The sequence below is a fragment of the Pyrus communis genome, chromosome 16 (genome assembly GCF_041283825.1).
Source record: "Pyrus communis isolate YQ-2024b chromosome 16, ASM4128382v1, whole genome shotgun sequence".
Taxonomy (NCBI): Eukaryota; Viridiplantae; Streptophyta; class Magnoliopsida; order Rosales; family Rosaceae; genus Pyrus; species Pyrus communis.
Window position 1 is genome coordinate 16,756,738 of NC_142580.1, and position 121,896 is coordinate 16,878,633.

At 37.6% G+C, this 121,896-nt stretch overlaps 3 protein-coding genes and 3 pseudogenes across 3 annotated transcripts; 1 reads left to right on the top strand and 5 right to left on the bottom strand.

The window, feature by feature from the left end:
- Window positions 1–31,042: 31,042 nt before the first annotated feature.
- Window positions 31,043–32,011, bottom strand: LOC148690061 (uncharacterized; annotated as a pseudogene).
- A 2,335-nt stretch (window positions 32,012–34,346) lies between these two features.
- Window positions 34,347–37,249, top strand: NCED6 (nine-cis-epoxycarotenoid dioxygenase 6). Its single transcript, XM_068471426.2, has one exon. The coding sequence runs from the start codon at window positions 34,571–34,573 to the stop codon at window positions 36,374–36,376; it is 1,806 nt and encodes a 601-aa protein (XP_068327527.2). The 5' UTR covers window positions 34,347–34,570; the 3' UTR covers window positions 36,377–37,249.
- A 24,984-nt stretch (window positions 37,250–62,233) lies between these two features.
- LOC137732787 (RAF-like serine/threonine-protein kinase 20) lies at window positions 62,234–67,169 on the bottom strand. Its single transcript, XM_068472058.2, has 9 exons — window positions 64,770–67,169; window positions 64,330–64,665; window positions 64,155–64,241; window positions 63,841–63,993; window positions 63,407–63,570; window positions 63,179–63,326; window positions 62,883–63,005; window positions 62,705–62,792; window positions 62,234–62,561 (listed from the first exon to the last, which is right to left on the bottom strand). The coding sequence occupies exons 1-9, from the start codon at window positions 67,047–67,049 to the stop codon at window positions 62,374–62,376; spliced, it is 3,567 nt and encodes a 1,188-aa protein (XP_068328159.2). The 5' UTR covers window positions 67,050–67,169; the 3' UTR covers window positions 62,234–62,373.
- Window positions 67,170–71,752: 4,583 nt separating this feature from the next.
- LOC137730905 (putative voltage-gated potassium channel subunit beta) lies at window positions 71,753–76,577 on the bottom strand. Its single transcript, XM_068469905.2, has 4 exons — window positions 75,778–76,577; window positions 74,167–74,310; window positions 73,618–73,782; window positions 71,753–72,142 (listed from the first exon to the last, which is right to left on the bottom strand). The coding sequence occupies exons 1-4, from the start codon at window positions 76,354–76,356 to the stop codon at window positions 72,029–72,031; spliced, it is 1,002 nt and encodes a 333-aa protein (XP_068326006.2). The 5' UTR covers window positions 76,357–76,577; the 3' UTR covers window positions 71,753–72,028.
- A 17,265-nt stretch (window positions 76,578–93,842) lies between these two features.
- On the bottom strand, window positions 93,843–105,765 carry LOC137732789 (purple acid phosphatase 23-like; annotated as a pseudogene).
- A 3,135-nt stretch (window positions 105,766–108,900) lies between these two features.
- Window positions 108,901–110,063, bottom strand: LOC148690062 (uncharacterized; annotated as a pseudogene).
- Window positions 110,064–121,896: the final 11,833 nt, after the last annotated feature.

A 121,896-nucleotide genomic window follows, 5' to 3' on the forward strand; every position in this document is an offset into this window, starting at 1 on the left:
AACGATTTTGGGCAGTGAGGTTAGATTAGTTTTTTTTAATTAGGGGGTTAGATTTAGGGTGCTTCACTGGGGGTTAGATTAGGGTTATTAAATTAGGGGTTTTTTCTTTGGGAGTTTTAACGAAAAACTCACGGTACTGTTCACTTTAACGAAAAACCACATTTTTACACTAAAAATCAAACCTGGTACTATTCATTTTATCCTTTATTTTGTCCATATCGTTAAAACTTAAAATTTTCAAGCCTTTTCATTAGTTTTCTTTTTTTAATTTCAAGTACAGGGTTCGAATTAGGGTTTTTTAAAAAAAAAAATTAAGTACAGGGTTCTTAAATTAGGGATTTGTTAATGTTTTCCTGTGTTCTATGCATCCACAACATTGCACTTACACTTTTCCATATGCAACAATCCTTTTATTTATTTATTTATCTTTATATCGTATAATTTACCTTTTTAGTTCTCTTTTATTACAATTAGATGAAATATATTTATGTTTGTGGTTTTTATGTTGGAATTTAAGATATTGTAGGATGTGTTCTCTATTGTAGGTTTGAAAGAAAAAAAATTGAATTACACTGTACATTTGTGAAATAAGTTTTTAGAGATTTGCATTGTAGACTGCCATGATTTGTTGATATATAATGGGGTATTAGCCTTTGTTGTTGCCTTATTAATATGATAGACGGTTAAGTTGCTTGCTGAATTTGGCCTCCCAATTTTGAAGTTTCATTTTTAGGAATGTCCTGGGTCTGGCTATACTTAATTCACCAAGAAGGACAAAAAATGGGAAATTTATATGTAAAATATGTTTTCAGCCAGATAGAGCAATGTCATGGTGATTAGGTATAACAAACCAATAGGAAAACATTAAATCAAATGAAATCTGTTTGTGAACTCCATTATAATTATTATTCAAATATATGGGAACCTACATGATATAAGCAAATCTGGACTTTACTAGTAAATAATTATATGTTCTCTCTCACATTTTTAGTTTGTTGTGAGGTCCTTATTTAAATATAAGGTAGTAAGGATATCCAAGGCACCTCACATTTGTTTGGTTTTAGGTAGTAAGCTTGTAAAGATGTTCTTTATGCTAGTTTCTTCTTATAAGTTATAATTGCTGGGTCTATATCCTATTTGAATTGATTAGTTTGTGTATAGTATATCAGTTTTAAGTTTTGTTTTTGCCAAACTTGAATTGGGTTTAGAATTAGGGGTTTTAAATTTAAGTTCAAATTATTAGCATGTGTACGGTAAGTTAAATCTTTATGTACGAAACAAATTAATTTCCAATTTTGTAGATGTCACACCTCATTAGAACCCAGAGGGCATTGACTTCTACACCTAGTCCAATGGCTACACCTAGTTTGTCAACTACACCTACTACTGCCGCCACTGCTCTGGCAGAGATGGACCATAGGCCGATCAATCCGGTTGACCCAGTTGGTCCTCCAGTCCCACAGGCCCAGGCATCGTCGACTTCTTCGGTGAGGTTGCCTGCTAGCGCCCGGCGTACTCACCTGCGTCCCCGCAGTACGGACCAGATGTCGCCATCGGGATCCACAACCGATGCCTCGAGTACACAACTAGGTATACAATCCTAATTCACTCCCTTATTCCCATGTTAACTGAGTTTTGTTATTTTAGGTTCAATTTGTTATGTCATGTCATGTAAGGATTAAAAAGTTTCCAATGTTTTCTCTTTTTTTGTTTGCAATTTCTTCCCTTTTAGAAATGGGTTTTGTCATGAAATCGAAATTGTGTGTATTCCGTAATTCATGTCTGTTAATTTTTATGTTTTTGCAATTTTTTTGTTAATTTATGTGTCATTTCTTAGTTACTCAAATGGGTTTCTCACAGAATTGAAATGGTAGTGCTATGGAAGAGATTTGATGCTGAGGAAATGGCGAAAATGTTTAACTGGGAAATGAAAACCTTGGTAATTATCATGAAGCAAAGTTTTTAGAGTCGTAGAAGTTTCGGTTGTGACTGTCAGAGTCTTACAAATGGCAATGTGGAAGAGGTTATATGGAATTGTTTGCTACGGTAGCTTAGAATTTTTTGCCAAGCCTGTTGCCAGCAATGTTTTCGAGCCTATGTATACAAGCTCGAAAATTGGCCGTCTTGGATGGCAGTTGTCTCCATTTGTAGAAGTTTGTTGTGGTATTTCAAAGCGCTCGAATTGGAAATCATATATACTAAAACTCAGTTTTGGAGCACTGTGGATGACCAGTGGCCTTAAGTTTTTGCCCTTCTGTTTTTGCTTTGTTTGCCCTGCTGTGTTCTGGTTGCTGTAGTGAAAAGTTGATTTTGCCCATTTCGTCCACGTGTCCATCATCCTTAATTTGGTCCCTTCGTTTGTGAAGTTTCTTTTCGGTTTAACCCTCTTTCTCTGATCCCTGCTTTATTCTCGTTGCTCATCTCCGATTGTTTGTTGTTCTTAAATATTGCCTCGGAAAATATTGGGGGGAAACTTCCTGATTTTCTCCTTTTAAGCTATCTTATTTCTGCTATCTGTCTTGAGGAGGGTATGACACCTAGTATTTTCTAATTAAGCGAAAGGAAATAGTGGCCTCAACCAGAGAAGTAGCTGTGATGCTCAATAAGTAACTTTCAGGAGAAATAGAGGAAGAAAATGTATGTGAATGTTAACTGATCAGTTTTATTATTTTAGGTTCAATTTGTTAAGTTATGTCATGTAAGGATTAAAAAGTTGTTATCGTTCCAAACCTTTTATTAAACCGTTGTGATCATTGTGTTGGATACGTACATTGTTTATGTTATTTTTGAGGTTTTGGGAAATGGTTTAATTATAGGGGAGGTTATGCCAAAATTTTAGTAGGATATGTTATTAGTTTTGGGTTAATGATTTTTTTTTTTCATCTCTTTGCAGCAAAGAAAAACACCTGGGGACCTTGTCGGCAATTGAAGACAGCAAAGGTCACCTGGGTGACCAACGGTCGTTTCCCAATCGGATATGATGAGTGACATCGGGCAGCACCAACGGTGGAGCAGCATAGTGCATTGGCCTACGACATTGGGCATGTTATGCGGACCTTTTGCCTTATACGGTGGAAATCTTGGAAGGCGATTCCGGAAGAGACGAAGAACACGGTGCGCAACCAATTGTCCATAAGAAGCTTCGCCTTTTTGATGTTTTTCATGTCAAATTTATATATGTATATTTATTGCTGTCTTTTATTACTAATACTTTCAAAATATTTGTTACATTGCAAACAAACTACAATTTGGAGGACATGGATGAGGACATGTTCGCGTACCTCAATCGGCTCTTCTCCGAACGCTACAAGCAGTGGAAGAGTAACCTGCACCAATGTTTCCAGCAATTTGATGATCCGCAGGTCGCTCTCGAGGAGGGTTTTCCGAAGGAGTTGGAGGACCGACAAGATAGTTGGGTTTGGCTCTATGTGGTGCGTTTTTAATTACAACTTCTTTCATTTTACTTTTTAAAATTTTTAATAATGTTTATTATTATTTTTTTAATTTTCTTTAAGTATTACAACTAATATGTTTATTTTTTGTATAACAGAAGAAGGTGAAGACGAACAAGATAAATTGGGAGAAGAAGACTCTTCTCCACCATTCGGGTTCAAGGCTTTTCTCCTATAAGATGGAGGAGTTACGGAAGGTATATATTACATCTTTCATTTCCAATTTTAAAATGTCGCTAATAATTTTTTTTTTCTTACTAACATTTTCCTTATCTTTTTCGATTTCAAGAGGGTTCAAAATTTCCGGAGATCGACGTCTTTGCTGACGTTTATGTTCGGCCTGGGAATGAGTTGACTGAGTCCCTTCATGTATGTAATTTCTTATGCATTCAACATTTATACTAATTATTTCAAATTGTTTTCTATTAATAATCCATGTTTTTTTTTCACAGGCCATTATGATGGAGAAGAGTCAGTCGGTGCTTCAAGAGTTCGTCTCCCGGCTTCCCTTCGGACACGCCGATTGAGTCTATGGATCTCCCTGAGGATGCATGGTTTCAAACTGTCACATAGATGTTGGACCAAACTTTCAGTCGGAGGCCAGGGACTTATTGTCAGGGGATGGGAAATGTCAGGCGATGGGAGAGTAGAGCCTCGTCATCTTCACAGTCAAAGGGTCAAGTTATGGCTTTGACGCAAGAGGTCGCTGGCCTGAGGAGTAAGCTGGCATCGTACAAGTCTCAAATGTCAATGCTTGTACAAGCCCTCAGTTCCTTCGGAATACATCTCCCCCGTTTTTCTGCACCATCGCCCTCACAGCCCTTCCACACCGAGCACGCACAACAATCAGGCCCGTCGACCTCCGACCCCGTCCCCACCCCGCAACAAGATCCTTCAAACGACATTCCTATAGATTTTTCCGTTTCTTTTTTTCATAGTTTTGGTCTTGCTTTCTTTTATAACTTTATATTTGTACGTACATTTTTATTTATATTATAAATAAAAATTGTTTTTTTATTCATTAATTTGCTTTTTTTTTCTTTCAATAGTATGAAATCTTTTTTTTTATTTTTAATTTTCCTTTTATTCTATTTATTATTTTTTTAATACAAATTACACTTGCGCGACGCTGACTAGTCGTCGTGCAAAATTAAGCACGTCTTATAACTTCGTCGCGCATTACCATGCACCTCTTACATTTTTCATTGCGCAAACTTTTCGAGACGAACTAGTCACAAGGCGCACTTGAACCCTTTTATATCGTACGACGAAAACCTTTGTCCGTGTAACTTTAGCATGACGAATAGTAAAGCGTCACGCTTTTTTTTTTGCGCGACGAGTTTGAAATTGTTCGTCACGCAATGTCTTTTTTCACGACCTTTGCGCAACAAAATACGCCTGACAATTTTTTGGTCGCCATAGTTTTTGTGCGACCTAATAATGATTTGCGCGACAAAATCTCCCTTGTCGCGCAAACTGTTTAATTTAGTAGTGAAATTTTGTAAAATTTTGTAAGAATTGCAAATGATTTCACATAAATCAAAAGCTCTCTGAGGAATTAACCAAGAATTTTTATTAGCTTTCTTTGCAGGATCTTGAAGCTGATATAACCTCTTTTTAGATAAGCTCGAAACTTGTGCGTTGGTAACATCATTAGCTAATGCAAATTCACAAATAGCAAAAGGCTTATATTTTTAACTAGCAACTGATTCATAACTCAAGCAATACATTCAATGACAGTCAAACAGACATTAATGTAAAACCTAAACACAACCTGTCAACAAGTCATAAACCTACAACAAATTAGAAGGTTACGGTCCGGTCCAACGTCATAAACCTAGCTGCCACATAGACATCTACGTATTGTTCTCATATTTTAGCCCAATTGCCACTGTTTAGAAACTGGAGTCTTCCCCTTTTTGAATGCGTGACTACCTTTGCTGAGAGCAACAAATTCGGCTCCACTGCAAACGTTACAATTTGGAATTACTTTGAAGACTTGAACAGTTAGAAATGTTAAACGTCAAGCATCTGCGTCCATCACTCTTTGTCAATCTCGAAGCCATGGTAAGGCGCTGCAGTATGAATGAGGCGTTTGGGTTTTGTTCTTGGATTTGGGTTGAATATACTGATCTCATATGCTTACGGAAAGCTTATTTGACATGGGTTGAATATAACGTACGTAACTGGTATCAATATAATTAAAATCTTTTGACATTCATCCCATTAATACATATATTTGAACGCCCAAAAATAGACTAACGTTATAAAGAGCAATAAAAAAAAAATTGCAAAGAACAAGCTTTAAAAATATATGTTGACTCATCATCACACAAAAAGAAAGTTACTTAGTTGGATCAAAAGTTAATGAACTTCCATATATAAACAAAACCTTCAGGACTAAACGTAATAATTGAGTGCGAAAATGGTCTTAAATCTAATTAAAACAAAATCTCCTAATTGATGCGACTTACCATAAAGGTTGAGAACTTATACATGCATACTTTTGGCTGGCCATGTGAAAGGGATAACAACACAAGTTCTTGATGGATAATAAAACCATGAAATTCTAGTGTAAAAAAATGAGAATTCTAAACATACGTGAACCTTGTTTTTGTACTGCCAAATATATCTCACTATCTATATGCATGTATCATCCTTGTCTGATTCCTATAATAAGATCATGAAACTCCATGGATATTGATTCATTACGCTTCGTTTGCCACAAATGATTGAATTGAAATGGATAAGATATTATCTTTAAGGTATGTTAAAAGAAAGAAATGAAAAAAAAATCTAATCAACTTAATGGACGTAGGGGATGGATTACTAAATAACAAAATTTATCCATTTCAATCCTCTTCAAAATGATGGAGGATTTAAAGGATAAGTATTCTTCATGTCTAATTCTCTCAATCTCTTGTCACTTAGTGCTACAGTTTAGTAGTATTCATCTTCACTTGTAAGTTAGAGGTCTTAGGTTCGATTCTCGACAAAGGTGAATTTGAACCACATTATTGCTAGCACATTGTGACGCTTAACCCACTCCCCCGCTCCTTCATGTAGATAATATCGTTTGTTAAAAAAATAAATAAATAAAATAAAACAAAAGTAAAAATTCTCTCAATCTCTTAAAAATGAAAATTGTCTCCTCAATCTTCAAGACGCGTTGAATGTCCTGAACTATTCATTTCAATTCAATCCTCCATACCAAACAAGACCTAAAATACCATATAGGATATACCAAAATTTATTCTTTACAAGAAAAAGATTGCATCCTTTTGCTATAAAAACGAATAGTTAGAATGAATTGTCTCCTCAATCTTCAAGATGCGTTGAATGTCCTGGACTATTCATTTCAATTTAATCCTCCATACCAAACAAGACCTAAAATACCATATAGGATATACCAAAATTTATACTTGACAAGAAAAAGATTGCATCCTTTCGCTATAAAAACGAATAGCTAGAATGAAGTATACTACATCAAAACACATTGAGAATTAGTGAGATGAAAGGAACAATATTACGCCAGTTCTCCTATTCTCTACTCCTTCTTGTCTTCTCCATTTGCCCTAGTACCTCGGATATCTTCCCTGGGAAGAAGCACTTTGTGCGCGTTGTCAATGATCTCGAAGCTAAACGACTGGACGTCCATTGTTATTCTGCAGACGATGTAATTGATCGCACTCTTTCTACCAAGGGAGAACAGCTTGAATTTGAATTTCGTTCTGTAGTTAACACCTATTGGAATTGTAGCATGAACTCAGTGGTTGGCCATGTCGAAATTGAAGCATATATTTCTGAGGATCCACTTATTGACGAGTGTGGGGGAGTCCATTGCATATGGAATGCTAGAGAGGATGGAATATACTTGTACAGAATCAAGCATAACGATTATGTCAAAAAGTACGACTGGATACCAAAGCCGTTGCGCGTCCGTTCTATAAAGAGAAATGTCAGGCCTTGAGCTCCTATTGTAGTCGAAAGAAATATAATAAAGCCAATTCCTTTTGTTTAATTTCTTCTTACTTTCTGTGTTACATTTTTTTTTTCTTGAACAAACAATATTGTCTACACTAAGGAGTAGGAGGGTGGGTTTAGCCTCACAATGGGCTAGTAGTAATGTGGTTCAAATTTGCCTTTACGAGAATCGAACTTAATACCACTAGACCATAACTGTAGTACTAAGTGGCTTTCGAGTTTCCATTGTACTTAAACAAAAAGCGATTTTCTTCGTTAAAATCATTATTATTTTAGAGTTCAAATATTCCTCTTCACTTGCAAGTGCGAGATCTCAGGTTCGATTCTCGACAAAGGTGAATTTGAACTAAATTATTGCTAACCCATTTTTAGGCTAAGCTCAACCTCCTCCCCCTTAGTGTAGATAATATCGTTTATTTAAAAAAAAATTATATTAGCGAAGAAAATCATTTAAACAATACATATATACTACATACATAGTGAGGCCTTTGTAACTTTTGTTTCTTAAACTTAAACTCATTTATCTTTAAATAATCAAAAAAACCCAAAATTAAAACTTGTTGACATGTGGGAAAATAAGTAACCTATTATTATCAATTGAGGCCAGGGTCGGTCTAGGTCCAATGTAGGCTGGGCAACCATTCGGGACCCAATAAAATTGGGCGCACTAAAGTTACTAGAGTGGTGTATTCATATATGTTTACATAACAGTATAAATGTTGGCTAAATGACAAACAAATTTTTCTAGAACTGGTGTTTTTAATTTCGGGAGGGGACCATCGAATGGAGCTGGGTTTTGCCAACTAATTACCAGACGGCCCCTCATGTAACAGCAGGTTAGCTGTACGATAATCTCTACCCATACTTAACACTGAAATCACGATTCTACTGTAATTCAGATTTTTATTTTGAAAAACGACAAGGTTCCATTCCTTCTAAATTAGCCAACAAATAAGGAGTGCCGTATTCAACTCACTCAGCTCATCAATGTTTTTGTTGTCCAGGGAGTTTAGCCACTCATTGAAATTGAGGGTTTGACTCATCTTTAAGGAGTTAGATAAGGTGGGGTTATTCCATACCTGTCTAGCAAAAACACAATCAACAAAAAAATGAGTTACAAAGGGGACAAGTAGTAGGCAAATTATCAATATATCTTGCTAAATTGTCTATGGTTTGGAATTTCCCAAAATGAGAAGCCAACTAAAATTTTTTACTTGGTGAGGCAAGTTAAGGTTCCACGTCTTTTTTAGAATCTTGCTAGAATTAACGTTGTTATTAATAGAATTATGTAACCAAGTAGTAGACTTGATAGAGAATTTACCATTAGCATTTGGACTCCAACAGCACAAATCACTTTGAAGGGCTAAACGCAAAGGAATACTACAAATCTTGTTAACAACATCAACGTCGACCATAGAAGATAACAAATGTCTATTCCATTGACCATTAGCAATAAACTGGCTCACTTTCATGTCATGATCAACATTAGAAAGTTGTGTGCTAGATAAGAGATTGGTGAGCGGGAAGGGAAAAACCCAGTTATGGGTCTAGAAAAGAATATCTTCTCCATTTCCAACAACCCAACGCAATCTCATCCTAACAACATACATAGCCTTGAGGATACCCTTCCATGCACATGAATAATTTTGTCTAATTTTATTATTCAAAAACTCTTCATTCTTCAAATACTTATTTTTAACAATTTGGACCTACCAATTTTGATCCTAAGTTAGAACTTTCCACCATAATTTAGCCAAACAAGCATTATTAAAGTGAGCACTATTTCTAATGCCTAACCCTCCATTCTCTTTAAAGCAGCAAATTTTGTCCCACACGACGGGGTGAAGATTGGAGTCTTTTCCCCACAAAAATTTCCTACTCTTTCTATCAATAGCCTTAGTAATCTTATCAGGGCATTTAAAGCAGTACATAGTATGATTAGGAACACCAGAGAGATTTTCCTTAATAAGAGTAAGCCTCCACGCCTTAGATAGAGTATTGACCTTTCGACCAGATAATTCTGGTCCTTAATAATAAGCTCTTTAGCATTAATCGGGTCTTTCCAGAAAATTATATTATGAATCCCTAAATATTTGCCAATAGTGGTTTTATGCTGGATTTGAAGAATGTTAACAATATCCTAGATTGATTCTAAGTGTTATTGGAAAAATAAAGCGACGACTTATGGTTTATCTTTTGTCCAGGAGCATGGGAAAATTCATTAAGCACTTTGGCAATATTTCTAGATGCAGTTTTGGTAGCTTTAACAAAAATCAAGCAATCATCCACAAACATTAGATTTGTAACTCTAAAGCCTCTAGGAGCAGTTAGCAGACCAATATTGTTTCTAGGAGACCCACCCAAATTGTCTAAATTTCTTATCAGGGGTTTCATACATAAAATAAGTATGTAGGGAGAGAGGGGGTCACCTTTTCTAATGCCCCACGAAGGATAAAAATAGACATGAGCTTTACCATTAACTAAAATAGAAAAAGAAGTGGACGTAATACATTCCATAACGAAGTTAATCAAATGAATGTTGAAACCAAATCTTATTAAAACAGCTCTAATATAATCTCAGCTAATAAATTCATAAGCTTTCTCAAGATCTAATTTGATAGCGATAGTACCATACTTACCTTTTTTGTCCTTAAATGATGAGAAGATTTCATGAGCAATCAGAATATTATCCTGGATTGATCTTCCCAGAGCAAAGGCACCTTGATTCCTTGAAATGCAATGTGTTAGTAAAGGTTTAATCTGATTAATCATAGTCTTAGTGATGATGTTATAAGTGGCATTACATAAGCTAATTGGTCTAAAGTTGGACACCAACTCAGGGTTATCCACTTTAGGTATAAGGGCAATATGCATATGGTTTATTAGCCTTAGACTTGATCCGTAGCCCTTCTCATTACGAGTGTTTCCATTTTTTTTTTCCATTTGTAATTTAACTACCACATTTTTTTTTCAATTTTTTTAGGCAAAGAATGTGATCCTGAATGTTGGCTTATTCTTTCACATTTTTCATTCGTAATGAACTTTGGAATTTTCTATTTTGTAGGATTAATGCACAAGTGTGAAAAATGTGAAAAAAAAAATACTAAACACTTGTGTTCGCATCCTTTACATTTTTAATGATGATTACATCGTCGTTTGAATTTTTAAAGTCGTGGACAATGTTTTTAGGATAGATAAAAATGTGTAATAATTCATAATAATTAATTGACAAAGAAAAAAAATATATTCTGGCGATTGGTATGTGATCGAGAATGCGATACCTTCAACGTGGTATGTTCGGTAAATTCAGTCATTTAGTACCATTTACTGACTAATTTGGTTTAGTATTTCAGTTAGTGCTATTGTCTAACTTTTCAAACTTTTATAATGAATCATATTTTGTCATAAAATTTCATAATATGTATAAAAATTGTTTCAACTGTTTTACATGTAGGTAACAAACATTTCACAAGCAATAAACATTTAATAAGTACAATTTTCCACCTCTAGTCCTTTATTTTTATTTCACAGGATTATGGTAGTGCCATCATAAACACCCTCAGGTTTCTTGTTACCATGAAAAGAATCTAGATTAAGGTGAATGTATCATCCTAATTATCAGACCACAGTGGAGACTCATCAAGAACATCTGGATTATAAGCTCTCAACTGCACCTGCGCGATGAAACAAAGCAAAAGATATTAATTTGAAAGAAGAGGTTTCTCAAATTGCTTTACTACAAAAAATAAAATAAAATAAACAATATCAAATCACTAAATCTATTGAACTGAAACAGTTTCCAACGAGACTCATTTCCTGAAAACTTAGTAAAACGTGGGTTGAGATACGAATTGATGCTAGGAAATTGAAAGGTCAGAGACATCCAAAGACATCAATAATAAAAAATTTGAGCATTTTCATTCACCAAAAGCAAAACAACTTAGCTAATGCAAATTCACAAATAGCAAAAGATTTATTTTTAGCTAGTAACTGATTCATAACTCAAGCAATACATTCAATGACAGTCAAACAGACAATAATATAAAACCTAAACACAACCTGTCAAAAAGTCTTCATAAACCTACATTACATGAATGATCATACCGTAAAGTTATAACAATACTAACCAAGAAATTTTGTAAGATTTTGTAAGAATTGCAAAAGAATTCACATAAATCAAAAGCTCCCTAAAGAATTAACCAAGAATTTTTGTTAGCTTTCTTTGCAGGACCTTGAAGCTAATATATCCCCTTTTTAGACAAACATGAAACTTGTTGGTTGGTATTGGTAACATCATTAGCTAATGCAAATTCGAAAGAGGCTATTAATTTTAGCTAGCAACTGATCTACAACTCGAGCAATACATTTAATAGCAATCAAGCAAACAATAATATAAAACCTAAACACAATCTGTCAACAAGTCTTCATAAACCTACATCATATGAATGATCATATCGTTATGTTAATATATCACAATACTAACCAAGAAATTTGTAAGATTTTGTAAGAATTGCAGAAGTTCACATAATTCAAAAGCACACTTACAAATTAAACAAGAAATTTTGTTAGCTTTCTTTCCATGGAGAAATTATAGAATGGTACTATAGTACCACGTGGCAATGCCAAATGGTGGTGCTTACAAATTTTATCAAGACATGTGGAATTGTGAGGTAATAAAAACGGCTTGTGTTTTTTTTTATTAATAATTTCATTAACTATCAAGAAATATGAAGCTTTTCCAACATCTCTCTCCTCTCCGTGCACTGAGAAATACCTTTAACTTCATCTCTTTCATCTTCCTCTATCTCCTTCTTCTTCTTCCATCTCCTTCTTGCCTTCTTTCTGTCCCAGAACTCCGTCATCGGTGCACCCCACTGGTGAATGACTACTGATCAAAATTTAAAGAGTAAATTACATTTTACTCCCTCAGTTTTGTGGTCAATTGCAACCTCATACAACATCTTTAAAACATTTCAATTTCATACATTTACTTTCATTTTATTTCAATTTCATACATCCATTAGAAAATACGTTAAGTAAACCATTAAGTGATGATATGGCAAATATGAGATCCACATTTATGCTGATGTGGCTGATAAATTTATACCACGTGGCATAACCAATTAATAAAAAATTAAAATCTTATTTAAATATTAACATATTAAAATAATTAATTTAAAAATAAAAAAATAAAAATTCTTTATCTTCCCCACCCTTTCTCCCACCACCACCACCCCCTTGCCCACCTGAGCCACCCCTTCTCCCCTCACCAACCTCGTCACCCATCACTTCCGCATGAAGCTTCTCCCTCCAGCACCACCATCATTCCCCATCCCACTCTTCCTCTTCTTTCTCCTTTCTCCCGTATTCCCTCTTCCTTTCTCCCTTTAATAGCAGCAAAATGTAGCACCGCCAGTGGCACTGCTCACCATTTCCCAGAAAATCGACGGATAACAAGAAAAGGGAAATCGAAGGGTGCCCCGTGTTTGAATCGGGATGATATCCTGCAACAGAACTCGTTTGAGAATCTTAATAGGAATTTGGGGCTAATCGGGATTTTAGGGTTTCAATTTTCAATTTTCAATTAATTTAATGATTTTAGGGTTTCAATTTTCAATTGATTTGGGGCCAACACTCATCTCCTGGTTGTAAACATGTATAGCACTGACAGGGGAAGACGATGTTGCAGATGAAAAGGTCGTCCATGGTGGTCTCTTCGAACAAGGCTTGCGCGTCTACGAATCAACCCAGTGGAGACAGCGACGCGAAAGCGACGAGCTTTTCGACGATGGGTTAATGAGAGAAGGAAAGGCTTGCCTTCGTGAGGAAAGCTTCGGCAAATTCGATTTGCCCCATGGAAGAGAATGCAGAAGTTGCAGAAGCTTGGAGATGAGCCAGATTGTCGAATCTTAGTTCGTCGATTGAGCAGTCATGAGATAGAGAGAGGTTGCTGGAGAGCATCGGGAACAGAGGGAAGGGGAAGATGAGGCCCTTCTGATTGTAGTTTGAGCATGGGGAGGTTGAAGAGGAGGAGGTCGGCAAGGGCGGATGTGAGGGATGACGAAGAATCGAAGGGGGTGGGGCTCACTCATTTTTGTTTTTATTTAAATAATTAAAACTTTATTTGTTTATTATTTTTTTATTTATGTGAACAAATTTGACTGACATGTCATCAATTAACAGTATACTTAACATAATTTTTAACGGGATGTATGAAATTGAAATAAAATGAAAATAAATGTATGAAATTGAAATGTTTTAAAGATGTTATATAAGGTTGCAATCAACCCCAAACCTGAGGGGGTAAACTGTAATTTACTCAAATTTAAATGTAACATTTGAATCAAGGAGGTCCCTGTGCCTGTGTGTTAGTTAGGGTTTACATCAATCTCTTCTAATCCATTCGTGTTGTAGGCCTTAATATTTATCTAATACATAAAATTAATTAACTGTTTGCTAATTATTTTTGTATAAAAAAGAATGAACTGAGAATACGATAGAGATGACGTCGGTTTCTTTCTCCTTGTTTAGATTTTTGTTAGAAATCAGAATGATTCATTTTGTTTCTACCCTTCGGCTGTAAAACGTTCACCATTGCAGATTTTTAAGGACATAAAATTTTCGAGATTAGCGGTTACTCACAGGCGGACTACCGGTGATGACGATGAGAAAGGGTTAGTGGGAGAGGTTTGGCGATGGATTGGGATGAGAGAGTCAGTGGGAGGCAGTGAAGAGTTAATGATATAGGATCAGGATCCACTCCTGATCTAAGGATGAGGATCCTTATGATCAAGGAGTGTGGACCGTTGGATGAAAATTCAACGGTTATAATTATTATAACTTTAAAAGGAACTTCCTGTTTGTAGCCGTCGGATTTTCATCCAACGGCCCACACTCCTTGATCATGAAAATCCTCATCCATGGATCAAGAGAGGATCCTGATCCAATGATATAATTAGTGAACTATTAAACATCATTTTAATTCATATCTCATAATTCCACGTGCCTAAATTTAATTAGTAAGTACCACCATTTGGCATTGCCACGTGGTATTATAGTACCACTTTATAGTTTCTCCTTTTGCAAGACGTTGAAGCTAATATAACCTCTTTTTAGACAAGCATGAAACTTATTGGTTTGTTTGACATCATTAGCTAATACAAATTCACAAATAGCAGAAGGCATTTTGTCACACTCCGATTTTTCTTACACCTCAAACCATTCCTAAGTTCAAATTTTGCTCCTGACTGGTCCCTACCGAAGTTGGACTCTACCTCACAAAAGATATTCCATTCCATAACCCAATCCTTGAACATACTCACAAACTTCTTCACTCCAAAACGCCACTTTTCAGCATCGCATACTGTTTCTTTATTTCATTGCCATAAAATAACCATTCGGTAAAAAAAATAAAATAATAAAAAAAATTTGACACGAACAAGCTAAGGGACTCACGAACATCCTCCAATTTGAATCACTCTAAAATTTATCTGTTTGATCATGTTTTGCTCTAAAAGAAGTTGAATGTCTTTTGTTAAAAATATAAAACAAAGTATCAAAATTTTATCAAAATAATTTTCAAAGCATGCTAAGTATAGAATTAAATATATAATATGAAATTGACTCATTAGCCCCTATCTTCATTTTTATCAGTATAATATTATTTTCGTTTTTGTACTCTACCAATTTATTAAGCTGCATTTATTGTTTAGCAGCATATATAAGTTTATCATGGTTTCTTGATAAATATCCAACAGTGTACTCAATCAAATGAGTTGAAATAAATAAAAAAGAATTGGACGAGCCAAGAGCAGATCATAGAAGAGATTTTTCAATATGATCGAAATACGAAGTAGTACATCACGTGTTATTATATAATAGTAGAATATATGTGTTAAAAAGTTAATAAATTAAAAAATATAATTTTTTATCACTTATATAAAAGTACGTGATGTACCGTTCGTGTTCAATGAAAAATTTCTCGAACCATGTCAAGGGTTGACTCAAGTCATATTACTCCACGTGGGTTCCAAAACCATGTAAAAGACACGTAGTTGAAGGGCTGTCCTATTGGGCACGTGGTCAAATAGGAGAATGACAAACTCACACTCTAACCCGCAACGCAGCGATTTACTGGAAAAGTTTAAGGAAGGAGCCAAACCACGGGCTACCGTTCGTTTGTAGGATAAATATACAAAATGATCTCTGACATTTACATAATCAATAGAAATGATCAATGAGATTAAAAATTAATAAAAATGATCTCTGAGGTTGTCCACCATCCATGATTTTGATCACTTCATTAAAAACTCTTTGGTCAATTTTCAAAGCTTCGTAACTGAATCGTTTCTTAACCAAATTCGACCCATAATATATCAAAATGAAGATAGGAAACTGTACAACAAGTTTATACCTATTTGAAAGCCCAATGGTTGCCGGAGAGGGCTGGAAAATAGCCTGAAAGGTAACTGGTCCGCAGAAAAACTGAAAAACTCGCCGGAAACTGGATAAACTTTAAACATTCATAACTTCTTCAATGCTAAACGAAATCAAGTGATTCAAAAACGAAAATCATATTTCTCGATGAGATGAAGAGAATGATACATTTCTTAACGCTAAATCGCCATGGTTTGGCTGGAAAACGGCTCGAGTTCCAGTTTCCGACGAGTTTTCCAGATTTTCAACGGACCAATCACCTTTCAGTTTATTTTCTGGCCATCTCTGCTAAACATTGGGCTTCCAAGTAAGTATAATGTTATTCTACACTTTCCTATCTTCATTTTGATATATTATAGGTCAAATTTAGTTAAGAATTAATTGAGTTACAAAGTTTTAAAAATTACCTAAAGAGTTTTTAACAGAATGATCAAAATTATGGATGATGCATAATTTCATGAACCATTTATATTAATTATGCAAATCTCATAACCATTTTGTATATTTAGCCTTCGTTTGCATGGGGTTCAAATGTACCAGGGGGGAGGCGGTCGATTCAAGAGCTCCTCGCCCATGTGCCTTGTACTTTATACATCATACGTAAGTCAAACTTGCATCTGAAACTCAATCAATATTCAATGTTACACTCCAATTCATTGAATTATCAACTCAATAATATATGTGTCAAACACAGCAGGTCTTTATGTCAGAATGTGAGGGCAAATGATAGAATTAAAAGCACACCACAAAGTAGTATACAAATATTCTATTAATTTTTCTTATTAATAATAAGATTTATCAATTGTAGCATATGAAAATAAGGGTCTTTCCCGCAGAAGATTGTTTTATCTAACTACTTAAAATGTCACAAAAACTGGGCTGCTGTCCCTACTGGCCAACCACCGAAAAATAATTATTAGACCAACTTACACTTATCTAAAGTCTACGAAATTTTATATGCAAATACTAGACACACAGAGCTACGCTCATACAAATTTTTGGGATTTTTGGAGTTGATTTGCTATTTAAATTAAATCGAAAAAAAAAACAGGACAAAAACAGATTTTTAAGTAGTTCATAAATTAAGAAAAACGAGTTAGGGGAATTGTTATCCACCACCAAATAATCATACAAACATGTTATGTTTAATTCAAATTCCTTTTATTTCAGGATGAAGATGCTCAAGTTGGCTCAATGTTAGAACTCAACCTATTACCCTTTCTTATGTAGTATGTTAAGAGAATGACGTTTTCAACTTAACTTAGTCCCTAGCATGTAATCTAGAATGACGTGTTCATAGATTTCACAAGTAGAAATCATTAAGAATGAAAAGAGTTTGAGTCATCACAAGGCATCGTAAGTACTGGTGTTGTCTTATTTATCCTAGAAATTGGTTCACATGTTAATCGCAATTAACAAGTACTACTCTAGAACATATGTAGGTCCTCATTTGACAAGGGCAGACACACACATATTCATAGCATTAGAATCCTAGATACGCTTACTAAGTATTCATCCGTAGAAAACATATAAAGAATTCATCAATGGTCATACGTGCTCAAATTTTAACTTTTTTTCATAGTATCAGAGTAATGTAGATTATGTATGAAGTTCAATGGTCATACGTGATCCACATCACTTTGTTTATATTGGCTACATGTTAGGCTTGAAAATTAGCAACACTTGAGGAGATGCATGAGATTGTGAGGGTAAAGTCCCGCATTGGTGAGGGACATCATGCAAGGGCTTATAACAGGTTAGGCTACTCTCTATATTGTCAATTGGTTTTGTGGTAGAATTTCAACTGCCTTCACTTGTTACATGTATAAATTTCGTACTTTTTAGTGGTATACCAAGTTCTTTATCAATTTATTTACGACAAAAGAAGTATCTTTTTTACGAGATACAACTATAAATTTCTATTTATTTATTCTTAGTATACGATCAATTCATATTCTATTTAAAAACGAATTCTGATTCTTCAACAGTTAATTCCAATCTACTATAAAGCACTGACCCTCGACTAAAACTTGGCCACATCAAAGCCAAATCCTTGACTGGTCTTATGTCCAGGACTCGGCTATTTCAGCACTACTACTGCGCTGATACTGCCGAGGATCAAATCGGCCAAAAATTTATTAATTTAGGCCCAAATAATTAGACAACCTGTGTTCCCAAAATTCATCTTTCCATCATCCAATGCGTCAGCTTTCAGCCAGCTGGAAATATAACAGAGACCCGGCCCTATATAAGATCATTATTTTTTAATTGCACCTCATGACGTCTTTTTCATAAATTCTGTATGAAAAAAATCAGAATAATTTAATTATTTAACCAATAAACATTTTGACCAAAAATAATAAAATAAAATCCTAAAACGCTATCGTCTTGTTAAAAAAATCACATAAAAGTTGGGAAGAATGTGCCGAACTTTGTATGTAATCTATTTATAAATCACTAGCATATGAGCACACACAAAGTGTGTGAGAAATTTTTTTATTTTGTTTTTGAAACAAAAGAAGATAGGAAGAGAGTGATAGAGAATGTGGAAGTGAGAAGTGTTTTTTATTATTTTATTATTTTTTTAACTAGAGATATGTTAGTATAACATGTAAGTGATGCTTTGAAAAAAAAAAAAAAAAACAAAATTTGGTTGTGTGAAATTACATTTATGTCCCATATTTCGTATTCATGTTCTGTTTTAATTAGAGGGTTAAACTGGTAATTTCATAGGATTTTGGTTGACAGTGAGTGTTTTATTAATTAGTAGAGATAAAGCGTTTACAAATTTGTAAACTAGCTCATCAGTTAATTTTGGAATATTTGTTTTTTTCCAAAAGCAGAAGGGATTCCAATATGAATCTCCGAAGGAAGGAAATATGATTCTTCCATTTCTTTTTGTAACAATACAAACCTCTTTGTATCATTATACATTATATATTCTAGATCCTTTACTCAATCACCTTAGATAATAATGTGAATGTTAACCGAAATTCCTATATAGTTAGAAGCGGAAATTAAGTGTGAAATAGGGCCCGGTCCCTGTTATATTTCCAGCTAGGTAAAACCTGACGCACTGGATGATGGAAAAAGATGAGTTTTGGGAACACAGGTTATGTAATTATTTGGGCCTAAATTAATAATTTTTGGCCGATTTGATCCTCGGCAGAATCAGCGCAGCATTAGTGCTGAAATATAATTCCAAGCATAATAAGGATATGTCAAGAAGTTGCAATGTTATCAGGGCTCTGCCACTCAGTAGATTTGACCATCACAAAATTGACTCCTATAAATACAAGTGATCTTACAACTTAGAGACGACCCTCTACTCAACACATAAGCAAATGCTCTTTGTGGAATCCTCTCATACCCTTGCGATAAATACTAACTTCTTCACTAACCCCTCCGTTAGCCAATATTATGTTTGGTTAAAATCAATGGCTAACAAACTGTCTCTATATTTAGTTTGGTTAAGCCAATACTAACCCCTCCGTTAGCCAATACTAACTTCTTCACTTCATTAAGCTTTTTTGACAAAGCGAAGTGTTACCAGGTTACTTAGTGTTTAACACATTAGAGGGCAAACCATTATTGAACTGTAACAATAACTTACATACAGGATTATCAACTAACACATAGAATCACAATTAACCAGAATCAATACTAACTCACAAAAATTAGACACACATCTGAGGATGAAGAAGACATGATGCTTGAAATAAAGATAGTCTTCTACTCTCACAAAACTGGATGCTTATGCTTTCAATAGGACTCGGCACACTATTAAGCTTGTATTTGGAGAGCAGGGACCAACCTTTTTAGAGTCACATAAGGCCTATTGATTCCACCTATTAGGAAATTAATAGGTCTCTATATAACTCATCATTAACTACAAAAGTCCCTTACATTATTGTTTTGAATGTTTCATATAACCTACCGTTACAAAACCCTATTAACTCAATCAATACACTTCTATCAAAATAATGATTATGCCTACTCAAATTCTTACATTCTCCCACTTGAGCATACATAATCACATGGCATTGAACTGTATAGAATTAAGTTAACAATGATCACTGAGTTTATATAACAAGATTATCAACTTAAACATAGATGTGATCAGCTAAATCAAACCCAGAACTATAGAAATGTTGATGCATATCAGTTGCATCATTACTCTATAATCACCGAAGCTTAACTAAACTAATCACAAAGCTACATGCCAAATAATGTAGTATTGGAAGTGACAAATCTTAATACTCCCACATAATTGGTCCAGACTTCAAGTTTAAAAAAAAAAAAAAAAAAAAAAAAAAAGACTTGTGTATTGCAGTATCAACAAATATAGCTTGTTACAGAATGAGCAAACATTGAATCACAACATGAAACTTAATTGAGAGGATATCAACAAAGAAGTGGACAAGATAAGTTTATCATATGTAAATAAAAATAATAACTTACTCCGACTAATGAAGATCATCAAAAGATTCAACTACTCCCATCTTCGACACATGATTCTTGAATACGCCCACAGGCAAAGGCTTTGTTAATGGATTGGCCACCATTGAATGAGTGTCAATGTGCATAACTTCAACAATTCCTTTCCTCACTTCATCTCTTAGCAACAAATACTTTCTATCCATCAACCTTGCAGCTGAGGTTTTCTTATTGTTCTTTGAAAAGAACACAGCTGCCTTATTGTCATAATAAATAGTCAAAGGCCTTTGAATCGAATCAAAATCCTTCATAGCAGTCACAAGATTTATGAGCCAGAATGCTTGTTTAGATGCTTCATGGCAAGCAATGAACTCTACTTGCATTGTTGAAATAGCAACACATCCTTGCTTAGCACTTTTCCAAGAAACTGCTCCTCCGGCCAAAAGAAAAATAAAGCCAATGGTCGACTTTCTATCATCTGTACAGCCAGAAAGATCCGAGTCGAGTATGCAACCACTTCAAGATTTCCCACTTCGCTATACACCAACATGTAGGCCTTTGTTCTTTTCAGATACCTGAGCACCATTTTAGCAACTATCCAATGAGGCTCTCCAGGATTTGATTGAAATCTGCTAAGTACGCTAACATCAAATGCTAAGTCCAGTCTAGTACAAACTTGAGCATACATTAAGCTTCTCACAAGTGAAGTATATGGTTTATCTTTCATCTTTTCCTTCTCCAGATCATTTGCAGGACATTGATCCTTGTTTAGTTTATCTCATTTTCCTATAGGCAACTCACCATTTGAACATTTCTCCATGTTAAACCTCTTGAGAATTCTATCAATGTAATTCTTTTGTGATAAACCTAGGAGTCGTCTCGTTCTATCTCTAGTTATTTCGATTCCCAAGACAGAATGAGCATCCTCTAAGTCCTTCATTTCAAAGCTGCTAGACAACATCTTCTTGGTATTCATCAGTAATTGTAAATCTGAACTTGCCAATAAGATATCGTCAACATAAAGTACAAGAAAAATGAAGTTAGAACCACTGACCTTGAGATAAACACAATCATCTATCTTGTTTTCCACAAAGCCAAACGATGTAATGATCTGATCAAATTTGATAAACCATTGTCTGGAAGCTTGTTTCAAACCATAAATTGATTTGTTGAGCTTACAAACCATAGATTTTTTCCCCCTTTCAACAAATCTTGGAGGTTATTGCATGTAGATAGTTTCATCTAAATCCCCATTAAGAAAAACGGTCTCAACGTTCATCTGGTGAAGTTCAAGATCAAAGTGGGCAGTAAGAGCCATAATGACTCTCATAGAATCCTTGGAAGAAACCGAAGAAATGGTATTAGTTATTCGATACATTCTCTTTAGTAAAACCTTTTGCCACGAGTCTTGCTTTGTGCCTTTCAACTCTTCTTTAAGAATCTCACTTGGTTTTAAAGACCCACTTACATCCAATGGGTTTGATGTCTGAAGTTCTTTCAACTAGTGTCCAAATTGAATTCTTTTGCATGGAGTTAAGTTCTTCCTCCATAGCAGATTTCCACAGTGCACGCTGCTCACTATTCATAGCTTGATTAAATGTAATTGGATCACTCACATCACCAAAATCATATTCTATCTCCTGTAAGTATACCACATAATCAGAAGGAACTGCAGACTTCTTTTGTCTTTGAGATTTTCTGATCGAAATCACTTCATTATGATCTGCCATATCAGTTTCAATGGGCTGCTATTCATGATTGACAGTTCGGGGATCAACTGTATCATGATCAGCAGGTTGTTCGTTGACTTGCACCTGCAGATTTGAAACTACTAGTGGCAAACTAATAATTTCATTATTAGCAACAGATGTATGATCACTATCATTAATCTCTTCAAAAGTGCATTGCTTAGCAACATCATCTTATATACATGCATCTTCTATAAACTTGGCGTTTTGTGTTTCATGGATTCTGGTGTGTATATGTCGAGACAATAAAATTTAAAGCCTTTGGATCTTTCAGCATAGCCAATAAATCGACAACTAATTGTTCTTGGATCCAATTTTTGTTTTTTCACTTGGATTATAAATTCTAGCTTCAGCCTTGCAATCCCATATTCTAAAATGATTAAGGCTAGGCATTCTACTAGTCCAAATTTCAAAGGGAACTTTACTCACTGACTTACTTAGGGACTTGGTTCAAAAAGTAGTTGGTTGTCTTCAATGCTTCTCCCCATAGAAAAATGGGTAATTTGGAATGAGAAAACATGCTTCTAATCATTTCTTTCAGCATTCTATTTCGTCTCTCAGCAACACCGTTTTGTTGAGGTGTGCCGGGAGTTGTGTACTGAGCGACAATTCCATATTTCTCCAGAAATAGGGCAAAGGCTCCTTTTTGTTGTCCAACTTTAGTGTACCTACTAAAATACTCACCACCCCTATTGGATCACCCAATCTTAATATGTTTATCAAGCTATTTTTCAACTTCATTTTGAAAATTTTTAAAATATTCTAACACAACATATTTTTTAGATATTAAATAAACATAAGAGTATCTCGAAAAGTCATCAATAAAGGTGACAAAATAAGGATTTCCGCATATTGTTGTAGTCGGGATTTTGACTAATTTCTAAGAGACTTTGACTCCTTGTAGAACCAGTTTTTCAAACATTTACTAATTTTCCCTTAAAACAGTCCACACAATCAGAATAAGCATTTAAATCTATTTTTGGTAACATGTCCTGCTTTATCAATTGTGTAATTCTTTCTTTTGAGATATACCCTAATCTTTTATTTCAAAGCATATAAGATTTTTCGTTAATGAGCATTCTCTTCGAACCTCTGCATTCAACATTAAAGCATTCATCCATGTAATCATCTCTAAGAATTTTGCAAAGTTAGAACCTCTGATGCCAAAGTTAGAATTTTGAGGGAAAAGTGTTTGGAGAATTTAGAAAATTTTGCAAGAGAGTTAGACTTAGGTTTTTAGAGAAAATAGGGTAGTATATATAGGGCATGGCCGGCCCCCTTTGGAGAGATGGTAACCAGCCTTAGTGGCATTTTTGGGTGCAATTGGAAGTTCATTACCCAATTAATAGATTAATTAGGTAATAAATCAATTAATTAGCTAATTAATATAATTTGAAAGGAATGTTTTGGGGTTACCTTGTGAAGAAGATTTGATGAGGATGGATGAAATAGGTTTTGAATAAATACCTATTTTGGGCACTTTTGACTTGATTATGGGATAATTGTCCACTGCTCGAGCGTAGGAATTCCGGTGTTCCTCGAGGGTAATTTTATCCTTTTTTCCCTAGAATCTACGTGTTGTCTCTTGATTATTTTTGGCTCCATAAATGCCCCCACACCTGTTGGGCTGCTCGCAGAAAAGGACAACAGGTGTAGAGATTTTCTTGCTTTAGGAAACTTAGGCTTGTTTCCTATTTTGATGTAGATTCCCTCTTTAATTGGAAATTAGGTCCTTCTAGGAAAGGGCAATAAATTTCGCTTAAAGCCTATTTAAGTCCACCTTAAATGGATTATTAAATCAACTTTGGAGAACGTTTTATTCTACCATGCAAGAAAGAGAGAGCTTAGAGGATATTTGTTTCCCCGCCTTTAACAATCTTCTACATCTTGCTCGTGAAAAAGATTGTCTTTTGTTGCTTGCTTTGTCTTCATCGTGCCGCACCAAGGTAAGAAAAATTTAATTTTTGTTGTCTTCTTCTTGGATAGTGCTGTTGTAGGGCAGCCGTCGGCATGGTGCAGCACATCGGCTGGCAAGCGCCAGGAATCGGCTAGGCATGGGCCACTGCTTGGGCTGCTCGGCTTGGCTAGAGCCAAGGGCAACTTGTGCGGCTGGGGCCGCGGATTAAGGCACTGGGGCACAGTGCTAAGCGAGCCGAATGGCTCATGTCTTTTAGGTTCTTTGACTTGACGTGGGCTAGGCTGGTGATTGAGAGAAATGAGGAGGTTGTGGGCCTCATAGGATGCTGGAATGCTTGGTTGAACTCCCCTGCTGAGTACCGTGAATGGCATTGGCTGCTTAGTTCTCTTGGTCGGGAGAAAGGTGGGCTGCTCTCGAAAAAAGAGATAAAGATGATTAAGGCGGATGCATTAGCTCCTTTAATCGTTGTCGTGGAGCTTACTATGAATGAAGGTGGAAAAAATAAATCTTCCCCGCCTACTCAAGAGATGCTGGTTGAGAAAAAATTGAAGACTTCCTCCGCTGCTCATGAGGATCAGCCTGCTGTCGATAGGCATCTGATTGGCATGAGTTCTTCCAATGGGAAAAAAAATGAGGTTGCTAGATCTGAGCCTCTGGCGTTTACCATGTATAGAATGGCTAGTACAATTACTGATAGGATTGCTAGAGGTCCCGTCATGCCCCTAGTGCCGAAGTCTGTACCAAGACATCCTCTAGGAGCTAAGTCTGATTCACCATTGGAGAGGCTTGCAATTATGAAGAGCGATAAGGTGGACTCTCCCTCTATTGCTTAAACTAATTCGCCTACTGGGAAAGAGGATACTACTGAGAACTATTTACTTTTGAAACCGGATTTGCTTGAAGACATGGATGCTTGTCCCAAGTTTGTCAATGACGTTAGAAAGGTTGTTTGCCCAAGTTTCTTTGCGAAGTATATGGCCGAGTATACGAAGACTGCTCTACTTGCAATAATGCAGAAGACGACTATTCTGGCTGCCGAGCCTATGCTTATTGACCAAGAGGATGCCAATGTTACCAATGAGGTGGAAAATGTTATGGCAGCCAAAACTTATTCTTCTGCTGATAAGATCAAGAGGTTGGAATCTGAGCTCGTCACTTTAAAGGGGTCTAATATATATGCCCCTACTTCTCTACAGCTTGAGGCCGCTCGCCAAGATATCGTTGACTTGAAGACTAGGCTTGACACAATCCAAGTTAAGTATGAAAATGCAGAGAATAAGATCAGATGTTACATACCTCAGATTCAAGATCTTGAGCGTGCCGTTTTTGAACTTTGTTTCGCTGCTTATGCAAAGGATGAAAAGTTGACTACTCTTATAACTGAGTGATCCACTTCAAGAAAGTCATTAATAGGCTTGAACCCCAAGTGTTGGAACTCCAAGGTATACTGAAGATCAACAAAAGTTTGAAGAAATAAGTGGATGAGCTGCAGTGCATCTGTGTTGGTCTGCTTAAAGAGAACGAGCAGTTGAAGGTAAGAAAACTGGGCTCGAGGCTTCGTTTGTTCAGAGTCAGGCCGATTTCTACAAACTAGGTTATGTAGATCATCTCTTTGGTAGGCTGTCTAACTTCGAGCTTGCTAGGAGAGGCTTCGAAACATTCTTTATTTCTCCGAAAGAGTTGCTTACCTTTACTTTTGAGGCCTCCATTGGTTAAGTAGTCGGAGATGTTGGTGCCTAGGTTGGGGCAACCGGGGATAAAACGCTACATGGTGCCACTGCTAAAGGTGTCGTGGCTACTGAAGGTATGGCGACCGAGTAGTCGTGGAGCGTCTAAGCTGCTGAGAAGTAGCCTTCTATGTAGTCTTTAGGATTTCCTTTGTGTTTCTTATTGCTTTTGCTTTGCTTGAATTCCTTCGGTCTTTGCTAGCCGTTTATCAATTTTGCTAGAAAATTTAATAAACTTGTTTCCTTACTTTTCTCCATCTTAGCTTCATTTGTTCATGCCCTAACCTTTAAACTTTATAGACCAGGGGTAGGCGTATTACTTTCCTATAAGCAGATAGGCTGTGTAACCTATGCAGCCGTAAGTGTTGGTGTAGAACTTTGCAAAGTTGTTAACCATAGGGTCAGCAGTTAGTCCTTACTTATAGAAGCAGACAAGTCCGCGTGACCACTAGGCTGTTAACCTTGGCTTTCTTCAATTTCATAGGCTGTGTAGCAAGTATCACAACACTTTAGGACTTGGTGTAGGTTGTTCCACGCTTGGCAGAAGTGAAGCTTATCGACTATGTAGCATGTCGACAGTGGATAAAGCTTCGTATATGCACACTAGCTTGTTTAGCCTTTCATAAGAATGTGCAGTTGTATAAGTCTAACGCGACTTTACTGCTTGAAGGGCAAGCCGTAGGCAGTCTTCCAGAAACTGTAGGTTACCTTAGTGCACTCGGTAACAGCTTTAGGGTTCCTGGGCAACTGTCCATGGGGCATACTGCGTAATATGTTTCATCCATCTCTGAGGCCCGATTCCTTGCGGATTAGGCCAAGAAACCCAAAATCCTTCCGTTAGCTAAGCCTTGAAAAAGACTATTGTGGCTACTTCTAGGAATCTCGGCGCAAGCCATTGTGCACCTAGTTATACAAGGGCAGCCCATCTCATCCACGTCTGGATATTCGGAGTGTAAGTTTACCTTCTCGCATTGGAGAGCAATTAGTTTATCTTCTTGCATTGGATATCAGACCTATGTGGGTGTCGGGGAATTGGTTTACCCCTTCTCACTAAAGAGCAATTAGTTTATCTTTTTCACACTGAAGAGCAGACCCATGTGGATGTCGGAGAATTGGTTTACCTTCTCACACTGGAGAGCAAGGTTGGTCCCTTGGGGGGGGGGCGCAATTCCTGCGATGAGTCCCTAAGAAGGGCGCGATTTTTTTTTAAGTGCAGGAATGATCAGTTGTTGTAAACATACAGTCGAACCAAGTTGTAGATTACTTATGAATTCCTCATTGAAAAACGAGTGAAACGAATGAGAACTTAATTGTAAGGTAGGAACTGCATAACAACTGGACAGTTCTTGGCTGGTGAGGTGGTGCTTGTCGAGCTACCTAAGTCTTTGGGCTTTGGTGTTGCAGGAGGTCACATATGGCACTTCCTCAGATTGTAAGCATTCCACTGTTTTCGATCTCTTTGTCGTTCATAGTGGCATGGGTGTAGCTATTCTTGCCGCCTACTCTGCTGATCTTGTGTGGACATTCCCATATGGGATTCATCTTTTGGAGCCTTTTCTGCAAGTAGTGATAAAGGTTTTTCTTAGGACTAGATATCCAAGTTGGAACTATAGAATCTTGACCCTTTTGTTGTAGATAGAGAGAAGATGTTGTCGGTAGGCTGCGATGTAGATGATGGTCTGATCACGTTTCTCCTCTGTTAAATTTAAGCTTGTGGTCATCTCCTTACTGTTCTGCTTAATGCAGGAAAAATGATTGCTTCTGAATCAAATGCCAAAGAGAAAGGAATCTCACCGGTTGCTTGTCTTTTGGTGGTGCAATATGCTTATACAAATTCGGGGAATTCATCTGGCCATTTTCCCTTATTGTCGATGAGGGATTTCTTGAGGCAGTTGAGGATCGTTTTGTTGGATGCTTTAAAGCCTAAAGTGATCAACTGCTCGGGCATCGAACCGTTTGGGGTGACAAGGATCACGACATGCAAATGCCAGAAGTCTCCATCGAGTGAAGCTGGCGCGGCTAAGGCATGCTTAGCTACCTCTGGGGCGTTGTTGAGCTGCTCTGTTGCGTCACCTGAGCTAAGCATGAAAGCGCAATAGGGAGCCGTGGAGCCGTCGTTGGGTCGCCCTATTACACGCAGCAAGAAATGCTTAACTGTCGGTAAATGTTACTTTTATGTAGAATCTTTTAGGGTGATGAGGATAAAACTTGCTTCCGAGTGTGTCCTTCTAGTGTTTGTCTACCCTTGGTGCGCTTTTTGGGCTGATTTGTTACGTTTGTCAGAAAACTTTGCATTTGCCAATGCCTATGCTTTTATTGTCGTGCATCTAGATTGAGCGAAATAGTGCGTCATAAGGATGACTCTGTGCATCTGAAGGTAAAACTTAAGCTTTCAGGTTGCAATAACTGTCACCAAAGTTAGCTTTCAAATTTTTGGCAACATCGAAGAGAGCTTTTGAACTCTGGAAAAGAGGTAGTTTTGAACTGTGGAATACATGTAGTCAGGCCCCCAGCTCTTTTCTTATGTTGGTAGACCTTGTTGCTGCTTCAGATACCGTCAAACATGCGAATAAGTTCTCCGCTGCTTTCGCTTTGGATAGTAAGGAGGTGATGTCAAGTACTTCTTCAAGTCTTTGAATGTGCATCGGCGAGCCTCGTCCCAAAGTGCATACTTTTCTGCTAAAGCGAAAGAGTCAACCAGGTTTAGATCTTGTTTCATGATCAATTTTCCAAATAGCGGGTGGTCTGCTCAAAGTCCTTTTTGGAAAGTTGCTCTAGCTATCAAGTCGTTGCATCCGACTATCCTTGCTTTCTTGGCTTTGAACCTCTTCACATAGTCACGAAACGACTTCTTTGGGTTTTTCTTGACGTTGAACAAGTGGTCGGACTTCTTCTTGACCGAGCAGTAGGATGAATATTCTTTGGTGAAAACCAATGAAAGTTCGTCGAAACTCCGAATAGATTGTGGTGCCAGGGTGTAGAACTAATCTTGCGCCTCACCTTGTAGAGTGTTGGCGAATATCTTGCACATGAAATCGTCGTTGTTTCCATAAAGGGTCATTGCTCTTCAGTAGTGCTTCAAGTGCTCTCTGGGTTTCCATCTCATTTGAAGGATGTGGAATGTGGTATGCTAAACTTGCGTGGAGGCTCTACCTGCTCGATCTTGTTCGTGAAGGGTGACTTATTTATGTTGGTCATGTCCTATCGTAGTGCCTCATCGATGATCCCGTTACATTGGAAATCGTACAATCGCTCGGTCAATAGTCTATCTACTTCTTCCTGAATTTGCCTTTGTTGGGGGTAATGGAGCTCTCGATTGCCCCTAGTTGTGACCTGTTGGTCTAAACTGCTCTTGTACGTGCTCAGCTCGTCCATTTTATGGTTGTGGTGCAAGTGGTTCGTTTCTAGCAGGCGAGAGAATTCTTAGCAGGCTGCAATTGAACTTGAGTCGGATTGAGTGACTACTTCTCTCAATCTGTCATGTTGCTTACTCTGATGGAAGGTGGATGATGCTCATTGCGGGCCTAGCCGCAAATGAACACTTCACTTGAAAGGTTATCCATGTTGTTCATTGGAGTGTGGTTCTCACCATGACTGTATACTCATCTGTGGGCCTAGCCAAGAGCACACGCTCCTCCGCACGCTAAGACGTGAGTATACGGTATCGTAGGGGCCCAATCGGGAGTGTACTCTACCGGAACTCTCAGTTCGTGGCTAGTCAAGTAACTGTTTACTGGGACGCTGCTGGAGAGGTTATTTGTCTGCCCTTGTCCTACTTCAGGACACCTTATCTGGGGCACGTTTCATCTCGGTACGCTACAAGAGTTAATTCACCAAGGTCGTCTGTTATACGACGGCACTTGTCAACTCTATGACTTGTCGAGACAAATGTTGTTCGCCATTCGGATAGGACGAGCTTGGAAGGAATGTATCTCCTTAAGCAATGGAAGAGCGGTAGACTCCGGGTGAGATATTCCAATTAGGGAATGTCAAATCCGCGGAAAAGTGTGGTGAAAATGCCCTCAGTTCAATCATAGGCCCAGAAACTTAAAGCCAGGACAGTGGAACTAATCTTAGACTGATTTGGGCTGTTTGGAATGCCAGAGAACAGGCTTGGCCATGGGAACAAACTAGGCCATGGGAGCAGGCTGCTCGGTGGGAGCAGGCTGGACCACGGGAATGGGCTGCTTGGTGTGTGGCGCATGTGGGTGTGAGGCTAGGGCTCGGCTTGGCAACACGTTGGGTTCGCGTTGGGTTTGGGTGGCACTGGCCGGCTCGACTAGGGCTTGGGCCCTTGAAAGTTGAAATGACACAGCTTGGGCCATGGCTTTAGAGCCGTGGGATTTGCCAAAGGTGGCTACTGTGGTGGTCTCACCATAGTGGTTTCCATGGTGGTGCCTCGTGGGGATGCCGCTCGACTCCCCGATATGTTGAGCCTTGTAGATCGCCACGGTCCTAATCCTTGAACGTTGGAATTTCTGCTTCCCATTGTACTTTTCTTTTACATTGTATCAAAGGATTTTTAGAAATAAAAATTCCTAGAATAAGAACGTACGAAAAATCTACAAATAGGCAAAGAAACAAGAAACCTTAGATGCGAGAGTCTTCTACGAGCGTGCAACTCAACTCTCAATGAAAGCACCAATTTGTGGATGCAAATTTCTTCCTCCTTGTTCTTGGACAAAATTGCACCTACAAAACAAATAAAACCTTAGGTCAAGGCCAAGAGCCTCACGCACCCACGATGAATGGGGGGGGCTTTGGCTAAAGAACCTTTGTTGCCAAAGTTAGAATTTTGAGGGAAAAATGTTTGGAGAATTTAGAGAATTTTGCAAGAGAGTTGGACTTAGGTTTTTAGAGAAAATGGGGTAGTATATATAGGGCATGGCCGACCCCCCCTTTGGAGAGATGGTAACCGGTCCTTTGTGGCATTTTTGGGTGTAATTGGTAGTTAATTAGCCAATTAATAGATTAATTCGGTAATAAATCAATTAATTAGCTAATTAATATAATTTGAAAGGAATGTTTTGGGGGTTACCTTGTGGAGAAGATTTAATAAGAATGGATGAAATAGGTTTTGAATAAATACCTATTTTGGGCACTTTTGACTTGATTGTGGGATGATTGTCCACTGCTCGCTCGTAGGAATTTCGGTGTTACTTGAGGGTAATTTTGTCCTTTTTACCCTAGAATCCACATGTCGTCTCTTGATTATTTTTGGCTCCACAAAGGACATTATTGAGTTCTAAAACGAAACCTAAAGAAAACTTTAGTTTGACAATCCCAACAGACTCGACTGCTAGCTTTGATCCATTCCCAACGAAAACATTGTAGAATTCCTTATTTCTTGCCTCTTGTTTTGTGAAGCCCTGCAAAGAATTTGTAATCTGCATAGAACAACCAGTGTCAAACCACCAAGAGTTTTGAGGGACTAAAATCAAATTTGACTCTAAGCAAACAAAAACATTTATTGTACCTTTCTTAACAAGCCATTCTTTGAAACCTTCACAATTTTTCCTTAAGTGATCAGTCTTTTTACAGAAAAAAACATGGCTTCAGTTCAGTTTTCTTTACATTAAGATTATGTCCTCCTCTAAGGGGGTTAGCATTCTTAGAATGCACATTTGAAGTGGCAGAAGAAGAACCTTTAATAGGCTTACCAACGAAGGAAGATGCAACCTTTTTACCCTTTGTAGCATGGACCAAATTCACTTCTTTAGACTTCTCATTTTTCTGTCTTTCCTCCTCTTGAGCACAGATAGATATCAGATCTTTAATGTCCTATTTCTCCTTTTGAGTATTGTAGGAGACCTTAAGCTGTCCAAACTTGGTCGGTAAAGAATTCAATGCCATATGAACTAAAAATTGATCAGATATTGGTACCTCTAACTCTTTGAGTTTTCCAGCAGTGTGCACCATCTTCAAAATGTGCTCTCTAACACTGGTAGTGCCATTGAACTTCATGGTGGTAAGTGAGGTCAGGAAGTTTCCAGTTTCAACCTTCTCTGATTCTTTGAATTTTTCTCCAATAGCTTCAAGAAAGTGCTTGGCTTTGTCACATGTTGGAATTCATCCCTTTACAATCTCAATCATTGCATTTTTCATGATTAAAAGACCCAGCCTGTTGGACTTCTCCCATTTTTCAAACTTGACCTTTTGCTCAATAGTGTTTTCCTCGATAAAAGCTGCAGACTCTTCCTCCCTAATTGCCAGATCATAATACATGAGACCCAAGAGGATCTCAATGTCTTGTTTCCATTTCTTGTAATTACTTCCATTCAGTGTCTCTATGCTAGAGAAGTTCATGGAAGTAGTGTTTACAATTGAGGAAAAACAAAAGTTTGTGATTAATAGGTTCCATAATTTTTAACAACAGTAATGTTAAACCAGAAAAAACTATTAACAACATGTTTCATTGGTTTAAAAGCAAAAGCTTATATCATTAGTAACACCCTTGGGTAGAGACTAAGGATATAATCAAAAGTTGCATAACCAAAACAGAGAACATTTAGGCCTAGTTTGGTATTGAGGTGATTCTGAAAAAAGCTGGTGTCAAAAAAAGCTGGGAGCTATTTTTGTGTTTGGTAAACATTTAACTTCAGCTTTTTTTCATAGTTTTGGGTGAAAAAAAGCCAAAAATAAGAAGCTGCAAAACCTAGCTTTGAAAAACCGGTTTTTTTTTCACATCTGTTTTACATAAAAGTTTACCAAACACTATAATATTGCTTTTTTTTTCTTTTTGTTTTTTTTTTTCAAGAACACTTTTACAAAAAAGTTTACCAAACACTCTGCTGTTTTATTTTACAGCTGCTTATTCTCACATCACAGCAAAAGCAGTTTTTTTTCAAAGCACAGCAATACCAAACTAGCCCTTAAACATATATAAAATTCAACACCTTTGTGGTAGATGAAAAATATACAATCTAAATATTCCATGCTTCATTATACACTAATTCATAGTTGGACCACACAAATAATTCCTTTGTTGAAAAATAAATCTATCGAATAACATACAAATCACAAGTTGAATTTCTTAGCAATCTAATAAGAATACAAATAAATAATCCACTTTAGTAGAAAATCTCATTGTTTCTTAAAAGATTAAATCCAAGTTCAGGTTGTTGTCCTAAGAGACAAAATTCATCATAAGCAAAATTGATGAATTACATAATTGTTGATTCAAACAAAATAGTCAACATGTTCTTGTATTTAATAGAATAAAGCCTTATCTGATTTATTTATGAGAAATTGCGATAAGAAATCCATAGTATAAACATGATCATGATGCGGAAGCAAGAAAAACAGAAAGCCCATGACAAGGAACGAAAAAAAGAAGGAAAAAGATTTCTACCTTCCATAGCATAAGGTTTTCGAATAGGCTGAATAGCTTAGAATAAGAACCAAAACGTCAAGTCTTTAAAACAAAAAGCATGCCGTTATATATATATATATATATATATATATATATCAAACAAATCACAAACACGATAGCTTTTGTACTTTTTAATAATTCCTTCTCAATATATACTCTCCTACAGTAGTATTGACAAAAATTGAACTCTAAGTGCATTGATGCTCTGATACCACATATAAGAATAGCTTACATACATGATTATTAACTAACAAATAGAATCACAATTAACCAAACTCAATACTAACACATAAAAATTAGACACACACTTAAGGATGAAGAAGACGTGATGCTTGAAATAAAGATAGTCTTCTACTCTCACAAAACTGGATGCTTATGCTTTCAATAAGACTCGGCACACTATTAAGCTTGCATTTGGAGAGCAGGGACCAACCTTTTTATAATCACATAAGGCCTATCGATTCCACCTGCTAGGAAAACAATAAGTCTCTCAATAACTCATCATTAATTGCAATAAGTCCCTTACATTATTGTTTTGAATGTTTCATATAACCTACCGGTACAAAACTCTATTAACTCAATCAATACACTTCTACCAAATAATGATTATGTCTACTCAAATTCATACATGAACTTCACACCAAATAGCGTAACCTTGTCTTCAAGTTAGCAGAACTCGAATGCAAAAGTGTTCCTTTCACGGTCGAAGCCATTGAGTGTAGAAGTCAGCAACACGTTTCATCAACACACCACCACATCCGTATCATTCGTTCAATCAAGCTTGATAGCAACTTGACATATTGATACCACTAATCAACCATAAAAGAACGTAGTTAGTATTTAGTTATTTGACTTGCACGACACATAGGTTTTGTAGTTTACAAAGTTAGACAGTAACGTAGCGCAAGTTCGAGTCGGATATACTTCATTTCATCTTACCACTAATACGCATATATATATGTGTGTGTGTGTGTGTGTGTGTGTGTGTGTGTGTGTGTTTTGGAGTGATACGTGGCCTTGCATGGATATAGCAATATACATAATACGTGTCAATTTTCGTATCACTTTCTTTGTTACAAAGAAAGGAACAGATAGTGACGTGTTCCCAACCATCTTCTACACACCACAAGAGTAATCTCCATCAAGCAAGGGCCCTTATAATATACCACCTTAAACTTGCACTACAGTAATTGCAGTAATTACATCGTCTGTATATATTCTTTCCGTAGGCCTTCGACAAAGCTAATAATAATTTTCTCATCCAGTGGTTCATCTCCCACCTAAAAAAAGTCTCAATTTTTTTTTTTTTTTTTGGTTGAGTGATCCTCTCATACCATTTGCCCGTGGGTCAGCGTCTCCTCTAGCCAGTCTGAAAATTTGACATAACACCTCACTTCACACTCTCCACTTCTACTATATAACCACCACTCGCCCGCCATTTCTCTCCGCCCACACACCTACTCTCTCTCTCTCTCTCTCTCTCTGATTTTTCAGTTATGCATGCCTTGCACTTCACCACCACTACTTCACCACCCTCTCCCACCCTTCTCCAAAATGCCACCCAAACTTACACAGCCACAACACAAATCACATGCAAAATCCTCATCAACCCATCCAAAAAAACCCTAACCCATAAAACCCAAAAACAACCAAGGCAACCCTTGCCACCCCCAAACACTAAACCATTACCGCAAGTGAACCCAGCAAAACCAAATATTAGCCTACCTCACCTAAACCCTTTCCAAAAATTAGCAGCCTCACTCCTAGACGCAGTAGAAACATCACTAATAGTGCCGCAAGAAAAGAAGCATGCTTTGCCCAAAAACATCGACCCGGCTGTCCAAATATCCGGGAATTTTGCACCGGTTCAAGAGTGTCCGGTTCATCACGGTCTCGAGGTTGTGGGACAAATCCCTGATTGCTTACGTGGTGTTTATGTCCGAAACGGCGCGAACCCTATGTTTCCGCCGTCGGGCGGACACCACTTGTTTGATGGGGACGGTATGATTCACGCCCTCACTCTCGGCTCGTCAAATCGAGCCAGCTACAGCTGTAGGTACACACGCACGAGCCGACTTGAGCAAGAAGCCATGCTGGGCAGGTCCATTTTTCCCAAGCCGATTGGGGAGCTTCATGGTCACTCGGGTTTGGCTCGGCTTGGCATGTTCATGGCTCGAGCAGCTATCGGCTTGGTAGACAGCTCACGTGGCACCGGCGTCGCTAATGCCGGCTTGGTTTATTTCAACGGACGATTATTAGCCATGTCGGAAGATGATCTCCCGTACAGTGTTAAGATCAAGGGCGACGGTGATCTGGAAACAATCGGAAGGTTCGATTTTAACGGTGGATTGGACCGACCCATGATCGCTCATCCTAAGGTGGACCCCCTAACGGGTGAGCTCCACGCGCTCAGTTACGACGTGGTGAAGAAGCCGCACCTCAAGTACTTCAGGTTTAGCACGTGCGGGATAAAATCACGTGACGTGGACATCACGCTAGACCAACCTACCATGGTGCATGACTTTGCGATAACCCAAAATTATGTGGTGATTCCGGATCAGCAAGTGGTATTTAAGTTATCCAAAATGATTAAGGGCGGTGGGCCTGTGATCTACGACCGGAGCAAGACGTCCCGGTTTGGAATTTTACCAAAAGGGCACGTGGACGAATCGGGCATCTGCTGGATTGACGTGCCCGATTGTTTTTGCTTCCATTTGTGCAATTCATGGGAAGAGATTTCGGACGCGGGTGGCCCGACTGTTGTTGTCATTGGGTCATGCATGGACCCACCGGATTCAATATTCAACGAGCAAGGGAATAACCCAATTCGTGCTGAGTTGACAGAGATCCGGATGAACTTGAGGACTCGTGAGTCAACCCGGCGGGTTCTCGTCCCGAGTTTGAATTTGGAAGTAGGACAGGTGAACAAACAAGTGCTAGGACAAAAGAGCAAGTATGTGTATATGGCTATAGCTGAGCCGTGGCCCAAGTGTTCGGGCATTGCTAAGGTGGATTTGGAAACCGGTTCGGTGAGTAAGTATATGTATGGGTCCGGTCGGTTTGGCGGAGAACCGCTGTACGTGCCCCGACAGAGAAATGGTAGCATGGCACACCACGGTGAAGACGATGACGAAGGGTTTATAATGGGGTTTGTCAGGGATGAAGTTGAGGAGAGTTCCGAGTTGGTGATATTGGAAGCTTCAAGCATGAAACAAGTAGCGTTGGTGAGATTGCCTGCTAGGGTTCCGTATGGATTCCATGGTACATTTGTTAGTGAACAAGATTTGAAGCTGCAAGCTTAAATTAAAGCTATTTTTGTATATACTCGTTTACCTATATATATATATATATATATATATATATAAAAATAAGTGTGTGTGTCTGTTAATAAACCCTATTTCTATTTGAGAGACAATACAAATATGTAATAAGTAATACTATATTGAAGTATTTCAGTATGTTTTTTTCTTAGCACGAGCCTATTTATTTTTGTCATTTGTTAATTATTTTTTGGTTTATTCGATCAAGTGTTTAGAATTAAACAAAAGGATATTAGATTGTCTAAACGTACCAATACGACTTAATTAAATTGAAAATATTAACCAACCGTACAAGTTGGAAAAAAAAAAAGGGGAAAAAAAAAAGAAGAGAAGTCTGTGTGTTATGTATTTGAAAAACTTACCTCCTATAGGGAGTTGAATCCTTTAAATTGAGAAGGGATGAGATTCTACAAATATAGCAACTAATTAATATTATTCAAAGAATTTTGACATAAGAACTAATTTAATATGGATAGAAAAAGCATTTAAATAAAGAATATATACGTGAACATTGAGTTTGATCAGAAGTAAAGCACTTTCATATAAAATTGACAATCTACAAATGTTTAATCTAAACAAGTTTAAGATAAAGTATGTGATTCTAATTAAACCTTGAAGAATGCTAGTTATCTTCCCCACATACCTTCCCATATTTGTCTTTGGCACTCAGTGAATATTACGTGGACTTGTCTTGCACCTAAATCTATGCATTAATTTTTCTTCCGGTAAAAAGAGAATTAATTTAAAGAGAACCCTAGCAAACACTTGAGATCTCTGTAGTCATACAAAAAGCATTCCTAGCTTGCTGAGAAATACAACCATCCAAAATATAAATATTATTGCAGTTGGGCCCAATAGAGGTTATGGCATCAGTAGTAAATATTGCTTCCTAGTAGTCATGGTTCCACTCTGCCGAATTAAAAGAGGAAGGAAGCCGTTTTATGTCCGCCACAATGGTTATGGTTCACCAAGGTACCTCGCACTTCCCAAAGACAACATTAAGGACTACCTTTGAGTCACTCTCCACAATGACCTTTCTGAGTCAACGTTGTTTGGCTAAATTCAATGCATCAGGAAGGGCTATTGCTTCCGCAGTGGTAATATTACTAGGTCCAAGACTGCTGAGAAATTTTTCCGGATGACGGGTACAGCTGCTGAGCTGGGATTCCTCTCCATTTAAATGATGTCACATGTCCCACTACAGCGGTATAGATTAGTTTTGTTTAATAAAAAATAAGAACAAAAACACAAAACTTGTAGAAGGTGTAAAGTCACCATCTCCAGCGGCCGATCCCCACAACCAACGGCGACTCACTTCCGATCCATGACGACGATGAAGATTTCAGCTTCCACGAGGACCCCACCGACCACATAGCCGCCACGCCGCACCATCCAGATCCGGACAATTACGACGATCTCGAGAACTTACCCGATGTCGACAAGGACGCTTTCAGGAGATGGATGGCAGGCTTGGCAGCCCCCATACTCCTAGCTGGGTTGATGCCATTTTAGGTTACGGAGCAAAATTTGATCAAAACCCATCAAAATTCACCACCAATTAATCAAAAAACCAAATCAAACCCCAACAAAAACAATCAAACTCACAAGTTTTATCTGAGAAAGAAAAAAAAAACATGAACAGATAATGGAAAAAGGTGGAACGGGTGTGGGTGAGGCGTAATAGAAGACACGACGGAATAGAAAGGAATCTGTGCTCTTCATTTAATTAATTTAAATCATATTCTTAAAATAAATATTGGTTGTCATTATAAAAGATGATGTCAAGTTGTCAACCTAAGTGGAACTCCAAGTCAACAGGTGTACCGGTCACTCAGAAAAAGTTCTCGTGCAAGACGACGACAACCCACAATAGAAGGCTGTCCATGATGATTTCAATGATGAATCCCGCAACAGCAGAATTCCTCCTCACCAATGAAGAAACCAAAAGAAACAGAAGAAATGTTTTACTGAATGATTCTCTTCTCATTTACTGACTTGATTAATTGCATTTATATTTGGGTATATATATATATATAGTCAAGGTCATGTACAAAACTTTTTCTAACAACCTGTGACAAAATATAACAAACTAACCAAAACTATACAATTGTAACAAAAATAATTGGTTGTCTAAAACTATATGAACTGTCATGACTTGGCATCTTTATCTTTACACCCCCTCAAGCTAAGCTTGGAAAGACTAGGAGTTCCAAGAGAAAGCTTGGATTGAAGAAAGAGAAACCGATTCTTAGACAAAGATTTAGTGTGAATATCAGCTATCTGATCCTGGCTACAAACATACTGAACTTTAACCAGATTTGCAAGAACCAGCTCCCTTATATAGTCATAATCAATTTCCACATGTTTGGTTCGCGCATGGAAAACAGGGTTGGAAGCAAGAGAGATGGCAGAAATGTTATCACACCAAATGGTAGGTTTGACAGAGAAAGAGAAACCAAAATCTCTGAAAACTTTACATATCCATGTAACTTCAGCTGCAGTGTGAGCCAGGGATCGATATCTAGCCTCAATAGAAAAACGAGCTACTGTAGGCTACTTTTAAGCACTCCAGCTGACTAAGTTTGAGCCAAGAAAAACACAAAATCCGCTCATGGATCATCTATCAAAAGTGCAGCCAGCCCAGTCTGCATCAGAGTAGGCTGATAGAGTGAGAGGACCGTTATGAAACCATATACCATGTGAGGATGTACCTTTCAGAAATCTAAGTATTTTCTTGGCTGCTTGCAAATGTGAATTCGTAGGAGTATGCATGAATTGGCATACTTGATTAACTGCAAATGAGATATCAGGCCGAGTCTAAGTTAAATACTATAGACCTCCCACAATAGATCTATACTCTATTGGGTTTTCCAAAGGTGTACCACTGTGATCCAGTTTGGCAGTGCCAAGAGGTGTAAAGCAAGGCTTAGCACCCTCCATTTTGGTCATTTGTAACAAATCCATCAGATATTTACCCTGATGTAGAAATAATCCCTCTTTGGTTCGTTGAACTTCGAGACCCAAGAAGTAATGTAAGGGACCTAAATCCTTTACAGGGAACAAATAACTCAATTTCTTGATAAAAAGATTACACACTGATGAATCTGGACCACTAACCAAGATGTCATCCACATATACAAGGACAATGACAAGAACTGAAACCTTGAGAACAAAGAATAATGCATCAGATGATGATTGAACGAAACCAAGAGACTGGAAAACTTGAAACAATTTGTCAAACCATGCTCTTGGAGCCTGTTTGAGTCCATACAAGGACTTTTTGAGTTGACACACATGATTTGAAAAGTTTAGATCACTGAAACCAGGTGGTTGATATATGAATACTTCTTCTTTTAAATCACCATGAAAGAAGGCATTACTCATATCAAGTTGATGCAGAAACCAATTGAATTGTACAGCAAAAGTTAACAAAATTCTGATAGTGACAGGCTTTGTTTTTGGATGCAATTGTTACCCGTGGTTAAAACCTTATGTCCCTTCTAAACTTGATGGCAAAAGCAAGCAATGTGTCTTCCTTGGGTATAGTTTACAACATAAGGGTTATAGGTGTTTAGACATGGCTACTGACAGGGTCTACATCTCTCGGCATGTCTTATTTGATGAGCAGTCTTTTCCTTTTACTGTCAAGACAACTTCACCTTCTAATTTTATCCCTACTATTTCTCCTGCCTTTGACCTGCAATTTCCCATGTCCACCTCCCAATCTGTTTTACCCGGTTCTCAATCTATCAGTCCTATTTTACATGCTCCTATCTCTAGTGAAGTTGTATCACCACCTACTTTTAGCCCTTTATCATCTCCCTTATCTTCTCAATCTTTACCAGTTCAAAACATTCATCCTATGGTTACTAGATCCAAAAATGGCATTTTGAAGCCTGAAGCCTACTCAGTTACCAAACACCCTTTATCATCCTCTCTTGATTATGTACCAACCACCTATAATCAAGCCTCTAAATTTGTTAAATGGAGATCAGCCATGCAGGCTGAATTCAATGCCCTTTAATCAACTGGAACATGGATTTTGGTTTCTTCTTCTTCATCCCAGAATGTTGTCGGTTGTAAGTGGGTGTTTAGAATCAAGAAGAAGCCTGATGGAACCATTGACCGGTATAAAGCCACGCTTGTTGCCAAGGGTTTTCATCCAAAAGAGGGTTTAGACTATCAAGAAACATTTAGTCATGTAGGAAGTTCATTTCGCCATTTTCCCTTCTTTTTAAAGAGGGACTTATTAAGGCAGTCGAGGATCGTCTTATGGGATGCTTCGGCCTACCCATTGCCTTGAGGATAACTCGGTGTGGACATATGCTGCTTAATGCCATACTTTTGGAAGAACTTCACCAAATCTTTGCCTACGAATTGAGGGGCGTTATCTGTGATAATGGATTAAGGGATGCCAAATTGGCAAATGATGTTCCTTTATATGAAGCGCTCTATGTCCGTCTGTGTCATAGTAGTCATGAGCTGTGCTTCTACCCATTTAGTGAAGTAATCAGTTGTCATAATCATCATGCATTTGCCCCTAGTAGCGGGCGACATTGGCCCTACCATGTTGATTGCCCACTGCATGAACGACCAAGGACTCGTCTACGAGTGTAATTTGCTGGCAGGCAACACTGGTACCGGCTTGTAGCGTTAGCAGCGGTCGTACTTTTGTACTAACTCCTTAGCATCTTGGTGCATGGTAGGCTAGTAGTAGCCTGCATTTAAAGCCTTCTGTGCTTAAGATTGGCATCCGGAGTGATTTCCATAAACACTTTCATGGATTGAGCTTAGAACCTTTAGGTCATCGGGAGATGCTAGGCAGCAGAGATGTGGTCCAGTGTAGGATCTTCGGATGAGAATATCGTTCCACATGTAGTAGTGTACTGCCTTTATTTGGAGCTTTCTAGACTCCAATCTTTCCATGGTGAGTGTGCCATTGACCAGGTAATCTATAATGGAATCTTGCCAGTTTGGAGTTATACTAACCTGTGACACCTTGGCTTCTGGCTCCGCCTCTATGCTTGGCTTGTCTAAATACTCCATCGGAATAGAGCGATTGAGTTGGTGGTCAAGGGCCAAGCCTAGACTAGCTAGTGTGTCCACGTGAGCGTTATTTGCCGGTGGAACTTGAGTGAGGGTGTAAGTTTGAAACGCCTCAAGTAGTCTAAGTGGTGATTAGCTGGGAATCATAATGAATTGCGAGCTTTTTCACAACCAAGTCTTTTGCCATTCGGAGGCCTATTAGTAGGGCCTCGTACTCTCCTTTTTTGTTGAATGCTTTGAAGCCTAGAGTGATCGCCTGCTCAAGCATCGAACCGTTTGGGTGACAAAGACCACGCCTGCTTCCGAACCTTTGTAGTTGGATGTGCCGTCGACATGCAAATGCTAGAAATCTCCATCGGGTGGAGCAAGCGCTGCAAGGGCGTGCTCAGCTACCTCTGGGGCATTGTTGGGCGGCTCTATTACATCGCTTAGGCTAAGCGTAAAGGCGCAATAAAGAGCCATAGAGCCGTCGTTGGGTTGCCCTGTTGCGTTGTGAATACGTGGTGAGGAGCCGTGGAGCTGGGGCCATGTTACTCGCAGTAGGAAATGCTCAACTACCGGTATTGGGCCACTCTAAAGTTAAATTATGGAGTAAGGGTGGCTGAGGCCGTGTGACACGTAGCAGGAGGTGATGCTCAATTGCCTGTACATGTTATTCCTATGTAGAATCTTTTGGGGTGATGAGGACAAAACTTGTTTCCGAGTGTGACCTTCTAATGTTCGTCTACCCTTGGTGCGCATTTTAGGCCGAGTTGTTGCGTTCGTAGAAAACTTTGCATTCGTCAATATCTATGCCTTTATCGTCGCGCATCTAGATTGGGTGGAATAGTGCATCATGAGGATGACTGCATGCATCTGAAGGTAAAACTTTGAGCTTCCGGGTTGCAACAACTATCGCCAAAGTTACCTTTTGAATTTCTAGTAACATCGAGGAGAGCTTTTGAACTGTGGAATACAGGTAGTCGGGCCCTCAACTCTTCTCGTATGATGGTAGAGCTTATTGCTGCTTCAGATACCATCAAACATGTGAATAAGTCCTCCGCTGCTTCCAGTTTGGATAATAAGGAAGTAATGTCAGAATCTTTTTCAAGTCCTAGCAACTGGATTTGCGAGCTTCGTCCCAAATGCATGCTTATTTGTCAAACCAAAAGAGTTTGCCAGAGTTAGATCTTCTTTCATAATCTATTTTTCGAACAGCGGGTGATCTGCTAGAAGTCCTTTTTGGAAAGTTGCTCTAGCTATTGAGTTGTTGCATCCAACTATCTTTGCCTTCTCTGCTTCGAACATTTTCACATAATCGTGAAGCGACTCCTTTGGGTTTTTTTTGACGTTGAACAAGTGGTCTGACTTTTTCTTAATCAAGCGATATGATGAATATTCTTTGGTAAAAACCAAAGAAAATTCGTCGAAAATCCAGATGGATTGTGGTGGCAAGGTATAGAAACCAATTTTGCTCCTCGCCTTGTAGAGTGGTGGTGAATATCTTGCATATGAGATCGTCGTTGTTTCGATGAAAGATCATTGCACTTCGGTAGTGCTTTAGGTGTTTATCTGGGTCTCCATCTCCTTTGAAGGATGTGAAATGTGGCATGCTAAACTTGCATAGAAGCTCTGCCTGCTCTATCTCGTCCGTGAAGAGTGACCCGCTTATGTTCATCATGTCTCGTCGTAGTGCCTCATCAGTGACCTTGTTGCGTTGGAAATTACACAATCGCTTAGTCAGGAGCCTTTCTACTTCTTCCTGAATTTGCTTTTGTTGGGGGTAACAGAGCTCTCGGCTGCCCCTGGTCGTGACCGATTGGTCCAGGTTGCTCTTCTACGTGCTGGGCTCGTCTATGCCACAACTATGGTGAATGTGGTTTGTTCCTAGTAGGCGAGAGAATTCTTCGCAGGCTATTAGTTGAGCTAGAGTTGGACTGAGTGACTGCTTCTCTCTGTCCTTCGTGCTGCCTACTCCAATGTAAGGTGGAAAATGTTTCTTGAGGGCCTAGCCGCGAATGTACACTTCGCTTGGAAGGTTGCTCATGTTGACTATCAGAGTATGGCCCTAAACATGAATGTATAGTCGTCTGTGGGCTTAATCGAGAGTGCACGCCCATCCGCGAGCTAAGACATGAGTATACGCTATCTCTGGTGCCCAATCGGGAGTGTACACTGCCCGAACGCTGGGTTCATAGATGGTCGAGTGGCTGCTTGCCGAGACGCTACTAAAGAGGTTTTTTGTCTTCCCTTGTCCTATTTTAGGATACCTCATCTGGGGCACGTTGCTTCTCGATGCACTGTAAGTGCTCATTCACCAAGGTCGTTTGTTGTACGAGGGCGCTCGTCAATTCTATGACTTGTCCAGACAAGTGTTGTTCTCCATTTGGGTTGGAAGAGCTTGGAAGGAATGCGTCTCCTTGAGCAGTAAAAGTGTGGTAGACTCTGGGCGCGAGATTTGAGTTGGGAAATGTCAAATCCATAGAGAAATATGGTGAAAATGCCCCCGGTTCAATCATAGGCCCAAAAATTTGAAGCCAGGAAGGTTGAACTAATCTTGAACCGATTTAGGCTGCTTAGAAGGCCACGGGAGCAAGCTGGGCCGCAGAAGCAAGTTAGGCTGCGGAAGCAGGTGGGGCCACGGGAGCAAGCTGGGCAGCGGGAGCAAGCTGGGCCGCAGAAGCAAGTTAGGCTGCGGAAGCAGGTGGGGCCACGGGAGCAAGTTGGGCAGCAGGAGCAGGCTGGGCCATGTGAATAGGCTGCTAGGCTTGTGGCGCAGGTGGGTGTGAAGCTTAGGCTCAGCTTGGCAATGTGTTGGGTTTGGACAGCACAAGCTAGCTCGGCTAGGGCTTCGACCCTTAAAGGTTGAAGTGGCACGACTTGGGTCATGGCCTTGACGCGTGGGTTTTGCCAAAGGTGGCTACTGTGGTGGTTGCCACTGTGGTGCCTCATGGGGGTGCCGCTCCACTCACCTCTATGTTGAGCCTTGTAGATCGTCGCGGTCCTAATCCTTGAACGTTGGAATTTCCGTTTATTGAGGTTTCCGAATCTTTTGCCATTGTACTTTTCCTTTATGTTTTATCAAAGAATTTTTAGAAATAAAAATTCCAAGAATACGAGCATACGAAAAATCTACAAATAAGCAAAGAAACAAAAAACCTTAAATGCGAGAGTCTTCTACGAGCGTGTGACTCAACTCTCAATGAAAGCACCAAGTTGTGGATGCAAATTTCTTCCTTTTTCTTCTTCGACAAAATTGCACGTACAAAAAAATTAACACCTTAGGTCAAGGCCAAGAGCCTCACGCGCCCACGATGAATGGGGGGCTCTTTGGCCAAAGAATCTCCGATGTCAAAGTTAGAATTTTGGGGGAAAAGTGTTTGGAGAATTAGAGAATTGGAACTGAGTTTTGGAGAAAATGAGGTGGTTTATATAGGGGTGTGGCTGGCCCCTTTGGGAAGAGATGGACCGGCCACTTGGATGGTTTTTTGGGTGAGATTCATGATTTGTAGCTAATTAATAAATTAATTGAATAATAAATCAATTAATTAGTTAATTAATATAATTTGAAATGAAAGATTTGGGGTTTACCTTGGGGAGAATATTTGATGAGGATGGATGAAATAGGTTTTAAATAAGTACCTATTTTGGGCATTTTTGACTTGCTTGAGGGATGGTTGTCCACTACTCACGCGTAGGAGTTATGGTGTTCCTCGAGGGTAGTTTTGTCCTTTTAACCCTAGAATCCACGTGTCACCTCCATATTCTTCTTGACTATTTTTGGCTCCACATATATGAACGTGTAGGCATGATCGTAATTAAGTTCGGAGCTACAATGAAGTTTTTACAATTTTTTGAACGTCAAGGGCATTTAGGTAATTTCACAAATGGAGATATTTCGCCATTTTGGACCTCCCCTTGGTTGACAGATGTCCCCCTACCCCATTTTTATGTGGTCTCTCTTTCTCTCTCCTTCTTTTTTAATTTCATTTTCTTCTTTCCTTCACTCATCTCTCTCACTCTTCTCTCCCTCCTTTGTCGAGCTACACACACACACCCACACACCTAAAACAACAACAAGACACCAGCACCACCATTCCTTGTAATCCCTGTTAGTCCTTCAACCAAGAAATAGCTGAAAACCCCCCTGACAATCCACTCCCCATGCTTCACAGTGCAGTTACTGTGTAAGAACTTATCCGGTGAATTCTCGTCGTTTCCGACGAAGGTAAGCCTCAAACTTGGTCCATATCATTGTAGATCGTGTCTATGTTCACGATTAGTAAGTTTTTGGGTGGTTTTGGTGATGTAGGCACTCAAAAAACTCAAGGGAAGTCACTATACAATTTCCGGAAATTCAAAACCATGGTTGTTTGGCCACCTTCCAACCATTTTTCTAGCCAGCTCCGATCTCCATTGAGCCTCCAAAAGGTGCGTTGGTTGGAAGTGATCTTGTCCTCCCTAGTTCGATCGGCTCCTCAGTAATGAAATATTTGTGAGTGGGCCTATTCTCAAATTGCATGTTTTTATAAAATATTAGGCTCGCATGCATTTCATATTTCATGAATTGATTGCATTTTATATTATGTTTTATGGATTATATTTATGATTTTGGAGAACTCATGATTTATTTAATTCGCTTTTATGAAAATATTTTTTATTTATCTATATAAGGTTTATAAAATTGCATGGTTATAGAAATCACGTTTATGGAATTTCTTATGATTTCAGATGATGAGATTTTGGTATTCTATACTTGGTATGAGATTTTGTTACGTTTTTCGATGCTTATCTAATGGGTAATCATACAGCACATACACACAGTCTGAGTATGTATACATCTATGGCCATAAGACACGATTGAGGAATAGTGAGATATTATTACATACTCCCAGCTTCACTGGCGAAACCAGTGTCAGATAGCTTCACTCGCCACGGCTAGTGTCAGTGTGTTATGTTATATTTCTTCTCTGGCATAACCCAGAGTCGTACAGCTTCACCTTCGAATGATGGGACCTACCATATTTCTTCACTAGCATAACCCAGTGTCGTACAGATTCACCTTTGGGTGATGGTCATACCTTCGGGCGAGTATGATACCCCTAGTTAAGTACATCATTGTTTTGATTTATGAGATTCTTTGGATTTACCTTCGGGCATTTCAATATCACTTCTATAGATGAGTTTATTGTTTACGAACATTTTTGGCATGTTATGATTTTCAGAAAAACCTATTATGTAGTATTACATATGTTTTCAAAATAGGGGGTTAGTATGTTTAGAAAGAAATTGGTTTTCTTATTATTATTACTTATATTAAACTATGGTCTACTCACCTTTTATTTTTGACCCCTCTTCAGGATTTAGAATCAAGGCATACAATCCCGGCGTCAAGGTACTCCCACATTGGTAAATTCGAGTCTTCTCAGTGTAGGACCCCTCTCCTTTGTTCGTACCTTTTTATAATAATTCTCTTGCAGTATTCTTGATTTGTTGTATGCTCTGAATACATTCATGCATTCGCATATTTCATTATATTTAAATTTACCTATTTTATTTACATTTGTTCTTCCTTTATAACTTGCATGCATGTTAATATGGCTTCGTCATCCTCGAGTGTCAGCCAGCATGTGCCCATCCTAATATTTAGGGATATGAAGGTTGGGACATGTCAACATCGACCTAAACCCTTAAGGTATGAATCTCTTTAAGATCACAGAACTCCAGAGTCCATTTCTCAATGTGAAAATTTTGGCTCTTCATACACTGTCTCTTATCAAGCACTACCTCTATCTCATTTTCATTAGTGAACTCTAGCATAAACCAAGTTCTTCCCTAGTGATCCAAGTAAAAGTTGCCTTGAATCAGACCCTTCCACCCATTGTTCTAAAAGTTGGCCTAGGCAGCGCCTAGGCATTAGGCAGTGGAGGACCGATGTGATTTAGGCCAAAACGTGCAGAAAAAATCGGGTAGGGGCTTGGCGGTTCTATTGTTTTTAAAGTTTTTTTCAATTAACTTAAAGGGTTTTTTGGATAACCTACTAAAAAAGAACCTATATTATGAATTTGTCAATTTGTCAATTTTGTCTTTTGGTTTTTGATTTTTCTTATTTTTACTGCATTAGTTTGTGATGATGGAAGTGCCATGATGACTTAAGCTTTAAGTTTGAACTTTCCCGAATTCTCAATGCAAGTATAATTTTTATTTTTAAAGTGCAAGTAGACACTAGACTCCAACCCGCCACCTGACTAGCGCCTAGCGTTTTTAAGAACCTTGCTTCCAACTAATTGCTAATTTCCACTTGATGAGTTTGGCCTCCACAGGTTGACCAAAAAGCTTACCAATATGGGATCTTCTTCTCAATGTAGAAAATCTACCTTTTCACATACCAAGGTCTCCCATTGAGCGCCACCTGTACATCATCTTCATTAGTGACCTCTAGCGTAAACCATTTTCTTCCATAGTGATCCAAGTAACAATTGGCTTGAATTAGACCTTTCCAGTTAATTACGAATTTCCCCTTGATGAGTTTGGCCTCCACAGGTTGACCAAAAATTTGACAAATCTAAATATTTAATTATTAAAATTAAATTTTATACAAGTTTCATTTTAGTAATGCTAGATACCTAAGTATGTTACGTTACGTCGGTCCCAAAAGGACAAACCATAGTTTTTGGGTCAACAAATAATGTCACAATAGATAAGTATACAGATGATCATGTATCTTTTCTTTTGAGTAATGCTAGATACACAAAAATTAATTGTGTGTTGTTTACACCCTCTCTAGTAGTATTGTTGCTCTCTTTTTTGCCCAAAATTAAGATCATATACATGTGTAAAGTATACACATTATAGATATGCTCATATGCAAGTGACTCTCTATCACAGTGGTGGAGATGAGTGTTGCCCTTGCACCATTGTCGAACCTCTTCGGCTCCCTAATCTAACATCTAATCTAACAAATCTATCGTTTGACACAAGAAAAGAAAAAAAAAATGAGATACTCATCCAATTGGTAAATACAAGCCTATTATCTATATAGTAGCAAGGTGTGGAGCTCACATAAATAACTCGCGATTATATTTTACATATAGTCACATTTTAAAATGTGTATTTCACATATAAGCTCTTGGTAATATTACAATTTAGAGAGAAGAAAAATTAAAACTCAATACTTGAGAAGAATATATCATGATTTGCAATAGGAGAATGATGACACCAAAAAGAATTTCCAAGTAAGAATCATTATTTGAATATGAGAAAAAGGGTAGCATGGGAAATAAGAAAATAAGGATCATTTAGCTCGTGTTTATGATAATTTTTCCCTGAGAGGACCTCAAAAGCTTTGTTGTGAAGCCATTCAAAATATAGAACATAAGAAAATCTTAATATGGGAGGTGGCCAAGAGTCAAGCTTTGAGCATAGCAATTAGACTTGCGCAATGAGATATTTAAATTCACAGGGCCGATTTCAAATTTAGGGATTTAGATAAACACTAAAAGGTTAAATTTTATAACTTTATATATGCATGCCTATATATATATTGAATAATAAAGAAAGAAGAAAATGTGTTTCAAACAATTTCTTACATATCGTTATTTCAAATCTATTTCAAATTTTTAGTTAATCCAAATTCTTTTAATCTAATGTTTTTCAAATCCAGATTATTTCTCCTAATTACTTTATTTGAATGGAGCAAACATTTTCATGTCACTTAGTTATCTAGTATGAGAACTTTAGGAGAGCAAATACTTTTAATCTAATGTTTTCTAGTTAATCCAAGTACTTTTAAACCAATGTTTTTCAAATCTAATGTTTTTCACATATTTAAGAAATCAAGATAAGAACTTTAAGAGAGCAACTCTGTTAATTTGAAGGAGATTTTTAAGTTCATCACATAAATGTGAGTATATTAATATTTCTAGCGATGTAGAAAGCTAGCCACAACCATCATGCACTACTACATTTAACACTTTTTGCAACGAAGGGCAATTCGTCGCATAAAGCGGCATAGTATCGCATTGGAATTTATGAGACAAAAATGTTCGTCGGGCAGAAATCGTTGCGCAAGGGTCGTGAAAACAAACTGTGCGCAACAAGAACAAAATTTTTGTCGTGCAATAATGAAAATGCGCGACGATGGAGACACTGTTGCGTAGAATTTAAGGGAACGAAATTAGTTTGTTGCACATAACCTGATGTAACAAAGTGAGCTGGACGGGATACAGTACATGGGACGGTGGTTCTAGTGGCTAGTAAGTTTGTGTGATGAATACTTAATATAGGACACTAGTTCACAAAAACTTTACGCGACCAAATGTTCATTGCGTGGTGTCAATTTTTTTTAATTAATTCATTTTTTTTTTTGTTAATTTAATTGTTTTCCTTTTTTTTTTTCTTTTTTTTTCTTTTTTTTTTTTGTTCTGGTTACATAATTTATTTAAATAATAATTACTTTTTTATATTAAAATTGCAACTCTAATGAACAAAGGAAAAAAATAACATTTATATATCAAATAAAAATGTACGTACAAGTAAAAAGTTTAAAACCAAGAAAAAATAAACCTATAATCTATTTGGTCATTAAATGGGGTCATCTGCGGGTCAGGGTGCGAATCGAGGTGCGAGTTGAGATAGAAGTCGGGCTATTGGACGGGCTGCGAGTCAATGTGCTGGGGAAGATGACAGTCGGGCTGGTGGACGAGCTGGAGGCCGACAAGTTATGTGGCTTGAAGGTGGAAGGGACCGTAACGCCGGGTAAGAGACGGATGCCATTCAAGCTGAGGGCCTCAACAATCAACGCGAGCTTACTCCTTAGGTCAGCCAGTTTATGGGTCAGTGCAGTGATGTCGTGGCCCTTTGGTTGCGATGACGATGAGGCCCTAGTAGCGCACTAACGAGCCTGCCCCATCCCCCGACAATACTTCCCCGGCCTTCACCTGAAGTTCACATCCAAGGTCTCAATCAAGATTTGAAACCCCGCATCCTTGGGCGGAGCCACAGACTTGATAGGAGTGTCCAAAGGAAGCTGGGAGGCAAACTTCTAAAGGACGGTCTGGGTCCCTGTCCACCGTCATCGACTATGACAATAAGACAGAAAGGGATTGGTAAGAATTAATATTAAATTAAATTTTGTAATTTTTGGAAATGTAAAATAGGAAATTGAAAGGAAGTACGTATGTGCAGTTGCTTGGCAAGCTCATCCCTAGGCCAAATATAAACGTTGTTAAAGACATCTATCTCTAGGAATTTAGAACCCCCTGGAATAAAAGCAACAAAAAACATAAAGACAACGGAAAATAAATTGAATATTTGTAAGAAATTGGACGTGAGAATATTAAACTCTTATTACTTGTCGCCATGCCTCCATCTTATAGGAGAAGGGTCTCGAACCAGAATGGTGGAGAAGAGTTTTCTTATCCCGGTTGATCTTGTTCGCTTTTGCCTTCTGTTAACATAAAATAAACGTATCAGTGTAATATTTAAAGATAATGGAACAAACGTGTAACCCAAAATAGGAATAATTTTAATAACAATTAAAATTAAATAAGTAATACATATATATAAACATACCACATAGGTGGGGTCCTCAAAATGGCCGCAGAGCCACGCCCACTTGTCCGCCCAATCCTCCAACTCTAGCAAGCAACCCTCCTTTACAGCGACCTCTGGAGCATCAAACAACTCATAATGTTTGTGGAGGTTTCTCTTCCACTGCTTGTACCACTCATAAAACAACATGTCCAGGTAGCTGTCCATCGACTTATTTATGTCGTCAAAATTGCAGTTTGTCTACAATTTATCGAGTATTAAATTAAAATCAAAATTAAAATTGAGGTCAAAGTTGAAAAAGGAAAAAAAAAATTAATATAAAAATAAAAACTTGATATATAATGTGCCACGATTTTCACAACATAGAGCACTCGATCCTAATGACATGTCCCACGTCGTGGGCCAATGTACTCTGCTGCTCCACTGTAGGTGCAGCCTGATGCCTCTCGTCGTATCCTATCATGATACGATCATTTGTCACCTGGGTGACCTGCCCCATCTTCAGCTATCGGCAAGGTCTTTGGGTATTTTTCTTAACTACAAAACAACAAAACAAACATCAAACATTAAGTTAAAAATTTACCGAAATTTTGACAGAACCTCCCCTACATTTATACCAATTCCCAAAACCTGCAAACCGTAATAAACAATAAAGCACACAGGCAAGCAACATTGTGAACAATTTTTTAAGGGACGAAATATCTAAAATGCATCTTTTTTAAGATAAAAATCAAGTTTTGTAAGTATGTTCAACTAGTCATTTAGCTAGGTTTAGATTTTTCTTCTCCTTTTTTTTTTTCTTTTGTTAAAATGGCAAATAACTGCATTTGAATTAGCTAAATTAAATGGATTTTATTATTTTACCTGGGCGGGTGGCGTCAGATGCGAATGCCGTGTCGATAGTCCGGGCGCGGCGGTGAGTACGACGTGTAGTAGGCAGAAGCACCATCGAAGACGTCGATGATGCAAGCGCTTGTGCCACACTAGGTCCTCTTGACGCAGCCATGGAAGGGTCCACTATCACTGAAGTGCTCCTCGTAGTAGGAGGTGGTGGACAAGGTGCGGAGGACCTACTGCTCGCAACCCTTCAAATAGATATAAGGCGAGACATCTACAAAATTAAAAGAGAAAAAAAATTAAAATTAAAATTTTAAATTTTAAAATTTAACTATTATAGGTCGCGTGGGAGAAAGATAAGGAGACTACGCCTAAGTGAGGGAGATAGCAGGTGAGAGAGGGGGAAGGTCGGTGGGAGAGAGGAGGACGGTGACTGGCAGGGAAGGAAAGTGTGACTGAAAGAAGGAGAGAGCGGCGGAAAGAGGGAGTGCACGGGCTAGAGAAAAAAGAAAATGAGGGGAGAGGAGGAGAATTGTCTGAAATAATTAAAACGAACACCTTTGCGTGATGCACGGTTTGTCGCGCAGAAGTCCCACAATTATTCGCATGACAAAGCCATTTGTCGCGCAAACCCTAAAGTCATCACGCGTTTTTTGAATTTTCGTGGAAATTTAAATTTTTCAAAGCAAATTTAACAGTGCTCCAAATATTAGAAATTGCGGGACCGAACATGAAAATTCGTCGCGCAAATAGGCTTCGTGCGACGATTATTTCAATTATACTATTTATTCCAAAAATAATTGGAAACTTAAATAAATTAAATTAACCCATTCAATTATTTAAACAAAAAAACATGAATTAAAGCCTAATTAAGTCCAAATACATAACCTAGAAGAAAACCTTCAAGCTAAATATTTTTCCTCAAAAACATAAATTTAAAACTACTGCTCCGCTGGTCCTCCATTCCACTCCACGTCATAATGCCACTGCTTGTAAACCCTCCTTAACGCCTTCTCCATCAACTTCATCAACTCTTCGTTCGTATCATCAAGAGTATAGTTACACTGTTACACATATATGTAAATAATTCATTACAACATATAACAAACAATTTCACAAAATTAATTATTTTCAACATTTGTCACACTTACTAATAATTGATCCATCAACGCCTTCTTCACATCCTTGAGCACATATTTCCAAGAACGCCACTCAGTAGTAGGACAATTGTTCTGCATTGCTACCCCAATAACATGCGCAAACTCCATATATTGCTTTATATCATGGGTTCGAAGGGCATGCTCAACTGCCGGTTTCTTTCCTCCATTCGAGCCGGAACCGCCGGGCTCCTAATGTCCTTATTATCTGCCATCAGGATACAAAATAATGTGAAAAAAACTGCAACATAATCTTTGGTTATAAAGAAGACTTAACACTTTATGCGAGTAACTGTTCGTCTCGCGTTCAGGACTACAAACTTTGCGAGATGAACTAGCACGAAATAAATACATAGTAAATACTTAATAAATGACACAACTTCAACGCCACTGATCATGGATTTGCGCGACGGAGTTTTGTCCCCCAAAGTTTTGTGCGACCAAACTTTCGTCGCATTATTAAGCGGTAAGTACGCAATAAATACGACGACTTAAACACCAACCGATCATTTAGAGTGTTTTTACGCGACGAAATCTCGTCCTGCAAAGGTTTTAACAACAAACAGTTTCTCAAAATACTAATGTCAATACTATAGTATTTTAGAAATATGTTCTCAAGACGAAACAAAATGAGTACAGTCTATTTATTCTTCCTAATGAATAATAATTTAGTGTCATTATTTAATAAACCTTAAATAGACTAATAAAAAAAAACTATTCTAATCATCCGCTGGTCCAACCACTCCATGACGCTTTGCGTCAAGGTCAACATCAAACTTCAACTCCTGAAAACAACACTTGAACACAACGTCGATGCACTTCATCAGATCTGCATCACTTTTGTCAATGTCCTAATCAGGCTGATATGCAAAAATAAATAAATTATACATATCACTATTATATGTTTTCTAAAGAACTAAATTATTATTTAACTAATTAATAATTTACACATATTGCTAAAGCAACGATCATGACCGTCCTTATCTCCTCAGGGACGTCTCTCCAAGACTCCCAATTCACTTTGCAACTGTCATGCACCAATAACCCAACATCGGCCCTAAACTTGTTCACCATATCCGACTTCTCATATCCTACTAATTTTGCGTAAGTGATTTGGTAGTAGCTCTTAGCAAAAGAAGTGTATCGGACGCATGTCACAACTCTCTTCTTTCTCTTGTCTACCAGCAAAATAAAAAGTTATACTAGTCTACTTAAATATTTAATTAATTTACACAACCAACAAAATTTAGTACGTATTACCTTTCTCAAAACCTTCGCCTTGAACTCTCCTTGACGAAGGACCACCAAACTTTGCCATCTCTTACGAAAAAACAAACAAAAATTGGAATAATAATTCGGTGAAAGTAAAGAGTTTTCAGACTTAACAGCTTTAAGACTGTGCGAAACTATCAATTTAAAGGAATTCTAGCTTCTTTGCACAATGAAACTTTCGTCGCGCAAAACCATGGAGTAAATACCGCGTTCAACACTTTGACTAAACAACTGGCAATCTAGTAAATGTGTGAACCTTTGCGGGACAAAATATTTGTTGCGAAAAGTGACACACGCCGTATCAGCTTATATTGTGTTGCCCAAGCTATATGTCCCATTAAATTATTTCTGACGAAGTTGAGCGATGAAATTGTATATTTGTCTCGCTAACCTGTTTTGCTCAACGAGTTTACTTTCGTCACATAAAGTTTTGTCTATATCTAAAGAAGCCCACTTACTGAAAAAATGACTTTAGACCTTAAAACTTAATTTTCTCCACATAAAACCCGACATAAGTTTTTTACTTGAACAAAACCCAATGACTAGATTCCACATCAGCAAATTCATTAATTATGTTTGACTCACACATTTAAAAAAAATTCGGAGGCCTAAAATACCCCTATTGGATTTTTTTTTTTCTTTTTTTTTTTTTTTTTGATAAACCCTATTTGAATGTTTGATGTACATAATTAATGCCCTGAGGATGGATGGTAAGGGAGAATTAATGATTTTACAAATAAAATAAAGCATTAATGTTATAAATTCAATGCCTAATATATAATAACATAAAACATGTCTAATGTGATAGCCCGTCCCGGACTTTTCGTACCGTAGGGGTAAAATGATGATTTTGCCCCTAGTGTTTTGTTTCGTTGTGTGGTCGTTTTGGGGTTTTGGTTGGTTGATTTTGGACCACACACACACCCACATTCGCTCCTATTCTCTGCCCTGTCCCGTACCTGTCTCTCTCTCCCTTTCCTTTCTTCCTTGTACGGACAAGAACCAAAGTGCTCGAAAACATCACGGATCGTGGAAGAAAATTGTACATTTGTGTTCATGACGTTCTTAGGAGTTCAACCATACCCATTTCAAGTAAGGATACCTTCATTTTCATGTCAAACTCGAGATGTTCGAATCGGGGTACTGTTCATGCACATGTAAATTCATGTGTTTTTGGGAATTTCAGGCTTGTAGAAGCTTGGTGAGGTCCTTAGGAGTCTTGGGGTGGTTCGTTTGAAGGTTTTGGATGTCGGGATCATGAGTTGCAAGTTTAGCCAGATTTGGTGGAGTTTTTCCCGTGAGATCCCGTTGGTTTTAGAGCTTGAAAGTGGTAAGGATTTGTTCCTCTAGTTGTAAGCTTCATTTTGGTACCAATTTCGTGAAATTTGGATGAAAAACGAGCGAGAAATGAAGTTTGGAAAATTTCTCAATTTTCTGGCGACGGCGACAGCACCGAAGATTGGCCGGAGTATTCCTAACGGCGTTAGGTTAACTTTAACGGAATCTGTCAAATCTAAACGAATATTCCTGACGGCGTTAACTGACGCCGTCAGTGTGCCAGGCACGTGCCTGCGCGTGGGCGGTGCGTGTGGCCGTGCCTTGGCCGGTGCATGAGGGCGCGTGCGGCGTCGAAAAATTATTTTTAAAATATGGGGATATTTGTGAGGTTGAGTAGATCACGTTGGTGTATTCATATACCCCATTTGAGCATTGTATGAGAAGTTTTTACCTAGTTTGAGTTATGTGCATTAAATTAACGTGTTTATAGTTGTTTCGTATACAGGTGAGACCTATCCCGAGGACGAGCGCAGTCACTCGAGGTAAGGGGGTTACGACCATTCCACATACCAATGAGTGGGCTTTTGGTTTTCCGTATGTACCTATATACTTGTGATTTTCCCAAAAAATGAAATGAAACGTTTATATGTTTTAAATGCAATGCTTTGCATTTGCCTAATTAATTATGCATTAGTAGTTGCATATATATATGTTGGTGCTGCGGACGCACAGGTAAGTTGTGGTTTATATTTATGTTTAGTAGTGAATTGAGATGCATAGAGAGCTCATAACCTGCACCCTCGGTGTTAGTGCTCCCGCCCATAGTAGGGCACAGTCCTCCACGTGATGTTCACATTTTGCACCACATGCTCATCTTAGATAGAAGTTAGGTGTACAGTCCTTTCGTACAGACCACTTTAGATGGTTCCAACTCGTAGCTGACCCGCGATTATTCACCCAGTCTTCACGTGATTGTAGCACTTGAGTGTACTTATTTTACACCCAGTCCTGTCGTACAGACCACTTTAGGTGGTTCCGACTCGTGTGCAGGTATAGTTAGTGAGTTGGGGATTTGAGCTCTAGACTCAACCGTACATGTCACGTTAGGTGACTTCAGTTGACAGATTACATGACATTGATTGACATTACCTGAGTACTTGCATTTTATTTAGAGGCATTCGACATGGCATATGTCTGAGCATGTTTTATATATAGGTATATTTTATTTTCTGGGAAATTATACAGGTTTTACGGCGAGGGGTTAGAACTTTTATTATTGAAATGATTTTGAAAAGCTTTGTTTTTGCCCACTCACGCTATCTGTTTTGCGCCCCTCCATGTTCTAGTTTGGATAGCTCTTTTGGTGGCTCTCGAGGAATTCACAGCATATCTGACAGATTATCACCAGTGTAGGACCACCTCTGGGTGTGTTGTTTAGTGTTTGTTTCTCCCGGACTGCTCTAAGTCTTCCGTGCTCTGAATATTGTTTTCACACTTACGCTTGCACTTGTATGTTATCTACTTAGTGTATAGCTTGGTTTTTATTTATTCTTACTTTTATTATTATTCTTAGCTTCCACACTGTGCACATGGTTACGTCATTTTCACGTGACGACCAGCTTGCTCTGATCTCGGTTGGGGTGTCTCATCTAATATATGTTATTATACATGCTTAATTAAGTCAATAAAATTTTATGTTACATATTAATGTAGGTAAATTATTATTATTATTATTATTATTATTATTATTATTATTAAATGCCTGATATATGTAAAATTCATGTAAAATAATTTACCTACAAAAAAAACATTTGATTCAAATAGTGCACCTACTATTAAAATTTTAAAATGTTAGATTGCTTAAAAAAAAAATAATAATATACCAAATATATGTAAAATACATGAAAAATAATTTACCTACATAATAACAAACCCATATATGCAAAATTCATGCAAACTAATTTATGTTCATAATAAAACAATATTATTTTGTTTAATACTAATTTACCTATTATTTGTACATATAATAATAAAATGTGCCAATTGTCACATCCCAGCCAGGGACGGATCACTTCCCGGGCCCGCTCCACCACCGTAGCACGATATTGTCCGCTTTGGGTTTACCATTCCCTCACGGTTTTGTTTTTGGGAACTCACGAGCAACTTCCCAGTGGGTCACCCATCATGGGATTGCTCTCTCGCGCTACTCACTTAACTTCGGAGTTCCTACGGAACCCGAAGCCAGTGAGCTCCCAAAAGGCCTCGTGCTAGGTAGAGATGAGAATATACATTTAAGGATCACTCCCCTGGGCGATGTGGGATGTCACAATCCACCCCCCTTAGGGGCCCGACGTTCACGGTTTTGTTTTTGGGAACTCACGAGCAACTTCCCAGTGGGTCATCCATCATGGGATTGCTCTAGCCCCCTTCTCGCTTAACTTCGAAGTTCCTACGGAACCCAAAGCCAGTGAGCTCCCAAAAGGCCTCGTGCTAGGTAGAGATGAGAATATACATATAAGGATTACTCCCCTGGGCGATGTGGGATGTCACAATCCACCCCCCTTAGGGGCCCGACGTCCTCGTCGGCACACCACGACCAGGGTTAGGCTCTGATACCAATTTGTCACATCCCGGCCCGGGGTGGATCACTTCCCAGCCCCGCTCCACCACCATAGCACGATATTGTTCGCTTTGGGCTTACCATTCCCTCACGGTTTTGTTTTTGGGAACTCACGAGCAACTTCCCAATGGGTCACCCATCATGGGATTGCTCAAGCCCCGGTGGGACTACTTCCCGGGCCCGATTCCACTACCGTAGCATGATATTGTCCGCTTTGGGCTTACCATTCCCTCACGGTTTTGTTTTTGGGAACTCACGAGCAACTTCCCAGTGGGTCACCCATCATGGGATTGCTCAAGCCCCCTTCTCGCTTAACTTCGGAGTTCCGATGGAACCTGAAGCCAATGAGCTCCCAAAAGGCCTCGTGCTAGGTAAGGATTGAAATATACATTTAAGGATCACTCCCCTGGGCGATGTGGGATGTTACACCAAATATATATATATATATATATATATATATATATATATAATATTGATACATACAAAATAAAATATCTACATAACAAAAGAATGCTATTTGATTCAAAATTAATTTACTTACAAAATAAAGCAATGTTATTTGATTTGAAGCTAATTTACCTATTATTTGTACATATATCTTATAATAATAAAATGTGTCAAATATATGTAATAATATATGAAAAATAAGTTATTTGCAAAATAAAAGAATGTTATTTGATTCATTATTAATTTACCTACAAAATATATATTATTTGCTAATCATAAGTTTACATATAGGTATATGTAATACTATATATATTATTTGATTCACTATGCATATTTATATTTCAACGTATAGTAATACTATATACATATAGTAAAATTTTATATATATTGAACTTATAGTAATACTATATATTTTTTAAAGTGTGTGTGTGTGTGTGTGTGTGTGTGAGGGGTAATAGTATGTGCAATAATTATTTGTTCATCATAATTAAGGTGAGTAATAATATTTATTGATTTAATTTGAATATTGTGGCATAAGCTGTAAATATTTGGTAATAATAGGTCAATTACTTTTTTATTTGGCAATCTTTTTCAAATTTGAGTTTTATTTAGATTTTTAAAATTTGGTAAGTTTTTATTTAGTAAATAAGAGTTGTAATGATCTATATTTAAATAATCCAACTTACACATCATAGAGGGAACAAAAGGGATGGCAAAATTTGACTACTTTAACCGTATGTTTGCCATTTTCTTTTTGCATGTTTAATGGGTTGATGACCTAGCTGGGGTGGCACTTCCAAATATCAGTAAGCCTAGTGACTTCTTAAAATATCAAACTTAAAGGGAGTCATGAATTGAAATATAAAATAAGATAGACCGGCTGGCACACAATTGATGTCGAAGCCTTTTGGCCAAATTCATACGTTTCTGGCAATTTAATCGAACATGCTGACATGCATGCTCCCACAAAATACTTGGCAATTGCCCGCAGTTTGAAGATTTATATATATGTGTGTTCTTTAAAGGAAGGGATTCTCATTTTTTTTTATAAAAATGGGGATGGTTGTGAGGCTCACACCATATCAAACTTTAACCATCTGAACCGTCTATATTTCAAGTTTCATCTCATAGATCATCCTTACAAAATATTAGCTAAATCATAAATATTTGAAACATCTAATTGACAAAAACTTTGTTCTCTAAGAAACATTAAAATTTCATCGTGATAATTAAATTTGCAAAATGGTTTTGGATTCAATTTAATTTTTGTAAGGATAATTTATGAATCGAGACTTACAAAATTGACAGTTCGGATTGTTGAAGTTTGATGTAGAGTAGGTTCCACAACTAATCCTTATTTTAAAAAAAAAAAATGAAGATCACTTCGCTTAAAGGACCTGTGTGTATATATGTTATATGTAGGTGACTTGAACTAGTTAACTTCATGTAGATGTGTTCTTTTATTTCAATTCAAACTTCTACAAGATCCTTCTAATTAACATGTATTTTTGGAGCCAAATCTTACATCTTTGGTTAGTTGTGATGAAATTAGTGTTATTCTATCCTGCTTGATTAAAATTAATTGACAAATGTAGAAGAGGGTTCTATACTATACAAAACTTTATATGGCATGGTTCTACTACTACTATGCCTTCCCATGTTAATAATAAATATCATGTGAAGAAAAAATCGTACAAAACATTATATTGTTAGCACAGATGTCACGATGATGGTCCACCGTGCTATTCGAAGTCTTTCTTCTCTGAGTGGGAAATATTCTCAACAAACGAGACCCGACCAAGAAAAACTGACACTAACATCAAGGTGCTAATCATGCAAAATTAAGTCAGAGCTTCTACAACCGCAAAAGAGAAGAAGCTCCTTTTGGGTAACGCAATTAAGAATCCCATACCAACGAGATGTAATCATGGCATGTCCACAAAACGCACACTCGGGGGCTATTTTATTTGCTTCAAAGGTCCAAGTCCAAGGTCAGAACTCAGAAGCAAGGTTGGTAGTCCTTGTTTGGCAAGTAACTTAAAGGATTGACATTGAGAACGTGAGTGCCAAAAGTCAACCTTTTAACCAGTTTCTTTGTTTTCTTTTTCCTATTTAGATTACATCCGTTGATTGCTTGTTCAAAACAAGCAATACTGAGAAAGGGGTGAATCAAACACAAGACATTGGATACAACGGTAAATATTTAAACAAATATGTATATAGCAAGCAATTAGCGACGTAGTCTAATATTTGTATGAACGAGCATGTCCAGTCACTGAGTTTTTTGTGGGACTTGGCTTCCATTCCATGAGTAACCAAGCACACCATTATGCATTGATGCACTACATGGTAGTAATTATATCCCATATTAACAACGTTTTAACATTTGAGGGGGACAAGATACTTGCTGACATGATAACTAAAGCCCTGCTGTCGATCTTCGTGTGTCGATCAATGATCGAGTAATATATGACTGTGCTTTTTGTAATGAGTCGACTTTCATTAAGGATAGGATTAGCCACTAAACTTTGATGTTAATTATTAGTATTTGTTTTCTATTTGTGTACAAGTTTTTCAAGAAGATGATAGCCATATATAGAGAAGATAATTGGTCCGACGGATATTGATGGGAAACAGCGATGATGAAGCACAATATTTTCCCACGTGGTAAGTTTCAGCGCATGTTTGCTGGTGTTTATCTTTGAAGGTATATGAACAAGAACATCATATATCTTAAAAAATGATTTGACTAATTCTAAAAGCTTTTTCTTTTCATCATTATCTTTCTTAAGTTTGTAACAATAGCTAAGAATGCACAACCTATAACGAATTGAACACACATGTTTTACACGTGTATACTTTACTTTTAACACTTCATACGAATCATTTTGTGTATTTACGGGATTGGTAAATGTTTTCGTTAACACTTCAACTAAAGGTACAAAAGAGTGAAAGCTTTTGTTATCTTGGATGTATATTGCAAAAGAACGAAGAATTGGATAGATGACGTGGAAGAGTGCATTGGGTGTGCTATACGACCATTGTAATGCCACTAAAGTTTAAGGGAAAATCTTATAAAACGAAAAAAAGGCCAGCAATGTTTTATGGCACGAAATGTTGGGCAGTCATCAAAAATCAACACGTGCAAAAAATGAGTGTAGCAGAGATGAGAATGCTCTGTTGGATGTGTGAGCACACAAGAAATGATATGATTAAGAACAAGAATATCCGAGGTAAAGTAGGGGTGGCCACAATCGAAGGTAGGATGAGAGAAAACTAATTGTGATGGTTAGGACATGTAAACTAAAGACCTACAAATGCTCTAGTTAGAAAATGTGATTATGAGACATAGTGCAAAAGGGGTAGAGGAAGACCTAGAAAGACCTTGAAAGAGACATTAAGAAAAGACATGGAGTATTGGAGGTTAACAGAAGATTTGGCGCAAAACCAAGAAGACTTGGCGCAAAACCAAGTATAGTAGTGTTTTAAGATTCATACAGTTAACCCCACTTAGTGGAATAAAGCTTTGTTGTTGTTGTACGGGTTTGGTAACCTTACGTGCGTGTGTATACACCTAAAAAACCTCCAGCATCTAGATAACAAATGTGTGCATAGAAATAAATGTTTCAAAGTTGTAAGATCAAATGAAAATACGAAAAAGGAAAATTATAGATTTCATTCATGTATTGATCAGTCTACAAAGGTCTACAAAGGTCAAAATTTTACAGGAATATTAATTGTATTATGTGCTGAAAGTATTTCTATGTTAGTGAGTCAGACGACTTTAAGTTTCATCTACTTGCAAGACCAGGCCGCTTTTTCTGGAGTGCCGTTGACATGTCACGCAGACTATGTGTTATCTCCGTGAACGATGGACGATCAGCAGGATCCGGTGACCAGCATTGTTCCATTAGATTTTTCCATTCAGAATCACAACGCTTTGGAATAGGCGGCCTCAGTGTGTTATTTACAATTCCCCCTATAAGGAAAGTTGATGAAAATAGAAACTCAGTAATTCAGATAAAACGATAAGTTCTTTATGCAGAACGCAGTCTGTTGAGGCGCTTAAGAATGAATTTAGATGAAACAATCCTTTCAAGCTATACAGGCTAGAAAACTTACCAATAATGGCACCACAGTGCATGTTAGCGTATGGTTCCTCCCCAGTCAGGATCTCCCACATTACGATACCAAATGAGAAAACATCAACCTGTCAAAGAATGAACACCCAAATCACCAAGTTAAAACACTTAGGCATGATTTGCTCAGCCTCCCTCACAAAAATAATAAAGTTCCTAACCTTCTCAGAGACCCCGTTGCTGCTCCCACTTAATAGTTCTGGTGCCATCCACGGAAGGGTTCCTCGCACACCACCAGATACTAGTGTGTTGCGCTTAATTCTTGACAAACCAAAATCTCCAACCTGCAGAAGGCATTCTTGGCTGGTCAAGAAAAGGACTTTTTTTTAAGGAACTACTTATTAATATCTTTTAATTGAAAAATATAGCAAAACCAGTAATTATATTTGACTCCACTGTCAAAAAAAAAATACGAAAGACAAGAAGGGTATGCTACATTCTGTATTGAACCAATTACCTTGCATATGGGCCGTTCGGGATCCCTCAAATTAACTAGTAAGTTGTCAGACTTCAAATCAAAGTGAACAATATTTTTGAAATGCAAATACTCCATGCCAAAAGCTGTGTCCATTAAGATTATGAGCCTCTTTCGACGATCAAGCACTCTGCATGAAGAAACTGAAGACTGCATAAATCTTTTAGTGTTAGAGGATATATTGCACAAAACAAAGATGGATCAACTAACCTATCTTTCCTTATTAGGACATGCCTCAACGATCCATTCACCATGTATTCAGCTACAGTTGCCAACGTTCCTCCACGCCCATCAGGCACCACCCCATAAAATGCTACCACATTTGGATGGTGAAGGGTGGAAAGAATCTTTGCCTCTCTCCAGAAGTCCTTAGTCTGTCAACAAGTGAAATTTGCAATGTCATTGCGAAAATATTTTCAACTGTTGGATCTACATTTAACCCCCAAGCCATTTGTATATACATCTCCAGGCACTGGGAAGCTTTAACATAAATTTAGCCACCAATATCAATTTTTTTCTTAAATTTAGCCATTAATAGCCTGCATGTTATGATATAATTTACCGTACAAATGATCACAGAATGTAGTGTGAATTTTTAGATATGAAATTCCGAATTTTGAAAACTAATGACTATGGGGACCAACCAGTCGATCTTGCTCTGATGATCTTCCAGAGAAACAACTCTTCTTTATCCTCTTAATTGCAACGTCTGTTCCTCTCCATTTGCCATGATAGACAGTTCCATATGTACCGGATCCTAACTCTTTCAGTTCTTCAAGATCATCATTCTTTATGATCTGTATATATAGTAGCTGATTTACATTAGAGATGGTTTAAAAGAGTGATGCGAAAAAAAAGCATTGCATGGTCGAGAAACAAATCAAGCATCCATCAGATGTAGAGAAGAGATAAGTAATATCATATCATCAATAAATCCATCAAGATAGTAGCTCTCAACCTGCAAGCCATAGATGCCTGCTTCCATTTCAGCTATTGCGACATCGCTGATAGTTTCATGCCTATGACTGCCATCAGCTGTCATAGCCTATAAAATACAAGATAGGAGCTCTAGTTTACCACCGGAAAAGTACCATAAAAATCATTGCTCAAATTCTGATAGGGATTATGCTTACCTTGTTATCAGATGCTGGGGCTAAACTTCGGGTTACTGTTTCTCCAGGTGATGAACAATCATCACTGGCCTCATATTCTATATGCGAGACATGATAGACCACTTTAGAGGCAGGGATACTGGATGGTGTCATATTAATCAAGTCTTCTACAATAACCACCGAGTCCGTCAGTTTGTTGTCATGCCAATAATCCAGTGGCTGTAACTGGGCGGGGATAGCATCTTCACTGTTGGTTACTTCAGAAGACTGTCTGCTGAGACCTTCATTAGGATAATTCATTGGTTCCTTGTCATGGAGAGAAAATTCTCCGTCTGGTGCAGCAGTTGTAGCCAATTTCTGAATAGGTTCCGATAGTTTAAAATGAAATTATCAGCAAAGTTTAGGCAAATATTCAAAGCAAAAAATAAATAAATAAAATTGGAAAAGGCACAAGTACTTACAGATGTGGAGACTAAGAACTCCTGAGATGCAACAGGTGGTAGTTCACGGGACCAATGAGAAACTGGTTGACTGCTAATTGTCTCAGCTGTAGCACACCGCTGATCCCAAGTACAGTTTTCACTCCTAAGAGAAAACTGAGAAATTGTGTCAAGTCCATAGCCTTGGGGGCCCATATTATCTTCATAACCTTCAGTTTTGGGGTTTGATGACCCAGAAATCCCACTTCCAGGGCATTGTGAATGTTCTGAAGCTAAACAACCACTGCAAAGGCAGTTTGCATTTTGTTCCTTTTTAAATTCCATGACAATATCATTTGATGTAACTTCAACATTTCCTTCGAAGTGTGTCCATTTTTTATCAGCACAAGTGTCATCCATGTCTGTCTGGTTCAACATCTCCAGAGCTTGTTCCACTTTACATTGGTCAGGTCTCCTGACCGTGAATTGATTACCATATTTAGCAATTTGAAGTTTCCCATCAAGAATCACTTTCTGTTGCACAGGCTGTTCTTGTAAGGACCTTTGTATCTTCAACGAAGGTGATTTTTCTAGTCTATATTTCAGTGAGAGCACTGGGATAGCTTCTCCTTTGGAGGTCATCTGAACATGTTCCTGCAACTGAGAGTCAGAAAGTACTGCATGCATTATTCTGTGATGAGAAGCATCTCTTTCACCAGACCCTGAAGATAGTCCCACTGTATCTTCAGGACAAGAGATAGACTTTTCTGAATGGAGGGCCTTTTCCAGAATCCCAAGTCTCTCAGATTTCATACCACTTTTTCCATACTGTGCAGAAGTCACAAAATTTTCACTAAAGCTACGATTGTGGGAGTGCACAATGTGGGACTTTTTAGTCCGGTAATTTTCAGCCAAATATTTGTTATGATGATGGTGATTTAACAACGGAGGCTCATGATGAAGGTTATCATTATTGTCCCCTGCATCAAGATAATAGGTATTGTCGCAGGGAAGTTTTTCCATAGTAGAGGGAGCAATGTCTCCACTACCATCACAATATGATCGATCCAAATAAAGCTGCACATTAGGACTCTTGGGATCTCTATGTTGGAGTGGAACGGGAGATATTGGAGGGGATTGATTAAAGGACTTGTTTGGGATCTGAAGAGTAGCTAAGAACTGAGGAGCTGGTTTAGGTAATGCACCCAACGCGTTTGAGGAACTGGGGCTATAATCTTTGGTCTCAAAATATGCAGCTGTAGGAGAGTCTCTATTAAAGGTTGGACTATAATCTGACATATTTCCGTACTGGCTAGTCTGGCTGGCCAAACTTTGCCCGCTAGAGCTTTTCTGAGGACTTCGGTCTAACATACCATTAACAGCAAAAACAAATTCGCAGTCAGCACCAATTGGATGTGTTACCCTTGCCTCGACAGAACTTGGGATCTCCGTTTCAGATAAAGGTACAAGGAAGAGCCTCAGTCTTTGAGAACCCTCGGTTCTTTCTAGCTCATGATATTCCTCTATCATATGAAGAAGGTCCTCGTCGGAACAAACAGATACAAGTGCATCAAGATCCTCACCGGGAAGCTGGTACTTGATAGTGTGATGTTGGTTGCAAATTGCAAATGTCTTCTTGATTAGTTCCTCCAAATTGGTACCATTGCGAATAGATAAAATCCGTGTATCTCCGCCTACATATCGGAGCTTCCCATCATTTGGCCGAGGCAATATTCTTCCCCCAAAGCTGCAGAGAAATTTCATTTTGAAAGATAAACCATCAGCAAATACTTGGCCATGAGGAGTGTATGATTGAGGGGAGTCCACAACATAAAAAGGAGGCGTAGTTGGTCTTGGTATAACCCGATCACGATCAACTTCACCCGCAAACTTACCCGATGCTTGCGCCATAGAACCATATTCCCAGTAGTATCTGCTCATGTTACTAGGATAAACATTTTTCTCTGTGTCCGCCAGAAAACCTTTAGGAGCAACTGGACTAAAATCTGAGAATTCCGAACTACAATCGGAATCTATTCTCTTCACCCCCATAACGCCACCAAGATCCTCGTAAACCGGTTTAGGGTGTTGGTTTATATTAGAACCCAGCTTTTTCGACTGGGGTTGATCAATTCCAGTCACTACTGGGGCTAATCTTCTTTGTGCAATACGATCCTGCAGAAACTCAGTTGAAAATTCCTCACCAGTTTGTAGACAAACATTAGTCTCATTTTCGTCTGCAGCATTTCTGCCACTTCGAACATCATCTGTTGTATCTCTGCACAACTGTCGACCAGAAGTACCAGGAACCTCACCAGTCATGGTCTCGAAAGAAGTTCCACTTCATCTAAGGTTTATCTATGAACACCCCCTATCACCTTTCAGTGTTAAATCCTCGATGAAAATCATAATTCCAAAATGGATAATGCTCAAAACAATTACATAAATCCATCTTTAAAACTCATTCCATGATGCACCTATGAACACTCTCTGCCCCTCCTTAACATATATTCTAATTCTTCTTTCGGAAAAATTGCCAGAGTGAGCTTGACATTAAACTCCAAATCGCTAAACCGTGTACAAATTCCTTGATGGGCGATATCCATAATTTCTGTCAACATAGAAGTCACCATTCAAGAACATCCGAAACCAACAAGATCACGTATCATTCGCAATATTAGCCATCACCGGGTTTCCATAACGAAAGATAGCCTAAGAAAATGGTGCAATAATTTTCATAGAGCTGATTATCAATGGAGAAACAATTTGCAATGACGAAACCAATGCAATATCTGTATCCTCGCTACCTAAACAAATAATTTCCCATATTAATATGGTTATTCTGCGTACTTTCGACAAACATCTAGCGTACGGAAGTGAAGAAAATAAAAATAGGAGAGCCAAAGCTCACAGAGGGATATGAAAACGAAAGAACGAACATGAACATGCAAAAGGAAAAAAAATGTAGCAAAATGGGTACCTTTGTGATGCTTAAAATGCGCTGATCAACGTTTGAAATCGAAGCTCAAAGACCGGTGCACTGGGATTTCAGCATTTCGGATTAAACCGGAGGAAAACGAAAAGAGGAAAATGGATTTAGGAGTTGGGGTTTTGTTGGTTTAGAGAGAGAGAGAGAGAGAGAATAGAGGATCGGAGTTGAAGCAACAACAATTACTAAGGATTACGCGTCATTACTGCAGGAAATGGAGGGAAAGGACAGGGCCTAACTGCTCTCAACCTATTTTTGAATGAATTTCTCCTCCTTTTTCTTTTTTGGAAGCTATTAGAAATTTGTTAGCATACTTACGTACTTAATACAATCACGTGAATTATATATGACCGTATGATTGTATTAAATATATAAAAGTATTGTTCTGCACCTAAAATCTTATGTGGCCTATTTCATTTGTTGACACATGATCCTTCATTTAAACCCTACTTAACAATGTTAATTATTCTCGACAGAAAAAAATAATGTTAATTATTCAACTTATCTCCTCAAGAAAAACTTAAATACTAAAGAGAAATTATGCCAAAAGTACATGTGTCCCCCGAGTACATAAGTCACATAAAGGCTACAAAGGATTTTGGGTGCAGAAGATTTGGATTCATATATTTAGGGGTCCAATTCTATTAATTCACCAACCTTGTTTTTGTATCTATTATGGAATTGACTCCTTTGTTGTTTTGAACAAGGAAAATAAGCTTGAACATCCAACAAAAGTTAAAATTTTAAAATTTACATAGCTCAATTTTCTTGTTTAGATTCATATCATAGAAAATTAAAATTCTAAATTTATACACCCACCACCACCACCACCATCATCATTGCCATCACCACCACCGTCATCATTGGCACTATTACCGTCACCACCACATCACCACAACCACCTCTACTACCACGGGGCAAAGTGGGAAACTAGCTTAGCAAATTACGCCTTAATTAATTAAGGACATCAATTTCTCGTGATCTAAAGAGCTTAAATCACAATACGACAAGTTGTGCATAAATTTAGGGGGTGTAGTCAAAATAGGATTCGATAGGATTTTAATAGACTTTAAAATCAGGCTATAGTCAATTATAGTTTTAAAAGATTTAGAAATCATGGTGTAGTCAAAGTAGGATTTTAAAGAACACATCTAAATTTAAGGATAGTCAATTAGATTTTAAAGAATACATCTAAATCCAGAGTTAGTGAGAGAATGCAAAAGATTTGATAGGATTTGAATGGGAGAGCGATTAGGGATGGCAATTCTAACCTTTAAAACCGATAACCATTGATAACCGCCAGAATGGATTGGATTTGGGTATGAAAATTCGGGTATATTTTGGATATGGAGAAAAACCGTTAATAATATTCGGTTATGGTTTTTGATATGGTTATAAGAGTCCCCAATTTGTATCCGTCTCCGAAACTGAACTAAATTATATATAACTTAATAGTATTTATATATATTTATTATTCACCGAATCCATTACCTTAAGAATACAAAAGTTGCATTGTGTGAGTTGCATTTTGTGGGCAAGTTAAGAAGTTTTGATATGAATCAAAATCTATGAGAATCCAAATCAATAGTACTTATGAGAGATATCAAAGATCAACCAACATTATCAATGTTTAGCTTTAATTTTTATGTTCTACAAGATCCATTCATTAAATCATTTTATACATCAAATATTTAATGATGAAATTAATATTTACTAAATTATCATGCGTCAATTGAATGAATATATTTTTTGTATTGACGAAGATGGGTATAACCGTTAACTGATGAGGAATCCATTACCCGATGGATATGGTTATGGATAATACCGGATGGTTAATTGGCGATTATGAATATGGTTAATTTTCTTGGTTATGGAGATGGATATAGCATTTCCGCCCCCAAACCAAACCGTTGCCATCCTTAAGAAGGATTTTGATGGATTTAAAGATGGATGGTATATATACCAAATGCTATCAAGAATCCTACCCTCCCCCATCTGATTTCTTTTCACGCCCTTAAACAGAAAAGAACCTTCCAAGCCCTTCATCTTCATCTATACCTTCCTCTTCGGAACACATCCCATCCTCCTCTTCGACTTCATTGTCTTCATTCTCATCTATCATGGATTTGTTTTTCAAATTCTACTCGTAAACAACTATTGGGTTCTGGCAAGTTCTAATCCCTAATTCTAAATAAAATCTTTTTCTCCAGGATTCAAGAACTCACAATAAAATTCTAAATTAATTAAAAAAAATCCATTCTAATCCTAATTAACTATTGGGTTCTGGCCAGTTCTAATCCCCTTTGCCAGTTCTAATCTTCGCGTGTTGGTGGAAAAAGGGAATTAGGGACACTACAATAGCGGCCACCATTTTTACGACCATTTTTTCCAAGGTGAAGTGACGCACCCTAAACCCTCATCCCTTATATTGACATGTTCTAATCTTTCCAGAGGACTCCCCACCAGTCTCTTGCTCTCCCAGGCGAGTACTTCTACAGCGTGTGTGACATCCCAGTTTCAACTCCGTCAGCACAATATTGTCCGTTTGTTCTAATCTTTCCACAGAGGACTCCCCACCAGTCTCTTGCTCTCCTAGGCGAGTACTTCTACAGCGTGTGTGACATCCCAGTTTCAACTCCGTCAGCACAATATTGTCCGTTTTGGGCTCCGACCCCAGTTTCGACTCCGTCAGCACAATATTGTCCGTTTTGGGCCCCGACCATGCCCTCACGATTTTGTTTCTGGGAACTCACACGAGAACTTCCCGGTGGGTCACCCATCCTATGATTGCTCTCGCCTAAACTCGCTTAACTTCGAAGTTCTGATGGAACCCGAAGCTAGTGAGTTCCCAAAAGGCCTCGTGCTAAATGGAGGTGGGCATGTACATATAAGGCATGTCACCCCCTCTGTTGGTTGATGTGGGACGTTACAATCCACCCCCCTTAGGGGCCCGACATCCTCATCGACACACTCGCACCACACGACAGAATGACTCTAATACCATTCTGTCACATTCCGATTTCGACTCCACCGTAGCACGATATTGTCCGCTTTGGGCCTCAACCACGCCCTCACGTTTTTGTTTCTGGGAACTCACGCGAGAACTTCCCAATGGATCACCCATCCTAGGATTGCTCTCGCTTGAACTCGCTTAACTTCGAAGTTCCGATGGAACTCGAAGCCAGTGAGTTCCCAAAAAGCCTCGTGCTAAATGGAGGTGGGCATGTACATATAAGGCATATCATCCCCTCTCCATTGGTCGATATGGGATGTTATAGCGTGCGTCGTTTGGTGTGCAATAGGTCATGAAGACAATTTAGTCTTAGCCATAAGATTTTATTAAATATGATCTAACAGCTCTGTGTGATTTCCAATTTTTTCAAAATACTACGAAATCCATGAAAGAAGTCCATACAACTCCACAAAAATCTATATAATATAATCCATATAAATCTATCAAAATTCATATACAATTCTAAAGTCTATTAAAACCTTTTGAAATCTGCCACCTCAAAAAGTACATTAAAATTCTTTACAATCCAAATTGACTACACCCGTAGTTTCAGGTTTAACAAAATCTATAATTTAGAATTTGGGGGAAAGTTGTACCTAAATCAAAGTCCCTAAATAAAGTTTAAGCCCTTCACATTCGTAGGAGCTTTGTTCAAAGCCCAACCTAGCAGATATAAACAACCCTTCCATTGCTTTCAAGAACAAGGTTAGGAAAATATTTTCCGCACTCCTCTTTCTCGTTACGCACTCGTTTATTTATGTCTCAATTCTCCTTTGACTAAAGGGTGGGCTGCAGAAGGACGTGTATAGAAATCACTTCCCAAATTTTGACGAGACACGTCCAAAGTCAGAGAGCACCTATCAACTAGGAAAGCACGACTTTCCTACTCAGAAACATTCACATCACACCCAATCTCTTTTGCTTGAACCATGCAGTTGGAAACCAAACCAAATGCCAATTGGGTCAAGAAAAATGAAAAGCAACATCAATAGAAACCAGGTTATAGCAAAAATATAAAATCTCTTTAAAACCAAATCCACAACCAGTTACTTTATTTTCACCGGTAAATCCACAATTCATCAAATAGTTCTGAAAACATCCATGACTCCCCCCTCCTTCTATGGGAGGGAGGGGGAAGGAAACATTAAAATAAATGACAACTTCCGAATGTGAAAATGAAAATATATCCAACAAGCTAACCAACAGCACCAAAAGGCATGAGTTTCTCTTCCATTAAGTTGGAACAACCCAATCTGCTGTGCAATGTGCGGAAATATGTGGAGCTCGTAAATATACTGTCTACCTAAAGGATTCTGGACGCTTTGGCTTGCTTTGAACAACAGCCTCAATCTTTTCCATTACAGCAGGAGTTAATAAAGGGATTACATCAATAGCTTTCATGTTCTCTTGGACCTGCATACAGATGAAAACAGCTTTTTCGTAACTGTAGAAAGATGACATAACAATTGCGTTTTTTTTTAGTGGAAATCAGAGGACATAAACGCTCTCTTTGCTTTTCCAGATCCGACTATCACCAATTTAAAACAAACCAGAGTACTCCTTCACAATGCAATAACTACACGCTTATTTAACAATCACGTCACTGTACATTTTTTAAAGGTTTAAAAGCCCTTCCCTCTCTATTTGCTCCTTCTCCCAATTAGTAGAATTGGCCATATTGTTTCCATGTAAACCCCTCTCCATTGAATGGAGACTAGCAAACAATTTTGACATGGAGGTTAGGCATGTAAAAGCTAACATGTCATTGAAAAGTCATTTTTGTTTCTTAAGGTCACGTTTGCTGCCTAGGATGAGATTGGATTGGATAACTCATTACATTCAAGGTATGTTGAAGTTGAAACGAAGGCCAACTTCCAAGTTTTGTCCAACTTAAAGGAATTAGATGGATCAGCTGTAAGGTGTTGATATCCTACCATTCTGTGAGGATTCTTTAACTTGGACAAAATTTGGAAGTTAGCCTCCATTTCTTCCTTCAACATACCTTGGATCTAGTGAGTTTAAACCGAAATGTGGCCTGAGTTTAAACTGAAAGGAATGCAATCTAGGATAAGGTAACAATCACCCTGCTGACTTAAAGCTTTACAACCTCCATTCTCCTTATCTGGGTTGTCAAGACATTTTATATATTGTTTTCTTCTCCCCTCCCCCAGGTTTAAAGAATCTGGGAAACCGACATTGAAGACCAAACTCTAAGTAAATGACCACTATTTAAGAGATTAGGACAAGTTTGGAGCTATTCACAAAGCATAGGATGGGCTAAATTACAAATGACTGAAACTGGAAGATCATAACAATATTACCCTCCATATGGTAATGACCAAGATTATGGTTTACCATAACATAATACTATTCTCTTGGTCGGCAGCTATTCAGATAACAGGATATGATGTGCAAAATAATAAAAATAAATAAATAAAAATGCATTCAAAATCAGGAATAACGTGGACATGTGTGCGTAACTAGTAATATACTAACATCATGTGTACAGAAGTGCCAGCATGCACCAACAAACTTAGACAATTAATGTACTTAAAAGTTTAATCTTAATCAGAAAAACTCTCCAAGATACAAAAATAAAAAATGAAATTGAAAAATGAAATCAATTATAATGCACTTAAGGAAAGATTAAGCTCTGACAAGCTAAAAGAACAATACTGCCCTTCATGTCTCACGTATGGTGATCATTGAACACTAAACTGACATGTAAGGTCAAGACCCGCTGGAAATATAACATAGACAGGGATGAATTATTTTCCTTAAATTTGAATTAACCTCACAGTAGTAGTCTAGTAGATCAAGCAATGCATAGAAGCTAAGAATGACTGCATTACAATTATGTCGCAAATATGATGTATGTTAAAACTAACCTGTGACTCCTTTGTAGCACCAGTAATAACTGATGAGACATTCGGATTAGCAGCACACCACGCAATTGCTAGTTGAGCTAATGGTACACCTAATTCATCTGCAATTGGCTTAAGACCATTAACTTTTTTCAGCACGTCATCAACCAGTGATCGACTAGCAAGATTCTGCAAAGCATAAAGCAAACGTTAGCCATCCCACCCATAAAAGAGGAAAAGGTTTATAACAGTCTATGCAACCTTGAAAACAGAAAACGAATATATGATAACATCTGCAATGTCTGTTAAGGGGAAACACCAATGATTCTAATTCAGAAACCAATCAATGCATGTCATTACATTACATCCCAGCAATAGCAAATTATATGCTGGGTTCTGATTAGAATATGTTGGCAAGTAGATAAGGGGGAGGACCAATAATTTTAATACACATGATAATAAATAATTGGTCTTGAAAAATAGACAGCAGCAGTTTAGAGTCATTAATCTAAACAATTCAACCGTGCATGTATATAAAAGCATAGAGTTAACATATTCTTTAAATCCCCTTACTTTGTAATTGTCCAAAGCAAATCGGCTATCAGGAGGTATATTTCCCTTGTTATATTTTCCAGTGAGAACACCAGAAGCAAGTGGACTCCAAGTGGTAAGTCCCAGGCCATAGTTGGTATACAGTGGGAGGAACTCAGACTCAACCTGCACACATAAAAGTTGAAGGAAATCATGAATGAGACGGGGGAGAGAGAGAATTCCTTTCTTTGCGCTATAACAGCAATATTCATGTTCCCTTGTCAGGGACATATATAAGGAAATATAGGGCAATGCAGTTGATGGAGTATAACCACACATACAAGACAATTCTATACACTATAAAGCCAAATAATAGGCATAGAAGACATAACAGCTATTACAAAAATTACAACAGAGGACAAGGTGTCCACCAATTTACAAGTTTTCCATACTATAAAACAAGTAAGAAGACATAACAGCCATTACAAAAATTACTTACAGAAAACAGAAAGAGAAATTACAAGACATCAAACAAAGCTGTAAGATACAGCAGCGCTCAAATCTGAAAATGTTGCACAAGAAAGGCATTAAACTTTGCAGACACTGATGTCCCATATCGAAGCCCAGAGCCGGACCCTTTCCCATAAAGAGTGTCATTCAGTAATCCATATAGTATTAACACAGACGTGGATGAGTATAAGTTCAGGCAATTTAAGGTAATCATTCAGCTAGAGATGCAAAATGATAGAAGTTAAATTTTTGCTTGGAAGTTAGAAATGAGATTCGTCCAAAAACAAACAGTTAGAAGTGAAAGACATGAGCTTTCCAGGTTTTCAGAACCAATAGTCACACAATACAGAGATGCAACAGACTTATTACAATGAATCATAAGAAATCATTTACCAGGAATGCTCATCTATTTCTATTGATTATAATTGTCAGAAAAATGAAATTTAAAGGATGCTGCCATCCCATTGACATGAATGAAAGAATATATGGTTCAGGAACAGTTGGTTGAGTCCTTGTGGTAGAAGGGTTTCAGCTTGAAAATGGGTAATGAACAATTACAAGGAGAAAGGTGGAAGCAAAGTTAGCAATGAGTAAAAAACTGGAAAAACTGTGGCTACAAATACTACAAAGACAAACTTTTGGTTATTCAAATTAAATAAAAAACTGAAAAATCTTGATATCTAATATCTCTAAGTGAAAACTGGAAAAACAAGGCTACAAGTACTGCATAGACAAACTTCTGCATACTCGTGTAATATCTGCGGCCTTTTAACTGAATACTACATGACCAAGCTCATTACCAATCTTCTCCCATGACTACTATCTATGACTGGGAACTTAATCACTACGTAATGCATAGTCAACTGCTTATTTTCAGCGCCGATAGTAGGATACTCGTACCATTTGTGAACATCAGCTACTAAATCTCAAAACAGTTAAGAAATATCAGGTCATCCTATCAAAAACACCACTCAGCACTTTCTTTTGATTTTTGTTACGAAAAACCAAGATCAAGTAATCAATCATCAACGAATTAACAATCTCCATCTGGGCACAAAAATTAATTAAAATCAAACAATCTCCATCTGGGCACAAAAAGGAATTAACAAACAAAAAATCAAAAGGCCATGAATGCCGACCGACCTTGTGCCTGGAGAGCAAATTATACTCAGGCTGCTCAACAATGGGACCCACCAAATCCAACCTCTGGGCGATCCCCCAAGCCTCCGTGATCTGCTGCGCCGACCACTCACTGGTCCCCCAATAAAACGCCCACCCCTTATCGATCACATAGTTCATCGCCCTCACCGTCTCCTCGATCGGCGTCGTGGAGTCGGGACGGTGGCAGTAGATGAGATCCACGTAGTCCGTGTCCATCCGCTTGAGCGACGCCTTGGTGCCCTCCACGATGTGCTTCCGGGAGAGGCCCTTGTCGTTGGGTCCGGGGCCGCCCCAGAAGATCTTGGTGGAGAGGACGACGTCGGAGCGCTTCCAGCCGAGCTCGCGGATGGCCTGGCCCATGATCTCCTCGGCGCGTCCGGAGGCGTAGACCTCGGCGTTGTCGAAGAAGTTGACGCCGTGGTCGCGGCAGGTCTGGAGGAGGGACTTGGCCTCCTTGACGTCGAGCTGGTTGCCGAAGCTGACCCAGGCGCCGTAGGAGAGCTGGCTCACTTTGAGGCCGGACCGGCCCAGGTTGTTGTACTGCATATTACTCGACACCATTGCAGAGACACTGTGAGTCTGCGAGGAGTCAAATGATGGGAGTTTCTCGGGTCGCAAGGAAGGTGATGACACAGGACACGTCTCTATTTTTCTATTTTTCTATTTTCGATATTCCTATTTGTTTTGTTGGATTTATGTAATATTTTTAATTGGAGAGGTGTCGGATGATGAGTTAGAGTGGGGACCTAGGCATGTGGGGGTGGGGTACGGGCGGGCGGTTCAATTTTAATAACGCTTTCTTGGACTATTTGAGTGTCTTTTTCGACCTCGGGTGATGCTTTTCTTGTTTCAGAGTTATCTTAAATTGGTAGTGCATATTAAATTATATATCATCATTAAAAATATAAGTATGTTATTCAATACTTACGTTACAATTCAATTATTCTTTTTAAATTGTCTAGTTACTAACTTTTTCGAATACGTCAATACAAAAGACTTATTTTAGTTAAGGGCGTTAGGATGGGATTCTCTCTCCATCCTTTTTCCCTCCCTTACCTCCCCCTTCTCACAATTTTTTTTTCTCTTTTCTCTCTCTTTACCGAGATGAAATCTTGAGCGTTCAAATAGGAGAAGATGGAAGAAGAGAGGAAAAATACGAGAGAGAATCCTTCTCCACATTCTTAATCATAAGCTCTATACACGACTTGCACTTAGATTACGATAATGCTAGGAGACCAAATTTGCAAACAAAATTATGTGGCTATGGATGATTGAATCATTAATTATGCGTCGATTAACGTGTTTCTTTCTTATTAGTGATACATTTTGCACATTTGGCTTAGAAATTTGATCACCCTGACATTATCCTTTAGATAATACATAAGAAGTAAGTTTTATACAAACTAAAATAATTTCTGCAATGCGTGTGTATTGTGTGTTTTAGTGCTAGCAACACATAGTCTCTGCATCTTCTAACGCGTAAGCATATGGACAGTCTCATTTTCACTTTTGCACCATTAGTGAGAATAGAAGCATTTGAGAGACGTGAAGAGAAAGCATACAACCGCATAACTCTAATGCGGATAATTATCTAGTTTTTATTTGGGAAATTTTATTTAGGATTAATCTCAGTTTACTACTTTGAAGTTTATTGGTTTTCAACATTTGATACACGAAGTTTTCTTCCTCCTAGAGTGGTACCTGAAGTCGTAATTTTGGGACATTTTCATATATTCGTTAAAGTTGCTGTTAAAGCAGCCTTTAAGTAGTGACATGGCGTCCAAGTGGATAATGACTGGGCGCCACGTGTCAATATGGCCCCACTTGAATATTAAAAAAAATTAAAAAATTATTAAAAAAAAACTTGGGTTATCTCCTACCTCCCCCAACCCTCCCTCCCTTCTTTCTTCTGCACCCCTACTCCTTCACTTCTTTGATCCCTCCCTCCACTCCCCGTCGAAATTTCAGGGTTGTCCAGGAAAAAAGTCGTCAGAACCCGCGGGACGACACTAATGTCGAAGGTTTAAAGCAGCAGGAACTGGAAGAGCAACCAACAACTCATCGATTTCTTCGACAGTCAAGCCCAGCAACCCTTCCACCTTCCAAGCCTTCATAGTGATAATTTGGGCGTCAAGTTGGGGTTTTTGCTTTTAGGTTTTTAAATTTTAAATTGGATTGATCTGAGGAGAGAGAAAGGAGGGGAGGTGAAGAGGGTGAAGGACACGTGGTGCCCAATCATTGTCTACGTGGACGCCACGTCACCAGTTAATAGCTGATTTAACAGCAACCTTAACAGATATATGAAAGTGTCCTAAAATTATGACTTTAGGTACCACTCTAGCATGAAAAAAAACTTCATGTATCAAATGTTGAAAGGGAAATTTTAGTTAAACCCATCTAACCTATTTCTATACCAAACTTACTCTTTGAACCCATTTGATTTTTAACTAAACTATTAATATCCCTTTAAACCCAAATTTAATACCTAATATACACACCATAAACCCAATTCAATATGTGGATTTATTTTTACACCCATTTGATTTTTAGAAGCTAAATTTGATGTGTTTAGACCTGAGTTCTTTGCATGGTTTTCCATAATAAAATGGGTTGTAATGAAACCAATCAATGTCTGGTAACTTATGGGCTATTATGGTACTAGGGTTCCACAAGAGAAGTCTTGTGTTTACGTAGCACCTATAGTAGTCACGAGGTGGAGGCCAGTCAAGTAGTAGGCAGATGAGGCCATTGGAAAAACCCACAAGGGATGAACTGTAGAGACTAGTATCAAATGCAAATTCATCTTCAAGGTCTCTACGACTGCTTTCTATTGCTGATGATACGAGAGGTGGAGGCGCCGCCAACATTCTTCTTGAATGATTGGTAGTCAATGAGTTGGGGAAATTGAAAGGGGATTGGTGGCCAGTCATGGGGAAGTGGATAGGGGCAGTTTAAAGAGAATCAAGATATTCTTGTTGTTGTTGTTGGTATGTGCTCAATGCTTGGCGACGACTGGGAAGTAGAGATTAAGTCGCGCCATGACTTGCATACACAACGAAATCAGATGAGAGATATGACCGGTAGCCATGAAAGTATCTCGACGAATATATCGTCATTGCTGAAGGAGAAGATCGGCAATTCTCCACCATCACCCACCATAATATAGTAGAAAATGAATGGCTGAATATACTTCAAATCGTACGTATTGATCGTTAGGGTTACGATATATACACACACAAATATGCCATATCTCACAAGGAAAGGAAGAATACAAATCATACTCTGGCCAAATATAAGAGTCCTAATATATATACAACTTAATGATTTATATTAGACCAAATATAAAATTGAATTTTATTTTTTTCACCTCTTGAGAAATTCGCCCTACAAAAGAATGTCCTTCAAGATACTCTCAAGCAGGATGATTATACACTCCACATACTACCTTCAATGTCCAATCGTCCTCATCGCCAATATTCACACCTTTCAACAAGAATGGACATCCACATTTTTTCATGCTAGAACTCCTAGATTGTTTTTTTGTGTGACCAATCTCATTTGACCTTTGACCATATGCTACAATACACTTTTATGACGGATATGTACCGTTTCTTTCACAAGCAAGTGTTAGGTGAGGGCGACTCAACAATCTTCCCTTCACCTCCTAAATCAGACCTTTCAATAACAATTACCATATTATTTAGCTTTCCATGTTCACGAACCCATCTAATCAACACATCTTTTCCTTTGAATATCTGCACGTAACAAATATTTTATTTAGAAGTAAAATTCTAAAATTAACTAACACGTTAACAACACTATAAATATATGATTACCTCATAAGTTGTAAATTGGTTAGTATAATCCACTACACATTCTTGTCCAACCTCTTTGCCTCGATCAAAGGCATCATCGAATTCTTGTTGCCAAAAAATAAATAACAAAAATATGATAACATCAAGAAAACGATGTAGAAATATTTTGGGTTCTAAATCCACAAAAAAAATGGATATTAGTAGTCAAGCACAACTCGGCTTACAAATTTGAAAATATCTTATATTCTTAGTCCTAGTATCGAGGAAACAACTAAGCAAGATAATGCAAAGGAATCATGGTTTTTGCTTCAGAACCACAAGAAAGGAGCATAAATTTGACTTTTCGCAGTTGTTTGCCAATTCAACCAGTTACTGGGTCCTTTCACAAAGGACATTTTTCATCGTTGGATGCTTTCGTTGTTATTTTAGCCGGAAGGTAGCATGCTTTCGTTGTATTTGTTGAAAAAAATTACAGTAAAGTAACTTCTACACTCTAAAAATTTGAAATCAAACGAACAAAAAATTCATAAATTGAGTCATACCTGGGTTGGAGGATTCAAAACTTCAAAATCACCATCCATCAATATAAAAAAACTTATTTTTCTCTATGAGAGCTATTAGGATTTTAGTCAGAATGAATGTAGAATAAACAAAGAGTGATCATAGCGTTTAATTATAGTGTTTGGGTTTATTGATAAATTTCAGTTTTATTATTAATTTCATTTTGTACTTAATAGTAATTATGCAACAGGGTAAAATAGACAATTAACATTTAAAATTTAAGAGGTTAAATGGGTTTAAATAAAATTTCCCATGTTGAAAATCAAGAAACTTCAGGGTAATAAACTAAGATTAACCTTTTTATTTAATACCATGTAACTTCTTTCTACGTCCAATTTAAATTTTAAATATTAATTGTTTTTATTTTCTTGCATAATTACCATCAAATAGAAGATGAAATTAATAATAAAACTACAATTTATCAATAAACTCACACATTATAATCAATGTTCTAAAAGACGCTATGCACTAATCTGGCAGTTGGTTGGGACCTAACGCCTAGGCAGCTATGCGGTTTAGGCGGATTTAAGTAATAAATCATATAAATTTACTAAGTTTACTATATAACATATGAAAAAACATTGAATAATACATTTTTTTTTTTTAAATAAGGAAGGCATATGCATGTATGTATGTAAAATTTTAGACTTTCTAAATTAGTTTTGTATCATTTTAGAAAAGCCCATATTGATGGGTCTTTATTCTCATTAATAAAAGTGAAGAAGGTCAGCCTTTTCATTTTTGTTTTAATATATTATAACTTCCACCGACTCACTTGCTTAAAAGAAAAACTTAATAGCTAAATTGCTAAAGCCTAAATTACCAACTACTTTAAAGTTAAAACCCTAACGAAAGCCGCCGCACCCATCTCTGCAATTGTAGACTTATCATCTACAACTTGCCGCCATCACCCTCTCTGCAAGACTGCAACTACAAGCTTCTAATCTACAAAGCTCTCTCTCTCCCTCTCTCTCTCTCTCTCTCCCCCAGACCATGTCAAGGCTCATTTCAAGCAAATCGAGAGGGGGCCAGCAAGGGTCGGGGAGACAAAAGGGTTGTGATTTGCGAAATTATGTTTTTTCCCAGACTGCCCAGCGTCCGCCAAAGCCACCTAGGCCATTTGGGCAGCCGTTTTGCCGATTTTATAAGTGATTTTGAGTTAATCGTGGCGGAGCACCACCACCTAACGCTTAGGCGGCTACCTAGATCGTTTTTTAGAATAGTGATTATAATTAAACGTTGTCATCATTTCTTGTTTATGTTCATTCCGACTAAAACCTGATAACTCTTATAAAGAAAAACAAGTTTTTTTTTTCTATTGATGGCTAAAACCCTAATTCCAACAAGGATGGAGGAGTCGGACGAACCACATCTCACCCTCAAACCATTCGAAACAACATATAAAGTACAAGGAAAAGCCTTGAAGATGTATCTAAGTTACAGGCCACATCTTTTATTGGCTCAACCACCTTCTATAATCATGGTCAGGTGATGTGCCCAGGACTCAAACCTCCAAGGAGTCTCCTTAAAATAAAGGGTCCTGCATAAAAACTAGAAGAGAATTTATAGTCAACACGAATTAAAGTTCAGCATTTTATCCGACATTGCTTGCCTTTAACGCTCTATGGCTTTGTGAATTTTTTCCTCCTCTTTCTCGCCTCAGCTACTGAAATTTTTTGGCTTTCAAATTTCTTTGAAAACAAAACTACTTAGTTTGAATTCTTTTTTTATTCTATAAATAGGTGTAAAGAGAAAGTAACATTTTGAATTGGGTATGGAAGGTAGTTTAGGTAATAATTTTAGGTTTAAAGAGAGATTAATTCTTTAAGTAAAAATAATATGGGTGAAAGAGTAAGCTAAGTGTAGAAAGAGATTACAAGGGTTTAAATAAAATTTCTCTTTTATTTTAACATTTGGCTTAATCTTAATAATCTAGATTTCATTATTTTATTTGACTAATTTAGCCTTGATTTATTTGATTGTCTGTCCTTTATGTTTCTATTAAGCAGGGGCGTTTTGGGAGTTTTCATAAAAATTAAATTAGTGTCAGTTACAAAAGGGGCTTCTCACTTTTAGTATAGTAGCTTTTTTGCACCTATTTGCATGACACGCGATGTTGAAGGTTCTATTTTAATTGTCAGATTTGTAAATGCATAAAGGCCCTTTTTTGAATTCTGCGCTTGACAAAAGTAAGGGCTGATTTGGTATTGCTGTGCTTTGAAAAAAAACTGATTCTGCTGTGCTGTGAGAATAAGCAGTTGTGAAATAAAGCAGCAAAGTGTTTGGTAAACTTTTTTGTAAAAGTGCTTTGAAAAAAAAAGCAGTATTATAGTGTTTGGTAAACTTTTATGTAAAACAGATGTGAAAAAAAGCCAATTTTTCAAAGCTGGGTTTTGCAGCTTCTTGTTTTTGGTTTTTTTTCACTCAAAACTGTGAAAAAAAGCTGAAGCTGAATGTTTACCAAACACAAAAACAGCTCCCAGCTTTTTTTGATACCAGTTTTTTTTCAGAATCACCTCAATACCAAACCAGTACTAAGTCAAGCAAAAGCAAGTCATTCAAATACTTTGATTGTAGCTAAGACAATAATTAAGGGGGATGAAATTATAAGCATGTCATTGCATTTGTTGATTTTTATTGTGAATCTTTATTGGACTCGATAATTTCGTATTGCATTTCGGATGAGAAATTAAACAGAAGAAAAATCAAACTTGTGGTAACCACACATCACTACAATACAAAAGAAGAAAAGAAAATGATCGCAAACTACTTTTTTCTTGGCAACTCTGTGAAACAGAAATTATAATGAGTTATACACCAAAGAAAAAGGAAAAAGGTTTATGGCATTGCTTGAAATTCCGATTACTATGATGACTTCACATGCAAAAGTATAGTAAGTCTCAATTCTTCATGAGCATCAATTTTAAACGATAATTTTTTTAATTATAATCGCAACAGACTCCAAAGAGAAGCCAAAACATTAGAGAAGCATTAAACTCCAGGGATAAACATCTAGAACCACTATATATTTGTAACCACAGGAAATCCCATCACAAATTGATGTTCCCCATACAGAAGATATTGAGACAGAAAAGATTGATTAAGAAAACAAAAGCCAATATCGGGCATAATGTTACAGTATATTAAGCTTTCTAAAAAAAAAAAAAATTGGGGACAAAGAAATAACACAACACCTATGAAAAGAAAGACAAACAGTGATGATATGCAGAAGGATTTTTATCACAAGTAGTTCTTGAAATTGACCTATACCATCAAGATGGTTCTTGAAAATGGAAATCAATCAATATAGTCTCTGAGTGTCGCAAATCAATATAGTTATTCCATTAGAATTCCGTTAAAAATTTTGTTACGATGCTTATTTGGCACATAGGTGAACCCACGAGTCTATTGAATATAGCCACATAAATAAATTATTGAAAACTTTATCAAAGTCTAATCTAAAATAATTTAAAACTAAATTCAAAATTCAAAATAGAAAAATCAAAAGTTGTTCAACAAAATAAGCCCATGTCCCGAGAACAATGATGTCGGGGGTGGGGTGCAGGTGGGAAGAAGGTGGCCGGGAGGGATGGCAAGAGAATTAACAAATTAAGGGCTGGTTTGGCGTTGCTGTGTTTTGAAAAAAAACTGCTTTTGGTGTGCTGTAAGAATAAGCAGCGGTAAAATAAAGCAGCTGAGTGTTTGGTAAATTTTTTTGTAAAAGTGCTTTTGAAAAAAAAAAAAAAAGCAGTATTATAGTGTTTGATAAACTTTTATGTAAAATAGATGTGAAAAAAAACCGATTTTTCAAAGCTAGGTTTTGCAGCTTCTTGTTTTTGGCTTTTTTTCACCCAAAATTGTGAAAAAAGCTGATGCTGAATGTTTACCAAACACAAAAACAGCTCCCAGCTTTTTTTATACCTGTTTTTTTTTAGAATCACCCCATTACCAAACCAGGCCTAAGACGCTCAGGTCCTGATTATCATCATTGTCTTAATACACATTTCACGTGCACCAACGCATCCGTTGCTGCAACTATCATCCAGCTTCGACTTCTTGAGCCGCAGAGCCCCTAACTTTGCTTCTTCTTATTTTGGCTTCGATGCTTTTATTGGCTAATAAGTGGAGTTTTGGTTGTTGGTATCACATACCTTGTGCAGTTGGCAACGGAGTTGCTCTGGGATGGTGGTGCGAGCGGAGAAGGGTAGTCGCGGTGTTTGAAGAAGAAGATGAGAATTGTTGTTTGGCGGCTTGGTTCGAAGAAGAAGAAGCCGAGAATGTGTCTTCTTTTTGTTGAACAACTTTAATTTTTTTTGTATAGAGTAATGTTATTCATACCATATTTTTGTACCACATTTTTATACCATCTTAGGTGACATTTGATGTGGACAATCACATCATTTGAAAAAATTGCAAAGCCTAAGGAAATGATGGAGAAAGACTCTTCGTATACCACAATCATCGTTTAATTAACTAGTTTTTCTTAATTATTAGTTTATTAAATAACAAACTAAATTTAAAATATGAATAATTCAAATGATGTGGTTGTCCACATCAAATGTCACCTGAGATGGTATGAAAATGTGGTACAAAAATATGGTATGAATATCATTACTATTTTGTATAGGTTTTAATGATTTATCTATGTGGCAAATATTCAATAGACTTGTGGGTCCACATATGTGCCACATAAGCATACTAACCAAAATTTTAACAGAATTCTAACAGAATGACTACGTTGATTAGTGACACCCATATTCATAAATTACATTAATTGATTTTCATTTTCAGAGACCAACTTGATGGTATGGGTCAATTTTAAAAACTACTTGTGATAAAAACCAATTAGCATAGGTAGTTTACTGCAAACTTGCAAATGGGAAACAAATACAAATAGTAGAAAGTTAGGAAAAGTTTTCATTCTCTTTTGCATGTTTTCACTTTCACAATTTTACCCTCACTGTTAACCGATTATTTGTCTTTGTTCTTTTGGCAGAGGGCAATTTTAGAGATATTAAAAACTTCACCATTTTAGCGTGGTCCTTGTATAAATATAGGGTTTTTATCATAAATATTCTCTTAAACCGAGAATTTGTCTTCATTCTGTTGAACAACTTTAACTTTTTTTGTATAGGTTTTAATGATTTCTCTATGTGGCAAATATTTAATAGACTTGTGGGTCCACATATGTACCACATAAGCATACTAACCGAAATTTTAACAAAATTCTAACAGAATAACCATATTGATTTGTGACACCCATATTCAGAGATTACATTAATTGATTTTATTTTCAGGGTTCATCTTAATGATATGGGTACTTGTGATAAAAACCAATTAGTATATGTAGGTTCCTGCAAACTTGCAAGTGGGAAAAAAATACAAATAGCAGAAAACTAGGAAAAGTTTAATTGCCTTCATTCTCTTTTGCATGTTTTCACTTTCACAATTTTAGCCTCACTATTTATAACCGATTATTTGTCTTTATTCTTTTGGCAAAGGGAAATTTAAGAGATATTAAAAACTTCACCATTTTAGTGTGGTCCTTATATAAATATAGGATTTTTATCACAAATATTCTCTGAAACCGAGAGTGTGTCTTCTTTTGGTTGAACAAATTTAATTTTTTTGTATAGGTTTTAATGATTTATCTATGTGACAAATATTCGATAGACTTGTGGGTCCACATATGTGCAAATAAGCATACTAATCCAAATTTTAACGGAATTGTAACGGAATGACTATATTGATCTGTGACATCCATATTCAAATATTACATTAATTGGTTTTCGTTTTCAGGGACCATCTTAATGGTAAAGGTCAATTTTAAAAATTACTTGTGATAAAAACCAATTAGCATATGTAGGTTACTGCAAACTTGCAAGTGGGAAAAAAAAAAAACAAATAGCAGAAAATTAGGAAAAGTGTAATTGCTTTCATTCTCTTTTGCATGTTTTCACTTTCACAATTTTACCCTCACTGTTTACAACCGATAATTTGTCTTTGTTCTTTCGGCAGAGGAAAATTTTAGAGATATTAAAAACTTCACCATTTTAGTGTGGTCCTTATATAAATATAATATTTTTTTTATCATAAATAGTCTCTGAAACCGAGAGTGTGTCTTCTTTTTGTTGAACAACTTTAATCTTTTTGTATAAGTTTTAATGATTTATCTCAAATATTCAATAGACTTGTGGGTCCACATATGTGCCACATCGCACTAACCGAAATTTTAACGGAATGACTACATTGATTTGTGACACCCACATTCGGAGATTACATTAATTGATTTTCATTTTCAGGGACCATCTTGATGGTATGGGTCAATTTTAAAAACTACTTGTGATAAAAACCAATTAGTATATGTAGGTTACTGCAAACTTGCAAGTGGGAAAAAAAAAAATTACAAAAAGTAGAACATTAGGAAAAGTTTAATTGCTTTCATTCTCTTTTGCATGTTTTTGCTTTCACAATTTTACCGTCATTGTTTATAACCGATTATTTGTCTTTGTTCTTTCGGCAGAGGGCAATTTTAGAGATATTAAAAACTTCACCATTTTAGTGTGGTCCTTATATAAATATAGGGTTTTTATCACAACTCATCTCTGAAACCGATAGTGTGTCTTCTTTTTGTTGAACAACTAGCAAAAAATTAGGAAAAAATTAGGAAAAAAAATACAAATAGCAAAAAATTAGGAAAAGTTTAATTGCTTTCATTCTTTTTTGCATGTTTTTGCTTTCACAATATACTCTCACTGTTTATAACCGATTATTTGTCTTTGTTCTTTTGGCAGAGGGCAATTTTAGAGATATTAAAAACTTCACCATTTTTGTGTGGTCTTTATATAAATATAGGGCTTTTATCATAATTAGTCTTTGAAACCGAGAGTGTGTCTTCTTGATGAACAACTTTAATTTTTTTGTATAGGTTTTAATGATTTGTCTATGTAGCAAATATTCAATAGACTTGCGGGTCCACATATGTGCCACATAAGCATACTAATCAAAATTTTAACAGAATTCTAACGGAATAACTACATTGATATGTGACACTCATATTCAGAGATTACATTAATTGATTTTCATTTTGAGAGACTATCTTGATGGTATGGGTCAATTTTAAAAACTGCTTGTGATAAAAACCAATTAGCATATGTAGGTTACTACAAACTTGCAAGTGGGAAAAAAAAATACAAATAGCAGAACATTAGGAAAAGTTTAACTGCTTTCATTCTCTTTTGCATGTTTTCGCTTTCACAATTTTACCCTCACTGTTTATAACCGATTATTTGTCTTTGTTCTTTTGGTAGAGGGCAATTTTAGAGATATTAGGCCATCTTCATCGAATGAAGGTCAGATGGCTCCCTTTAGCCCTATAGCCCTCCAAGAAATTAATATTTTAATGAACAATGCCAAGCCATATTTCTTACCATTTCCAACCGAGGGGCTAAAGAGCCATAGGCCAAACATAGCCCTGTGACAAAAAACCTATCTCCAACCTAGGGGCCAAAGGGTTATAGGCCAAATATAATTTATTATTTCAATTTAAAGACTGCTACAACTTAAATTTAAAAACTACAACAACTTAAATTTAAAGTCTATAATTATCATCATCATCATCCACCATTGTAGGATTATAGTTGGATGTAAACAACTCCCGTCGGGCGATATTTCCCTCGTTTTCCTTTCAAAATATGCCTTACTCATTGGAGTGTAAACCGAAATGTTCCTTTGCATGTTCCTATCATCAATCTCTTCTTGAATTTGTTTTGCTCGTTCTTCGTGCCTACGGTTCCTTTCTTACATGGCAAAGGCATTTTGCTCCACCATTAATCGCAATGAGGATGCCATTTCCTGTTGAAACGCGTAATCATCCTTTGCCTCGCCCTTGTCCTTCAATTTTTGGGCCTTGTTTTGTCCCATAGCCCTAGGTATGGAACCTTTACCCAGAGACGGATTTTCTACCCTTGTTTCTTGAATGGTAAAAGATCCATCTTCATCCCCATCTGCATTTGAAGATGCATTTCCAAACACCGGCTTAGGACCAACTCTTTGTTGAGGTGGATCTTCAAATAACACTCACCCTTTACAAATTTTCCAACAACCGTGATGACTAAAGGGTTTGGAGTTGTCCTCCATATACAATTCCTCTGCTTGGCGTCCCTAGAAAATATAATTACAAAAATTAAAGGAAATTAATTTATGAAATTAAATGTACTATAATTAAATATTTAAAATTAGTTGTGAAAACACTTACTTCATCTTAGTAATTGACTCTACTTTTCATGTTTGCTTGCGGCCTTAAAAACTTCACCATTTTAGTGTGGTCCTTATATGAATATAGGGTTTTTATAACAAATAGTCTTTGAAATTGATCTACACCATCAACATGGTTCCTCAATTTGAAAATCGATCAATATAATCCCTGAAAATGGATACTGCAAATCAATGTAGTCATTCTATCAAAAATTTTGTTATGTGATGATGTGGCACATAACTGGATCCCCCAATCTAATTAAAGGCTGGTTTGGTTTTGCTGTGCTTTGAAAAAAAGCTGCTTCTGCTGTGCTGTGAAAATAAGCAGCTGTGAAATAAAGCAGCAGAGTGTTTGGTAAACTTTTTTGTAAAAGTGCTTTTGAAAAAAAAAAAAACAGTATTATAGTATTTGGTAAACTTTTATGTAAAACAGATTTGAAAAAAAGCCAGTTTTTTAAAGCTGGGTTTTGCAGCTTCTTGTTTTTGGCTTTTTTTCACCCAAAACTGTGAAAAAAAACTGAAGCTGAATGTTTACCAAACACAAAAACAGCTCCCAGCTTTTTTTGATACCAGCTTTTTTCAGAATCACCTCAGTACCAAACCAGTACTAAATATTGTCCATGTGGATTTAAATATTAAATTATTTTTTTTTTGCATGGAATTAAAAAAAATAATTGTTATTTCTATACAATTAAAAATTTAAAAAAGAAAAAGTAATTAAAAACTATGTACTCCGTATGTTCAACTTCTTTGGGGTTCTTCCCCTCCCACCCGCAGCCAAACACACCAACCACTTTGCAATCCGTCCATCTTCATTTTTCTCAACAGCGAGTTTCCTGCCACCACCTTCATCGACACTGTCGTCGTGATTTCAACACCAGTGTACAACCAAAAATTTCAATTCAAAGATCAAAACGATCCAAAAACACAAAGGGTAAATTCCAAAATCCAAAGGTATTATGATGACTCTAGACTATAGCGGCAAAGCCCCATTACTCAAGAACTTGATAGCAATTGCACTCCCAATCACCTTATGTTTATCAGCCCCAATCAACGCCAGCTCCGCCATCACCCACAACACCATCCCCACCCACGTCGGGTACTCCTCCCTACATAGCTTCGCCAAGCGCCACCCATTAGCCACCCCAAGCCGAGCCGAGAACAGCTGCACCAACAACAACAGCCCCATCGCCTTCGCCCACATCAGTAGCCAGATCAACGAGTTCCAATCATCTTCTCTTTTATTTTTTCCCCAAGTTTTTAATTTTACAAAATATATTTTTTTTAAATATTTATATCCACATGGACAATATTTAATTAGAGTGTGGGGCCCAGTTATGTGCCCCATCAGCGCATAACATAATTTTTGACAAAATTGTGACGGAAAGACCACATTAATCTTCGACACCCATTTTCAAGGACTATATTGATCAAATTTCAATTTCAGGAACCATCTTGATGGGATAGGTCAATTTCAGAGACTATTTGTAATAAAAACCCTATATATAAGAAATCTTTAAGGGAAGAGATCCTCATTTTATTATAAAAGGGGGATTAGTTGTGGAGTCCACACCACATCAAACTTTAACGATCCGAACCGTCTATTTTTCAAGTTGTACCTCATAGATCATCCTTGCAAAGTATTAGCCAAATCGAAAATGTTTAAGACATCTAATTGAGTTCAAAGAAATTAACGAATACTTTGTTATATAAGAAATAATGAAATTTTATCTTGATAATTAAATAGGCAAATAATTTCGGATTGAATTAAATTTTTGCAAGGATGATCTATGAATAGAGACTTACAAAATAGATGGTTCATTGAAGTTCAAAAAAATGGGGATTAGGTGTGGGGCCCACTCCATATCGAACTTCAACGATCCAAATCATATATTTTATAAGTCTCGATTCATAGATCATCCTTGCAAAAATTCAATTCAATCCAAAATCATTTGCCTATTTAATTATCAAGATAAAAATTCATTGTTTCTTATATAGCAAAATATTCGTTAATTTCTTTGAACCCAATTATATGTCTTAAATATTTCTTATTTAGCTAATATTTTGCAAGGATGATCTATGAGGTGCAACTTAAAAAATAGATGATTCGGATCGTTAAAGTTCAATGTAATGTGGACCCCACATATATATATATATATATATATATATATATATATATATATATATGAGTTCCTTCTGTCCTCATCACGAATATTTTCACATCCAAGAGAAACAACCAAACCAAGTCAATGGAAGGGAAGAAAAAAAGAGCTTTGCCCAGATCTCCCGAATAACCCCAACCCTCCATAAACCATAATCATTCATAAAACCCCACATACAAATTAAGTTCCCAACCTTCCACCACAATTGTTTATACAAGCAGACAAATTCAAATACTAAATTTTTACCCAACTGTCTAAATAGAAAACTAGGTTGTTGGAATCGTTCAAATACTAAATTATTTATACAAAACCGACGAAGACGAGACCATCGTTCAAAGATAATTGGAATCGTTGAATTTTTTTTTTAATTTTTTTTTATTATCATCTAAAAATTATATATGCAAAGAATCATTCAATTTGAATATCATTTAATCATTCATATGTGTTAAATGAAGACATATTCAACAGTACTAGAAAACTCATATTTTGGGCTTATTTAGGCTATTAGTAATTGAAGATGACGTTTTTTTAGGAACTTTCCTTCTGCAAAATCGAAGGGGGCATTTTTATCTTTCCAACGCTACCTTAAATGCCTGATTCGGTGTTGTTTTGGTCAGCCAACGGGTTGATTTTCTGGTTGACCAGTTTTTTTGAGAGACCTATTTTTAGAACATTTCCTCTATTTATATGATGAGTTTGGAGCCCTAACCATCTTCAACCTTTGGAGTAAAACTTAAAATTTTTAATCCAGAAACAGCTTTTTTACTTCAATCATTATGGCCTAAAATTTTAGCTCCAGATTATTAAATAATGAATCTCACTCGTTAGATTTAAAGGAGATGAAAATCTATGCCGTTTGATAGAAATAAAGGAGATGAGATTGCATATGGGTGGCTGACAATCGCATCTGGTTGGGCCCCACTTCCCCTCAAAGTGTCCCCTTTTCCTTGCTTTTTGGCGCGGTGCCATGCTTTTAGCGCATTAACTAGCGCGCTTTCTCTTTTTCCACAGCGCGTCTACGTGCGCAGTGGGTCAAGATATTCTAGCACTTAACCCAATTTTAGAAAAGGGGTTGGAATGAAATTGGGGGAAGGGTGAGGGGGAGAGACAATAGAAGGGAAATTTTAGAACTTACTCCAATGATTGAAGTTGGTCTAAAGGGCCAAAATGAATTTTTCTTTAAAAAAATTTGGCTTAGGAGCTTTGGCAATTCACAACTTTATATTACAAGGGTGTTTTCTTATATTTTCTTTTTAATAATATTTTGAGATTCAATCATGATCACGTGTAACTAATTCTCTATTTGCTAGGGCGAGGTTACGAGTATTAACATGAATATATAGTTTCCGTTCAATTTACATATGTTTAGACGAGTTTGGATGTAATTTATGTTGGAATGTCACCATGAAATTGGTTAATGCTTTTGTGATTGATAATTGTAAGTTCACTTAAAGTGAATATCACACTCTTAAGGTGGCTTAGTTTTTCAAAAGGTTTTCACAAAACTTAATGAGTCTTGATGCTTATATTTAATCTGAATGCCACAGATAGATTGTATGTTAGATATACGTTTTAGCTTGAATATCACAAGTAGAATATGTGTCACATCCCGGCCCGGGCCCCCACCACATCCTGGGCTCGACTCCACTGTAGCATGATATTGTCCGCTTTGGGTACCAACCACGCCCTCACGGTTTTTTTTCTAGGAAGCACGAGCAACTTCCCAGTGGGTCACCCATCCTGGGATTGCTCCAGCCCAATCTCGCTTAACTTAGGAGTTCATAGGAACTCTGAAGCCAGTGAGCTCCCGAAAAGCCTCGTGCTAGGTAGAGATGGGAATATACATATAAAGCTTACAGGATCCTCACCTCTGGGCAATGTGGGATCTTATAATCCACCCCCTTAAGGGCCCGACGTCCTCGTCGGCACACATCCGGCCAGGGATTGGCTTTGATACCAAATTGTCACATCCCAGCCTGGGCCCACACCACATCTCGGGCTCAACTCCACCGTAGCACGATATTGTTCGCTTTGGGTCCCAACCACGCCCCCACAGTTTTGTTTATGGGAACTCACAAGCAACTTCCCAGTAGGTCACCCATCCTGGGATTGACCCATCCCAATCTTGCTTAACTTTGGAGTTCATAGGAACTCCAAAGCTAGTGAGCTTTCGAAAGGCCTCATGCTAGGTAGAGATGAGAATATACATATAAGGCTTACAGGATCCTCACCCCTGGGTGATGTGGGATCTTACAATATGCATAAGAAAAACATAAGTAATTGGCAATACTACATATGATTGTTAATGTTACTTTAAATTCAAAATTTCAACTTTCTAAATCTTGTATCAACTAATTAATTAAGGCACTTAGTACTATAGTATAGTGGTATTTCTCTTCACTTGTAAGTGAGAGGTTTTTGGTTTAATTCTTACCAAAGGCGAATTTGAACCACATTATTATTGCTAGCCCAGTATGAGGCTTAGCCCAATCCCTCACCCCTTACTATAGATAATATCGTTTGTTTTAAAAAAAAAAGTTAATTAAGAATTGTTTTTAAGAACAAGTTATTCATACTAGTCCTTGGGGAGATCGACCGTGCTTGAGATATTTTATACTACAATAATATTGTTCTCTTTTCTATGTGATTTAACTCTAGTTTTGCAGATGGGTAAAATCTTACCATGATCTTTAAATAATGATAAAGAGAATGAATGGTGCCAATTATAATGTTTGTACATCGAAGATACTTTACTAATAAATGGAGCAACAAGTAAATTCCATGTAAGGAGAACACAAGAATTATTCATTAATGAATATCGTACTTCTCATAAAAATGTTATATTGAAGTAAAAACAAAAAACCAAATAGAAACACAACCTACCTAAAGATACTTTGTGAAGTTTTTTTTGTAGTTACCAACCAGAAATTTAGATACAAGAATTTAAGCCCAGTTTGATCATAGAGTAGTGGAAACACCTTTGAACTGCAAATTTGAAAAACTGAGCTTAAGACTTCAAAGAGAGAAAAAACACACATGCACAGTCGGAGCGCGAAAGAGACTACGAGGAAGAGGAGAAGAGAGAAAGCATTCCTATGAGTGGCAAGAATAGAGATAGCACTAGAGAATGCAATGCAGCAGAGAGTGAGGGCACAGAGGGAGTAGCTGTGGGCTGGTAGTTGGACAAGGACAATAAAAGTGAGTGAGAGAGTTGAAGTAAGAAAATCTATTTTTCATAGCACAAATTATTGAATTAAGAAATCACCTTGGCAGACGATGAGCAAAGTTCCGATTGTCGCACAATGTATATTTGATCGCCATGGTTATCCTCCTTACACATATCTTGATTCCGGTGCCAAGTCCATAGAGCATATGTAGAATTCACAACCTGTATTTTCGTACATAAAAGGGTCATGGAAGAGAGATTTGAAAGTGTTAAAAAACTAAAGACATCACGAAAGACCGCACTTAGCTTTTTCTGCATTCACGATTTGCACCTCAAAAGCAAGTTTCAAGCGCACATAATTTTGCAATCGCTAATTGTGACTAAATTAATAATTTAACCTTCTTAATCAAACATTGTACCTCAAGAATTCCATGCCCAAAGCTGCTTTCCCTAAATGCACTCCACTCAGCTGTCTGCTTTAACAAAAATTCCCTTTAGCAGGCCTTGAAGAAAAGTTCAAATGGCATACCCCTCCAAACTCCGGTGGGTTGTCTTCAGCCGAATGACACTTTCCTGGTATTGGAAGAAAATCTAGTCTAGTTATCTGTCATTTACCCTAGCTAGTAGGTAGCATGGGTGTATGCATGGGGTGCTGTTTAACAACTTGAGTATGGCTGTCATTCTCACTAATTCAAGGGATTGCTGACCTTGCTTTAGTTGTTAATCTAGTTGCTGCCCTTGCTTTAGTTGTTAGGTGATTAGGCGTAAATCAAGGAAGGAAGATTGTTTTTGTTCCTTATTTTTCTCTTCTTCCCATGCTCATATATAAGAGCTATCTTTGTACTTTGTTTCTTCATAATAATAGAAAATACACCTTCAAATTTCAATATGGTATCAAAGCAGTGATCCTAATCGACCTGCTTCTAAGTAGTTTCTTGAGAGATCTGTGAGCTTTTCCTGATTCTCTATCATGGCTGAAGAGAGTTTAGTGCATGGCGAAGAAGTTAGCTCGCATGCTGCGCCATCTTCACTTCATTTAGATGTTGATGTCAACCCAAATCAACATCTCAGTTCTGTCTTACTAAATGAGTTCAATTATTTTCCCTGGGAGAGAGCAGTCACTCTTGCCTTGGGAGGACAATCGAAATTTGGTTATGTTAATGGTGTTATTCTAGCGCCTGATGTGTTCTCATCAGATTACAATGATTGGTTGTGCAACGACTAGTTGGTCATGTCATGGCTACTCAATTTTATGGATCGAAAGATTGCAAAAAAATTTCAGCTATGCTGAATCCTCCTGTATCATTTGGAAAAATCTCAAAGAAATGTATGGGAATCAGAATAATGCAACTTGAGTGTTACAGTTAAAAAAGGATATTGCTGGTTTACAACAGGAAGGAAACTCATTTGTGCAGCACCTTGGAAAGTTAACCACCATGTGGAATGAGTTGAATGTCTATCGGCCATACACCAATGACGCTGCCGTGCTGACCAAGAGAGCTGAGGAAGACAAAATATTTCAACTTCTTGCGAGTTTAAGTCCTGAATACGAAGATCTCAGGAGTCATGTCCTCATGAATCATGATCTTCCTTCTTTCTCAAGTGTGTGTGCCACGATTCAATAAACTCGCAGAAAAATCATGACTGTGGAATTAAAAGCAAATATACCAGAAGCTAAGGTATATCTCTCTAACCACAGAACTAGTGAAGAGAGGATCTACAAAGGAAAGAAACCTATTATGAAATGTAGCTACTATGATACTGGTGGACATACAAGAGATCATTGCTGGATTCTTCACCCTGAAGTAAGGCCCAAGTTTTCTAGGGACAACAACAAGGGTTTCCCTAAGGGTTCACACAACTCATCCTACAAGGCAAATCATAACGCCACCACTCATTCCGAGGGAGCACAGAAGTTCACCTCCAATCCAACCACCCTGATCAATGAATTTGCTGCCTTCCTTCATAAGAAATAAGGTCATGGAGACAATGAAGGATTAACTAGTCAAGGTGACAACAAACAAGCTACTCTACTCGGGTAGTTTGCTTGTTTTTTGGCTAAAAATGAAGGTGTGACACAACAAGATATTCTAGGTATCTTACAATCCTTCTTAACGGCTCTCAAAGTAGGTAATGTGCATGATTATTGGATTATAAATTCAGGAGCTACTAATCATGTGACTAACAAGTCTACAAATCTGCATAATTTTGAAAAACTCTCATGTCCATCTCAAGTGTCAGTTGCTAATGGCAAGGGTGCTATGGTTGTAGAGAGAGGGAAAACACATTTAATTTTTAGTGATGTCGAGTCTAAGGCTCTTTATGTTCCCTCATTCCTTTTTCAGCTCTTATCTATTGGAAAAATCATAAACTCATTGAACTGTCTTGCTATTTTCTCCCCAAAAACTGTGGTTTTTTAGGATATCACCACCAAGAAGACGATTGGTGAAGGTTTTTTTTTTCTTAAATGGCCTCTACTAACTTTCCAAGCATGTCCAAATTCCCAAGGTTTTCCAAGTCACTTCAAGCCTGGTTCAAGAACAACAACTTTGGCACCGACGACTTGCACATCCTTCTGATAAAGTTCTGTCTTTTTTGTTTCCAAACCTGTGCAAAGTTACAAGTTCCTGTGATGTTTGTCACTTCTTTAAGTCCACTAGATTACCTTTCACTTCCTCCTTGTCTAGGGCTAGTAATCCTTTTGAAATCGTGCATTCCGATGTTTAGGGACCAGTACTAGAGTCCTTTGACAGATACAAATATTTTGTAACTTTTGTGGATGATTTCACAAGGATCACTTGGTTGTATCTTTTGAAATTTAAAAGTGAAGTGCTGGAAGTTTTTCAAGATTTTCATAGACTTGTAAACACACAATTTGCTTCAAACATTCATGTCTTTCGATCAGATAATGGCTCCGAATATATGTCCCATAACATGTCTCACTATCTACGCACACATGGTATATTACATCAAACTAGTTGTGTTGGAACACCTCAACAAAACGGGGTAGCAAAAAGGAAAAATAGAGATATACTTGAAAAAACTAGAGCTTTGATGTTTCACTTGAATGTGCCTAAAAATTTTTGGTCCCTAAGGTGTTCTTACTGCTGCATATCTCATCAATAGATTGCCTAGTAAGATATTGAACTTTAAATCACCTTATGAGGTCTTGAAAGATAGACAAATCAATCTATCCCATTTGAGAGTTTTTGGATGTACATGCTTTGTTCACATTCAAGCACCAAATCGTGACAAACTAGATCTAAGGGCTGCCAAATGTGTTTTCCTAGGCTATTCATCCACTCAAAAGGGTTACAAATGCTACAATCCAACAACTAGGAAAATAGTTGTTTCAAGAGATGTGAAATTTGAAGAAACCATGCCTTACTTCACTCAACCTCTGGACTATTCTAGAGAGGGGAAGAATTTGCTTGATTTGTTCCCAATACCATATCCAAGTGAAGAGGATACAACAGATATTTCAAGAGACCAGGTATTGAATGAGGTTGATTCTCGCAACCTGTAGAATTCTCCACCTATGGTCCCTGAAGAACCTATCTCATCAGAACCCTCAAGTAGTCATTCCAACCAAGAAACTGCTTAATTGCTAGCAACTCAATCTCCCACAGTTCGTCGAAATCCTCCCCGTGAAAGGAAACTTCAATCCAAGTTACATGATTATGTAACTTACAATGCCAGGTATATCTTAACTTCTGCTATTAATTACGATAAAGTTTCATCCTCATTTGCTACATTCCTCAGTGCAATTATTGAAACCTATGAACCATAAAGCTTTCAAGAAGCTAATCTACACAGTGAGTGGAGAGCTGCTATGGCAGAAGAGCTTCAAGCTCTTCATGAAAACAACACCGGGACTATAGTGAAAATTCCCAAAGGAAAGAAAGCTGTGGGAAGTTGTTAGGTATACAAGACCAAGTTCCATTCAAATGGCACGATTGAAAGGAACAAGGCTCGTTTGGTTGCTCGAGGATTTACTCAAACCTATAAAGTGGATTACAAGGAGACATTTGCTCCCGTGGCAAAGATGAACACTGTGAGGGTGCTGTTATCTGTCGCCATTAACAATGCATGGCCTCTTTTTCAAATGGATGTTAAAAATGCTTTTTTGCATGGTGAGCTTGAAGAAAAAGTTTTCATGAAACTGTCTCCAGGTCATCCTCAATCAAACAATCCAGAAATGGTGTGCAAACTTCATAAATCCATTTATGGTCTCAAGCAAAGTCCATGTGCATGGTATGCTAAGCTCAATCATGTTCTAGAAAGAGTTGGTTTCTGTCGAAGCAATGCTGATTATTCCTTATTTGTGCGTTCAAGCACATCGGGTAAACTTGTGGTGCTTATTTACATTGATGATCTCATTGTGACAGGTGATAATATGTCAGAGATTAGTGCTCTTAAACAATATCTCAATCACAAGTTCGCTATCAAAGATCTCAGCATTCTTAAATATTTTCTAGGGATCAAGATGGCACACTTTCACAAGGGTTGTTTTCTAAATCAACGTAAGTATGTTATTGATCTTCTTTGTGAGGCCAACATGACAGATTGTAAACCTGCTTGCACACCTTTGAATAGTAACTTGAAGCTGCAATCTTGCAGTGATCTCATTCCCAATATAGAGTACTATCAAAGATTGGTCGGCAAGCTCATTTATCTAACTATCATTCGCCCTGATATAGCATATGTCGTGAGTTTTGTTAGCCAGTTTATGCATGCTCCAAGCATGGATCACATAAAGATTGTTCATCGTGTGCTTCGATATCTGAAGGGCTCCATTGGTAGAAGGATTCTCATGCGCAACAATAATCACACTCATATCTCAGGATATACAGATGCAAATTGGGCAGGGAACGCTCTTGAGCGCAAGTCTATCACTGGTTTCTGCACCTTCGTAGGAGGTAACCTAGTCACCTGGAAGAGCAAGAAACAAAGCGTGGTTGCATGCTCTAGTGCAGAAGCAGAATACCGTGCTATGGCTTCGACTGTTTGTGAACTTATTTGGATCAAAAATCTGTTATTGGACTTGGGGTTTCCTCATCAGCAACCTATGTCTTTCTACTGTGATAATCAAGTTGTGATGCACATAGCATCAAATCTTGTTTTCCATGAGTGAACTAAACACATTGAAGTTGACTGCCACTATGTTCGAAATCAAGTGCAGTCCAAGGTGATTGATACACACTTTATTTGTATTCATGATCAACTTGCAGATATCTTCACAAAAGGAATACCGTTTGCTACTTTCCATCACCTCTTGTCCAAGCTTGGATCAATCGACCCGTTTAATCCAGCTTGAGGGGGAGTATTAAAAGAAGATCCAGTCTAGTTATCTGCCATTTACCCTAGCTGGTAGGTAGCATGGGTGTATGCATGGGGTGCTGTCTAACAACTTGAGTATGGCTGTCATTCTCACTAATTCAAGGGATTGCTGACCTTGCTTTAATTGTTAGTCTAGTTGCTGCCCTTGCTTTAATTGTTAGGTGATTAGGCGTAAATCAAGGACGGAAGATTGTTTTTTTGTTCCTTGTTTTTCTCTTCTTCCCACGCTCATATATATGAGCTATCTTTGTACTTTGTTTCTTCATAATAATAGAAAATACACCTTCAAATTTCAATACTTGGGTCATCAACAAACTCAACATCAACTTTCTCAATATTTCCACCATCTCCAACTGTTATGTAAACTGGTCCGAATGGATCCAACGTCTATTCATCCGTTTATAGGCACGCACCTATAGAGCAAACAAATTGGCAACTTTTCCAAATAAGTATGCATATAAATATTAACAAGACTTTATACAGAATCGGCTTGAACTTACATGACCAGAAAAAAAAAAACCATATCAACACCATATTGATAAAGAAGTGATTCCATTTCTTGTCTCATGCATCCAAATTCCTGATGGTGTGAAGAATAGCTGTTATACCAATGAGAGTGCTATGCAGCTACGAGCCAGGGGGTTATTGTGCAGTCTACTTGATGCAGATCATCTTTAAGCCAAGTATATTGAGCACCTGAATGTACATTAATAGGACATAACAAACAATTAAAAACAACAGATTCCAATAGAGTACATCGGTTACGAAAGTGCTTACGCTTTCATAATTCAGCAACGCAACACCAAACCAGAATGTTTTAAATTCATCGTTTGGTATTATTAGTAGTGATCTAATCAGTAAGAAATGTTATGGAAACAATTACTAGTAGCATTGTAGTCAACATATGCTCCCAACATCGAAAGAGTAGTAGAAGTTACTTTTATTGGCATTATTGGTATTATTAGTACTGATCTAATTAGTATGATAAAATGTACTCCTCCAGCATCGAAAGAGTAGTAGAAGTTACTTTTAGAGCCGGATTCCTCTGATGGCACTGTGAATCTTGTCAAATAGGATTGGAAAGTGATTCCAGAAACTTGAGGCTCAATCTCATGGTTGCCTTCAATAACCATCATAGGAACTCTCGAGGTTAAGGGCTCCATGAACCTGGGTTTCCACTTCAACAGTGTTAACACGAAACCAACTAATTCAAGAGCATGCAACATCACAAATTGGTCAGAATTCAAATATCAAGTTTCTTGCATACTGCTTCTACCTAACTCCAATAGCTTAACTAACTAACAATATAGATTGATAACGACACATTTTAATGTCTGTGACAAATCTCCAATACAAACTGAAATAAATGCAAACAAATATGGTGAGATAGGAGATGCATTCAAATAAATAAAGGTTACCTTCCCCACCCGTCCCTGCAGGGTTGATATGTTTCTCTGATTGGTGCATCTGGGAATGCACGTGAATAGCATGAAGCTCCCTTCCCGCCAGTTGTAAGGTACTGATTTGCATAAGTTAAGTCCCCAACAATTAGAATCATTGAAGAATCATTCTGGATTAAATGATCAATTCTTGTACTGGTATTGCTTGTGAGACCCAAATCTCCAACAACAGCTATTCGACGAGGATATGTGCTTTGGCTAGGCACTGGTAAAGTTTCAAAAGCATGCTCTTTGCTCATAGTAGGGAAAGAACTATCCCTGTGGATGCAAATTTCCGCCTTCTTCTTCTTGGACAAAATTGCACCTACAAAACAATTAACACCTTAGGTCAAGGCCAAGATCCTCACGCGCCCACGATGAATGGGTGAAGAACCTCCGATGCCAAAGTTAGAATTTAGAGAGAAAAGTGTTTGGAGAGTTTTTTGGGAGTTTGGCAAGAGTGTGGAACTAGGTTTTTAGAGAAAATGGGTAGTATTTATAGGGCATGGCCGGTCCCCTTTGGAGAAAAGGTGACCGACCTTTGGGATGCTTTTTGTGTGTATTTTGTGGTTTAATGTGTGAGTTATTTGGCAATTAATTGATTAATTGCCCCAGCAGAGCGGCCCAAACCCGTAGGTCACGACCGGGGGCAGCCGAAAGTTCCATTGCCTCAGTAGAGGAAAATTCAAGAAGAAGTTGAGAGGCTCCTAACTGAACGATTGTGTAATTTCCAACGTAACGAGCCCGCTGACGATGCGCTTCAACGAGACATGACCAACATAAGCATGTCACCATTCATGAATGAGATCGAGCGGACAGATCCACCTCGCAGGTTCACTATGCCTCACTTCACTCTGTACAAGGAAGATGAAGATCCGGATCGACATCTCAAGCACTACTACAGTACCATGATCCTCTACAGGAATAACGATGTGTTTATGTGCAAAATTTTTGCCACAACTCTACAAGGCGAGGCGCAAGACTGGTTTCACACTCTACCGCCGCAGTCAATCCGAAGTTTCAATGAACTTTCCTTTGTTTTCACTAAGGAGTACTCATCTAACTGCTAAATCAAAAGGACATCCGACCATCTCTTCAGCATCGTAAAAGACCCTTGGGAGACAATTCGTGACTATGTCAAGAGGTTTAAAGTGGAGAAGGCCAAGATTGTTGGTTGCAACGAGGACATAACAACGACAGTATTTAGAAATGGGCTTCCCACCGCACATCCTTTATTCGAAAAACTGATTATGGGAGAAGAACTGACCCTAGCAGCTTCGTATGCTTTGGCAGAAAAACATGCACTATCAGACGAGACCAAGCAATCTAACACAAACGAGTCAGAAAAGAAGCACATGGAATGTTGCCTGACCAAAGAAGACTCAACGCCTCAAACATTCACCAAGTTCACAGTTCCAATCAGCCAAATTCTCCGCAAGCTCAAGAATGAACCTTGGTTCAAACTGTTGCCACACATGAAAGGCAATCTTACCATGCTAGATCATACAAAGTATTGCGCATTCCATCAAGGACTAGGCCACACTACCAACGGCTGCCTGAAGTGGAAGCAATACCTTAAGAAGCTGACAAATAAGGGCCGATGTGACGAGTATCTTGATAGGTCAATGAAACAACCTACATAAGCAGGGGAAGTCTCTATCACCCCCTAAACCCCGTTTGGGCTTTTCTAAATGAGTTTGAAGTCTCAAGTAGCTCGACGAATAAGGCCTCGCAAGCCGAAGACTATCCAGTTTGTTATGCAATTTTTACACAGTTGATTTATTTCATTATTCTCAATGAAGATTCAAGAAGTTACTCATAAGCCCAGCTCAACTACTGTCCACAACAACTACTTAAAACCCTTTATGGGTCTGCTCTCCAGTGCGAAAGGATAAACTAATTGCTCTCCAATGCGAGAGGGTAAACCAATTCCCCGACACCTATATGGGTCTGCTCTCTAGTGCGAGATGCTAAACTAATTGCTCTCCAGTGCGAAAGGGTAAACCAATTCCCTGACACCTATATGGGTTTACTCTTTAGTGCGAGAGGATAAACTAAATAAACTAATTGCTCTCCAGTGCGATAGGCTAAACTAATTCTCCGACACCCATATGGGTCTGCTCTCTAGTGCGAGAGGATAAACTAATTGCTCTCTAGTACGATAGGGTAAACCAATTCCCCGACACCCATATGGGTTTGCTCTCCAGTGCGAGAGGGTAAACCAATTACCCAACACCCATATGGGTCTGCTTTCCAATGCGAGAGGATAAACTAATTGCTCTATAGTGAGAGAGGGTAAACCAATTCCCCAACACCCATATGGGTTTGCTCTCCAGTGCAAGAGGATAAACTAATTGCTCTCCAGTGCGAGAGGGTAAACTAAATCCCCGACACCCATCTGGGTAAGCCCTCCAGTGCGAGAAGGCCATATAGCTCAAAAGATCGAATGCTTGAAGATCAACTAGGCAACAAATTGTTAGGGGGCAGCAGCCACTTTTACACCTAACCGTTTGCTCATTCGACACTTCATCTTCAGCAACTCCGATCTTAGCAGCTTCATCCTTGACTGCTCCATCTACGGCAACTGAGAAATCAAACTCTAGCAGTTTCCTCATTTTGGGCAAGCAGCCCAGACATGGTAGCCCAAACTGTTGCCCATGCCATGCCATTTCCTCGGCCCATGCCGAGCCAATCCTTAGCTTTAATCAAGCCGAGTAGCACAAGCAATGGCCCCTGCCAAACCACCTACTTGGCCCATGCCAAGCCGACTCTTGGCCCCTGCCTGCTGACGTGTCGCACCACCCTAACGGTTGCCCCACGACAACATTATCCACGAAGAAGACAAGAAAATTGAATTTTTCTTGCATCAGTGCAGCACGGAGAAAACGAAGTCAATTTTCTTTTGCACATGCAAGATGTAGAAGATTGCTAAAGGAGGGGGAACAAATATCCTCTAAGCTCTCTCTCTCTCTTGTAGGGTAGAATAAATCGCTCTTCAAAGTTGATTTAGTAACCCACTTAAGGTGAACTTAAATAAGCTTTGAGAGAAATTTATTTTCCTTTCCTAGAAGGATCTAATTTCCTATTAAAGAGGGAATCTACATCAAAATAGGAAGCAGTCCAAAGTTTCCTAAAGTAAGAAAATCTCTACACTTGTTGCCATTTTCTGCGAGCAGCCTAACAGGTGTGGGGGCATTTGTGGAGCCAAAAATAATCACAAGGCGACAGGTGGATTTTTAGATAGAAGAGGACAAAAATACCCTTGAGGCATACCGGGATTCCTACGCTTGAGCAGCGGACAATCATCCCTCAACCAAGTCAAAAGTGCCCAAAATAGGTAACAATTCAAAATCCATCTCATCAAATCCCTTCTACAAGGTAACTCCCAAAACCTATTTCATTCCATATATTTTTACCTCTTTTTCCCTCTTTTAGCTAATCAATTAGCTATCATTCCATAACTTACAAAATATTCCACATAAATTACATAACCTCCAAAATATTCATTCCAAAAATGTGTTAATTGGCTAATTAATGGATCCATTAATTAGCTATCATTCCAAAAATGTGTTAATTGGCCAATTAACTCCAAAATATTCATTCCAAAAATGTGTTGATGAGATGGATTTTGAATTGTTACCTATTTTGGGCACTTTTGACTTGGTTGAGGGATGATTGTCCTCTGCTCGTGCATAGGAATCCCGGTATGCCTCAAGGGTATTTTTGTCCTCTTCTATCCAAAAATCCATATGTCGCCTTGTGATTATTTTTGGCTCATCAATCCCCACACTTGTAATAATATTTCGTACCTTGTTTAAGACCTACAACAAAGAAGAGCCGTTGATCATAGCCGAACAGATATACCTAGTTTCTTTACTTATCGTTTTCTAGGTGTTCGAGTATGTTACCAAATGACCATCCTCTGACACTGACATCAAAGTTCACCATTTAAACTTAGCCTTTAATGTGATAGTTTTTCTCTAATTTACTACAAGTCCAAAAGTTTAATCAAATATATCAGAATTCTTTTGGGATGAAAATTGACAAAAGGTTTACAAGCCAGCCTCTTGAAATATAGCAGTTTGTCTTGTTATTGTTCTTATACTACATATGCCACCCCCCAAGGGATGAGAGCTTCCTCAAATTGGAAAATGGAAAATAGGATTTTTCGATTCAAGAATGGCCATATCTGTATTAGTTAATTACACAGTACATCGAGCAACCGTCAACACCATTATCAATTGACAGTAAATTTTGATTCACCCTATGCTCAACAATTGATATCAAAGTTACTCAATCAAGGGTTCTATTTTTCTTTCAGGTCCAAGCTTGAACCGAAGGGGTATACTATTCGTAATACTATTTTAGCACAGAAGGATGGAACTTGTACAAACAATTAAGCTAAGTTCAGAACTTGTCCTCCAAGCAAACAATTTGATTAAATTCAGAATAACATTAGCAATTCCGCTGACGGATTTTCATTTTCTGATGTGAAATATTATGTGCATAATAATAACAAATAATACAGCCCCGTTCTCTTAGATTCTAGGGTCCAAGAAAATTGTGGTCACCTGTTGTTCGATCTTAATCTAACAGGTGAAGGAGAAAGCAAAATAACAAAAGCAATACAAGTGACTACAGGAACAAAAATGGTTTCCATACCATCAATCCTGACGCAATGAATGATGGCAGAGGTGTAATTCAAGAGACCAGCAAAAGGGTACAATTGACTATAAACAACTGAAACCCCACTTCTTCATAGTCTCATACTTGTCTCTTTCTTCCCCATACCACAACTCACTCCCAATTGTTGAAGGATCAAGTGGTCTCACATTTTTACCAATCTGGGCATCCCCTGACCAAACCAAAACCAACCCAGTTTTATCAGTTCCGTTCAACTTTAAACCCAACAAAAAAAAAAAAAAATCACCAAAACAACACAAAGATTGAGAATTTGAATTTTGTACCAGTAACCCAAGAAACCCACATTGCAGTAGGTGAAGAAATAGCGAGGGCAATCTGTTCTGGGAAATTTGATGTCACGTTCTTCTTGAGCCTGGGATGGTCCATTGGCAAGTCTTCGTTACCTGTGCGAAGCGATGGATCGAACCGCCGAGTTGCAGGCACAAACGGGCCTTCTAGAGTGGTGGGAATGTGAGACTGAGTCAGAGCCACCATCATTTCTGTTACGGTGAAGAAAATGACGAGAGTGATCTATTTCCATGGCATGCAGTTGTTGTTGAAAAGTAACTCGGCTAGGGTTTAGAAATATGAAGTCTGGGAATCAACTTTGATTATTTCACATAATTTTACAATAGAATACAAGACTTATATAATACAAGGAAGTCTATTCTAGGAAGGAAATAAAGATAGTTTACATTGATTCATACGGATCAATTCTACTCCTAAGATCAAGGGGAATCAAGCAAGTATCCTTATCCTAAACGATATTGTCGTCCAATACTCCCCCTCAAGGTGGAGTGTGAATGTCAAGAACACCCATCTTGCCAAGTAGAGAATGAAATGCTGACTGTCCAAGTGACTTGGTGAATATATCGGCAAGCTGCTGTCCAGTAGGTACATAGGCTGTCGAAATAACCCCAGAACGCAGTCGTTCACGAACAACATGGCAGTCGATCTCTATGTGTTTGGTGCGTTCGTGAAAAACTGGGTTGGCAGCTATGTGGAGTGCAGCTTGGTTGTCGCAGTGTAACTTTGCCGGACCCTTGTGATCAATTTGCAGATCAGCCAATAAGTACTTCATCCACGTAAGCTCACATGTAGCTGAAGCCATGGCACGATACTCCGCTTCAGCTGAGGATCTCGAAACGGTAGATTGTTTCTTGGTTTTCCAAGATACTAGTGCACCTCCAAGAAATATACAATAGCCTGTGACAGATCTTCTCGTAAGTGGACAGCGAGCCCAATCGGCGTCACAATATCCTTTCAACGTTAAACTCCCATTTGAAGGAAAAAGAAGCCCTTGTCTAGGTGATCCCTTTAAGTATCGTAGAAGACGATGCACTGCGTCTAGATAAGGCTTTCTTGGTTGTTGCATAAATTGGCTGAGTATATGGACCGAGTTTGAAATCTCCGGCCTAGTGATTGTGAGATAAATAAGTTTTCCAACAAGCCTCCTGTATTGCGAGGCATTATGGAGAAGTTGCCCTTCCGTTGGAGATAATCTCAAGTTTTCTTCCATTGGGAACTTTGCAGGCTTTGCACCAAGTAAGCCGGCTTCATCAATAATGTCAAGTGTATATTTACGTTGTGAGATGGCGATTCCTTGAGAAGACCGAGCCACCTCCACACCAAGGAAATACTTTAAGTGTCCAAGGTCCTTAATGCGAAAATGGGATTGAAGAAATTTCTTGAGGTCATGGATGGCAGCCTCATCGTTGCCTGTGATAATCATGTCGTCAACATAAAGTAAGACGGCTGTAAACGAATTTCCACGCACCTTAGTGAATAGGGAGTAGTCAGCCATTGACTGCTGGTAGTCGGCTTGACTTATGGCAGTGGAAAATTTATGGAACCAGCTGCGAGAGGCTTGCTTAAGGCCATAAAGGGACTTGTTGAGTCGGCATACATTATGCTCCCTCTGCCGACGAAGTCCAGGAGGCAGCTGCATATAAACTTCCTCACAAAGGTCACCATGAAGGAAGGCATTATGGACATCCATTTGATGTAAGGACCAATGACGAACAGAAGCAACGGCTAACAAACAACGGACGGTGATGAGTTTGGCAACATGAGCAAAAGTTTCCTTGTAATCGATACCTTCGCGTTGAGTAAAACCTTTGGCTACAAGACGAGCTTTATAACGCTCGACGGTACCGTCAGAGTTGTACTTGATTTTGTAGACCCATTTGCAACCGATGGCGCGATGACCAGGAGGTAAGGTAGTGAGAGTCCATGTGTGGTTTTGTTCAAGGGCCAGGAGCTCAGAGTCCATGGCAGCACGCCATTGAGGATCATCGTTAGCCTGTGCAAATGTAGTGGGTTCGACAAGAGTCGAAATAGCACAAGCAAAAGAGCGATGCGATGGTGAAAGATGAGCATAAGATACATAGTGAGATAAAGGATAGCGAGTACCTGACATGGAGGAGGATGTGGCGCTGGGAGCAAGGGATTGCACATGATATAAATGGTATCCCTGGAGCCTGACAGAGGGCTTGAGGGCGCGGCCAGATTGGCGAGGGGCAGGTGGGGTAGGAAGTGGTGGAGAGACTGAGTGAGGTTCGGTCGGTGTGGGAAGAGAAGGTTCTATGGGAAGAGAAGGTTCTGTGGGAGTGAGAGGAGCAGTTTATGTCGGTGTGGATAAAAAAGTGTCGGTCGGTGTGGGGAAAGGAGGTGCAGTCGGTGGCGGTGTGGGATTAGGATAAGGATGAGAGTCGGTGGGGATAGGTAGGATAGGTGTAGCAGGGTGATGGTCAAGTGGTTGAGTGGAGAAAGGGAACGTGGTTTCATGGAAGATCACGTCACGAGTGGAAAAAATTTTGTGTGTGGTAAGGTCATAAACATGATAACCCTTCTGACCTAATGGGTACCCAACAAAAATACATCTTGTAGCACGTTGGTCAAACTTATGGTGAGGATGGAGGTTGGTAGCATAACATAAACAACCGAAAACCCGAAGATGCGAAAAAACGAGAGTTTGACAATGCAAAAGCTCATAAGGAGTTTTATGACCAAGAAGAGGTGTAGGTAAACGATTAATTAAATAACACGCTGTTTGTATGCTTTCCCCCCAAAAATGTTGTGGTAAATTGGCTTGAAAGCATAGAGCTCGACCAACATTTAGGAGATGACGGTGTTTCCGTTCAACAACCCCATTTTGTTGTGGTGTGGACGGACAAGAAGTTTGGAATATGATACCCTTGTTATCAAAAAAGGAACGTAAAGAGGTAAATTCACCACCATTATCAGCCCTAAGTGCTTTAAGCATGCAATTAAATTGTGTTTGGACCCAAGCAATAAAAGAACGTAACAACCCTTGTGTTTCAGATTTAAAACGCATGAGATGTATCCAAGTATAGCGAGAATAATCATCAACAATCGTTAAAAAATACCGAGCCCCCGAATGGGAATTGACTCGATGAGGTCCCCAAATATCACAATGTATCAAATCAAAAGGTGCTTTAGAAGAAATAAAACTGGACGGAAAAGATAACCGGGTTTGTTTAGCAAGAGGACAAATGTCACATGTATGACTGGAATCAAATACTATTGATGGAACTTGTTTGGTTAAAGTTTGCAGAGGACCGGTAGAAGGGTGCCCTAATCGTTGGTGCCAGAGGGTGGAGTTATGGCTAATGTGATGAGCAAGGCGAAGGTTTTGTTCTGGCGCCAAGTAGTAAAGCCCATTATATCGCTTGCCCAGGCCAATCGTCCTCCTCGTATCTATGTCCTGTATCACACAGAAATCAGGGAAGAAAATCACTATGCATCGTAATGCTTCAGTAAGTTTGCTAACAGATAATAAGTAAACTCGAAAGTTGGGCACATGGAGCACTCCATCAAGGTGAATGTGTGGGGTAACTTGTATAGAACCAATCGAGTCTATTAAGGCATGTCCTCCATTCGGCAATTGAACAGAATCCAACATGGATAATGACTTCTTGTCTAGCAAATGAGGAGAATGAGATACATGGTCTGTTGCCCCACTATCAATGATCCAATATAAAGTTTTCTCTGACAAGTCAGAAGAAGGTGTGATTGTACCTGTTGCATTTGCAAAATGCTGCGGATTACCATCAATGTTGCTCTTCTTGAGCATTGCCATAAGTTGATTATATTCTTCTGTGGTGAACTTTGGACCGTCACTGGACGTCGCCTTGTGTCGTGAGTCTACACCCTTGGTGGTCTCGATCTCCACCGTTACTTGGTTTGCCGCAGGTTTTCTTTTGTTTGGTGGCTTGACTGATTTGCCATGATACTTATGGCCAGGCGGGAAACCATACAGGTAAAAGCATCGATCCACGGTGTGGTATTTTTGATCACAATATGAGCATTGAATGGTGTTTCCTTTTGGTGCAGCAATTTCCCTGTTACGGGTTATATTCATAGCATGCAGATTTATATTGTTACGATTTAGAGATACCTCTACTTGCTTCTCTTGTTGGAGAACAAGGGAATATGCCCTCCGAGTGTCTGGTAGTGGCTGCATTAATAGTATCTGTCCACGTACTGCTGCATAAGAGTCGTTTAAACCCATCAGGAACTGCATCACCCTTTCTTTCTCATCTCGATTATTAATCTTCTTCAATCCCCCACAGGTGCAAGTCGGAGTTTCATTGTAGGATGCCAGTTCATCCCACAACGCTTTCAGTTTCGTGTAGTAAACCGAGATCGATTGTTGTTCTTGTCTGTGTTCAACGATCTCTCTCTTGATTTGATAAATGCGTGAGTCGTTTCCTTGTGAGAAACGATCTCGCAGGTCAGCCCAAACATCGGCTGCTGTCGTGTAATAAGAAACGCTGCTCGCAATGTCATCGTGGACTGAGTTGAGAATCTAGGCAAGGACCATATCATTGCATCTTTGCCATGATGCAAATTGTTTATCAGTCTATGATGGAGGGTCAATGGTGCCATCAACCATGCCAAGTTTATTTTTCGCGCTCAAGCTGATTCGTATAGCACGATTCCAGGTATTGTAGTTGTCTCCTTGAAGTGTTTTGGAGACCAAGATATTCCCAGGTTGATCTGAGGGGTGTAGAATAAAAGGGTTCGAGACATCTGTGAATGTCTCCATAGGGTTTTGGGTGTCAATGGACGCCTTAGGTATTGGATCGCCCATGGTGGTTTAGGTGATGTTGTGTTTGTTAGGATTTGCGGAAGCTGTGTGAGTATTCAGAGTCACCAGAAACGGTGCTCTGATACCATGTTGAAAAGTAACTCGGCTAGGGTTTAGAAATATGAAGTCTGGGAATCAACTTTGATTATTTCACATAATTTTACAATAGAATACAAGACTTATATAATACAAGGAAGTCTATTCTAGGAAGGAAATAAAGATAGTTTACATTGATTCATACGGATCAATTCTACTCCTAAGATCAAGGGGAATCAAGCAAGTATCCTTATCCTAAACGATATTGTCGTCCAATAGTTGTGCATGGCAATAAAATAATGGTGGTTGCTAGAGGTTCAAAATTCTAGCTGGGGACGAAGAGAAGAAGTGAGTTTTGATCATTATCGTATTGGTTTTAATTTGTTCGTTGTGGGAGTTGAGGAGTGATTTAGCATATTCTGATGGGAATAGCTGTTTCTTTCGTTGTTTTTGGTATTATCATGCAAACAAACGTACGAGGAGCTTTTGCTTGTGTTTTTTTTAATTTTTTTAATTTTTTATTATGAGCAATGTTAGGGAGATTAAGTTTTGTAAATTAAATGATATAAAAGTTGATGATTGAATTATTACTTACACATTGATAATATACTTATTTTTATTAGTGACACATAATTTAGTTTACAAATTTTATTTACAAATTTATTTTCTCTGCCGTTTGCTGTCAGTCACCTTTGAAATATTTAGTAGAATACACTCCAGAAACGGAAAATAAAAAAAAAATATATATAAAAAGGTATCTACGTAACAAATAAATTATATATTTACTCTGTTCTAGGACTCGATAGATGCGGATGTTGAGTCTTTGCTAATGACAAATAAATTGGGCCCAAATGAATATGAAATAATTGGGCTATCAGGTTCACTTAATATGGCCTTAAATATATAAATAATAAGTTAGCCTCGTCTTGGTTGATCAAAGCAGTTTTTCTGCACTTTTCTGGAGAAGAAAGAGTGTTGTTTCTGCAATACTCAATTCTTCTCCCAATTTTTTTTATTTTAAATTACTTTTCTTCTATATTAGTGTTGTTATTTGAAATATAAGTTGTACTAAATAATGTCTGCGCTACACATAATAATTATTTGTAATTAATCACCTTCATTGCTTATTAATATGCGTTACGCGTGTTTGTTACTATTTTTTCATGCTTTTGTAAATTGATATGGATTCGGGTGTTGTGTTGGGGAGGACTTGTCTTTTTTTTTTTTTTTTTTCTTTTTTTTTTTGTCCAAGTGAGTTCGGCTAAACCACAAAATGGATAACCTAATTTAGTATCAAATTCGTCATCTATAAGATTTGAACCTAAAACCTCTCACTTCTTAACAAACCTAATCGAATACGTGGTAGGAAGTCTTGGGAAACCTCATTACTTTTTTATCACTATTCATTTAATATTACATCTAAGTATTGTTTGATATATTATTTGGATATGATTGCCGATTTTGAATGCGAATTGGATCCTAGTCATGTTTTCTGGATGATTAATTAATTGTGCTTGTTATGTGAGGAAATGAAATGAAATATTTTTGAACTACTCTTGTGATGGATATTGTGAAGGGGAATCTGGAATTTATGGTAGTGGCTAGGATCTTTTATGTAGTTGAGTCTGACTCATGGTAGATACAAGGTCTCAGATCAATCTAAAGTGCACATGGTTTTTATCAAATAGTTCGGAATTAGCGATAAAGAGTTGGACAAAACGACTAACAAGAGAGGGGCTTTCAAAGTGGGTTAGACTGAGCATTCCAAATCACCAAATAGTGGGAAAATGCTTGGTACGGGCATTCAAGCTTAGTTGTTTAATTAAACTGATTAACGAAAATAGAGAAGGTATGTTGCATTGCATTCATGCATATCGTTTCATATGTGTATTTTTTTTAGTACATCGATAATTTTACACTAAGGGGAGGGAGAGTTCGGTAAAGCCACACAATGGGTAGCCTAATTTGGTATCGAATTCACCATCCACGAGATTCGAACCTAAGACCTCTCACTTCCAAGTGAAGAGGAATACCACCAGACTGTACTATTGAGTGGCTACGTGTATTTAATTACATCTTTGATAATTGATAATTGTCAATTATACATGTGAAGGTATAAGGTCCCTACTGAGCTTTTTAAGTTCACTCTAATTAAATTTACAAGGTCTCCGGACTAGCCTCCTCCATTAAGAACATAAAGGAATGACAAAAATCAATGGAATTAATGATAAGGTTGCTGGAGATGAAGGGAGAAGAAATGAATGTACACATCGTCGAGGGATTTTAGGATAGAAATAGACATGATTCGTTTCAAATCGAATCTAATCTGATCCCTTGAATTTTTTTAATTTCCTATTTTGACACTTCACTCACGTCAACCATAAGTAGGCTCTAATTATGCCACATAAGTAAACTTAACGGTTATTTAACGGAATACGTAGAAACAAGCCAAAGTGGTGACTTTTTGAGTTTTAGAGGGCAACGTGAGGTCGAAATCAAGTTCCAAGGAGTGTAGCTAAAAATAAGTCTTTAGTTTATTTTTATTTTAATTACTCGCATTTTGGATTTGGGTTTTCCACCAACCCTAGGCTAGGGGCGTGACATCAAATCTTGTAGATAAGGAATTTGATACCAAATTATTATTGGCATGCCTATTGTGTGGCTTAATCCAAATCTTTTTTCTCTTAATTTAAATATATTGTTGTGCTTAAAAAATTATATATAGCCCTGAAATTAGAAACTTAGATTCACCATGTATCACGAATAGAAGCGTCAATTGTATTGAAATCTTTTAAATATTACGAATTCTAATATGTATTCATAGTAGTAGAAAATGTAAATATATTGGAATTTGGAAGGATTTAACTTTTGAATTACAGTTTAAAAATGTTTCTCCTAATTAATGAACAAGCTTCTCTTTCTTTATGAAACCGAACAAAACATGGGGGAAAGGAATATGTTGAAGATCAGGAAATGTTTGGTCACAAATACGAGGTACGAGAATGAGTGAGCTAGGCAGGAATCTAAATGATTATATATGTTGAGAGCTTGAACTGGAAGTTGTAGTGCATGTCCATATTCCATGAGAACAAGTACAGTCACAAGTTTTGGAAAATTTAAGGCAGTCAAGTGGAAGTTTGCAGAGGGAGGGAGGGAGTGAGGCCTCTCTCGATTCTTTTTGTGAGAATTCTAGGGATACTCATATCATATTCGTTCATCATATATCGTGTGATTAGTTTTTGTTATGTACTGTTTGTGTTTAATTTGAAATAAAAAATTCATAATGATTTATGGCCGCATAATGTACGATGAACGGATAGGATGTGAGATTCCCTATAATTCTCACAAGAAGGTCTGGATGGGATCCAAATCCCACTTTTATGGCATTGCATGTGCCAAGTGTCAACCGAGACAATTAAAGGAAAATGGAATTGGGGGTGTTGCCTACATGCGTGCACGCCGCCTTGCATGCAAAACTTGCACTCAATTCCTTGGCTTGAGAGTCTTGAGAAACTTGCACAGTATACCATGCATGAGAAGAAGGGCAAGGGATTTCGATTAGATCGATTCATTAACGTAATTGAAACCACTGCAGATTATGCATCTTAAAAAAAAATAATCCACTTATACTATATCAAAGCATGCGTGGACGATAAGACGTTCTGATACTATATCAGAGCATACACACCCAACTTCATGAAATAATTTTCTAGCTAAATAAATTTGGGTCCATGAAGTATTGTACCTTACACCACAAAAGAGACATTGTTCTTAATCTTTTTTAGGAAGGGAGAACAAAAATTGCAAGTTTGATCACCCGGCCCCCTAAGGACACCACGCATTCAATCTAAGTTATGATACTGGATCCATAAACTTTAGATCAATGAAAGATTCTAGATCGAAATGTTGTTTCATTATTTTATGAAATTTTGAGAGAGAAAAATTCGAACTTCAAACATCTCTTATGTTGAGACATATAACTAAAGGGCATGATTGACCAAAAAACAAAAACCTAAAAGGGCATGGCTTAGACAAGTCGTTCCTTTGGGGAAGAGCATGCAATAATTGCTACTGAACTTCAACAGTCGACCAAAGCATAAAAACAAAGAAGGAAAATCTAAGCAACGATTTCCGAACATATAAAGCTCTAGCCGCGTAATTAAATAGCTGGAATCATATATCGATCTACCTTGAACAAAGTGATGATATATTGACTTGTCACTTGGCTAGTGAGAAAGCATCTTTAATTAAAAGGTGACTTTATAAAGTTTTGACTATTTTTTTATTCAACCCTTTTGTCTTGCAAGTCTCATTACAGCTGCAAATCAACAACTTTATTTTGTCTTCTGGTTGGTTGGTCGAGCAAAGATGAACAGCCAGCTACTATCTCAATCTTGATTATTGTACAAAGCAAGAATTCAGCCTGTGGATGTGGAGTTGATTAATATATGATATAATGCATCGTCTTGTATAAAACGGTTTGGTTACATTTTAATCAAGTTAGGCAGCAAATAAGAAGATGAGCGCTCAATTTAAACACTTCCGAACACAAAATCGTAAGAAACATGCATGTCTATTTAGATGTCAACTTCATGTCACGTGTTGATCACCAACATAAAAGACAACCTCCGATGGGACCGAGCGAGCAACTAAGGAAAGCGCTCGGCATGATCACCTTTTGACCGCTTGAGCCAACCGATGGATCTAACAACTTTCCGATGCATTGCCCCAAGGCATAGGTCTTCTTAAACATCAACTATGTGCCACGTGGGATCACCAATAGGGAGGATAGCCTGCGGTTGGACCCCAATTGTAGCCCACTTGCCAATTGAGGTGGCCTGAGAATCAAGGCCCATATTTTGTGGGTAGAGAGATGGGCCTATATAAAGAAGAAGAGCAACCTAAAGAAGGGGTTATGTTCTAAAAAGGTTTACCATATTGTGTTCTGAAATTATTCTTGATATATTATGTAACCAAACAAATATATAGCATACATTCTCAATGGATGGAGCTCATTTATTTATTTATTTTTGTTGGAGGGGACCACTTAAATCTCTTTGTCTTCAAACATCACATACCCAGCAGAGTTGACCGTACTGATCTTGTATTGACCTTTCTACATTTGAGCGTTAACATCCCTTTCCTAAATACTTCATGCTCAAGTGGCTAGGGTTTGAGGGTTCTTTTGTAATTAGTTACTAAAAGATAAGATTCGCGTATAAAGTTTGAAGGCTAAAAGTTTGTTGATGCTCAACTCAGTTAATTATGAGTGAGGTTTTAACCATTTATTTATAGATAATGATTTGCATTAGTTAGTTACAAGGAGTCTTATCTTTGATTACAAAAATACAAAATTGAAATATACATGAGATAATGAAAATAATTATTAGTCGAAGAGTTGAAGATAACCCCGAACTTTTCCAGGAGTATGTTCGACAGAGTTGTTGCAACAGACTTGAGCGGGAAAAGCTGCTTGAGATATTTGAAAACTCATGGCTTATCACGCCTTCGCAAGTTGAGCGAACGGCTGAGTACGAGAAGCTTGGACAATAAGCTAAATGAGTGGAAGACAATCCTTTGGTGAGAAAATTAGCCACCTGATCTGTAGAAGCCACATAATTGACAAGTATTTCCTTGCGTGTAACTTTTTCACGGATGTAGTGACAGTCAACCTCAACATGACGCATACGAGCTTGATAAACCGGATTAGAAGCGATGACAAGGGCGCTGATATTGTCACACCATAACTTAGGTTAAGGAAAATAAAGATGAAGATCGTGAAACAGGTTTCGAAACCAAGACAAGGTAGTTGCAGTATACGCTAACTGGAGATACTCCACCTCCATGCTTAAACGGGAGATCCTTTTTTGTTTCTTTGAACCCAGGAAAATTCAATATCCCCCTTGTGGGATGACAGTCATTTGGATCACCTGCATAGTTAGCATTGGCATAAGCCATGATTGAGAGTAGACCTGGCAATTTCTGACACGACCCGATAACCCGACACGACACGACACGAAATTAACAGGTGTTTGGGTCGACACGATAACGAATCGGGTCTTATCGGGTAACCCGATAAGCACCTGTTAAGATAACGGGTTGGGTCGGGTATACACGTGGGTAAACACGATACACGATAAGCAGAATATTATTTTTATAATTTTATAACCCTCAAAAAATACTGTAATAATTATATACATTAATTTTACAATTTTATACCCCTAAAAATTATAATAAATATATATATATATATATATATATATTAAATTAACTATAAAATTTATAATAATTATAATAATTATATATACTATAATAATTATACCCCCAAAATATTAAGTCTATCTATACTAATTATATATATATATATTAAATTTTATAAAAACTATAATAATTATTAATTAATAATTTAATATGCATGATCATGCATTGCATATTTGCATGATTTTGCATCCATTGAAATTTGATGCGTTAGGACTCATATGTGATTTGTTTCCATTCTCAAATTTCAATAATCAATTTCTTGCCATTGCCATTTGCCAACTTGCCGCCCTTTTTGGAAAAAAAAATGGAGGGAAAATGAAAATGTTAAGAAAAGTTGAAAATAAAACAAAAAAGTGAGGGAATTCAATTAGGGAAAGATGTTGGAGGGAAAAGTGAAAATGATAAGAAAAAGTTGAAAAGGAAACAAAAAAGAGAGGGAAAAATGAAAATTAATAGAAGTGGTGAATCTAAGTATAAATAAACTCTAAGTGTTAGTCAATCTATCGTTTTACGAATTCTCCAAAACTAATTTCAACGATCCAAACCGTCAAAATTGTTTGTATATGCTTGGAGATCACATCAGCAAAAAATCACAAAAAAAAAACATTCAGAGATCAAGTAAACGGGACAAAGCTTTTCAACGGTTATAAATGAAAAATCACGATTTAACGGTTATTTTAACTCCGATTTTGATGATTTTTTATAACTACACTCCTTGACCCTATATGAATACAATGAATGAATTCGATATTCAATTTAAAATATTTACACAAGTGGATACCACAAAATCTTATGTTATACTTAATAAAAGTATAAATAAACTCTAAGTGTTAGTCAATCTATCGTTTTACGAATTCTCCAAAACTAATTTCAACGATCCAAACCGTCAAAATTGTTTGTATATGCTTGGAGATCACATCAGCAAAAAATCACAAAAAAAAAACATTCAGAGATCAAGTAACGGGACAAAGCTTTTCAACGGTTATAAACGAAAAATCACGATTTAACGGTTATTTTAACTCCGATTTTGATGATTTTTTATAACTACACTCCTTGACCCTATATGAATACAATGAATGAATTCGATCTTCAATTTAAAATATTTACACAAGTGGATACCACAAAATCTTATGTTATACTTAATAAAAGTATAAATAAACTCTAAGCGTTAGTCAATCTATCGTTTTACGAATTCTCCAAAACTAATTTCAACGATCCAAACCGTCAAAATTGTTTGTATATGCTTGGAGATCACATCAGCAAAAAATCACAAAAAAAAAACATTCAGAGATCAAGTAACGGGACAAAGCTTTTCAACGGTTATAAACGAAAAATCACGATTTAACGGTTATTTTAACTCCGATTTTGATGATTTTTTATAACTACACTCCTTGACCCTATATGAATACAATGAATGAATTCGATCTTCAATTTAAAATATTTACACAAGTGGATACCACAAAATCTTATGTTATACTTAATAAAAGTATAAATAAACTCTAAATGTTAGTCAATCTATCGTTTTACGAATTCTCCAAAACTAATTTCAACGATCCAAACCGTCAAAATTGTTTGTATATGCTTGGAGATCACATCAGCAAAAAATCACAAAAAAAAAACATTCAGAGATCAAGTAACGGGACAAAGCTTTTCAACGGTTATAAACGAAAAATCATGATTTAACGGCTATTTTAACTCCGATTTTGATGATTTTTTATAACTACACTCCTTGACCCTATATGAATACAATGAATGAATTCGATCTTCAATTTAAAATATTTACACAAGTGGATACCACAAAATCTTATGTTATACTTAATAAAAGTATAAATAAACTCTAAGCGTTAGTCAATCTATCGTTTTACGAATTCTCCAAAACTAATTTCAACGATCCAAACCGTCAAAATTGTTTGTATATGCTTGGAAATCACATCAGCAAAAAATCACAAAAAAAAAACATTCAGAGATCAAGTAACGGGACAAAGCTTTTCAACGGTTATAAACGAAAAATCACGATTTAACGGTTATTTTAACTCCGATTTTGATGATTTTTTATAACTACACTCCTTGACCCTATATGAATACAATGAATGAATTCGATCTTCAATTTAAAATATTTACACAAGTGGATACCACAAAATCTTATGTTATACTTAATAAAAGTATAAATAAACTCTAAGCATTAGTCAATCTATCGTTTTACGAATTCTCCAAAACTAATTTCAACGATCCAAACCGTCAAAATTGTTTGTATATGCTTGGAGATCACATCAGCAGAAAATCACAAAAAAAAAACATTCAGAGATCAAGTAACGGGACAAAGCTTTTCAACGGTTATAAACGAAAAATCACGATTTAACGGTTATTTTAACTCCGATTTTGATGATTTTTTATAAATACACTCCTTGACCCTATATGAATACAATGAATGAATTCGATCTTCAATTTAAAATATTTACACAAGTGGATACCACAAAATCTTATGTTATACTTAATAAAAGTATAAATAAACTCTAAGCGTTAGTCAATCTATCGTTTTACGAATTCTCCAAAACTAATTTCAACGATCCAAACCGTCAAAATTGTTTGTATATGCTTGGAGATCACATCAGCAAAAAATCACAAAAAAAAAACATTCAGAGATCAAGTAACGGGACAAAGCTTTTCAACGGTTATAAACGAAAAATCACGATTTAACGGTTATTTTAACTCCGATTTTGATGATTTTTTATAACTACACTCCTTGACCCTATATGAATACAATGAATGAATTCAATCTTCAATTTAAAATATTTACACAAGTGGATACCACAAAATCTTATGTTATACTTAATAAAAGTATAAATAAACTCTAAGCGTTAGTCAATCTATCGTTTTACGAATTCTCCAAAACTAATTTCAACGATCCAAACTGTCAAAATTGTTTGTATATGCTTGGAGATCACATCAGCAAAAAATCACAAAAAAAAAACATTCAGAGATCAAGTAACGGGACAAAGCTTTTCAACGGTTATAAACGAAAAATCACGATTTAACGGTTATTTTAACTCCGATTTTGATGATTTTTTATAACTACACTCCTTGACCCTATATGAGTACAATGAATGAATTCGATCTTCAATTTAAAATATTTACACAAGTGGATACCACAAAATCTTATGTTATACTTAATAAAAGTATAAATAAACTCTAAGTGTTAGTCAATCTTAAAAACAAAAACTCTTTATCCTTGCACATTTAATATTTGTAATAGATTAGTAGTGTATGTATTATTTTTTTTATTAGGCTTTCATTTTCGAGTGTAGATATAGTACTTGAACGAGAAATGTTTTAATGTTTTCAAGTAATATTTATGTCGCAATGTGTGGTATGTGCAAATTTTAAAAAAAATATATTTTTTTCTTAACGGGTCATAACGGGTCATAACGGGTCGGGTCACTTTACCCGTTGGGTAAAGTGACACGACCTGTTAAGGACCCGTTAAGATAACGGGTGTGACACGACACGACCCGTTAAGATAACAGGTGTTACACGAAAACGACACGAACACGACAGACACGACCCGTTTGCCAGGTCTAATTGAGAGACCTAGGGCTATATAGCAAACCATGGTCATGAGTTCCTTTGAGATATCGTAAGATTCTGTTCACTACAACCCAATGGATAGTCATTGGAGAGTTCATAAACTGACAAACTTGGTTGACGGTGAAAGCAATATTAGGGCTCTTGAAGAGAATATATAGAAGGGCGCCAATGATACTTCGAAATTTTGTGGCATCAGGAGGATGCGTTAGTGGAGAAACAATCGCAATCAAGTGGATGCTAGTGTTTGAAGAGGTTTACAATCTTTTTTTTTTTTTTTTTTTTTTTTTTGTCCTTTTGAGAAGATTGGTTATGTATTTGGTTTGGGAAAGATGAAAACCTGATAGTGTTCAACACATTTCCATTCTTAAAAATTAATATAGTGGCCTAAGATCCTTCATGGAAAACATTAAACCAAGTTGTGTGATGAATTTTTCAATTTGAGAGACATTGTTTCCGATAACCAGAATGTCATCAAGATAAATGATCAAATAAAGAATGGTGGATCCATCAAAATAAGTGAAGAAAGAAAAGCCTGCTTGAGAAGCAACAACCCTAGGTCCTCAAGATGTTGAGAGAAACACTGGAACCATGCACGAGGTGCTTGTTTGAGGCCGTAGAGAGATAACTGAAGTTTGCAAACGTGATTGGGAAACTGAAAGGTCGATGAACCCCTGAGGTTGTCGTATATACACTTCTTAAGATAATGAACCATGCAAGAACGCGTTTTGTACATCCAATTGACGGAATGACTAGTTGTAGTGTAATGAAACTAAAAGAATGAGACGAATGACATGAGTTACTATAAGACTGAACGTCTCCTCATAGTCGATGACTTTTTCCTAATGGAACCTATTAGCAACCAAGGGTGCTTTAAATCTTTCAATGGAACCGTCAAACTTCTTTTTAATCCTATAAACCCGATTATTTGAAAAGATGTTGAGATGAGGTTAAAAATGGAACAATGACCCAAAGTGCCAGTCTGTTGGAGCGCTGTGAATTCCTCGACCATGGTTTGTATCCATTCCGGGAGTTTATTTGCCTTAGTAAAATAAGAGTGTTCAACAAGATTGTTCTTAGTGGTAGCAACATAAGCATATCATGGATTGGGTTTGCAGATTTTGTCTTTAGCCCTTGTGAACATGGAGTGTGAAGGTAGTTATCGAAGAGGATAAAGACACTGTACTTGGGATCCCAATATTCGAAGAGGTTCTTAGTGGATGCCGAGTTGTGCTAGGGTTTGAAGAACTATGATTTGAAGGATCAGGGTCAACGGAATCATGATTTGGGGAAAGTGGGATTTGGATGGTAGGATAGGTGAAGTTTGGTCTAGGGGTTAGATCATTGGTAGTGAAGGTGAGGGATGGTTAGGAAGGTTACTAGGTGCTATTAGGGTTAAGTTGGGAGGAGACGGTGATTGTTGGGTTTGTGGTGCAATACTAGGTTGCAACGGTTTAGGATAAGGACATGAGCAATCAATTGTTATCAAGTGATAAAATGGAGTTTGCATGGTTGAAGTAACAATGAAATCTTTATAAGAAAACATTTTCATCAAAAATAACTTGGCGAGACATAAAAACTTTTCGAGTAGAGGGGTCCAAACAACGATACCCTTGCCAGTTTAAAGAATAACCAAGAAAAATACACCTTTTTATCGAAATTGTAGCTTATGATGATTATATGGACG

Excerpts from the sequence above, each read along its gene's own strand:
- NCED6 (XM_068471426.2), top strand. The coding sequence starts at position 34,571 with ATGCATGCCTTGCACTTCACCACCACTACTTCACCACCCTCTCCCACC.
- LOC137732787 (XM_068472058.2), bottom strand. The coding sequence starts at position 67,049 with ATGACTGGTGAGGTTCCTGGTACTTCTGGTCGACAGTTGTGCAGAGAT. Across the intron at positions 64,666-64,769 it reads AGTTCTTAGTCTCCACATCT|AAATTGGCTACAACTGCTGC; the intron begins GTAAGTACTTGT and ends GAACCTATTCAG. Across the intron at positions 62,793-62,882 it reads GCAACGGGGTCTCTGAGAAG|GTTGATGTTTTCTCATTTGG; the intron begins GTTAGGAACTTT and ends ATTCTTTGACAG.
- LOC137730905 (XM_068469905.2), bottom strand. The coding sequence starts at position 76,356 with ATGGTGTCGAGTAATATGCAGTACAACAACCTGGGCCGGTCCGGCCTC. Across the intron at positions 73,783-74,166 it reads TTGCTTTGGACAATTACAAA|AATCTTGCTAGTCGATCACT; the intron begins GTAAGGGGATTT and ends TATGCTTTGCAG. Across the intron at positions 72,143-73,617 it reads GTGCTACAAAGGAGTCACAG|GTCCAAGAGAACATGAAAGC; the intron begins GTTAGTTTTAAC and ends ATCTGTATGCAG.